This window comes from Peromyscus californicus, unplaced genomic scaffold (assembly GCF_007827085.1).
Source record: "Peromyscus californicus insignis strain IS unplaced genomic scaffold, ASM782708v3 Scaffold_12__1_contigs__length_115047231, whole genome shotgun sequence".
In the NCBI taxonomy this organism is placed as follows: Eukaryota; Metazoa; Chordata; class Mammalia; order Rodentia; family Cricetidae; genus Peromyscus; species Peromyscus californicus.
The window spans coordinates 100,679,473-100,823,651 of NW_026294413.1; the positions used below are offsets into that span (position 1 = coordinate 100,679,473).

Consider the following 144,179-nt stretch of genomic DNA (forward strand, 5'->3'; position numbering starts at 1 on the left):
TTACTTTTGTGCACACAGCCAGACTTCTGCCATTCCTGAAGGAAACTGAGTTCTGAATGGTGAAAGGTGAGCCTAGCTCCTTTCTGGCCCACACTCTGTTCCTAACCAGCAAAAGATGTAGGAGGTGGAGCCTTGAAACAGAAAGAGCCTAGGTCCTTGAGAGACAGTGGAACACAGCACTCACAAGCCTGCCCTCAAAGAGCCACTAGGACCTGTGAAAACAGCAGGAAATAAACAAACCATCTTCAAATTCATGCAAAATTTGGAGGTGTTTGTTTAGTGGTTAATCTTCTAATTCAAATCACCTATGACAGCTTCCAAACTTCTATTTCAGTCACCCGAGACCTGAGCTCCACCAGAGTATCTGACTCTGCAAACACGGTGGACACTGAATCTGTGTTTTTACAAGTTGTAGAGCGACATTGAAGCGACTGGTATGGGGACCACACTGTGAGAACCATTCTTAATTCCCAGTCTTAGAATTACAGTGCTTCCTCCCTCTTTACCAAGTACAAGGTACTCTCTGACCTTTATTTACTCTAGGCTCTGTCAACACCTCTCTCCAATCCCTGCTGATGGATGCCCTTTGATCATGGATTGTGCTGAGTCACTGAGTCAGTGTTCCTTGTAGAGGAAATCTTGGCTGTAAAGCCAGTTGTGACATTTCCCAGCTTCATGACATCCACAAATTCCATAATCTAAATCTGCTTCCTCTTACATAAAATGGAGAAAATCATGTCAGTGCCCTCTTCCACCTGCTCCCTCAAAACCCAAGAACAATCATGGAAGTGGGGCAGAAAGATTGTGAGAGCCAGAGGATAGGAAGGATCAGAGTGAGAAACAGTGTCTTATAAACAAGACTGGACCAGGAAGGATCAGAGTGAGAAACAGTGTCTTATGAACATGACTGGACCACTGTACTCATGAACTCATGGCAGCTGTGGTTGCCTGTGCAAGACCAACACAAAATCAAGCCAGTCCACACTCTAGCATGGTGGGAGGGATTCACAGCACCACCCCTCACTGAAGCACTATTGGCAGCTAATGGCGTCTTCCCTCCAGAGTCAGCTTTCTTTGAGGGTCTCAGCCTCTAGGTAGCCCCCAACTCATGAGAATATGAGCAGCACAAATTGACCTGGTGGGTTTAAAAGAAGTGGGGAGGAGATTTAGGAGGAATTAGGAGGAATGGGGATGGATATGCTCAAAACACATTGTATGAATTATCAAGGAATTAATAAAAGCATATTCAATATGTGTCTTTGTTGGTTTTATTAATTACGTTGGAGGGAAGGAAGAGGAGTCACCAGCCAGGGTCTGGGAACTCCCATATCCCAGATTGTTAGAACAGTCACCACAGGTTCTATTCTGTGCTACCCAAGTCCTCATGTGTCCACAGCTGCCAGGAATTTTTGTCATCTACAGAGAAAGGAGGTAAACACACCTCAAAATGCAGCTGTGTTCAAAAAGTGACTACAACATGGGAAGTGCAATGAATCCTGAAGAATCATCATCAGGAAGAGTGCAAAGGGCCAGGCGAAAGATGTTTGAGTGTCCTGATGGGCATCAGAGAGAAGCATTAGCATCTCTGGAGGTAACTTTCAGACCAGGTGGCTTGACGAGAACCACTTCTTTCTCCGAGTCAACATAACATAAACCTCACCCCTGGATTTGGCCACTTATGGATGGATGGGATGGGGACACATGTGAAGGTAGGGTTTGGTTGGGAGAGATGAGTTCAGTAGCTTGGGATGCAGCAGCTGAGGTGTCTGCAGACATCCAGGCACCAAGTGTCATTCATGGCCTGAGCTATCCACATACACAGAACCACTGGCACCTGAACACCTTGTATAATAATTAACCTTTACCTGGGATGCCTGGGGGACACTAATCATCAGGGTTCACTTTTACTAAGAATCAACAGCTCCTTTGGATAACCTGCCTGGTTCCTATTTAAAAGTGAGCTCTGCCAGATGGTTAGTTACAAAGACATTTGGAATAAGCAAAATATTCTGGCTGTCACCAATGAAAACCTATCATTAAGGACACACCCTAACAGCTCTTTGAGTCTCTAAACTTTAACTATCTTTGAAGTATTTTACAACTATGCTGTAGAGTTACTGCAGACTTATTCTTGTAGATAGATGTGCATATAATACATCCAAATGGGATTCAGTAGATTACTTTCCTACTGAAAATCCATTTTGGTATTGCTTTACTCCATAATGACTGATGCTTCATTGTTTCGCCTTTGAATTGGTTGTTAACCTTTCCACCTCTGTCCATGAATGAACTAAAATTAAAAAAAAAATCTTTACATGTGCTTATCTATATTTCTGAATCCTTAAAAAAAATACTGTCCTTAGCATGGGAAGGACCATTGCCTCTAAAAGACTCACCTCAGTCCATGAAATGTAAACCCACACCTGTCAATTCACATGGCCTTAGGCAGGTGTCCATGCCTCTTCATATCTTCAGGGTGCTCAGTCCCTCTAAGAGGCCATTCCAATGCTTTCCATAGGGCCCCCAGCTGTGCTGATTGTAACAAAATCAATCTAAATGGAGGTAACATTACAATGGTTCCTCTTGCTGAGAGGTGGTGACTGTTTAGGGCATATAGAAACATATAACCCAGGCTTCTTCACAAGAGCACAGGATAAAGTGGCTGGGCATGGAGGGTGAGGAGGAGGATGCAGGCCCAGCAACGAAGCTGAGGTGGAATGACACGTGAGAAGACTTCACATTCCTTCTAGAAAAGCCGAATCACAACTGGTACATATGACCTGACTTTTCCTGACTCTAAGTTTTCCCTTATACTTTCACCAGATTTTCTTGGCACCCAGGAAAGCACACAGCAACCCACTTCCTGGTTTCAGTGAGCCTGGTTATTCATGGAAGTTGGTAAGGACATGCTTTCCCACTGGAGGTGAGGAGCACATGGTCTTCTCCTTGGAACCCCAGCACTTCCCAGGGCCTGTCCTCCCTACCAGGAGGGGGATCAGATGGGGTCTCTCAACCACGCAAACATGATGACCCAGTGTTCAAAACACATCAGCTTGCACTAGGCTCCACACCAACATTCCAGCTCTTTCTTCTGCTCACTCTAAGTTCCTGTACAGTGGAAGTGCTGGGGTTCCCAAGAGGAGACCAGTGTTCCTCACCTCCAGTGGGAAAGCATGTCCTTACCACCTTCTTGTTCATCCTCAGCTCCAAAGCACCGCCGCTGGTAGGGTTCTGGGGATCCAGGAGCAACTCTTTTATTTGTGCAGCTTTCTGGCAGGATCCACACCCCTGTAAGAACCAGTGCCCCCCACACTATCCTTATAGCACAGACAGCAGACCTTGAGCTCCAAAGTCCCACTGAGGTTCCCAGAAAACCTCAAAGTCATTCCTAGGTGACAGAGATGTGACCTCTCCATTTCAGCTTACCTCAGAACTCAAGCTGTGTGACATTCATCATGGGCAGCTCAGCTGGTGGAAATGTAGCTTCAGATAAACATCACTATGTTAAATGTTAAACCCTCCACCCACCTCATCTCACTTAATCCTTGAAACACCACAACAGAAGGAACTACCATCCCCATTTTACAAAAAAAGGAATGTGGCAGCTGGAGGCATTCATGTACACACCAGCAATAAGGAGTGATCTGGCCTGGCACAGCCAGCCAATAGAACCCACTAACATGTGCACATCTTCCTGAAGAATTCCCTTAAAAATATTGTTTAATTCTATTAAGTTATTTGAATAACAAGTACCGCAGTTTTTTTCCCTTTGTGCATGATGTGTGAATATCTAGGTACAACGTGGACACATTCCTGTGTGTGACTGTGAATGTGGGTATGGCACATCACATATATGGAAGTCAGAGGACAACCCCTGGTGTTGGTCCTTGACTTCCTCTTGAGAGACAGGGGCACTCTGTTGTTCTTCTACTGAACAGGCCAGACTAGTTGGCTCACAAGCTTCCTGGGATTTTCCTGTCTATACCACACATGTCCAGTAGGGGCAGTGGGATTACAGACATTCATGCAAATGCAGGTCCTCAACACATACCAAAAAAGCCCCTCTACTCACAGAATCATCTCCCCAGCCATTCTGCAATTGTTTCTTTTAATATACACGTTTACTTCCTAACATGTGGTTGAATGAGCAGTCATGGGGAGAGGATGACCTTCCCTCCTTGACTTCACCACCACGGTGCCCCATCATGGAGGCTAGAGGCTGTCTCAAGTGGAGGGGTCCCTGCCTCAGGCTCCAACAATGGAGACACTGTGGCAGACAGAGAAAAGGAAACCAGATCCTGCTGACATCACTGAGACACTTGGATCACATCAACCCTGAAACTCACTCTACCTCTGGACTTTCCAGTTTCAGGAGCCAAAACCCTCCGCTCATTGTTCAGGTTGGTTGAATGGGGTTTTCTGTTACCTGGGACCGTAAATATAATATCCTAAGGAGCAACATCCACTCGTTTGTGGCATTTCATACAGTGGAGAGCTTGACCAAGTGAATGTATCACACATCAATACATTAAGTAAAAAGAACTACAGAAAGTTGAAAAAAAAAAAAAAGACCCTTGTTTGGATGAAGATCCAAAGACATTTTCTGGAAAGATCCTTAAGAGTGGCTGACTTTGAGCAACAGAAAACATACATTTCACTTTACACTCTATTTACACAGCTTTTACTTATACTTTAGAAAATGAAATTTAAAAGTTTGAGGTGACAAAAATGATGGTCTAAGGTGATAATTTAATTTGGTAGTTATTAAGCTATGTTTTTGAAGCCCCTGCTGGGATAGGAGGTACAAAATACAGAAAAAAGCCAAGTGAAGAAATATCTGTCTCTGAGCTTTGCAGGAGTACTTGTATCCTGTCACTCCAAATAAAGCATCCCTCAACACTGGTAAGGGTCCCAAAACCCCAGAACAACATCTGCTTAAGAGCATTCTTTAACTCTTTTTTCCACAGTTACGCCTTAGCCCCAGAGTTTTGTCTTATTTATATATTTATATATTTATATATTTATTTATTTATGTTATAGTATGTTTGTCTGCCTGTACGTATGTGTACCACATGTGTGCCTAGTGTCCTACCACATGGGTACTGGGAACCAAACCTGGGTCTTCTAGAAGAGCAACAAATGCTCTTAATTGTTAAGTCATCGTTCCTGCCCCTAGCCCCAGTTCTACAATGCTCACCTGACATTTTTCAGAGGATCATTGGAGACACCAAAAGCGACCAAAGGGACAGCCCTTTTATGTGTCGAGGATGAAGTACAGACACTATATAAGGTCACTTCAAAAGGCTGAACCGCATCCTTCTGGACATAATCAACGCAAGCATCTCAACTAAGATCATGATGGAAGGTAGGGTATTCCCACAGTTCAAGGCTGACAATGTGGTACCCATGGTCTTTAAGGACACATCCATGCTGGATGGAACAAGGGCCCACCCATGGGCATATACATTCTCTACCCCCTCACCTGTCAGAGTAGAGGGATTTCAACCAGTTCCTGCACCTCTGAAGTTATGGGCCAGGAAGCCATCAAGTGGCTCCCTCTGCTGAGGAGCCCTCCAAGGATAGCAGCCCACGTGCTGCCTCAGTAGCCTCCAAAGTGTCTCTCTCAGAGAAGGAAGTGTCTGACCCTGCACTTCCCAGCACAGAAAAACATCCACCAGCTCACGCAGCAGTGTCCTGTCTGGACCCATGGTCTCTGAGCACTCTGGCCTGAATGGGCATATTCCCAGAGCTGGATCGAGATAACTGAGAAGAGTGCTGCTTTGAGAACTTGGAAAGGAAGTTGTTCCAGTTCATGCTTCTATCTGAGGGTGGCAAAGCATGAGCCACCCAGTTTCAGCTGCAGGGTGCACATGAAGGATACCCGCAATCTGTCAGGATGTGCCTTAACCACTGGGTTCCTATATCACCCAGTCACACCTGATGCCTCGGGTCAGCTCAGTGGCTCAATTTATCACCAAAATGCTTAAAGAGGTTTTTGGTTTTTTTTTTTTTAAATCATGATTCCAAACAAAAAATGACCCAAACAACAGCATTAATATAAAGATATATTCCATAAAAGAGTTTGGCAGGTCAAAGTGAAGCATCACACTTCCTAAAAACACAAGCATTCTTCCTCTAGTCTATAGAGAATTATTTAGAAAACTATAACATCGTCATCATCATGAACACACACCCACCAGTATCACCAGTATACACCACACTAGAATGTACACCTCGGCAAGTCACTGAAGGTAGGCACTCAACCCCTGAACGGTGAGGACACATACAAGCTACAGAGAAGCATTAGAGGAGCCCAGGCCAAGGTGGACAGACACCAAGCATGCCTCAGGAGCATCCAGTACTTGAGACACACATCATTTTCAAGAGCAGCCCCAGACAGCACTGACAGTGGAGACAACAGCAGAAGAATGGCATCTGGGTGGAGGAGTCACCATGGATGTGAGAAGACGACGTTGTGCTGAGCTTCACACAGCACCTGGTGTCTGTGGCTCGCAAGGGCCTGGCTGCAGAGTGTTGCCCTCCAGGGACAGCACACTTTGGGCCACTAGCTGTATGTGGTCATGAGAGGAACCCAGTTTCCAGCTAGCAATCAGGAACTTGGGCTCCCTGGAGGGCAGTGGGGAGAAAGGGTCAATCAGGATTCAAGTTCTGGTGGCAGTTTCAGTAGCACCGAGACCAGAAGACAGTGAAGCCAAGCAGGGGTGCGTGGAGGGAATGTGGACTAGAGGGAGAGGCTGTCACAGCTAGTTCTCAGACATTCAGGGAACTGAAAAGGGCAGCTTGGTCCCAGACACTGGGTAAGGCTGCTGAGAAAAGACTGCTGGAGAGAAGAGGCAATGAAGCCATGGTGAAGAAACACTCTTACCCCTATAAATAAACTATTTACACGCTTTAAGAACAGGAGAGCGGGCTCTCAGCAGGGCTTAATGCTATGGAGACACAAGGCTGATCTACCCTGGGAGAGCAGTGTAGGCTTGGAAGGCAGTGGCAAGGTGCTTCCCTGGGACCGGTTATGGCTGGCTCAGGCTTACTTCATGTGGCCATGGCTGAGGACCCTGCAAACCCGTGGCATGTTGGCACCACCATGAACCCTGCTGGCACTCAGGAACCCACTGGAACACTTACTCCTCCCCCATGCTTCTTGATCCAATGGAGCCAGAAGTTGTCCTCAACCTGCTGGTCCAACACAAATGTTCCACCCACAGAAGATAACAGTTGAGCATGTATGTACCTAAGCCTTACTGAGTGGGTAGGGGCCTGCAGACGCTCTTGGGCTCCAAGAGGGCCATCAAGCCCTCCTTGCAGCCATGGGAGCCATCTGTCCTCAGAGTTACTACTCCACATGAAGACACATTCTCTGTCTCTGGGCAAACCCCTTCAAAGATGCCATGTCAAGTGTGGGCAGATGAGAAGGGGCCTTCGTCTTCAGCACCAGCAAGAAGAAACAGAGAGGTCACGTCACACTGATGCCGAAGACTGGGGTCTGGCTGTGGGTGGCTTCACTTCCATGTGTGGCTCAGCTCCACTTGCTGCCGCTGCTTCTCAGAAGTGATGACCTGCCTTCACTGCCTCGATGTCTGAGATCAGGGTCCTCGCCAGGAAGATGCCGAAGATCTGAAACCAAAACCAAAGATCAGCGGCCTAAAACAGGGGCAGGGAGCAGCGGAACTGGTGGAGACTGCCTGCACGGACTCAGTCCCTCACCTACCCTATCAGTCCCTCACCTACCCTATCAGTCCCTCACCTACCCTATCAGGTCAAGGGTGAGGTGAGAGCAGAGTGTGGGCAAGTTACAAAGCCTAACCTGCCCCATGGAAAATGAGCCCAGGGTAGGCTGCTGTATCTCTCAAGCATGGAAGAGGTCAGACCAGGAGCCACAGACCAGAACAGATGCTCAGCCTGCCTCCAGGGAGTGAACATGCCACACACCATAGACAGGACCCACATATCTGAGCTCTAGGTCAAACTGAAAAATAGCACCAACTGTTGAGAACCAGCCACCCCGTCACCCTGATTCCCAAGAGAATAATCTCACAGCCATGACCCTGATGTCTGCAGACACATCCTGATCTTAGCAGACAGGAATGTTGTGAAGGAAGGGTGAGGATTTTCTACCTAAACAGACAAACACACATTTGGAGATGTGCTCGATTTTTCCCCCTTTTAAGTTCTATGCTTCATAAGTGAAGTCAGTTTCTCTGAAGTTCTCTTTCTGCCCACTTCACAAACGTTTCTTTGCTTTTCCACAAGCTTCTCTCTAGTGGTCTTCTGCAGTCACTGGACATACACAGTGAAGAATAAAGAGATGTGGTGTGATTGCAGCCAGGTCCACCCCAGTCACCTCCTCAAGGCAGAGCCGCCTGACACGTGTTCCCCACGCCAACACAGCCTCCACTGTCCCACAAGCTGCTCAAAGGCTGCCAGTGCCTCTTACTCATGGGCACTACGAAAACTGACACCCCTAAAGAACTGGATTCTTGACTTTTTCTAGGTTTTCCTGTGGGCACCAGCCAACCCATTCACCCCTGGGCTACCAATGTCTGTTCACATGAGAAATTTAGTTCAAATGAATAGGCACAGCTTTAAGCTGCAAAAGGCAGTAAGCCACAGGGGCCTCTGTGGTGAGGGGAAGACTCCAGGAAACCCAGCCAGGGAACAGAGACAAGGAAGTTCTGAGATAATTGCCCCAGCTAATAGGAAGAGTCACCTCCCACACTAGAGCTCCTGACATCTCCTTAAATCCTGCTACCAGAAAGGAAAGATCCCAAAGAGGCGACAATTACTGGCCATGCACTGCAATTACCCTGACCACCACACAGGCAACACCATCCATATGAAGCCTACTGGGGCCTCCAGAAAGGGCCACAGCTGTCCCATCTGTGTGTCCTAAAGAAGGTCTCCCTTCAGGTAGCAGACTGTGGGGACAGAGGAGCCACAGCCCATCCTGGGTCTACCCTCCAATATATATGTACAGGTACCGCCATGCTATACATATACATGCACCTAGCCTTGGACACTATTTCCTAGGCCAGATTCCTTCACAGCAGACCATGTGTGAAGGGCCCGGTGCTTGAATTCTGGAGCATACCTGCAGCAGTGAGATGGCAATGAAGACACCAGCCACAATGTAGATGTTCCTGGGCAGCCAGCCTTCCAGAGCCTGGATGCACCCTTTCGTAAAGATGAACTCGTCCCACTTGCTCTTCAGCTGCAAAAAAACAGCACAGTGGCCTCAGCCTGAGCACTCACAATCCCTGCCCTGTCCCCAGAGAACCTGGTTCTGTATGGGGCAGGGCAAAGCACAGCATGTGGATGATGGTCTTGAGGGGCTGAATAAAGACCACAAGAGAAACCCTGCATGAGAAATACTCCAGATTCAGTCTAGGCCTCTCCCAGGGCAAGCTGCTATCCTATCATCTAGCTAACTAAATGAGTTAGTTCCTCTGAAAAGAGCCAAAGATGAACTTACTCTACATCTCCACACGTGGAGACATACAGGGGCACTACAGACCAAAGAGACGGGTCTGGGGTCAAGTCCTGGCTTAGCCTTGAATTCTGGCTATTATGTCCTTACATCTAGTTAGGACATACATGTCTTTCAAGGTACAGATGAGGAGAGGGGATTCCAAGCATTCTCAGTCAAAAAAGTTGGCAAAAAAAAGGACAGTGTCTCTTTAGGTTATCTCCCACTAGTAAGCTTGGCTCCAGGAGACAGAGTCAGCCAGCTCCCCTTCTACCAGTTCTCCTGGAAATCAGGTCCGGTGGGGACCCTGTAACAGCACACACCCCACTCTTACTACCTCATAAGTGGCAATCAGCCTGTTTCTTCCCCATCAACTCCCTCCATGTCAATACAGATTAAACATCAACTCATGTCAGGGGCATTATGGCCTTCATTGCTTTCCCCCAGGAAACCTCAGACTGTGACTGTATGTGAAGAGGGGAGATGGTGTACAGGCCCAGAAGACAAGCCTGGAACAGATCCTTCATTGCTCCCCCCAGGAAACCTTAGACTGTGACTGTATGTGAAGAGGGGAGATGGTGTACAGGCCCAGAAGACAAGCCTGGAACAGATCCTTCCCAAGCAGCCGCAGGAGTCAACTCAGCTGACAGCTTGATCTCAGACTTCTGAGCTCCAGATTCATGAGAAAATAAATGTCAGCATTTGAGCCTCCCTGTCTTTACATTTTGTTTTGATTGCCCCAAGTGGTGATGAGATTCTGGGGAAAGCTGGGTCCATAGATGCCCCTCTCTAGCTTTATCTGTCTGGGACACTAAAGAAAGCACCAAAGTGGCCTAAAGCGACAGTAACTCTTCGTCACCACTGTAGAGCCTTGAGATTCAGTGTCTGGTGCTGCTTTCTGCTTAAACAGTGTCTTCCCACTGAATTCTCACATGCTGGAAGAGATGAAAGGCTCTTTTTTAAAGATTTATCTGTTCATGTTTATTTTACTGTGTAAGTATTCTGGTTGCATTTACGTCTTCGCATCCTGTGTATACAGTGCCTGCAGAGGCCAGAAAACAGCATCTATCCTCTGGAACTGGAGTTACAGATGGTTGTGAGCACGATGTGTGTGCTAGGAACCAAGCCTGGGTCCTCTGAAAGAATAACAGTGTTCTTTATCTCTAAGCCATCTCTCCAGGCCAGACTAGGCATTTTAATAAAGTCAGTAATCTCAATCATGAGGCCTCTGCCTTCACTGGGGACTAGGTTTCAGCTTGTGAATTCTGGAGGGATAAAACAATCAGCCTGTTCCTGTGAAACTAAGGTCAATGGAAGATTCCCAAGATGCAGATCAACTGTCCTAGTGTCCATGGCTTAGAAGGGGGATTTCTACATTTCCAGACACCCCTCAGTTTCACAACAGCAGCCATCCACATCACCAAAACCTAGAAAACCGACTGCAGTGAGGGAGTGGTATGCCTTCTGGCTATCTTCTCACACCCAAGCCCTCACTCACTGTGGTCTGAAAGAAGCTCTGGATTCTGAGCTCCACCCTAGTCCAGGCATCTCCCTCTTGCAACTGCCTCCAGGTGGAAGCTGGAGCAAGTCACACACCCCGAAAGCTTTATCCTCAATTCCTGCACAACAGAAAATGGTTACACAGCCTCTGCTTCCAATTCACACTATTTCTAATGCAGTGATAGGTTTAGTGATAGAAGGGCTTTAGAGTCACGGGGCTTCAAATCTGTGTGTGTGTGTGTGTGTGTGTGTGTGTGTGTGTGTGTGTGTGTGTGTGTGTCTCGCGCGCGCGTTTGTGCACATGCATATGCAGACTCAGCTCACTTCAGGCTTAGCTGTGACCTTCTAAGTGAATCCTGCTGTTTCCCTACTCCAATCTGAACTTTTGCTAAAGCAGGAGGTTAGAGCACAAGGCTAAAACCTGAGAAAGAGTTCCCCAGAACCCGGCGAAGCTTTGTGTTGGTATTCTTACCTGAATCCTGACATCATAGCCACACTGTGTGTTCACAACTTTTTGCTGTAAGAAAAACAGAAAACTTAAGTTACTCTTGTCCTGTCAAAAACCCAGGTAGGAAACACTAGAAAAATCACAACCCAGCACCAGGAAACACCTGTGGAGATTGCATCACAGCTCACACCCTGCAGTCAACTGCCAGCTCCCCTTCCAGGCTAGCCCAGGGGTCAGTGAGCTGCTTCTGTGGTGATTCAGCAATAAATTTCGTAGACACAGGCTGCAAAAGCAGGACTCGCTCTGCCTCATCAGCAAGAGCACAGACCTGGACAGCACATAAACAGTCAAGCTTGGCTCTATTTTCAGGAAACCAAGGACATTGGGATCTGAATGTCATACAAATTCTTATACATCACAAAGTATTATACTTTTTTTTTCTTCAATCATGTTTGAAGTTAGATGCAGAATATCCTCCAAAGGCTTGGTCCCCAGGATGCTGCTATTGGAAGGTGGTAGAGACTTGAGGAGATGGAGCCTGGGGGGAAGCCCTTAGGTCTCCAGAAATGTGTCCTGGAAGGGCACAGTGGGGTTCTGCTTTGTTCTTTAGCTATGTAGACTCTTCTGCCATGGGCTCCTTGCCATCTCCACCAGGTACCACAGACCTGACAGCATCAAGACCGCTTCCAACACTGTGAACAAGCATAACTCTTTCTCCTTAAATCCAGGGATTAAATTTAGGGTCTCTTGCATAATAAGTATGCTCTCTACCACTGGGGCCCACAAACTTTTCCTCAGAGGGTTGGAAACAGTGATGGAAAACTGACTTCAACAACCACTGAAAAGTAAATAAACGCATCTTAGTGGGCTCACAGATCATACAAAGCAACCAGTCAAATTTCGGCCTTGGGCCACAGCTGGTCAGCCTTTGTGCCAGTAGGTACTATTAACACTCGCTACACTCACAGCACCAACACTTGCTACACTGGTGTATTTCCAACATCCCTGGACACCTCAGACGCCACTGTGCAACCTCAGCAAATAGGCCTCTCCCACACCAAGGATCCTGCCCAGGTAATAACAGAGTGAAGGCTTGCTTCTCAGAGGCTGTGGCTAGGCATCACAGGGCTGTGCAGAAGCTTGTGCAGGGCCGATCTCTACTCAAGCAAAACATAACAGTCTTTCTTCACAGGTTACCCAAAGTGCTCAATTTCCAGAACCCTGAGGACTTAGGCCTAATCTAAGAATAGAAGCAGGTGAAGAAGAGGCTAGAAAATAATTAACCATGGAGCTGCTGTCCTCCACATGAGATGTGTCATCTTACAATCACCGAGAGCTTCTGGGCACAAGAGGGGGCAGCCCAGACCACACCACCTTCACAGTACCACCAGGGGGCACCACTTGAGGAAGAATGAGCTTTGCTCCTTCTTTATCCAACACAGAGTCAAGGTGCACCACTGAGAATTTCCCAGAATGTGTGCCCAGGATTTCAGAGTTGCAAGGACTGGAGGCGGGGGTGGAGGGAGCCGGAGGGAACGCACCACACTCCATTAGTGTGTTGGAAAGCAGCAGCCTGGAAGGCTCTGGAAAAGGCAGGAGCTGCTGGGCTGCAGAAGGGACATACACTCACCGCAGGATCTGGCACACAGCAAGAAAAGGGTACTCCACATTTCTCTCGGCTGTAGCTGGCGCCACTACAGTTGAAGTAGACGTTGAGGTCCCAGTCTTCAGGGCCATAGGCCCCACAGCACTGATTCTGAAACCACAAAAGCCAAGAACCACATGAGGAGGGCCAGGGTCACTCACCCAACACAAGGTGTCTCTGGATGACAGAGATAAGCATGTTCCCATCTACCACACAGAGACACCACGGCCCGTGAAGATGCTGAATAACACCAACAAATGGTAACCCTTTAAGAAGGAAACAGCAGCCATGCCATCTCCTCTGTCTAGGTCACAGCATGCTAAGTTCCAGGCACTCCTTGACAGAGCTCAGCCAAGCTACATCCCCACCCCACCCCCTTTAAAGGCACTTTGATGTAGCCCTCTCCTAATCTAGTGAACAGGTCTTCCCCCCTGATAAATGGTCATGCTGGCCCTGGTTACCCTTTTTGACTTTCTGTGTAAAACGGATGCTGAATATCTATGACGGGGTGACTTACGACTAGGGTAAACAGCGTAAACAGCATCGGCAAAACTAGACTTCTGCCTTGACGGGGAGCCTCCGCCCTCGCCCTCCACTCCTCATTACATGGTGCAGCTGACAAAAAGCCCTCATCAGCCTACAAAGGTGCAGCCCCAGCACACTTAGGACATGCTGTGATGGGAGTGGCCCACCCACAGCAGGTCTCCTTCCTACACTTACCTTTGAGGCTGGCCTAGTAACAGCCGCCAAAACAAAGGCCAACAGGAATTTCTGCCTCCTTCACATCCTACTTTTCCAGTGAAAATCCCATCTTCCCCTCCACACCCCTCCACTATAAAAGACGACGCTTTAATGACTTAATGGCCATCTAAGGCTTCATCCAAGCCATAGAACTACTGGATCCCTCTTTATGTTTACAAGAAAAGGAGCTGGGCATGACAGAGCACAAACATTCCTCTAATTTCAATAATCAGGAGGTTGAGGCTTGTAAGCTTGAAGGTAGCTTGGGCTACACAAGATTCTGTCTCACCTGCCTCAACAGGGACAGAGACAGAGAAGCAGCAGGCAGACAACATCCCTCAGGAAAGAGCAGGGGAAAGTGATAGAAACCAGCAGACCACACCACATGAGTGAAAGGACCAAGCAGATGCCATAACAGGCTGCTCAGTCTTCTCTCAGAGATCAGGCCTCAATTTCAGTTTCCTGAGACTTGAGCAAGCAGTTTCTGGTAGGGCCATGAACAAAAGACTGCTCAAAGTTCAGCCAGATGTTTACTGTCTGGGGCCCCTCACCAACTTAGAGTTATGTGCAGTACGTGCTTGGCCAGCCAGCGCCCATGGTGGCTCAAGGACAAAGCCTGGGACTTGTGCTGGACTGCCCCCAAAGTAATAAATTGTAACCACCAACCAGTAAATTCAAAGGTTACATACCCTCACCCAATTAAAAGAGAACAGAGATAAAAATAAACCAATCCGAGTTGCACCCATGCAAAACTCCCCCAACCCCCCTGAAGGGCTTGTGGATTTTGCCTTTAAAAAACTAGCCACACAAAGAAAAAGCAAGTTCCTCCTGGCCTCACGACTACGAGTGAGTGCTTTGGATCGAGCTTCCCTGCCCGCGGCTTGTAAACAAACAGAAATAAACCATGCTATTGCATTCTGTACCTAAGGTCTCTGGTGGTTATCTTTGGGGTCACATCTGGGCATAACAATGAGCACTAAAGAAAGAAATGGAACAGAGAAAGGGCAGCATGGCCACCCACAGGAGGCTATACCACAGGATTCTCCCAAGTCAGTAACAAGGCACGGGAGCCTCTCTGGTCATGTAAATAGGTTTTGCTGGACTCCAGACTACATGCAACAGGGTAAACAAGTTTTGGTTAGTAACAATGGGTCAGTTATTTTTAGTGCTTTCTGGTTTCTCGTTGGAACCAAGTGTTTGATAGAAAAGACATTTTGGAAGCTGAGCTTCTGGAAGAGGAAGATCAAACAGGCCACTGTGGCAGGCAGTGAGTTCATCCCAGGGGCTGGAGCAGCCAGTGATCCATGCTTCCAGGTGTAGCTGCAGGCAAAGGGAAAGGGCAGGAAGGCTGAGGGACAGAGCCTGCTCATTCAACCCCCTGGGGAAAGCTTCTGAGAGGTCACATCCTTCCATCTGAGATGGCTTCCTCCAAGAAGGCAGTTTGCTCTTCTCAAACAGGAAGGAGGAAAGGTCCCAGAGAGGAAGGGGACAGGAATAGCTCTTGCTGTGAGTCACAAGCCTAGGGGAGGAGCTCTCTCCTCTATATCCCCTCTATATCCCCAGGGCCCAAGATCCTGGGGAAGACTGTGGCTGAGCTGACCAGAGGTAGAGGGAATGCTCCATACCTCCCCGCCATGCTGTGGTAGAGGAGCCACTCTCAGGAGGGAAGACCTCGCTCCAATCTCAGCTGCAGGGCACCCCAGAGTGACCAGAGGTGGGAAAGGGCATGATCTAGTAGGAGGCCTGTTGGGCAGAGCTTACGGCTTTCTGAAGGGAGTCAATGAGGTTCTGCAGGTCAATGTCGTCCCGATAGGATCTGATGTTGCTCTCGAAGAATTCCCGGAACCGGTCCCTCACCCAGTCCTGGAACAGAAAGGCCAGCACAGCCACAGCCAGTTCCAGGAAGAAGATGAGCACGATGGCCCCACAGAACTGCATGGGCACAAGAGAGGTGGAGTTAGCCATCACCAGCCTGGCTAACCCATGTACCCCACTAGACCCAGAACCACTCCCACTGCACAGCACTTCACCTCTATAAATGGGATTCACTACTACTCATGCCCCATACAACACAGCTGGTAACTGAGATGAGTGACAACCACCATTTTCCAGGAGGCAGCCCTGATTCCCCTCCCCCCACCTTAATGAAAAGAAGCCATGTCAGTTGCTTCCATATGGAGCCTGCACCTGGGCACTATTTGCTTCTACCCTGCACACAACCATCCTAGACACCCAATCCTTCACTCCCACTTTAGGGAAGAAAAAACTGAGATTCAGACACAGAGCTTCTCTGAGACAATGTAACTTATACAGGACATCTGAGTTCCCTGCGGGGTTCACTACCACTCTGGAGGTACCAGTGTTATCAGTACCCACTCTGCATGTGCACATGCACCTCTCTACAAACATGGCTGTGCAGCTACAGACAGTGGGGACATGCTATTGGGACCCATGCAGCCACTGGGACACAGATGAAGCTCTCTCTGCCTGCGGCCTGAAGGGTCTGTGTTCTTACAGCCATAAAGGGCAGTAGGAAACTTTGCCACATCTAGGAAATGTGAAGGAGCCTTTCCAAGAAATCCAGAGAAGAATCACAAGCATGCACAAACACGTGCACACAGCCTGCCCCCGAGGAGTGAGATGCAAAACACAGTATTTTGAAGGAGGAGGAGATCTAGGAAAATGTGTGCTTTGCTTTTCAAATGAAGAAAGCCTGACCTAATAAACTCAACAAATAATAAATTATGAAGAAAATAAAAGTGTTTTCCTCACCAGGTGCTATTTAATTTTAACTGAATACATTTAAAAATGAAGTCATATCTAAATATAAAACTAAACTCTTAGTAACTCATAATTCTGGCAGAAAATTAAAAACTCTACATTGTACATCCAACAGATTCATACTCAGGAGGAGGGAAATGATTTCTTAATGTTACTGGCAACATTGTTTGATCTTAGCCAGGAAGGGCAAAGGTGAACAGCAAAAGTCTCTAGAACTTCTAAGGGAGCTATAAAGCAAAGGAGGTGGGTAGAGCCCCTGCAATCAGTGGGCTCCTCTAGGAGGAGGGGGGTCCCACAAGAAACCCCACTTTCCTAGGGTGAGGAACATCATCTGGTTTTTTCTCCCTAAAATCATCCCTCCAGTGAGACAGAGGTTCAAAGGACTGCTCCCTGCTTCTACTGCCTGGGCCAGAAAACAAATATGAGCCTATACCCTTGCCCATCCCATCCATTATCTCCCACCCTCAACTCCAGGACCACTCACAAACTTGAGCAGGCAGATGTTCTCCCGTAGGGCACCCACACAGCCTGCAAAGCCCAGTGTGAACATCACCACGCCCACCATCAAGACCAGCACCACAGGGTCGATTCCATGCAACCGGGTCACCTTGGTGAGGTCGGACAGCACACCCTGGAAGAGGCGGAGAATAGAAGGTAACAGTGTCCTTAGAATGGAGTCAAGGCCCTGGGGCAAACTCTGTCAGCAGCTAAGGTGGGGGCCTGCTTCTTCAAGGCTTAGTCCTGTCATCAAGAGCCAGGCCAGAGTGTGTTCCTGCCCACTTTCCAGAGCCCCTGAGTCTAGGTGGCATCCTTGTCCACCTCAGCCCCCAGATACTTTTCATGAAAGTCCTGGTCCACACTGATGATGGAGTTTCTGTGAGCCCAGAGCCAGCTTCCTCCATGGCCTGGAGGGTACCTTGGCCAGGCTGCAGAGGAGTGGAGTCCTATGGCCTATGGTCAAACTGGCTAAAAGCAGCCTCAAAATGAACATTTTTGAGGAAACACACTTAGCAAACACACTCAGGGTAGATGAAGGACAGAGTGTTACCCACAGACCTGTCTATGATGGAGGCCTTCTATCAGCACTGTTCAAAGACAACCACTGGCTATACTTGCAATAAGCACATGGAAGGAGGCTAGAGACAAACAAGAACTGGTTTATCGTTTTTATTTCAGTACATGTAGTCACGGACTAGTGAGACGGCTCGACAGGTAAAGAAAAGCACTTGCTGCCTGGCCTGGCAGCCCGAGTGTGGCTCTAGGCCCACACAGCAGAAGGAGAGCAAAAAGCCTGGTCCTGCAGGTTGTTTTCTGACCTCTACTCGTGCATATACGTAACTATACACACCTAAAAGAAAGCAGGGAAATTTAAAAAGTGCTTATATTATTTATGTAATGTTTTAAAATTATTATAGGTGACTAGCGGCAACCACAATGGACAGACAGACTCTATGATATTCAAAGCGGGGAGGGGGCTGCCAGAACAGGCAGCTGTGTAGCCAGCGCCAGGATCAGGGCTCAACCAGGTCAAGCCTGCTGCAGTCCCAAATATAATCACATGGTGGCGCTGACAGGCATGGGTTGCTGCCTCCAGGTCACTGAGACAGGGACATTGTCCAGCACCTTCTGCCATCAGGGTTCACAGGCCTCCTTGAACTGTTCCTAGGTTCCCAGGCTGAGAGCAGACCTCATTCTGTTCCTAAAACCTTACATAAAAGCTCACAGACAAAGTGCTCTGCTTCCTTTTTCTGGAAGCAAGAGCAGGTTCCACCACAGGCACGGGGGTGCTTCAGCTTGGGGTCCTCCTTGTTCCTTCCAGTAAGAATTCCAGCTCTCGCACCTAAGCTACTAGCACTAACCTACCATAAAGTAATGTCAGCACCATGACTCCACCTTGTCCCTGGAGCTCTGAGCCCCTAGAGTGCCAAGTGCCCCCTTGTCTAGCTGCACAGCAAGAGCCTGGTTGCTCCTTTCTCACACACCAGCAAGCAGTACCTAGGTTCTTAAAGACACACCTCCTCCCCTACAAAGTCCAGGAGCACATAACCAGGCTCTACCTCCATTTTTCTGTGGGCCAGGACAAGCACCTGGGGAGTAAACATGACTCTGCTCAGGGACCTGCTCACTTGTTCACAGAAATAACAGAGAGGGTTGGGAGGCAGCCGCAGGCATGCTCTGGGCACAGCTGCCAAGCCCTGGGGGTTACACTTCCAGTTTTGGCCTAACTGTCCATGACCTTGGGAGCAGAGCCAACCTTGCGAGGCAAGTTCTTTCTGAGGGTTAAACTGCTACGAACCTTTCACTGAACAGGTAGTGCCTATTGAACAGGCTAGAGGAGGGAACAAGTCAAGTCCAGTGGCTCTGGGTCTGGCTGCCTAATAACTGGGGCCTGGGAAGAGGTTCCACCTACCTTTTCGCTCCATGCCCACAGCCCGACTCCAAGGAAGACAACTCCAGCCAACTGAGCAGGGGTAGAGGGAGGGAGAGAGGAGAAAACAGAGGTCAGAAACCAGCACTAGGAACAAAGTCTACATTCTAGTTGGATGCGTCTATCTCCTGTCCAGAGTGACACTTGAATCCTGTAGATGACAGGGGCTCTCTACACCATGAAAGAGACATGGAGACTGCAGATAACCAGCACCTACCTCCCCAGAATGGCTGGTGGCTGGTTTCTATCCCAGATGACTGCATGACCAGAAAGCCAAGGTAAAGATCCTGAGATCAGTCCTGGAGAGACTGCCTCATGCTGACAAGAGACTGTTTTCTTCCTTCTTATCCATCCCCACCCTCAACTCACTCAGCGAGTTGCTCTTCAGTGTGCAAGATACTGTACTCCTGACGACTGCCAGGGTTATTAGAGGACTCTGGTCCAGATGAGATCTATATGGATCAGGCCAGCTACAAGGCAAGGCTATAAGGGAAAAGTACAACCCAAGACCACCTGTTCTCCCATCTTAGTCCCACAGCCTAGGATTCAGACTCCAAACACAGACAAGCAGCAACTCAGGCCACTCACTGGCGAGGGCAGGACCTCCTCATCACAACTACACATAGCATGAGACATGTGTGCTCAGGAAATATTGGGGTCTTAGTTGATGAATTAAGGTAAGCCTCATTAAGCAGAAGAGAGGCACTGGAACCTCAACCTCCCTCCTACAGACACTCACTGACCCAAATGCACCACACAATCCTAAAGCAGAGCAGTTTTCTTCCCATATAAAACATTCCATGCTCTGCAAACGGAGCCACCTCTGTTTTGTCATTGGTTTTTCCCTATTCTCTGCTTTACAGCATGCTGGCATTTCAATGCCATTTACTGGCACCTCACAGTAAGTGACAGTGCTAGGTTTCTCTGACTCAACTTTGCAAATGGTATTCTCCAGCTGTAAGTGGTCTCTGCCTATTTTACTCAACACCAGACCCATGTGGCTGGAATGGGAAGGAAAGGCCCTGTGATGGAAACCCTGGGAGGTTTCAGTGCTCTCTGGATTACAGATCACTGTCACAAAATGCACACAGACCTAATATTTGGCTGTGGTTGTCCGAGGGCTCACAGCTTACCAAGGCTGCTGGTTCAGTTGGCATTCACAGATAAAGCCAGGCCAGGACCCCAACATCTCCATTTTACAAAGCATAACACTGGTACCCAGAGAAAGCTAAGACCAAAAGGCATGGCAGAGGGAAGGGCTCCTCCCAAGCCTTGATTCATCTGTTCACTGCTTCCTCTCAGAAGCAGATACTAGGTGAGCATCCGGAGCCGTCCCACACCACTGGTTTAGTAGAGAAGCCCTTTGTTCTCCTGGATGCTACTTCTCCCCTCTCCCATCAGTTTCACAGCAGCATGGGAAGCAAACCAACAGGCTACCCTACCACTCCTTAAGGTAACCAGTGACTTACTTCCCTTTCAGTAGAGTGGAGGCCTTTTTCTCGTCTGACCTCATCCGAAGTAAGGCCTCCTCCAATCAGGTTCAGAGACACCCAGCAAGCACAGCTTAGGGCTGTCTTCCTCCCTTGCCTGCTGCTTGTCCTCCCCTTACAGACCCCGCTAAATGATGGGAAACCTAATGGTTCAGTCAAAGACCCTTGGAACACTGCAGGGAGGGTGGAGATGACCCAGGATTCGCACAGCTTTAAATACTACCCACACCCTTGACCACCAGCCTCTTAGGAGGAAACCCACAGGAGGGAATGGGGCCTCACATTCAACACCTGGGACTCCCTGCTTGTTTGATCTTCAAAACTTAAGAGTGTCCGTGACCAGTTTTCTTCCTGATTCTCAGTTCCCCTCTGTCCATAATCCACCTCTTCCCAGGCCTCCAATAAACTGGAATCATCATTTAAAAATCCACTGTCACTTGGGATCTAATGGACTGGTCTTAACACCCCCAGTGCGTACCAAAGTTCTCAGATCCTCAAAGTCCCCTGAGTTATTACACATATCCTCCCTCAGGTCTGGACTACTTAGAACACCAAATGGCATGTAAACACTGTGCAAACAGCTGCTACAGTGCATTGTTCAGGGAATGATGAGAAAACAGTCTTCTGTTCAATACCAACAGCTCTAGACTGTCTTCTATCCTGGTGAACTCAGATGCAGAACTGCCGGTTGCTATGACCAGGTAACTCTGCTCCTCCAAACTCTCCAGTCACTTGCCCTCACACTTAGGGTAAAATTAAGATTCTACCACAGCCCACCATTGCCGGGCCTCAGTTCCTGCCCTCCTCCTTGACATCATCTAGATCTCCTCTTGAAATGACCATCTTTGCCATCCTATCTGAAGTTATTCCCTATTGGCTCAGTTCTCCGTGCATCTTGCAGCCCTGATCCTAACCCAAATAGACTGTGCCTACCTTTGAGCCACACTCTCTAAGGACAAAGCTATCTGTCTGCTAGGGGTTGTAACACATTCACGTAGAGAAGGATAGTGCAGAGTGGGCCCATGTGAGAACCCCATCAAGGCTTCAAGACCAGAAGGTCCCAAGCCTGGGGTTCTTCACACTCTCCTTCTGTGCATACTTGTGGGTTTACTTTGGGTCTCACGTACTTCTGAGGGCCACGAAAGCCTAGCTTGGCTTGCCAGGCTCATGACCAATCAAACCACACACACAGAATCGGTGCAGTAAGACTGGAAGGTATCTGCCGCTACTGCCAGCCAGTGTTCCCATTCAAAACCAGGCCTGCCTAATAAGCACTTTCAGCAGCCCACCCACCTTTGGTACCATGTGGACAGGTGAAAAAACGCTGTCTTGAAACATTCAATCAGTGGCCCTCAGAATGCCCCTTTCCTCCCCACAGTACCTCATTTACTTTTTCCCCACTTTAAATTAGCCTTAACTCCACATACACTTAGATGTTACAGAATCCATGCTGAGGTGTTTCATTGTTTAAGACATGGTCTCTCGATATAGTCCTGGTTACCCTAGAACTTGACATGTTGACAAGGCTAGCCTTGAAGTGATAGAGATCCTCTTGCCTCTGCCTCCAGAGTGCTAGGATTAAAAGTGTGCACCACCACATCCAGCCTTGAGGTGTTGTTTTAATTTTTCCTTGGAGTAAACAGACAGAAAGATGTTGGCTCTGCCAAAGCATGTATACAAAGTTGTGCATACTGTCGGCAGGATCCCATTCATGTCACGTGTGTGTACATACACACACACACACACACCCTCAAGACCTGTAGGAGAGTCCATGCTAGATCTGTTCCAGCCACACAACAACATTTTCTCTTACAATGACTAAGAAGGACTTCTTCTTCCCCTGTTGTCTTACAGGAAGAACTGAAGTTAACTCAGACCAGAAAGACAGGAACTTAACAGCCACATGTCAGATCATGGGTTTAGTGAATATTGCCTAAGGTAGGAACTTTGGAGACCAATTATGGTCAAGGAGTCTGTGAAAGGACCAGACAAGGGAAGTGACCTGCCTCCGAACACATAAAAGCTCCAGGAGTGAATGGCACACCTTTCATTTCCTCCCCAGAACCCCCACACAGATATAGGACAAATGTAGAACCATTTGTCCAAGGTCACACAGCTAGCTGGTGACAGACTTAAGAACCCCATGTGGGTATCTCTATCCCTGACAACATATTATCTCACTACCCACAGAGACAGTAGAGTGAGCAGCATTCTGAGTCATGTGCCCTGAAGAGTACCTACAGAGGACAGACCCAGTGATAAAGAGCTCCACATTGGAGTTCTTAGGCTGCACAACCCTCAAACAACATGACTTATACAGCCATGTGTTAAGAAGGTGCATTCTAGAGTCTATGTCCCAACCAGAGCAGAAAGATCTCTCTGAGAGTCTCTGTAAAATTCAGGAGCAATTACAGGGCTAAGAGGTCGCATTGCAACAATGGGTTAAAGCAGCTCACAGCACAATCCAAGGAATTCCAGGGCCTATGTTATTAAATGAAAATCTCTGAGCTACCTTCCCTAGGGTTGATTGATCAGAAAGGCCCCAGATACAGATACACACACACACACACACACACACACACACACACCAATAACACAACAACCCCTTCTACATTAGTCAGGGTTCTGTAGGGGAACAGAACTGATAGAATGAAAAAGTGGAGATATGTGTGTGTGTGTGTGTGTGTGTGTGTGTGTGTGTGTGTGTGTGTGTGTGTGTGTGTATATATATATATATATATATATATATATATATATATATGAAATTTATTAGAATGCCTTATAGGCTGTGGCCCAACTAGTCCAACAATGGCTATCTACCAACAGAAAGTCCAAGGCTGGATGTCTCAGCTGGTCTTCAGTATACACTGGAATCCCAAAGAAGTAGGCTCTAATGCCAATGAAGGAATGGACTTACCAGCGAGAGCAAGCAAAGAGAAAAAGTTTCCTTCTTCCATGTAATTTATATAGGCTGCCAGCACAAGGTATGGCCCAGATTAAAGGTAGATCTTCCCATCTCAAAAGATCTGGATTAAAAGTGTGTCTTCCCGCTTCAAATGATTTAATTAAGAAAAAAAAAATCCCTGACAAGTACACACAGATGCTTGGGTTTCAGTTTATTCCAGATGTCAAGTTGATACCAAGAACAGCCATCACACCCTCCACAAACAAGAACAAGATGCCCTATTGGAGCATCCTAAGCTGGCACAGGTTTCCCTTATTCTGGAAGCTGCAAGAATCCCCTCACCATAAGGGCAAGCCTGCTGCACTTTACCCAAGTAGGATTAAGTGGCAACAAAAGTGTGAACATCTAAACCCTGCTAGATGGGAGAAGGAGAAAATTCAAGCATGTCAAGAGCAGCCACCGAGGACGAAATGGCCTTGGCCCCTTGCACAATCACTCTAAGTACATGTGTAAGTGCTTAGGCAACTCTTGCAGGCTCCAGACATCTTGTCTTCCCATCAGTAGCAAGGCAACACTTTCAGGATCTGCTCTGCTGATCTCTGGTTCTTGGTCAATCTATTCACTAACTCAGGCTGATGCTCAGAACCAGTTCCCTGGGCCTCCTTATACATATCTCCGAGACAAGCAGAGGGACCCCACTGACACACCATGCAGTGCGGAAAGTACTGAATACACAGCAGCCCAGGGTCAGGGTTCATTCTGTGACATTCTAGCAAGTGCATCTCCTGCAAGTCTCAACAGAGATGACCCTTCTAACAGTTAGGTTGAAAGGACTCTAATGGAATTTGTTTACACCGAGGAGCCCTGCTCTCCTGGGTTCAGGCAGAGCCAAGGCCTCAAGGGTCACCAGGGGGACCCCTCATACACCTACACCTGCTGCACTGAAGACATTGTATGTCCCCAGTGATGGCTAATCTTAATCTCCAACCTGCATATTTAGAATTGACTAGAGGACATATCTCTGGGTGTTTCCAAAGAGGTTTAACTGAGGTGGTAAGACCACCATTCCACAGACTAGGGTCCTGGACTGAAAAGAGCAAACAATGAGGGAACACAAGCATTCATCTCTCTCTGCCTCCTGATTGTGAGCAGCCTTCCAACGTTCCCACTGCCACGGTGAACTGCACCCTCAAACGATGAGCCAAAACAAAGCCCCTTCCTCTTCAGTGGCTCTTGGCAGGTGTTCTGTCCAGAATGGAGGAAGTAGCTATTACAGTCTTACCCCTGGCAGCTCCCAACAGACTAGTGTCCTACGAAAAGGTCCCTTTTCCAGAGGCTCAGCTTCCATTTCTGAATAAAATAAGAAATGCAGAGTTCAGGAAAACAAGCCAGGAAGGATGCAGATAGAAAGCAGGGTGGAGAACAAGGGGCAGAAGAAGTTATACTACCAAGTTTGTTCTACATACATCCCATTTGACAATTAAGCACCTCTAATGGCTACATTTTGATACCTAAATCCTGCCAGGTAGGATGCAAAACTACAGTCTCAAGTATTCCAGAACAGAAAATCCCAAGGTGAGTTCACAGAATACTAGAGATACTTGCGACTCCTTCAAATGCCTATTGATTCAACTAAACCCAAGGTCAGATTGGCTTCCAGGAGGCACAGCCCCTAAAATAGTGGTTCTCAACCTTCCTAATGCTTTGACCCTTTATGACAGTTCCTCATGTTTGTGTTGACCCCCCAACCACAAAATTATTTTCATTGCTACATCATTAACTCTAATTTTGCTACTGTTATGAACTGTAATGTAAACAGCTGTGTTTTCAGATGGTCTTAGGTGACCTCTATGAGGTTGTTTGACCCTCAGGTTGAGAACTGCCGCCCTAAACCCAACCTGGCCTTGAAAGTCCACTGCTGAGCCCTAAGTCATAAGACATCCATTGGGGTTATGCAGCTGTGCCCACTAGGAATGGGACACTCGGAGCTCTAAACAGAGCAGGGGATCTCTTTCAACACAATCCCATATTAAAAGTCTTAGCTGAGGATTGGCCAAGCGGCTCAAAGGGTAAAAGCATGCAAACCTGATGACCTGACTGGATCCCCAGATCCCACAGTGGAAGTAAACAGACTCCCTAAAGGTGCCCTCTGATCTCCATATGCACACCATGGAAACACACAAACACACACACTCTCTACTAATAAATACAATAAAATAAACGTCCATTTTTAAAGTCTGAAAAGAACCACCTCTCAACGGAAGTTTGAAAGGTCGAAGAACCAGGGGGAGGCTGGGCCCGGCTTCCTCAGCTTCCTCATTATAGGGGAAATGGGCCCAAGGCAGGAGGCACCATGCCCGGAGTCACAAAGTTATCACACACCACCTCTTCCTCCCTCCGGATGGGTGGCTGCTGGGAACGAGAAGCAGATGTGCCCTCTGCAGCTCTGCAGGGGACCCGGCAAGGGGCCCAGAAGAGGGGCAAGGACTGCTGCTCCAGGGACAGCTTCCACTGTGACATTGATAACTCAAGCCCCATCAGGAATCTGAGGTCAAGGGAAGGCAATGGAAGAACAGTCATTCAAGGGAGGCTCTGGGCAGCAGCCCACCATGACAGCCTCTGCCATCACTGTCCCAGATTACATAGAGAGAAATCCAGGTTACTATACCAGGACCAAACAATAGACATCGTCAGTTCTGTGTTCCGTGAGCTCTCCTGTAACAGCTCCACTGGCTGTGAACACTGGGAGAAGCCAGAGATGGATGGATGTGGCTGCGTTCCAGTGAAAATTATGTGCAAAACAAGCAGAACCAGGTCTAACCTGCAGGTCACAGACGGCAAGCCCAACACTAAACTATCACACTAAAACCGTCTGGACTTACGGATGAAGACAGGATTTCCTTTAGTGCAGTCACATAAACTCTGCATAGCTCTAACTCTTGTATGTTTTTGTGTTATTTTAGCAGATTTTTAACAGCTTACAACTGTATATAACCCAACGACACATGCCTATAATAAAGTATTTTATAATACCATATTGTTATGGAAGAATATTCTCATGAAAAACTACCTGGCACCCAGGTAAAAATTTCTAAGAAAAAAAAAAAAGAGGACCTCTAACAAGGTGGCAGAAATAAAAAAATAAGGGACAAAGGAATAACAGCAAAGACAGACTTAGCAAAGACTTGAAGACAGATGCACACATGCTGAGGTAAACATATGTGATAATGGGGAAAGGACACATATAAAAAGACCGTTGTGGGTGGGGAATCGTGGTGCACGCATCTAATCCCAGAACTCAAGAGGCAGAGGCATGCAGATCTCCGGAGTCTGAGGCCAGCCTGGTCTACAGAGTTCCACGACAGCCATAGATACAATATAATGACACCCTGCATCTCATTCTGCATAAAATACAGTTCACACTGAGAAAAGGAAGCATGGAGTATACTTCGAAACACAGGTAAGGCAAGAATTTTCTGATAGAACTCTATTAGCACAAAAAACAGGCCCAAGAAATCACAGAGAGAGAGAAGAAGAAGAAGAAGAAGAAGAAGAAGAAGAAGAAGAAGAAGAAGAAGAAGAAGAAGAAGCAGCAGCAGCAGCAGCAGCAGCAGCAGCAGCAGCAGCAGCAGCAGCTTGAATAAACAGACAACCTACAAAACAGAAGAGAAATCTTTGCCAGATACCTTAGACTAAGGGGTTTGGGTTCATATATAGAGTTACAAAAAATTAAACAGTAAAAACCAAAATAAAACAAAAAACCAAAACAAGAAAAAGGAAAGTACTCAATGTGCCAAACAACCAATAGGACAATCAACCAATGAACTGAATGAACAGAACAGACTCACCATGCAGCTCTGGCTGGCCTAGAATTCACCATGGACATCATGCTGTCCTTAAACTCAAGATGCCTCTGGGTCCTTGGTGATGGGATTAAAAGCATGCACTAACACATCTGCCTTTTGTTTTCCCCAGTAAATATTTGTGGGTTTTTGTTTGTTTTGAATGCTCAACATCCCAAGACATCAGGGAAATACAAATTAAAACTACTTGGAGATTTCATGTCACCCTGGTTAGAACGGCTAGTATGAAGAAGGCAAGGCTGACTGACTGACAGGTGTATGGGGAAATAGGGGCCCTTACACAAAGTTGGTGGTGTATAAACTGCTCAGCCACTATGACAATCACTGTGGAGGCTTTACAAACAATCTCCCATGTGAACTGAGGTCAGGAACTAGAGAGGCCGATGAGACGGAATAAAAGGCTTCTGGGAAGGGGTGTGGGGTGACATCAGCACACATGACATGAACTGGAAGTGGGAATACTGGGAGGAGAAGGGTAAGGCCAGGGCAGGAAGGAAGGGAGGTGAGGGCAAGGGCTGAACCAACACTAAGATTGTAGGAAAATGCAGGAGGAGTACAGGACATGGAGGCCAGAAACTGTCATGGTTATCTTCTTCCTTCTCCGCCTTACTCACTGAGCCAGGGTCTCTTGCTTAACCCAGAGCTCACAGACTCAACTAGCATTGTCAGCCACCTTGACCCAGGAGTCTGCTTTCTGAGTGCCTGCTCAGTTTTATGTGGGTTCTGGGGATCTGAATTCCAGTTCTCACTTTGACAAAGAAGCAATTTATTCACTGAGCCTTCTCCCCGGCCACTCAACAGAAATTTTCAAATGAATTTCTGAAGAAAGAAAAGAAAAAGCAGTACAAACAAGATGGAACCGAGGCACTCCCACATAGTAGGCAGAACTCTGCAGTGACCTACAAGCACAAAGGAGATGTAAACAGACAGATACACACACACACACACACACACACACACACAACTTGCACTGGCTAGTACCCTGTGGATATGTAACAACCACATGCCAGACACTAGCCACCATGCACGAGAGATAGCCTTTCTCCATAACGTCCCTAGTGGTCTCAGCTTCACACATGACTGAGGCATGCAGAGGTGAATACTCCTAGCCACACCTTAGTTCGAGGGGAGTCCCTGACAGAGCAGTCCTTGCCCTCTGCCTTGGCAAGAATGAATCTGTGAACACACACATTCCTACTTATGCCAAGAGATAAGGAGACTCACTTCCTGTACATTGGGTCAGCCCTTCTGGAAAAGTGATTTTAACTGGGTAAGTGTGTCAGCCAGGTCAAATCAATGTACACACCTTCTGACCCACCTAATCTCACTCCTGGGAATCTATTCCAGCAATAACTTCCCTCCCTTTCCTACAGGGAAGAATCTGTACTACATAAATCTGTACTAGTCTCTATAACTTTATCTAGAATAGTTAAAGGCTGAAAGCAACCTAAATGTCTCACATGGGAGTTCCTACCAGAACCAGAAAGACTGTGTGGCAATCCAAATGTTCTACACCAGCTATACAGGTGTGATAATGTAGCTCTCCAGATTTTGAGGATACTGCCCATGAGAACAATAAACTACACACACCTACAGACAGGCGACTGCAGCATGGAAGAGGAATGCAAGTTATCCTGGGATGGCTTGTTCAGGAATTCGTGCAATTGTAAAGGTTCATTCAATAGTCCTTTTTTTAAAATTTATTTTTATTTTATGTGCATTGGTGATTTGCCTGTATATAAGTCTATGTGAGGATGTCAGATCCCCTGGAACTGGAGTTACAGGTAGGTGTGAGCTGCCATGTGGGTGCTGGGAACTGAACTTGGGCCCTCTGGAAGAGTAGCCAGTGCCCTTGACCACTGAGCTATCTTTCCAACCCCTCAATAATTATTGAAAGAAGAGGTACCATATCTTAGTAGTGAAAACAACACTACATTGTATCATTTTTAAAACAGTAGACTCTTCTCTTTCAACTGCATCATTTAAAAGATGGAAGCAAAGGAGCTGAGAATGCAGTTCAGTTGGTAGAATGCTTGTCTAGCATGCATGAAGGCCTGGGTTCAAACCCTAGCACTACACAAAACAGGCATGACAGTAGTCCATGCCAGGAGGACCATCAGAAATGCAAAGTCATCCACAGCTACATGAGACCTTATCTTAGTGGAGAGAAAAGGGTGTGGGGAGAGAGAGATAACACACATAACGGAAGCTGAGAAACAGGCTGCAATCGGGCCGGGGTCTCATACAACATGGCCAGAGCGCACTGGGAAAAGGCCAATTCTCCATGAATTGGGGGATGGGTTGGGGCTGCTCTGCCAGGCTTCCTGCTGTGTCTCTGGAGTAGAGCAGCCACTAGTCCTGGTGTGCCACAGTGGACTGGGGCTCCTTTAAACTATCAGTAAAACTATCAGTAACTCCCTCCCCCTTGTTGAGAATCCTGACTCAGATTATACATCATGCTCACCCTACACACAGGAGGCATCCGTTAATTGGAAGGAGAGGGCTTAGATGCTCACGGCTCCTGCCCCACTGTTGGACTCAGAAGCAAGGCTGCCCATCTATGACCAGATACCAACTCACAAAATTGACAAGCCAGAAAGCTATGGCTCAAACTTAAAGTCACTAGGGTTGTCAATGGCAGGGTGTTATTTTTTTCACGCTTTTTTTGAAACTAAAGACAGCAGAAGGTTCTCCTTGTGGTGTAACACAGGCCTGATGTCTGCATTTAGAAGGAATGGAGTCTTCATTTTTAATCTATCTCTGAAACAGATCCAGACAAGGGTTTATCTGAACTTGTGGAGATTACAGTCAATCTTATGGGGGAAAGCAATCCTGACATGCAGATAATAACCCTCGAGAGCATTCAGGAAGCAAATTCAGGACAGGGCACATTCTTTACAGAACTGGGCTGTGTGTGAACAAAGACAGGGCAGCCACAGCTCCTCCAGTCTTGCTTCTCCCAGCCTTTCTTCTTCTGCCTGCTAAAATGTTTTTTAATTGTTATGAAGCACACAGGACATAAAATTTAACTAATGTTCGAGTGTATAGCTCAGTGACCTTAAGTACATCACAACAGGGTCAGCCATTACCACCATCCATCCAGAGAACTCCTTTTATATTACAAAACGGAAACCGGGCACTTTAAACAGTTCCCTGCTATGGTTTGATTGTGTCCCCCAAGATCCATGTTCTCGAGACTTTGTCCCCACTGCAGCAGTGTTAAGAAGTGGGGCTGTTCAGAGGACAGTAGGTCGTGAGGATGAATGGATTAACTCATTACTGCTGGAGTGGGCTTGGTATAAAAATGGAGTTTGAAGGATGCAGACAAAGCACAGTAGCAAAGTGCTTACCCAGCATACACATGGCCCCATGGTCATCCCCAGCACTGCACACAGAAACAGACAGATAGACAGAGAGGAGAGAGAGAGAAAGAGACAGAATTTGGCCTCCCTTTGCACTCTTTCATCTATGTGGCACTTCCACCATGTTATGACTTCCCCAATATTGAACTTCTCAGTCTTGAGAACAGGGGTTCTCAATCCTCCTAATGCTGTGACCCTTTAGTATAATTCCTCATGTTGTGGTAATCTCCAACCATAAAATTATTTTTGTTGTTATTTGATAACTGTAATTTTGCTACTGTTATGAATCATAATGTAAACACTTCAATTTTCCAATGGTCTTAGGCAAACCCTGTAAAAGGGTTGTTTGAACCCCAAAGGGGTCATAACCCACAGGCTGAGAATTGCTGCTCTGGAACCATGCGCAAAATAAACTTCTACTGGTCACAAATGACCCACCTTGAGGTAATCGGTGATAGCAGCACAAATGGACTATGACCCTCCCATTGTCACCTGCTCATCACCTGGCAACCAAGTTCTACTTTCCAGGTCTGCTTGTTGACTACTCTGAATGGAGCCACACAGTATCTATCCTACAAATGAAATCAAATTGTTATTTTGTATCTGGCTTACTTTACTTAATACAATGTCCTAAAGGTTCATCCACACTGTAGCATGTGTCCTGGAGTGATTAAGGCTCTCTTGACATGCATACGCTACATTTCCTTATCTACTGATCATCAATGGCCACAGGTTGTTTCTACCTTTTGGCTATAGTGAATAAGGTTATGCATACTGGAGTACAAACATCTGACAGTCTGCTTTCAATTCTCCTGAGTATATATCCAAAAGTGGGGTTGCTGGAGAAGATGGTAATTTCATTGTTAACCTGAAGTAACATCAGTTTGCCATCATGGATCACCACTTGTTTCCATGACAACAATGTACAAGGTCACAGATTCCTTCACATCCACATAAACATTTATTTACTGCTTAAAAAAAAAAAAAAACACATCACACATTAGTGGGTGTGAGGCAGTATCATACTGTGGTTTTGATTCGCATTTCCTTGAGTTGAACTGAGACTCTGAACTAGAAACAGTACTAGCACAACCAAAAAATGATTGGGGGTGAGGGGGAAGGTAAAAAAGTGCTAGTGTACTCAAAGTGGTAGGCTGGCTAGAAGCTGTTTCTACATCATCCCAGTGTAAAGAACCTCATGAAGCCCAATCCTCCTCCGCCTCCAGACAGCAGCATCCACATCTTACCAAGTAGATGATGGTCTCTGGGAATCCCAGCCTCAAAGTCAGAAAAAAACTGACAAAAACTGTTGGAGTGCTACACGGATCTATCCAGTTTTTAAAAAAAAAAAAAAAAAATGACTGTGGAAACAACGCTAAACGGGGCAGGAGGCTCAGTTACAGCTAGTCTGTCCCCACACCTCAACCTGGTCACAGAAACATCAGGCGGCCGTTGCACACTCAGGCTGGCCTACCGAGCTGTCCTTCCCCACCAAAACACAAACACAAAGATCCAGGCTTTGATTCAAAGTAATCCAAGAGAGGGTGGGGATGAAAATGAAATAAAACCAGCTGTGAGCAGTTCATTTCTGAAGCCAGATGATGGAAACATGAGGCTTGTTACATTTTTCTATTTTCCCCCATCTGAAAAAAGAAAACTCAGAAGCCATATGGACTTAGCACGCCATTTCCTACTTTTTCTGAAACCTTGTAAGGGAGAAAACAGGCAGCTGAGATCAATGTTTCTCAAGGATAACACCAGGCTTTTCAAGGTCACTAGGTCAGGAGGCCAGGCTGTATCCAGGTGCCCAGCATAGGCTGGCTTACTCTCCTCACTGAACTGTGAGCTTCGCAGGTCCACTCCCACCTAGGAGGGCATTTTCTAACTGTCCCTGTTTGTTCCCTCCTGTTCTGCCCCAGTGCTCACTAACAAAAATGATTAACTCTCAACCACATACACTAACTGCCAAGTCTGCAAAAATCCTTAAAGTACTACTACATACTTCAATCCAGCAGGGTCGCCACAATTCTGGATTCTGTTTGAATTTGCTACTGCCAGTGTGTAAGCAAGTGAGTAGTGTTCCTTGAATCTGATATAAAGAGCCTCTGAAGGACAGAGGAGACCAGGGACTTGGCCATGACAATGAGGGTATAGTGTCACCTGCAGCAATTAGGATGAGTCAAAGGTCAAGTCAAAAGCCAAGCAGGCAAGGTCAGGACCCTTGCTTGGGAAAATACGGAGCACAGGCTCTCCATATAGAGAGTAAAATGCAGGTCTGAGAAGCCCTGAAATATATGGCAAGAATGGTGTACAGGTCTCTGACTAAGAACTATAGTTTACAGATCACTGACTGCATGCTTATGAAGGGGACTGTGAGGGTCTAGTCCACTCCTCACCTTTTTTGCTCCCTGGCCACGAGGAGAGCAATTTGATGCCACATACTCTACACCAGTGCCATCTGACACCCCCATCAGAGACTAAAATCAATAGTCCAGGTGATCGTGGACCCTCTTAAAATGTGTGCCAAAAATAAACCTCTCTTTTTATAAGTTAACCATCTCTAGTATTTTGTCATAGTGGTAGAAAGCAAACACACACACTGATGTCCAGCAATGCCCTATGTCAGGAACTAAGATGAGGATGTTGGTGAAAGACCATCTGAGCACAGGAAAGTCAAGAGGTAGAAGACCAGGCATTCCACCTTATTTCTCTAGGACAGCAAACTCTAAGTACACAGAGATAAATTGCCAGGACATGACGCCATAAAGCTGAAGTTGAAAAAGTAGGAACTGGAGGGTGGAGGGTTCAGTAGTAGAGCATGCATGGGCCCCAGTTTTCTATCCCCAGTACTAAGGCAAAGAAAGGGGAGCAGAAGGAGCAGAAAGGAGAGAGGAGAGGAGTGAGAGGGGAGGGATAGAGTCTTAATAAACTCGCCCACTTCTCCAGCTCACTGATAAACACCAAATCCACAACAGAAGCAAAAGAAATTACCACCTGCCCTGTCCCCATTCTCCCCTTGACCACAGTGACCAGTGTGCTTGCTGATATGAAGCTTCTACACATGAGCATGTCCCCTCAACTTCCCACACAGAGCCAGGGTCTGCTAGCCCAGTCCTGACGGCAAAACACGCACGATTTAACTCCCCAGATCCCTGCTCCAGCAACTGTCCTTGAAAGAACTGTCAGTCATCACTTCACTCCTTCACTGGCCACTGGTTCACTGGCCAGGCCCATCTCCTCCATCTCCAACCAGCCATGGTAACTCGGGCTGTCCTGCTGCAATACAGTTGACGGCTCTTTCCTACCAGAGAAGCCTACAAAACCTACAACCTCCTTTTTACCTCAGGCTTGTCCTTCACCTAGCCTCAGCATCTCAGGAAATACTCAAAACTCTCCTCAGCCAGTATGCACACTCATTTTGGTGCTCTCTCCCCACCCACATCTTCCTGAGATGCATCTCTAGGCTGTCACTGGCACTTTCATAAGGCCAGTCAAGGAAAAACCTCAAGCTTTCCACGCACAGCCACCAAAGTTCCATCTCAGAACATGGCTCAACCGGCCTTCTCCTTCACTCTGCAGTCGCTCTGCAGTCCGTTCACACCACCCAATACATACATAAACCCTCCCGAGAGTTACAGAAATAGAAAGCCAGGTATGGTAGTCTACGATCATAATCCTAGCTAATCAGAAGGCTGAGGCAAGGGGATCGTAAGTTCAAAGCCATCCTTAGTAACTGTCTTAATCAGCGTTTCTATTGCTGTGATAAAACACCATGACCAAAAGTAACTTGGGGAAGAAAAGATTTATTTTACCTTGAAGGTTACAGTCCATCACCGAGGGAAGTCAGGGCAGAAACTTAAGCATAGTAGGAGCCATAGAGGAGTGCTGCTTACTGGCTTACTTCTCATGGCTTGCCCAGCCTGCTTTCTTACAGCACCCAGGACTACCAGCAAAGGGTGGAACCATCCATAAAGGGCTGGGCCTTCCCACACCAAATCACTATAGATTGGCTGCCTATAGGCAAATCTTATGGAGTCATTTTTCTCAATTGAGAGTTGCTCTTCTCAAATGATTCTAGCTTGTGTCAAATATTAAACTATCCAGGGTAGCAATTAAAATGATCTGAAAATAAAAATTAGAGGGAGCTGGGGATGTAGCTTAAGTGATAGAGTGCTTCTCTAATACGCACAAGACCCTGGGCTCAAATCCTAGCACTGCAAAAGAAGAAAAGAGGTAAATAATAATTCAATACCGGTTGAGACCTGTACGACCCGGGCTTCTGAACACCTGTCCTCGCCTCTGTCACCTGTCACTCAGCTCCAGTCTCACGGTTACCAGTTGTCCTCTGCACAGGCTGAGCTCACTTCTGCCTCAGGACAGGCAGCCAGACAGCCTTTGCAACTACCATTCTGACTGGATCTTTCCTCTTCAAACCCCACTGGGCTGCTTCCTCATTAATACTCGGGTCTCAGGCCCCTAGCTCACTTTCTGCACCCTCGGTTCAGTACACTCTGCCAAACACACAACCCTACCCTGCCTCCCCTCCAGAGCTACCCTGCCTCCCCTCCAGAGCTACCCTGCCTCCCCTCCAGAGCTACCCTGCCTCCCCTCCAGAGCTACCCTGCCTCCCCTCCAGAGCTACCCTGCCTCCCCTTCAGAGTTACCCTGCCTACCCTCCAGAGCTACCCTGCCTACCCTCCAGAGCTACCCTGCCTACCCTCCAGAGCTACCCTGCCTACCCTCCAGTGCTACCCTGCCTATACCCTCCAGTGCTACCCTGACTACCCTCCAGAGCTCAGCAAGTTAATACCATTTTTAGTAAACCACTTTATGACCCTCATCAACTATCCCCTCCCAGGACATAGTAGAGAACCTGGCCCACAAAGTCCCTGTGTCTTGTCAAGGCATCGCCGGGATAGGAGGGCAGCACTCCGAGACTGTTTCCAAAGGCTCCCTGAATCCTCCAGACTGGGTTGGAGCCCTTAGTCTGGCTTTCAGTCACCTTGGTCCACTCATGACAATACTCCTGCCTAGTTCTATAAGGACAGGGACCATGGAACCTGCAAACCACCTCTTCCCAAGGCCTCATTCAAGCTGGTCATCAGGAATAAACAGAGAATCATGACTTGGTGATGAAGGTTCCAATCACACAAGGGACCATGACCACGCCCCTGGACTTACCCAAAAGACGATGTTGTAGCTGAAGAGCAGGTACTTGTACCAGCAGCTGACCTCGGCGTTCGAATATCTATAATAGTGCATCTTCTGAGAAGCAGGACCTGCAGGGACAGTGACTGATGAGGCACAGTCAGCTTCAAACCTGCTCCCCAAGTACAGACAGACCAAGGGCCCCATTCACCTTCCAAAAATCTCTACTGTCCCCTCATGTCCATTTGTTCATCCAAACACAAATGTACTAGCAGTGCCAACTAGAGACTAGACAACAATCGGCTGAAGTCAGCTTCCACAAGAGAGAGAAATTTGAAAAAAGGGAGGAGGACAATGTTTAAGTGTCTTCAGAGTATCAGAAATTCTGTTTAGAAGCATTTATCTCAACTTCTTCTCAGCTGTGTATTGATTATTCCACCCCATGCCAAGGACACTGGAGTTCAGAAAGGTCATGTGACTTTCCCAAAACAAGGAGGATAGACAGTGGTTTACACCTGTAACCCCAGCTTTTGGGAGACTGAGGTAGGAGGACTGCTGTGAGTTCCAGGCCAACTTAGGCTACACAGTGAGACCTTACCTCCAAAAACAAATCTATAAATAAGAGGGTAAGGACAGAGCCCAGAATCTGAACCACAGAGAGCAGATTCCACTATCCATATTCTTTTATCCACCATAGCCAACGAGGAAATGCAGACTTGATTATAGGAAGCCCCAGTGGGAAGAAAACTGAAAGATGGGCAGGCTTGTGCAGGATCCACACATGGGGTCAACACAGAAAGACGATTAAGGCTCCATGTTCATTTGCCTGTTTTTTGAGACAAGCTCCCAGACTCAGCGTGTAGAGAAGTGAGTAGGCCCCTGAGGCCCACAGCAGCAACCAGCATTCACCCTCACTCCATCCTGCTTTCTACCTGCTACCCCTATCTACCATGACCACAGCTTTGGCCTCTTGGCCAAATACAATAAATCTGGACTATACTGTCCCTGTGGGAACACTCGAGGCGCTGTGAACAGTCTAAGTTGTTTCTTATCTGTCTGTTCAAAATATTCAGAGGCAGGCCACCAGGGTTACTTTCATTTATCCATCACCCTCAGGAATAGAACACGGATGGGTCATGGGACAGGGTGGGGTCCTCAAGCTGAAAGAAGAGGGCAGGATCTGAGGCTCCAGGTAGTAAGGGGGTACTACCACCCCCTAAAACCACCACCCCACATGTACATGCAGACAAGCACACTTTCATGGGTAGAAGACACCAGATTTAGGACCAGGACCCAGGACAAGACCAAATAAGGCCACCCTGGCAGTGAGGAGACAACCCCTGTACCCAGACACCTGAAAAAACCAACTTCACAGCCTTCCTGAGAAAAGGTTATTTGCAAAATCAGTTCTAAAGAGGTAACCATCAGAGTGCAGCTGCTGGCTAGCAATCTTGAAAAAACTGCACAAAGAAAGGAGATGAATCCACATTCCTCTAGAAATGGGCCCTGTACCTACTCAGTCCCGCTCTAAAGTATGCAATCCACGTGTACTGTCTAGACCTCACCACTCACTGACTCATCCCACCTGCTCCAGCTCCCAGGAGAGATGTGCAAGGCAGCAGGAGGTCCCTCAGCCACCCAGTGCCTGACATCTGTCTCCTCATCACCCCACTACCAGAACACTTCCAGGACACTGCCCTCTAGGAATGAGAGGGAACACACTATCCCGGGTGATCAAGGGCTCTGGACATCAGGCACACAGCTACAAGCATGAGCACCACAGAACCACATCAGCAACAACAGGGAGAAATTCGAACTCTCTCAGGAAAGGCACAGGCACCATTCTTCACAGAATGGCCCCACCCAATCAAGTTCCTGCCCCACTGAGGCCTCAGGGTCCTCAGCTGAAACAGGCCATGTATGACTAGTCCCTGGTGCCACCATGAGGGCCTCACCTAACATCATCAGTCTGCCTCACATTCTACAGATCCCAGCCTCCCTACCATTCTGTGTAGATTTGGTTGGGCTTTGAATATGTGTCAACAAGTTCTTGGGTGACTAGCCCACAAGGCCAGATGCATGCCTGGTGCAGCAGCTATTATACACCAGAGGACTGTTGTCTCTGTGGGGACCCTAGGAAGACAGAAAAGCCCTGCTGTCTGGGTGTAGCACCTTGGCAGGCTATAATGGACCATGCAGATACCTAACCAGTGAGGATATTTCCCAGAGCACAAGGGTTGTCTGTTTCATTTGAGGATATTTGTGGGGAGGGAATGATAATTAGAAAGAACTGGACTGTCCTTTGTAGGAAAAAAAAAAATAAACCTAGAACCCATTAAAACCAATCCACTTAGCTATTGAAATGTGCTAGCAAAATGTCCCAAGTGCTAGGAACTCTGTCCCTCTTAGAGACAAGACCATCCTGTCCTCAGAGCACCAAATATACCCCTTCTTCCAGGGTTCATGGAGAAGCCAGGGGAAACAGGTCACACAAGCACCCAGATGTTCACAATTCCTATATGGACACAGTACTCCATGACCACCATTTAGCCCAGCAAGGATAAGAACTCTAAGCCTCCTCTTTCTTCTCACCAGCAAACACTGTCTGCTTTGCCTGGTGATGTTGATTCACACCCCATGCTCCACCTCCAGGCCCTCATGATTATCCTGTGGTGACCAAAGACCATCACATTACAAATCCCAGTCTCCTTCAGTTCTAGCCAGTTCAATATGGAGAACACAGACACACAACACAGGAGACCACCCCACAGGAAAAACAGCACTCTGGAGTGCTGTAGATTCTCCCTATTCAGGGTGCTGTCTTCTCTCCCCATCTGGTTCACCCCCTCCACCCCACAAGCCCCACAACCAAACAGGAAGCAACTCTGTCTGCACAAACCAGACACTGCGGTCCAAGCCCTCATCAAAGAACGGCAACAGCCAAGACCTAATTAAACCCCCCCCCCCCCCCACACACACACACACGTGTAGTGACTTCCCAACACTTGGCACCTCACTAGCATCAGGTCCACCCAGCAGTGGCCACACACTCCCTAACTGTCCAGGGCACAAGGTATCACATTCATACAGCATGTCCCACCTGCCACTTACAAACCAAGAACATGCATGAGCATCATGTCATTTCGAAGGAAATGACAACTCAGGCCCTGGGGTAGGAGTGTCCTCCTGATGGTATTTATTTCCACATCCCCAACTCCCAGGAAGGGAAACTGCTTCATGGGAAATAAAAATTCGGCCATTCTCCACCCTACTTCCCAGCCCTCTGCCATGAGTCTCAGGAAGGGGAAAATGGTGGTGGCCTTGGGATCTCCTTTAGGGGCCTTTTCTCTCCTGCTGGCCAGAAGCCTAAAGACACATTTTACAGCTTACACTGAAGAACAATAGGAATACTTTTTTTTCAGCCCAGCCTAAACCTGTCCTCTACAACAGGGCACGATGGTCTTTAGCAAAGCTAGGCCCCCAGCTCCTCAAAACTTCAGGGGCAGAAAAAGTACTGAGCACTCATGAGCCAGCTGCCCAGGCTCTCCCCACATTCCCAGCTGTGAGGACACTAGAAACTAGAGCTGACCCCAAATGACTCCAAAGTGTCCAGGGTCCCTGCCATCTCACCTCATGAGCAAAACACAAGAGTGAAGGCAGACCTTTGCCAAGTACCAACCCTGTTCAGATGACATCAGTACTCTTTACCTTAACACACACACACACACACACACACACACACACACACACACACACACACACACACAGAGACAGACAGACACTGACAGAGACTGACCAATCTTGGCTTCCTAAAAGTCAATAAACTATTCAGATACCAACAGACTTAGCAGAGAAGAATCTAAAACTACTTTACATGCATCAAAAACAATGATCAAGACCTCAACTCTGAACTCCCAGAACTTACAGATATAAAATAAAGCATTTCCATGGTAAACAGGAAAGGTAGAATTACTTTAAAGTGTTGAGCAAGCTGATTAACAGTTTGAGGGGGATTAAATAGGCAAAAATCAATCTAAATATTTAAAGGGCACACTACACATGCAAGTGCACACACATTCTGGAGAACGGGGTATTCAGATCCTTCTCCCCCTTAACCATCTTCTCTTTTGAGGCAATAGGAGGCGGGGTGTAAGAAAGTATAAGATTATGGCCAAATTTCCACAAGATTAAGTTACATTAAAATAATAAAAGAAATATAAATTATGAAAGCTTTCAGAAGGTAAATGTTTGTAACAATGACTCATACCCAACAAAACAAAAGACTAAAGCTTACAGTAAACAATGACTATGGACAGTATATAGAAACGGAAGGGCAGCATAACTTACAGATGCAAAACATTCTCTATCACTGAAAATAAAATCTACAGACTATCCAGGGGCACTAGTTCATACTTTCAAATTTAAGAGAATGTCACCACTACTAGTGCAAGCATATCTGCACATTGCAGGCAGCAGATGGATGTTACTACCCTCTGGAAAGCCAACAAACAGTTACAGAAATTAAATCTGGTCACATCCTTAATCCAATAAACTCAGGGCTAAGAATTGCCTCATGAAAATAAGTCAGCAGAAGAAAACCAATACGCATTAAGTATGAAACGTGAACATCATGGTTTGCTATTACGGAACAATCTGTAGGCATGTTATTAAAGGCCAAATGGAAAACCAGAGCAAGAAAGGGGTTGCATGGCGTGGTCCTGTAAGTGATTTTCCAAAAAGGTTTCCACCATCACACTCGCCGTTACCATCTTGGCATTATAAACACTGATGGAGGCCACTGTGGGGGAGTGGAGTGGTGAGCCACAGACATCAACAGGGCTCCCGATTTGACAGTCATAGTAAAGCTGCAGCAATCTTCCCCACTGACTTTCTTAATTAAAAAAATTAGCACCTGCTCAACTATAAAATATTTCCAATTCTGAAGAATGAAAGTGAACTGACAGCAAGACCAGTAGACCATGGCTTTTCAACTGGTATACTCGAGCCCGGACTGTCTCCTACAGGCTTATGGTTTGTATTTGTTTGTTTGTTTTGGGTTTTTTGAGGCAGGGTTTCTCTGTGTGGTTTTGGTACCTGTCCTGGATCTCACTCTGTAGACCAGGCTGGCCTCAAACTCACAGAGATCCACCTAGCTCTGCTTCCCAAGTGCTGGGATTAAAGGCCGCGCCACTGCCACCCAGCCAGGCTTGTTTTAAATACCTGTTCCCTGGAGAAGGCTGTGGGGCCTTTAGGAGGTGAGCCTGGCTGGTGAGAGTAGGTTGTTACGGACTGTTGTTTGTGGGTTTCAGTCCCACTTAGCTTCCTGGTCTGCACATGCTCCTACTGCCAAAAAGTTCCATCCTGCCTTCCTTTCTGTGATGAACTGGGCCTCTCCAAACTATGAGCCAAAACAAGCCCAGAAGGTTAATTAAGTTGCTTCTCTCAGGTATATTGGACACAGATAAGAGAACAAATACACCAATTATTTGACTATGGCCCACTGTGATGACATTTCAAGGACTAGAGACATAGTGGCAGCACTTGCCTAGCAGACATGAAGCCCTAGGCTCAATCTCCAGTACTGCTATGATGAATGATTAAAGGGAGGAAAAGAGGGAGGGAGAAAGGGATGCAGTGTGCACACTTGCATGAACACTTTCTTGAAACGCTGCTCCTTATCACATGCTATGCATTCCTTATACTCTACTGTTTGGAATGTTTAATATTACCTACATACAATGCAAGAATCAACTGTCACAAAACACAAAAATCAACAATCATGTTGAAAAAAAAATGGCAGACTCTAGCCTTACCCCTGGGTCCAGGTCTTTTCCACTTTAGGGTGCATTAACTTCTAGCTGACTATGCTGGCTAGTCTCATGTCAGCTTGACACATAAACTAGAGTTATCTGAAAGGAGAAAACCTTAATTGAGAAAATGCCTCAATAAGACCCGGCTGTAAGGCATTTCCCTAATTAGTTATTGATGGGGGAGAGTCAAGCCCATTGTGAGTGGTTTCATCCCTCTGCTGGTGGTCCTGGGTTCTATGAGAAAGCAGGCTGAGCAAGCCATGGAGGAGCAAGCCAGTAAGTAGCACCCCTCCATGGCCTCTAAATCAGCTCCTGCCTCCAGGTTTGTGTCCTGGTTTCCTTCACTGATGAACAGTGCCGTTGAAGTGTAAGCCAAATATACCCTTTCCTCCCCAACTTGCTTTTTGATCACAGTGTTTTGTCACAGCAATAGACACTGACTCTGACATCTGAGTACCTCTTGGAATAACTCTATATGTTTACATTACTATTACCTGGTTTTCATTTTAGAGCATTACCTGTCAGTTCCCACTCTGGAAGATGATGATTTAACTCTATTCCCTACCAACCCCATCTTTTCCTAAGCCACTTCCTCATGCTTGTCCTAGTCCATCTCTCCATTCTAATTATAGTGAAACTTAGCGCTGGCTGTGGTCATTTTCAGAGTTGACATTATGATGACCACGTGAGCTAGCAGAATGAGCTACACAAACCGTGACTGCTTTTCTATTCTGGTGATTTTTTTCCCCTCTAGAATAATTATTTTTGTTGATTTAGCATCTTATGAATTGATCAACAACCTCAAATTCAAATGAGTACTGTCAAAATTTGCTCTCAGTAAGTTCTTAAGCATCAGATGTTCTATTCCTAGCCTCAGAGCAGAGTTTTCCAAGGTACTAGACAGAGACACAGTTCTCTTTGGGTATTGCCCACAGAAGGTCGTGCCTATGCTTAGTGTTGCGAGAAATCCTGAGGTTTTTAGATAGGGTACAGAATTACCTATAAGTAGAAGTCTAGGCTGGGAGTTAATTTCATATAGAAGGTGAAGTCATCCCTTCTCCATCTTCTATATTCTGGAGAAGCCTAAATCTATTTGATTCCAAATCTTCGTATTTCAACCATTTCTCTCTGTAAACTTATGGGGTCATCTACATATATACTGAGACTTTGACACTGGTCTACCTTCATCCAGCTCGTTCCACAGGCAGAGGAGCTCCCAACATGAAGACTTCCTTTTCTAAGAAGTGTTTCCCTCCATGATGCTGCCACCCTCTGCAGCTCCTCTTAACGGATGTGGGAACCTGGGGAAAACTTCAGTCACCTTACCGTTTCTGCCCTATTGCCCACCACCTACCTCTGAGCTCTATCTCCCAGAAGACCATTTTAACTTTACCTCCTACTAGTTCTCAATAATTCTCTATTTTTGCTCAGCTCGTTTTTTAATTACTTTTTGCATTCTAAATGTGCCTTTAAAAATATGATCTTGTTCTTATCTCACACTACTGCATTTCTCTTAATCTAAACGAAATGTCTAAACAGTTTTTCTCAAAATAGTCTTATCTAAATAAGCTGTTTCTTTCAAGAGTTTTTTTATTGGTTTTGCTGTCACTCATGGACTTTCCATATGTCCAGTAATATTTAATTAAGAACAAATAAAATGTGTCCTTGAGCAGGAAGATTTCTATCCAGGATGATCTGGCTGAGCCATTTGCTAAATCCATGTTGCCAGTATTACTGGGTTTCTAAATGTTGGTCTGTTTGCATTTTGTTTTTATTTAGTTAGTTAGGTTTCCCCAACCAAGCTACCAGTGTTCTAGAAAAAAAACTGGGCTGGAAAATTGAACAGTGTGGTGGTCTCAACATTAACTCCCAAGAATACCTCAGTCTTTTAGGCTTGGGTCTTCCTACTGTATAATAATTTCCAGTGTTCTACTAATATGGGAGAGGGAACCGAGCAGTCCACGGAGGAAGGGAAGGAGTCTACGAAAAACCATCAACTGTGTTCATGTTTACCAACCTCATCCCACCCTCTTAAAAGTATTGACTGAGGAGTCCATAGAAGGGCCCTTCTCCTCTTCTTCCTCCCCAGAATAACCCAGTGCCATCAATTCTTACAAATGGATTACTCATCTACTTTTTCATAATTTACATTTTTTCCTCCTATTATCCACCCATTGGTGCCCAAGCTGGTGCACTGATTCCTTTTTTAAATCCCCCTTAACTTACAAGGTATTTTAAGAGAAAGTAAAGTTAGTCTGCTCAATTCACATGTTCACCCATTACACTGGAGGAAGTAGTTTTAGTTGCCATCTTTTATTTAGTGAGGTAAAAGCATCAGGAATCATAATCTATTACTACAGGAACATCAAAAGAAACTTTGTAACTAAGGCTACTAATCAACTGGTCTTAAAATGGGAAGACTGGGTGGGTACAACACACAGTTGTCTCTGGACATCTGTAGGGATGGCAAGGAAGCCAAAACCTAGGCAGGTCCCTTCAAAAGAGTGTAGAGCCAGCCAGATGGCTCAGTAGGTAAAGGCACCTGCCACCTAGCCTGATGACAGAGTTCTATCTCTGGAATCACCATAGTGGAAGGAGAGAATTGACTCAATCACCCACACAGACAGACAGATATAAATAGATATACATACATATACATGTACAAATGTACACAATAAATAAAATGTGGTTTTAAAGAGGTATTCATTACCATGTAAGCTTATGCACATCTCAAAATTTTAAATCATCTCCAGTCACTTACAATCCCTTATGTACTATAAATACTCTGTAAATTGTTGCTTGCTGTATTGTTTAAGGAATGATGTCAAGGAAAAATATGTGTGCAGACAGACACACCTTTTTTCCTTGAGTATTTTCTATCTGCAGTTGTTTGAATCCATAGATTCAGAACCTGTGGGTATTCAGGGCTGCCTGTAATTACATAAGCCCTTGAAAGAAAAGCTCTTTGCCAGCTGAAGGCAAAAGCAGAATGCAGAGGCACCAAGCAAAAGCAGCTGTTTTACTCTTGCTGGTTTGAGATGAGGGAGACACCTGTGACCAGAGACCATGGGAGTTTCGCCTGTGCACAACCCTAGCTGACAGTCAACAATGAGACAGGGAGCTAGCTCTGTTCCAACGCACCAAGAGGATTCTGCTACGGATCTTTAAAGCAAAACTTGGGGCAGAGAAAAGTTCAGTCTCCTCCACTCATTTCCAGATCTGCTGTCTGTTCTCAGCCTCTGGGACTCAGAGCTAGCCATCTAGAGCCTGTGGTTTGGTATTTGTGCCACACCCAAAGGAGTTAAGTCCTAACTCACCCAGCAAGGAGGCCAGCCTCCTTTATGCATTCCTAGGGCCTCCATTCCCAGCAGCTGTCAAGTATCTCCTCATTCTTACTTGCTATCTTCGGACACCAAGTACTGACACCATAGATCCGACAACAGCATCAGGAAGGGAGCCTGCTAGAAATGCAGATCTCAGTCCACCTCAATCTCATTCAGTATTTTAGTAAACTTAATGATGAGAGGCCGATAGAACCAGCTCTTTCTGATACAGATTACAAATCACAGCAGAAGAGAGCAAGAGACAGACTGGCAGGAAGACTGTGGCCAAGAGGAAAGGAAGCCAGAGGACAGTAAACAAAGGGGAACCAATGTTGGGAAGGCGTGGCTACAAGTGTTCTTGGCCTACCTCGCAGAACCTGACTAACCATACAGCACCAGCTGCCTTGTCAGCTTAGGGCAGGCTGTGCTCTGTGTGTTTACCACTCTCCTGTAGGTAGTTCCAAATCTCAGAGCCTCTCTCTACTCCTGTCCTGCCATTCAAGCCTGATCCCTAAGCCCCAGGCAAAAAAGTAGGCCATGATCCACCTCACTTAGTCCCTAAGGTATCTGAGTCAGTACACACCCAGGCTCTGAGACATCTGTTCATGAGCTGTTCTTGACTCCTCTCCCTTCCTCCAGGGGACTGCAGCTCAGATCTTCACCCCTCCCACTTAAGTACTGAAGGTCTCTTACAGCTATCTCCATCTACCTTCCCTCTCCCATTTACCCCTCTGTTTTTTCTGAACACCCAACTGACTTCAGTGACTTCACTACCACTCCCAAGCTTTAAGTGCCCACCCCCTTCACACACAGTTAATGATTCTTGACATCCCTCCTCCTTCTCATTCTCCAGAGCAGGCCATTAACCAAGAATCTACCTTTTCCCAAGGCTCCTAGCACTGATGCCAGACCCTTCCCAAATAAAGGCAGACCTATGTTATAATGCTAGGACCCCTCTGAGCCTCCAAGTAGCAGCACTCTTGGGCCCTGAATGCTCCCACTGAGAAGGCTTTCGTGCTTACAGCGTAGTAGGAACATTCATTTACAAGCTGAGGAACAGGTAAGCCCAGGAGATCAGGCTTGGAAAAGGTAAATGCAAGTGGGTACAGAAAGAGCAAGGGCTCTAGTAGAAGAGAAGCGTGTAACAGCATGCCAAAACAGCTGCCTCACTACCCACAGGAATCTCACAAAGCAACCATTTTATGCCTTAGCCCAAGGCACTGCCACCCAAAGAAGGGGGTTGGCTCTGACTCACACTCAGTCAGACTTGTCTATGGCCTCTGCTGACCCAGTCCCTAGCTACCTAAAACCCCAAGCCCGAGGCCTACCAGACATTTACTAGGATCAAAAAGTGGGACTCTATCCTGGGAAGACACCGTAAGGCTTTAGGGAAGCCTTTTCCTGTATTACAAGTACTACCCTAAAGGACAGCTCTGGCAGGAGGACAGGAAGGTCCCAAGTCTGTCGGGCCCTCAGAAACCATAGCCTGGGACTCTAGCCAGCCAGCTCTGAACCCCACCGGGCTTTCCAATGGGCCTGGTGTTCTATGTGGCTAGCTTCCTGTTAAAGCACTGAACATACTAAATTAAATACCGAGTTTCTACCAACAACAACCCACAACCCAAAACCTGTTGAGTGTCAGGAACATCAACTGGCCTCCTGGCCAATTTAGAAAGAGTCAGCTTTTGTCTGCTTTGGTGCTGGCTGCTGCTGCATAAGAAGAGGTGCTAAGCGAGGGTGGATATGGGTCAGGGGAGGGGCACCACTGGCATAAAATGGAGGTCACCTAATTGAGTGATTTTCAGATTTACTCTTTTTATGACTTTTTTTTTTTAAGCTACAGGAGCTTTTGTTCAAAAAAGCTCTGACCCAGAAACCCAGCATGGTGGCAAGCAGAACGGGTCACTTTTCTCTGTAGTTAGCTGGCTCCCTGGGGTGCCCACTGGAAAATGAGCTTGGTCCAGCTGAACCCAAACACAGACGTGCAGTTTAGTCCAGATGTTTCCAGAAGATCCCTTCAATAGGGACTAGGATAGACCTAGAAAGGCACTTACTTAAAAAAGAAAAAAAAAGGAAAAAAAAAGATAAACAAAGGTTAGAGAGAAAAAAGCTCCTTACAGAAAATGCCAAAGGAAAACTGGAGGGAACTGGGAAATTAGATTATCATCATTCAGTAACTGTGACTGGAATAACCCATTCTGTCACGATTCCTACATTTTCAAATGTAGGTCTCTCTCCAAGCACCTCCCCATGGGCACTGGCTAATTACATGGGGCAGCCCAGTAACTTAGCTGTGGAGAAACCAGGTGACAGCATACTGCTGCTCACATCACCAGCCATGAGTCAAACTGAGTCAAAAGCACCTCACACCACCTGTGGTTCCCGGCAGAGGCACCTGGGCCACACTGCTTCTGTAGGAAGTGTTCCTGAGGAAAGTGCATGGCCTAACCCTAACTGTACAGAGCATCAACCAAACACCAGTTACAGGGGTTCCAGGAAATAAGGGGCTTCAAGTCACAACAGTCTGTAGTCTTTTTCTCTTAAAAAAGGAGGAAGAGGGAGGGAGGGAGGGGGAGGGGAAGACCAGCAGCAGCAGCAGACAGAACATTAAGGCAACAAGACTGCAGGCCAAGCAGAGGTTTTCAGAATGAATCACCCCACAGCTTGTACAACTGTGCGCAAAGCTTTGAGCAGCATCTGCAGACCCCGGTGAGGCAAGGCCCAGGTACCCACAACTGCCATCACGAACCTCCCAGGGTTACAAGTTCATTTCCTACACCACTTTCCCTCTGCCATCAAAGGCAAAGCCACCCACACACAGGATGCAGGGCTGACACTGTATACCTGATAATCTTCTGAAAATGTTAAGTCCTGGCAAAATGTCTACACCATCCTCTGGCAAGAGCACTGGAGAATCTCGGTCAGTTGCACACAATGTAGAGAATCTGGGCCAGCTCACAGCACTTGTCGGGGGTGGGGGGGTGGGGGGTGTAAGAACTCAGAAGGCTAATGTGTTGTACCCCAGAACTAGGAGACACAGACCAGGCCCTGTGCCAATTCATAAATTCTCCAGTGGGAGCCATACAACCAAAGGTTCTCTGACCAGCAGGGCTGAGGACGGCCTGCTTTGCATCCCCTCACTGCACAGGCTAGCTCAGCAAGTGCCTCCTTTGTTATGGGAGAGGACACTTCATGACTTATTTCTGCCTCATCAGGGCACAGTGCAAGTAACTCCAACGCACAGCTGAGCCTGACTTGGGGACTCAGCCAGAATTTCAGCTCCTAAATACAGCAGGTGAGCACTGGGAGGCAGAAAGCAGACCAGAAAATGCTCTGGTGTCAGGCAGGTGAGGGCACCAGTTCTACAGGCACACAGGTTTGAGAGCAACAGTACTGCCTCCTCATACAGACATGGGCACATGCAGCAACCAAGGTAGTAGCAGACAACTCTCTCATCGAACCAGACTCACCCTCCAACACATTTTATCAGCAGAGACCTCTGTGTACCCCAGGTATTGTGGGCAGTACCAAGACAAAGCCATACGGTCACCTTTGAAAGACCAACACTAGGGTGAGAGCCACTCTTGAACTCTACAGTGATTCCCAATGAAGAAAGAGCCAACTGTGGAAAAGAAAACTTTGCTCCAATAACGAGTTCTCTGCTGGCCAGTAACGGAGCTCTGTAGAGCTGCAAGAAATGGACCTGCATGCCTAATGGGGATATGAAATGTTCTCTTTTGTGTGGACTGCTCCCACCCCCCACCCCCACTCGGCTTCTCTAACACAATGAAACTACATGAGAGAATTTTGAATCATGCATATTTACTCCTGGTCTCCATTTTCTTCCTGCCTCAAAGGAAAATGATTACAGTTCGAAGATGTTTAAGACTTGGTGCATCCTAAATTGCATTGTATGCTACAGTATACTATGTTGAGACATAACCCCCTATTCCCTCTCCAAGATGGTATTCAAGAGACCTCCTCCAACCTTCCCTGCCTTTTGAGTGAGTCACTTTCCAGCCCAGAGAAGAGCCTGAGTCTGGGCCTTCCTCAAGCAAAGCAAAGATACTTCGGGAAGCAAGTACTAAAACTTAAGGACAAAACAAGTAACAAAAGCCTTCCAGAAGAAGCTATGAAAAGTGGAGCATACTGGGGAAAACCAAATAAAGACAAGTACTCAAGACTATCCAATGAGAAAAGGACAAAGAGGAGCTCCTTAAAAAAACTAGGAATCAGTGGTGGGAAACTGAGGACGGGCTCAGCAGATCAGCTCCTAAAACCCAGCCCAGAAGTGGTGGGAGGTGGCAGGTGTGGGGCAGGTGGGACAGGTATGAAGTCTTCCCCCATAGCTCAAGACCAGAATGCAGAGGCTGGGAAGTGGTACAGAGCCACCTCAAACATTTTCTTCAAAACATAGAGACTCCAGCCAGGGAAGCAGACCAGTGCCTTGCTCAGCCATCCTGTAGCACATGGGAACAAAGAGAGACCACAGGACACATTTATGCAGAGAGTAAAGGGACCTTGAACACTCAGCCCTAAACAGGATGTCTCCATCAAATCCCTCCCCTCAGGGCTCAGGAAAGCCCAAAGAGAAGACAGAAAGAGTGTTAGAGCTAGAGGAGATGGAGGACACCAAGGGAAGAACACCCTCTAAATCACATGACTGGCCCACAGGTGAACTCACAGAGACTGAGGCAGTATGCACAGGGCCTGCACAGGTTTGCACCAATGGGGTCCCTAGAGCGGAAAGAAGTGGACATGTGCCTCCATCCCTAACCCAGAAGCTATGCCCAATGTCTAACCACTTGCAAATGAAAATGTATTTCTTTCAAGGGAGTTTCACTGGGGAAACAAACTACTCTTAAGGTAGGCTGCATGGCCAGATGGCCAACAGAAAACAAACACAACGGCATCTCTGGAGGTTCCTTGTCTCACAATGTCATGTCAGGGCTTTTTTTTTTTTTTTTTTTTTAATTTACTTTTTTAAATTATCCTTTTGTCTTTTTACCCTACAGGTCCTTTGCATATATTTTATGGCTTCCAGTTTAGTGTTTCTATGGGATTCCTGAGTGTGCACGTGAATGGGTCGCTGTTTCGTGTGTCTTCTCTTGAACTCTTTTCTGTTTGTTTTGTCCAATTCTGATGTACTAGTTTTTGTTTTATTATATTTTATTACTATCTTTTTAAAAATAAACAGAAAATAACAATTTGTAGTCTCTCTTCTGAGCTATTTATTTGAACACCAATATATACCAAAGCATCTTTGTTTAGAATGTTTTGAGTTTCCTCCAAAATGCACACCACACCTACAGCCTGATTCTGACTCTGTCCTCCAGCTGGTAAAAACTGAAGAAGACAGATGGGGTGGGGTAAGTGGTACCAGATGGCCCAGGGAGGCTCCAATTACCCATTCAGCTCCCTGCCCCAAAGATGACCTCACCAGCAGACCTAAGGGGGCTCAGTGGGTCTCAGCTCCACCCCCAGACACCCAGGACACCTGAGACACACTGCACACCTGAGGAAAGGGGACACAAAGCAGGTCTACTAAAAGTACACGACTTCACAGAAGGCCAAAGGGTAGACAGCAAAACCACAAAACACTGGCAAGGTGTGAAAATAACAGGGCAGGCCTCGGGGTCAGTGCCTCTCAGACTTGAAAGTGCACATAAGTGCCTGGGAATCTCTGTAAAGACAGGCTCTGATTAGCTGATCCGAGGTTAACCTTCTCCCACAAGGTTCTGCAGTGCCAAGGTTCCCAGGTGATGCTGATGCTGCTAAGAGTGAATCTGAGCAGCCTGAGCTGGCAGGCCAAACACAGGTGCTTGGAGGGCAACTCACCATTAGGGGGTCACATGTCCTCAGTGCGTGAACTTGCAGGGATCCGATCTGCTTTCCTGGAGGAATGCTTCCTTGTGGAATTAATTGGAATTTTAGTGTAGCCCACTAACTCATGGGATTTTTCTTTATTTTTGTGGAGTTAGAGAAGCTAGAGGGACTCCTCAACAGTGGGTGAGCCCTATTCCACTGAACCACACCCCCAGCCCTCTTGGGTTATTTTTATTCCCATTTCACAGCTGTGAAAGCTACTCTAAGCAAATGAGGGGAGCCTGCCTCCTCTGAGGCCTTTGGACTTCTTCCAGGGTGGACGAGCCGTTACTTGGGGTAGATACACAACAAGGTGTGGTGACAAAGTCTATACCTGCCCTGCCCTCAAGGAAGGAGACAGAAGGACAGCAGACGGGACAGGGAGCAGGCGGGGCTGATTAGGACCAAGGGGTGAGGCTGGGTGGTCAAAAGCAGATAAAGGGCCTGAATCCCATCCTGAAAAGAGGCCAAGGAAAGAATATTTTGCCTCTTAATAAAATACACAAAATTTAAACACACACACACAGAGTAAGAAACTAAGAAGTGTAGGGGATGATATATTAGGTATATCTCTACACTTTGGTATTTAACTTTACTGGTATGACCTCACTTTGGGGAGAAGTAAAACAAAAAAAGCTTTATTTTCTTCTCGCCGGATCCAACTTCATAAGAGAAGGACTACACCAGTAAAGAGGAGTAATGTGGCATGACCAAGAAAAATCATATCGATGTCCACCCAAGACTTCACTAGGAAGCCACTGGCCCCTGTGCTCTGAAGAACACCTATGACCAGGCAGAGTGGCAGTGTGCACTGGGGCTCACTCAGGGCAGTGCAGCTCCAACTGGGAGCCACAGACACTCATCAGGGCCATCAGCCTAGAACAGTAGGGAAGGAATGCCTGGGAGAGGAAAACCCTTTGTTCGACTTACCTATCTGAAGGTATTTTCTTCTACAAGATCCTAATAGGACATTCAAGACAGTGACCCATCCTTTGGAAGTTAAGACTCACAAAACTAAAAAGATCACAGCTAGAACCTTACCCAGGTTTGTCTGAGCAACTGCCTCCCCCATCCCCTGCCCCCATTATCCAGTCAAAGGCCTACATCCAAGGAAGTGAAAGGTCAGTGGCCAGCAACTGCACCTCCAGGACTCAAGCCCCAGCTTCTAATCCCTGTGTGCTTGTCCTAGGCACCAGCATCATAGTTTGGTTTCTACTGTTGTGATAAAACACCATGACAAAAGCAACTTGGGGAGAAAGGGTTTATTTCGTCTTACACTTCCATGACATTGTCCACCATAGAGAGAAGTTGGGGTGGGAACTGAAGCAGAGGCTTACTCTTTCTTAGAGGCATACCTTCATGGTTTGCTTAGGTTGCTTTCTTATACAACCTAGGCCCATTAGTCCAGGGACAGTACCACCCACAGGGGGGCTGGGCCCTTCCATGTCAATCACTAGTCAATAAAATGCCCCACAGACTTGCCTGTAGTCCAACTTGATGGAGGCATTTTTCTCAACGATGGTTCCCTCTTCCCAGATGTCCCTGACTTGTGTTAAGTCAACAAAACCCTAGCCAGCACAACCGAGCAGCCTGCGACCCTTCCTTCCGGAATTCATTTGGATGCGTCTACCCCCAAAATGGGATTCATATTTCACATGTGTAACAATGAACTCCAGCTCTTTCTGATCTGAGTATCGTGGATGCTACATTTGCTGACATGAAGACAGTCTAACATGCAAGCTTCTGTGGGAGAGATTGGCCCCCTAATTTGAATGACAGCTGACAATAGTCAAGTCAGACAGCCAATCAGGCTATATCTGAAGATAGTGACTTCTAAAAGAGTCAAAGAAAATGTTCTGGACAAAAAACAACTCTCTATTTCAAAAGGTAATGGCTCTGACAGATCCTGGTGTGGTTTAGACAGGAGACAGAAATGGCTGGTGCAGATACACCCCCAGGGAGAAATGCCTGACCCTGCCGTGAGAACAGTCCTCCAAAAAGAATGCTCCTTTTGACCACCAAAAGGGGTTAAAAGAGAGACACTGAGCCGGGCGGTGGTGGCGCATGCCTTTAATCCCAGCACTCGGGAGGCAGAGCCAGGCGGATCTCTGTGAGTTCGAGGCCAGCCTGGGCTACCAAGTGAGTTCCAGGAAAGGCGCAAAGCTACACAGAGAAACCCTGTCTCGAAAAACCAAAAAAAAAAAAAAAAAAAAAAAGAGAGAGACACTGAGAGGTGCGGGCAGGGACTGCTTCCCCTCAGTTGGAGAAAAATCATCACAACAATAAAACCAAAATAAACTATTCCTCCATTTCTCCAGCACCCAGTCACTGATGGCTAAGAGCTGTTCTGACAGGACTTCAAAAGAAATCTTACTATACTGTCAGGAGGTGCTTTTTCTTAGGACCAGGTGACCAGTTCCCACCCTCTCTCATGAGCGCGCGCGCGCGCACACACACACACACAGAGCAATGGCTGAAACCTAATGAGCACTCTTGTCTTCACTCAAGAATCACTATATGATCTGGTAGGAGGGACGACAGAACAAAGGGAGTGCTTGGCTTCGCTGGGAGATGGAGGTACATCTAGAGGGCTGCCAAGCCTTTGGCCCAGTAGGTGGACTTGCACCATGAAGGCTTCTGCCGGTTCTGTGCGGCCTTCAAGAGCTCAGAGATGGCTGAACAAAGGAAAAAACTGTGGCTCAGCAGCGGGGTGGCTGCTGGCTGGGCTGCCGGGAAGCAGGCTTTTCTGCAGCTGAGAGCTCAAGGAGGGATGAGGGACATGAAACAGAGTGAGCACAAAGGAAGACGGGGTGCCTACCAGACTGACAGCAGCTGAGGCACGTGCCTGGCCCCCACCCAAGGGTGCAGCTGGGCATCAAGAGCTCTGTGGACATGTTTCCCAAGGTGGTGGGCAGGCAGCTGACAAGCCAGCCTGGGCATCCTGCTCCTTCCCAGCTGTTTTGATGACAACCAAGGAGCTCCAAGCAGATCACATGACATGAAAGCAGAAAGGGATCTTAACCCAGGTGCCCACAAAAGGCACAGGGAGAAAGAAGGCAGGGCTGGAATCTGAGAACTGTAGGCCCAGTGACTCAGGGCTGACAGCAAAAGACCTCCACTAAGCACAATGGGCTCCAGCAGCCATTAACAATAACCCTGGCCCTCCCTCTCCACCGCCTCCCATCTCGCCCTCCCCCCAAATCTATGAGGAGAGGCACCAGGAAACCAGGGCAGAGACCATGAATAGGGCCACTGTCGTCCCCAGGCCCCGCCTCCTCAGCCTCACAGGTCAGGCCTAGCTGTCACCAGGCCACAATAGAAACCTCTGTGCTACAGAGGGCCAAGGCTCCCAACAACAGAGCCTCCAGCACTGATAGCTCTGGGCTACTCATGGGGACTGCATGTGACTATAGTGGTTAGGAGTCCTCTGTACGGGAGGTTGGTAGGGCCAGGGCAGGGGCACAGGCCACAAAACCACCAGGCCGGGGCATAGAAAGGAGTCCCCCTAAAATCTCCCTGCTTGTCTTGTACTGACCTTGTATGGGGCGGCTACAGCCACACAGGGGACGGCTATGGCTGGCTATTTCAGAGGGACACAGTCACTACAGTGACAAGGGAATTGTCAGAAAACTCTAGACAGCATGTGCCCTCTCCCTCAGCCCCTCCTGTCTACTCAGGCCTGATCAAAACAGAAAAACCATCTCCCACTTCCCTGGGGGTCTTTTATACAGGTTTACAACAATCACAGCTTGCCAGGCAGGATACCAGGGCTCCCACAGCAGCAGAGGGAGGCCTGATCCTTGTATCAGCCCCTGGACCTTGTCTAAGACAGACCAGTTCCAGCTTGTTTTCACACTACCCAGAACCTCCAGCTCAAACCAAACCCACACTGTGAGAAGCGACCTCTCTGCACACCTCACCTCACCCAGCCTCCTCCTCAGACTCCAAGGCACACTTGTGGGTGGGTGCACAGGCCTCGTGGTCACAACACAGGCAAGAGCTCTAAACGTACTCATGGAAAGAGCACGGTCTGAGCTGAGCCACAAGGAAGGAAGGAAAGCAGCACACAGCCTCCTGCCAATTCAGCCCCCGGCTGCAAAAATAGAAGACTCCCCCCAGCATCAAGCCTCAGAAACTTCTCTTCCTCTTGGAATCAAAGCACATGTTTCTTTCCTGATGATCCCCTCAATGCTTCAACTCCACACCAGGTACCTCAGACCCACCGGTGTGTTCAAGGCACCAGGCAACCGGGCTTGTGAAAGCACACACTGAAAGCAACCTCAATGTCCATCAAGAGGGGGCTGCAAGAGTTAGTCAAGGTTCACTCTGCAGCAAGATGACCTGCTGTTGTTAAAGAGAATGGACCAAAGTATGTGTGCTAAAATGGGACAATCCCAGGATAAATCTTAGCGAGCGTCAGTAAGTACAGAGCAATGGAAATTGCATGCAACTGTGGGAATAAGCAAGAGAGAAAGGAAGAGGTGTGCATGGGGGTTCTGCCACACTTGACTAGGCTCCAAATATTTAATTGGTATAGGCTCTGGGCTTTGGAGGAGTTCAGCTGAGGAAGTCAGAAGTATGAATTTCTTTTATTCTGTGTGTTTTTTATGATAAAAAAGTTAAACTTAATTCAATATATTTGCCTAAGGTTTGTGGCTAGAGGTACCAAAAATATGTTACCATAGCCAGGTGTAGTTACATATACCTATAATCCCAATACTCAGAAGACTAAGGCAGGCAAACAAATTCAGAGTCAGCCCAGGCTAAGTAGGAAGATCTTGTCTAAGAAACAAAGAAAGAGGGGAGCGAGGGAGGGGAAAATATTTCATGAATAGCTCTCTCTAGGCAGCATCTGGCATCTCCCTAGGACAAGATGCTGTGGGGGAGGGGAGGAGGAAGACACTGAGGCGATCAAGGGAAGGGAGTACAGGCCTCTGAGCCCAATCCATTCCCTGTTTACTTCACCCTAAGCCCCCAAATACAAAGTTTTCCTATCAAAGAAAAGCAAACAGATTTTGACAGTGACAGAAAGGAAACAAAGCTATTCCATACCAAGGGCCACCTGTAGGACTCCAAGGTCCAAGGTCTGCTGTGCAAGTGTTTGTCTGTCTGTCCCGGGGAGGCTGAAAACCAGGAATCCAGCAGACACTTCTCCCGAGGCCTCCCCAGCCACCAGCAAGGCTCCAAGTCTTAGCGTTATGAGCCCACCCCCATTTTAGCAGCTAAAGAAAGCTATTTCAACAGATTTCTAGGCCTGGCCCCACTCCAAGGACAAGCTAAAAACAGTTTCTCCAAAATCTCAGCTTAAAATCCCAACCTCTTAGCCACTAAACTGCATGTACCTTTCAAGAAACGGAAGCTGTAGCACAGGGCTGAGAGATGCATTCCTCTGTCTATTCTTACTAACGGGTTACATATATTGTCTAAAAGCCCCCCTTTAATGGGTGTGTCAATAAATACTCTGCACTCAAAAGCACTGATGTATTTCCTTCACGTGATTTTGCCCCCAAGGAATAATACAAAAACCATCCCAGTCTCTCTTGCTGCCGAAGGGATGACACAATGGCCATTAGGGCAAGTGGGGGCCAAGGTATAGGGGAGAGAGATCTGAACAACAGGGAGTGGTCCATGAGCACAACCCTTCCTGCAGACAACTTCAACCCCAGGGACAATACAGCTGGCAGTTTCGTAATGGCCACAAGCTCACAAATGCCCAGGGCTCTGAGAATGGAGGCCAGGGAGGGTCGAGTATGCTTGGTTCCCCTTTCTCTAAGATACTCTCCTGACTGTGAAGTGTTCTCAAATGACTCCCAAGAAAACAAGCACAAATGGGATCTCAAAGCTACTAGGACCACACTAGCAACATACCGAAGAACTACAAACAGCCCCTGCTCTCTTGACAGGGCCCAGGTAAGGTTAAGGTAGGTCCTACCAGGAACCCCACAACCTTTATTACATGTAGACCAGCACTTCTCCAAGGTCCTCCACCCCAGGGAGGCTCTGAGTCTCTAGGGCATATCCAGTTTCACCATACTGGTCTTCTCAGGGGAAAACTTCAGAACCCAGAGGGAGTTCTGTGTAGAACCTGCCATCACCACAGTACATAAGCCAATTCCTTTCCTATTCTTGTGTCCTTCGAGAGCCCTGGGGCATGAACACCCTCCACTACCACAGACTCTTTTCTTGGCAACAACCCCCCTCCCCGCCCCAACTTATCCTGTTTATACCATTGTTTGTATTTCACAGGAAACAACTAGGACAGCAAGAGACAATGACTGTGGGAAGGCAGGATGGCTGCAAAGAACAGACATGATCTCTACTCTTCCTCTGCAAGGACAGCTACGGGCTACCAGGCCTTCCCTTTGCGGAAGTGAGTAAGCCCCTACCTGTAGCCAACAGGTTTTCCTTACAGCAGAAGGGAGCCTTGCTCCTATAAAGCTGAGACAGCTGCAGGCAGAGACAGGGCAGTAGGTCACCTGCACCAGGGACAGGGGGATGACCAATGAAAATATGAGAAGACAGACAGAAAACCAGAGAAGCCTCTCTCTTGGAGAAGGAAAGAACATGAAGATCAGGAAAAAAACTGTTCAGACTGAGGGAACAGAAGGGACCACCTATGGCCCTTCCCAGGGACCCAGAGTAGAGGAAAGAAGAAAGTCCTAGGCTGGTAGGGGCTGCAGAGTTGTCACACGGGTTTGTGTGGGACTGGGAAAGCACAAGACAGGAGGTCTGCTGCAGCTTTAGAGGATTTCAGAAAAGAGAATGGTTGTGGTCTGAGAGCCAATAGACCCAGTAGCCCAAAGTTTAGAGATGGGGGCTGCAAGACACAGGTCCTATGTGCAGAGGGCAAGGAGATTTTTTTCTTTCTTTTTTTTATTAAGAATTTTTTTTCATTCATTTTACACACCAATCAAAGATCCCCCTCTTCCCTCCTCCTGCCTCCCCCAGCCTCCCCCTCCCAACCCACTCCCCACTCCTACCCACAAGTAGGCAAGGCCTCCCATGGGGAGGCACATTCAGTAGAGGCAAGTCCAAGCCCTTCCACCTGCCTCAAAAGGGCAAGGAGATTAAGACACCAGGAACCACCAGTCCACTCTGAAACAAAAAGACCAAGGTTTCTTGAAATAGTAGCCACCTTTAGTTCTGAAGCCTTGCTGACACTGTCAAAGAGAAAGGTACTGGTCAGGAGGAACACCCACAGGAGAAAATGCCCCTCCTGAGAAACAAATGTGGGTGGCCATGAGCCTGGGTCAGTTGAAAAGCTCACAAAAACTAAGCACAGGGTACTGAAAGGATTCAGTCCTTCACCAAACGTTAGCCAAGTCGTCCGAGCCTTCTTTCTGTTCAACTAGCTCTATCCGACCTTGGATTTGGAGAGGCCCATTCAAGAATCTGCTAAGAATTCTGCTAAGTCAATTTACCTCCAATTTATTATCAAATTCCTCATCCTTCTTTATCCCTCACATAGTATCTGTCCACTTAGCTTGCCTTCAGAAAGAATCCTGTCAGGTCCATTCAGCTAAAAATGTCTCCTAGCCTCAAAAATTCTCTAGGATCCTGGCACAGTGCTCCCTGGCTGTTAAGTTCCCACTTTCCTAGGGTTTTGGAATTGAGCCCAGTCTCTCTCCCCTACTTAAAAACCCTGTTGCAGCAGTCTCGAATAGTTCACCTTAACACTTCAACAGGTGCCAGAATAATTTTCTTCTTTAAGCACAGAATTCCCCTTTCTTCCAAGACTCATGGCTCCTTACCCTCACCCAGAGTATCACCCACACTTTGGTCTAGAGTTGTCACCTCCTGCAAGCCTCAGAAGACTGGGTCCACGTGGCCCAGGAGTACAGGCTGGTCCAGAAATAGAGAAGCCAGCGAGAGAGGCAGGGGCATTTACCGCCAGTCTGAGAAGCAAAGAAGCAGCCTGGAGCACAGCTGGACATCCCCCACATCGGGACTGTACGGTTCTGATGCTGAGAGTCCCACCACAGCCTGAACAGTACAGCAGGTTTGGGGTGTGAAAGCTGAGGGAGCTGTTTTCCTTATCCTCTGATACTTTAAAAGAGACCCTGCTGGGGACCCCTCCCACACCAACCTCAGAAACAGACAAAAGAGGTTTATTTCAAGGGACACTCATTCCCTTCCAGGTGCTATGAGGACCCTGTCTTGGATGTCAAAGCTATGACATCCTCAAAGCCCCTGTTTCTGAATGCTTTTTGGGCTCTGTAGCATACAAGATCACAGACCCAATAACAGGGGCACACAGTCAGAGAAAACCGAGAGAAGGTTTACCAGCCTGTGACCAGACTGCCCCAAATCTTCCCCACCACTTCAGCTCTGCAAGATGACTGAGGACTCAAGAGTGTTGAGGACACCATGAGTTTACCTCCTACCAGGATGCCAGCAGCCACTTCAGACATCTGTTCCGGTGCTTAGCCACATAGTATACAGACCAGAGAGCCTAAGGAGGGGCAGCTATCTACCTGATAGATGTGCGCTCTGGCTGCTTATAAAGGCAGAATAGATCCTAAGAGGTGGGGATGCCAACTCCAGCCTGTCCAAGCCCACTTACACTGTGATTACCATGCCTACTACTTCCAAAGAGAAAACCCACAGCCATGCCCAGCCCCGCCCAACCCCCAAGGGTGGAGGAAGCAGAGTTCCCAGAATCAGCTGTTGGTAAGCACTTGCTGGGAACTGCTAGAAAGATAGTAGCTGTCCCTAAACAGTGTCAGGCCCAACCCAGGAGCTTGAGACCATGTTCCTCAAACCTGAGGTGTGTACTGGATTCTCAGCAACCAAGACAGACAGGGCAGACCTGATTCTGCTCCCTTCGCGGATGAGAAAATACCCAACTTCAGTCTAGGTTCCACAGCTAGCAATTAGACATCAGTCAAAAGCTGGCCTCCTTACTGCTCATCTGCACGCTGGACTGTGCTAGGCATCTTCATGCTGAGTGGGCAGATGCATCAACAGTTGCCCACAGGCCAGGTCCAGTTCTGAACCCAATGCAAGTACTTGCTCTGTATGAGTCAAAACACACAAGGATGGAAGAAAGCGGCCAGGAGACCATGAAACCCAAGGTGGCTCACAGTCAGAGGCAGCCCTGCTACACTGTAGGAGAAGGCACATCAGAGTACTGCCCACTCAACAGGCCGAAGACTGAAAACAACCACGCACGGCCTATCCTGGGTACTGGTGACCAGCCAAAAAGAAGAGCTGCCACAGGCCTTTAGGCCTCCTGCCACTCCAAGGTGGGAAAACAGAGGCCCTGAAAAAGCAGTGCCAGTGCCTAAGAATGAACGGTGAACTAACCTCCACAAAGAATACCTAAGGTCTCCTCATGTCCACCGGCAGGATGTGCAGACAGGTGACAGAACACAAAGGGAAAACTCAGTGTGGCTGGAGAAGTGCATGTAACAGGTTTCTACCCTGTTCTTCTGTCGACGTTTCCCCCCAGTCACCCCACCAAACTGCTGCTCTGTTCCACACTCACTGTCCTGAAAGCCTGGCCTCAGTCACACATAGCAACTAAGGGCACCTCTGCCTGCTCTGCTTCTAGGAAAAGTTACTTCACATCCGGGCAAGGATGGGGAGTACAACACCCAGCTGCCCACTGGCTACAAGAGAAGGGCGGCCAGGCCTGCTTCCCTGCCCACAGGCAGGGTTCTCTCTCTAAAGGCACTAACACCCAGCAGCAGGAAACAGGGATTGCCACCTCCATTCAGTCTCTAGTCTGGGACTTCCTGCTTTTGAATAAATGAATTAGCCAATAAGCAAAAGGACTCAGGAGGAGTTCAAGTAACTTGCCCAAGTTAATGACAGGAGTGCTCTGTCATTAAAGACCACCCCTCCACCCCTCCACCCCTCCACCCCTAAGGGTCATTCGTGTTTATCTAGCTTCTACCTTTCACTTGGGGCAACTCCATCTTTAAAAAGCACTTCTTTGACTAATTCACAACAGTGTTCTTGGTGGCATAGAGACAAAGAATGAAACCAGGACCCAGAGCTAGAGAAGAAACAAGTGACAGGCAAGTGATAGGCTTCATGCTATTCATTAAATGTTTCTGATTCCCATCCCCACCCTCACCCTGAGGGTGACTCTGGTCATGTTACTTGGTGCAGCCAATGAAATGCCACTTCATTATGCCACATCTGCCAGAAATGGGCAGAAGCTATAAGAGCCAAGACTCATCAGGCTATGTCTAAGTGGCTAGGGACATGAATTGGTCTACAATAACGGCAACGTAAAGCAGATATGTGATATAAATGTGGAGTAAAAAAAAAAAAAAAAAGGCCTGTTGCTTTAAGCCACTGAAGTTTGAAGTTTGGCATTAACCACATCAAACCCTGATCTCTACAGAAGGCACTGACTCTCCAGCCACGCTTGCAATCCTCCGGCCTCATAGGGCGGAGACCGCAGTCAAGCCAGCAGGGATTCAGGGGTGGCATGCGCTGAGGTCATGGTAGATAGGTGAGCTACTTGGAAGCTGGGCCTGGAGGGAGCCTGTACTGCAGGACTCAGTAGTTCTGCCTTGGGCCAGGCTTTCTCACTATGTTTAAGCACCTCCAGGAGGAAGGCATCATCTAAATGAGAGGCTCCAACTCTCAGACAGAGAGAGACCTCAAGGAAATCACTCCGACCTTTCTGGGCCATAGTTTTCTCATTTGTAAAATCCGGTAGTTAATGTCTACCACATTGGGTTGTTTCAGGGATTAAACAATTAAAGTAAAGCTGGGATCATGGCCTGATAGAAGTCTCCATAAATACTAAGCCTTAACAAACTCTCCACTATGCCATGTAATAGCTGTATGCTTGATCAAAGTTCACTAGGTTTTAAACAAGCAAGGGGCTCTCAAGACTGGCATACTGGCAGTTTTAGGTGTTGTTAAAAATTATTTCTGTTTAACTTCTCTGATAAAGTTAAACAAGGTCAAATCCCTAGGCACATGGTGGCCCAGGGTAAGGTCCCGGAAGTGGTAAAAGAACCCAGGGCTTCCCTGTACCCTGGCCTCTTTGTAATTTCGCCTCATTTCTATAACCTGCAGGGCAGGCTCCTCCACCCACACAAAGCATGAGTCTCATCCTCCATCACAAACATGGCAAGGGAGAAGCCCTCACCTATCCTCAGAAACCAGCAAGCACAGCTGCCCTAATAAGAAGAGGGGCGAGGGGGAGGGTCTTCCCAGGGCAGCCAACCCTTCCCCTCCATGCCATTTCTTCTTGAAACAGCCACAAACCTTTGGAGGATCAGTGGCTCAGACTGTTTGAAAGAGCAACTAAGCCTAGATCAAGCTCATGCCAATCAACACCATTGAGCACCTACTGCAGGCCCACCACTAAAGGCTTACAGCTGGTCAGGAGGCGTGAGCCCCGAGTGTCCGCTATAGCACAGAGCACTTCAGTCTCTGAAACACATTAGGTGGACCAGAGAGAGTCCACAAATGTAGAAAGGAGGCAGAATATAGAAAGGTAGAAAACGGGTCAGAAGGATCATGAATTTAAGGCAACCCTGGGTTACACAAAACCCTTAGTCCAAAAAGAAAAACAAAATCTCAAAATAGGACACAAGGCTTGGGGACAGCTGAGGGAGGGGCCGGAGAGCAGAAGTCTGGGCTTCATTCTAAGGGTTCCAGGGCCCAGGAGTTTTGAAAGGGAGGGTGTCTCCGGCAACCTCTGAGCTGTTAGAATGTGGGGCCCCAGATTTCCTTTCATGAATAAGGAAGCACTCAACAGGCACCAACTTCTACTCAGAAGTCAAGGGGCTGTGTGTGTGGAAACTGCCCAGTATTTGGCAGAAAACTGACCCACAACCACCAGTCCTGCGGGTAACCTCCTAGCGAGCAGGGAACACACCTGCTACAGGCCCCAAGCCAGCGTCCTGTACACGCTGCCCAACACATCTCCATGTCCCCAAACATCAGCGTCCTGATACAGCCAATAAGTGTTCACCACGGCTCTGCAACCAGCTCCAGGCAAGCACTGGTTGAAGACACTGAGTTTTGAGACTACTGACCGCCTCTCACCGGCGAACGAGTTTCAGTCCTCCAGACAGCAGTTTCTGTGGTTCAGGGGCCGGAGTCCCCATTCGCACACTCTCCCCACCCTCTGCACTGCACGCCTAACAGGGAAGGGAATGGGGGCTGCAACCTGGGCCGAGCCAAGGTACAGCCAGAACCAAAACTTGGCCAAAGCTCGGGCTAGGTCAGGGGTCGGGCTCTGCTTCCAAACACAGCCCCTAGCGACCAGCACCGAGACGCCGGGGTGGCCACCTCCTCAAACTCCGGCAGGACAGCACGGGACCCGGCGGCTGGGAGCACACTCAGGCTGGGTGGGGGCTGGGCGACCGTCCCCTCACCGGGGACCGGAGCTGAAGAAGGCGCCCTCCACTGGGCTCGCAGGTGAGGACCCGCAGAGCCCAGGCGGCAGCAGGGTGCAGCCACACCTTCCGGGGCGCCCGCCCGTGCCTCCCACTCCACGCAGCGCCCGAGTTCGGCTCAGCGGGGTCCCGGCCCGCGGCCTCCGGAGCTCGCGGGCGGTCTCAGCAAGACAAAGCCCGCGCCGCCCGCGGGGCCGCCCCCCGCCGGGCAAGGGAGTCCCGGGGCCGAGCGGGAACGCGGGGAGCAGCCGCCGTCCCGAGAGGACGCTCACGAGGGCCGGCCCGAGACAATGAGGACAGGCCCGACGCTGCAGCGGGGCCGCGCGTCCTACTTACCCGGGCGCGGCGGCAGCGGCGGCGGCGGCGGCAGCGGCGGCACGGCCCGGTCGGCCGAGGAAGTTAGACCAAGTTCGGCAGCGCAGAGCGGGAGGGCGCGACTCGGGCCGTCCGAGCGGCGGGGGCGGGGCGCGGAGGGGCGGGGCCGCGGCGGAGAAAGAGGCGCAGCTTCCCCGCGCCGCTCTGCCGCCCCGCGCGTCGGGCCCACCCAGGCCCCGCCCCCGGCGCTGGCTCCTCCCCCACGCAGGCACCGCCCCATCACTCGCTCCTCCCCCCGCCCAGGCCTGGCTCCCGCCGCTCGCCCCGCCCCCTCTGCCATCAATCCACACCCCACCGCCCGCTACCCCTCCCACATTGGTCTCCTCGCCCCCTCTACGCCCCGCCTGTGCCCCGCCCCGCGGGTCGTCGAGCCCCGCCCCCACGGCTCACCCCGCCCCCACGGCTCACCCCGCCCTGAAAGCTGCCTGCCTTGGGTAGTGAAGCGGCTCGCTGGCCCGCCCCTTTGTCCGGCTCTGGGCGGTGCCCCAAGCGGGATTTACCGGGGTCCGCCTCCTCTGTGGCTCCGCGATGCTGGTGGAGCCTGGACTTCGGCCAGTCACTTGTGGCGGCCAGTCGAGATCTTGGCTGAGTTACCCTGTGCAAATGCCCCTCCGGCCTTAGCATCTGACCGGGCGGGAGCTGAGCCGGGGAGAAATTCGAGTTGCAAGATGCCTTGTCTTAAGAAATGCCCGGGGTGACTGGGAGGTAGAAGAAGATTGGGAAAATGGCTGGTTTTAAGATGGAAGGCGTTCCTGCCCAGCCTTGGTGGGGTAGTCCTCTAGAAAGAGGTGGAAGAGATTTCTTTACAGCCGAGCCCTAAACACTCTCCCCTTCCAGTCTCGATGCTAAAAATACCAAGCTTCTTTTGGATAGCCTGCTGTGATTTGTTCATCTCCTTTATGCTGAGGAGATGACTGGGCTAATTCTTGGAAGTGGAAGGCCACAAAAGGACAGGCAGGTAGATATATAATGGTATCCACACCGCTGAGATGAAAAGGGCGACCTCGTCCCAGCCTCTGCCTGCTTGTCTATAGAGCAAAGCACAGCCTTGTTCCTTCTTAGTAAACTCAAGTGGGTTTGGGAGAGCTGAGGGACACGTCTGCTCCTCCTGGGCAACACGAAAGTGGCATGAGACTGGAACCATGTTTTTATACATGCAGCCAACAGGTTAAGTTCATTATAAAGAGAAAACTCTAGAAACGGAGAGTGTTCCTCCCCACTGCTTGTTGTAGTTGTTAGCAAGGTGGATTTAGCCTGTCTCTAAAATACCCTAGACAACTCAAGGACCTCCCTGGCAAGGAAACTTGTCCACACTGTCAACTCTAGCTGACCAAAATGTGTGACTGGGGTGTCTGATGTGTGAGCACCAGGCCTTGTGTTTAGGCTGGGGTGCTGCAGCTGAAACCACTCCCTCCATACAGTTACTTTTAGATAAGACAAGTCTTTTGAAGTTGAAATCAATGCTGAGACAAAGACAAGGGCCTGGGATAGAGAATGAGGGAATGGACAGGGAAAGGTGAGAAGGTGATGTTGAAATTGAAAGCAAAAGAATGAAGTTAGCCTTGGGGAAAGTGGCAGGTAGCCCAGAAAGTACAAGTTGAGAGCAGTGGGTGCCGAGGCCTTGAAAAGGGCACACTCTGGAGGTGTCAAGGAGCTGAAAGAAAATTGGATAGCTATCATTTGAAGCCTGGGTATAAAGTCTGAGGATGAAATGGAGACCAGGACAAAAAGGGCCTATGGACTGTGTCAAAGGATGGAGCCTTTTTGAGAAGCCCATTGAAGGGTTTATGGAAGAGACTGACAGTCTGGTTTGCTGCTTTGCGAAGAGTAAATGTAGTAGTTACCAGGCAAAAATTAAAAGCAGGGACCCAATTAAACTTTTGTCCTAATCTGAGCCAAGTGTGAAGACAGTTTGAACTAAAGTGGTGGGTGTGTTAAGATGAATAGTTGAGAGATTTACTGTTTGGGATTTAACCAATACGATGGATGCAGGAAGACATGTAGAAACGAAAGGGGTAGTTTTCAAGTTTCTCCCAGTGAGTGAGAAACAGTGCCTCATTTATTGGGTGGGGTGGCCTGGAGGAAAGCGACCGCTCTCAGGAAGACCATCAACAATCTTGTTTTAGCCATACTGACTTGAAGATGCCTGTTAGACTCAGGGTCGCTGTCTAGTCACTATGAGCACAGAAGGGTCTGTGGTGAAGATGCATTTTGGGGAATCATCAGGTGGTAAAAACCATAGGAGCTGAGAAGAACATCTAAAGGGAGGGAAGGCAGACACAGAAGATAATGGGAACCCAGAGAGTGAGAGGGGATACAAGAACAAAAAGAACATTGAAAGACAGACTGGGAGGCCAGGGGAGAACCAATGGGCTATAGGCCTACGCCCAAGACTGAGAAACTTGTTTCCAGAAAGGAGTTAGCTGTGTTAGATGCTGCTTCAGGCTCAGGCAAGGTAAGGTCAGAGAAGTGTCCATTGCATTTAGCAGCATGACGCCATTGATAAACATGCTAAGGGCAATGTTCCTGGTATAGTGGAATGGCAACCAGATGGTCATAGACCTATTGCACAAAAATGACCCAATAGGGAACAGAGAACCATGAGTGATCTAACTCAGGATGTGACACACCGGAGACTTTGGTGGAGATGGCTAGGCATCTCTCCCTTTGCCTTCCATTGCATAATTTCTGATTCTATCTGGCCATCGACGTGGCTTCTCAGAATAATGGCAAATGTTTCTACTATATATGATCATGTGACTCAGTTCCAGCCAATAAGAAGTGAAAGGATTCTTGCGCAAATTCTAAACGGCTTTAAAGGGAAGGGATGTGCTTTCCTCGGCCAGCATTCTTTCCAGGAATGTGCTGATGAAATCCTTGGCTCCAGTAGCCATGTGTGTCTGTAGTGGAAGTCATGTATTGAGAATGTTAATGAAACAAATTAGAATAAATGAATTCCCAAAGTCTATGGAGTCACCTATTCTGAACTATCTACCCATTTACTATGTAGATGAAAGGAAGAAAATTATATTGTTCACATTTACTTACTACTTTCTACTGCTTGTAACTATATCCATTTATATTTATTTATTTATCTGTTTTGAGAAAAGGTCTCTGTAGCCCAGGCTGGCCTCAAACTTGATATGTAGATCAGCAGGCCTCACACTCAACAGAGATCTTCCTGTCTCTGCCCTCCTAGTGCTAGGGCTAAAGATACATGCAGCCTACTATTTCTAACTTTAATTTGTGTTAGCCTATTGGGGTGGTGGATTTAGACTATGGGGAAAACTACAGGTTTGTACAGTCATGAGAATGATCTGGAGGAGGAGGGAGGAGTAATGGTCCTGACTAGCAGATGAACAGAGGTGGGATATAGGCACCTCTGTTATAAGTATGAAGTTATCTCCACCACTGTGAAGGAGGGCAGAAGCAACGAAGATATTTCCAGCGAGGGGAGATGCTTATTCTCACCCAATGATTTCCTAGTTGGGAAGAAGGTTGTGAATGTAAGACAAGCTAGGAAGAAAGTAAAACCAACACTGTGAACCATAGACTGGGTAATGTTAGGTCCTGCAGACTGAGCAGCCTCTAGAGAAATCTCTCTCTGGGCCAGTTGGCCACAGTGCTGCAAGATGTAAAGAGGGTGGGATGTCCACAAAGTCAGCATGACACACCCCACCCTCAGTAGGCCTCAATGAACAGCTAGACCTAACAATTACCTGCTAACCTCAGGTACCTTATGAGATTCTTACAGCAAGATGGCATAACTTTCTCAGAACACTGGAGTATTTATCTATTTTGTTTTTAACTTATTAAAAAATAAAAGGAATTAGAATGAAGGCAGCCCTGTGTGATAACAGGGTTGTATAGTAATCAGTGATTGACTTTGCATCTGGTAAAAGAGTTATATAGTAATTTACTTTGCAAGCTAGCCCTTCAATCTATAATTGCCTAGAATATGGCTGAATTATAGTGTAGACTACAAGCTTGACATGGATTACAGGAACAAGAAACAGGATTGGAAAGAAGAAAGCAAAGAAGCTGGGAGTTTTCTCCTCTTGTTCTTGCTATAAATAAAACGTTGGGTAGAACTCACCCTTTGTTTTCCTCTGTCTTCCATCTTTCCCTGTCCTGAGGCTGCTGTGGCCATCCCTACTTTACGGAACCTGTGTGTGCACAAACAGGGATGGGCTTGGTGGTGCCTCAGATCGAAGAGGCATTTGGTGACTAGCTCTCCTAATTCATAACTTCTTCACCTTAAGCAAACTGTGTCAAATCTCTGATCCAGAGTGTTCTTCCCCACAAAGTCAAGACCATAGAAATGTCTACCTTATCACCTCATAATACAAAGTGAGCACGGCTGAAGATATGGTTCAATGGTAGAATACTTGCCTACCATACATGAAAGCCTGAGTTCAATCCCAAGCATGACCACACAGTTAAGGCTTTGAAAAACGTTGGGAATGCTATAAAGAAATCCTTTGCCTATAAATGATGTCTTGTTAAGACTAAACTCCCAGCTCTCCTTACAATGGTGGCAAACACGGGGACCTACTTAAACTACTTTAGACAAATACAGATGGAAGACGTTACATTCAGATTACTGACAGCATTGAAAGAGCTTGAAACCAGAATTACTTTGGAAATTCAAGGCAAATGATCTGGGGGAGTTGGGATGAGTAAGTCCAAGAGAGGATTATAGCTCTGGTCCCATGCCCACTCTTGAACCAATCACTGTGAAGGAGATAGGATATCATATTTGAATAAGGCCTTGTCCTGTGCCCAAGCCAGTAGTCCTTGGCAGAGGGGCAATGCCATGAAAAGGAGTAGTATATACAGGACTCATACCATAAATCCTGGTAGAGTCTTGTCTACTAGATTTCCTGCGGTCCTGGGCACTGGCTGAAAAGTTTTGGACAGTACAGTGACATTGTCACACTTGTGCTTTCAGAAGCTCTCTACGGCTGACGCAGGAAGAGTGGCTCAGGAAGAAGCAAAACTACATACAGATGGTTCTGAAGGAAACTACTGCAGTGGTTTAGGAGGAAGATGAAGAGGAAGTAGAAAGAAGTGGGCAGATTCAGAATACATTTAGGGGACAGAACTGATAGAGACCATTTGGATAGGAAAGTGAGGAATAAGATGTCATATTCTACTCATGGACAGTGGCATTAGTTACTAGGTGACTGTTTATGTCTGACCTCTCTCTCTCCTCTCTCTCTCTCTCTCTCTCTCTCTCTCTCTCTCTCTCTCTCTCTCTCTCTCTCTCTCTGTGTGTGTGTGTGTGTGTGTGTGTGTGTGTGTGTGTGTGTGTGTGGTAAGAAGTGGTGGCTTAGACCTTCTCCATTTGAAGTGCTCCTGGAACAGAGGAGAGCAGTCCATTGCTCTATAGAGTTTAGAAGAGATACCTCAGCAGAACCTATAGATTTGGGAGTTTTGCATTCATTGGGGAATTAGCTGACTTCTTTCCATGTACATGTATATTAAGATTCTCATTGCTGTGGAGAGACATCATGACCACAGCAATTCTTATAAAGAAGACATTTAATTGCATAGCTCGCTTATAGTTTCAGAGGTTCAGTCTATTATCATCATGGCAGGGAGCATGGTAGCCTGCAGGTAGATGTGATACTAGAGGTGACAGTCCTTACATCTTGACTCAGAGGCAATAGGAAGTCGACTGACCATCACACTGAGGGAAGCTTGAGCAAAAGAGACCTCAAAGCCTGCCCCTACAGTGACTCACATCCTTTAACAAGGCCGTACCTCCTAATAGTGCTGCTCCCGTTGGGGGCCATTTTCTTTCAAATCACCACAGCATGTATGTATATATCTGTATATATTCAGGTACATGCATGTATGTACATGTGTTACGTTGATGCCAGAGGACAACCCTGTGTATTGTTTTTATTCAGATGCCATCCACCTTGTTTTTGATATGGGGTTTTTCATTGACTTTTGGCTCTCTGATTAGGCAAGCCCCATATATTAACTTGTCTCTGCCTCCCTAGCACTGGGATTATAAGCCCATGCCACCATGTCTAGTTTTTTTTTTTTTTTCTTTTTTCCTAATCATGCATTCTGGGGGATAAAACTCAGACTTACAGACTGAACCATCTCCCCAGCCCCAGAATTGTGCTTCCTTCTTGTAACAGTGACTCAGCAACTAACTAAATTGCTTTTGTTGCTGGTGGTCACTGCAGTTGTTAAAAACAACTCTTTCATGACTCAGTGAGACATCTAAAGGTAAATGGAACCGACCTCCTTGATGTCTCTGCAATGTCACTCTGGTTACAGATCAACTGGGCTGGTTTGTTCTGGCCCTGGACAGTAGGCAGACTTAATCCCTGGAATCAGCTTGCGGCCAGAAACTGGCTACTCCAGCTCCAGTTTCTCAACTAAAAGGAGAAAGAGAAAAGACAGGGCTGCTCCTGTCCATCTCAGGAAAGCAGTACTTCCCACAGAAAGCCCCACAGACTGTCACTTGTGTGTCATTGACCAAGACTGGTTATGTGGCAAGACCCTGTCTCAAAACATAATAGATGATCACGAAAAAGGAAGAAAGATCAATGACAAAATCTAGACTACACAGAGAAATAAGAGAGGCCCAAAGATAGAGGGAAAGTGGCTATTAAGGTAGGAAGGGGGCCAGGAAGATGATCTGTATGAAGGGCAAGAGGAAATGAGGTTTTGGGGAAGGTGAGATTGACTCTAGAAAAGCCAGTGAGACAGGCTGAAAAGGGCATGGTGGCTGGGATGGGTGGGAGAGCTATTTCAATGGAGTCGGTGACAATACAAGAGACATTAGCTGGGAAATGGTGAAGGGAAAATATGAAGGGACACTAGCCCACTTGAGCATGTGGCTCTGGCAGGCCTTGCCCTTCTCTCCATTCCCTCTGCCTCACTAAAAACCATTAGATGACATTCCTAACGCTAGCCACCAAGGTCTTGAGCCGGCTGGTGGTGTGCTGTCTTCACCTCGTTCCCTACGTTCTGGGGCCTGAGCCGGAAAGTAAAGACCCTCTTGCCCAGTCCCATCAAGTCCAAAGTGACCAAAGAGCTGCTGGAAATAGTGTGGGGCACCAAGAGCAGTCCCACACTGTTGGACACCATCTTCTGCCACTGGACGCAAGGTACCAGGACAGGGCTCACTGTTTCAGCCACTCTGCCAGGGCTCTGGGAGTGGGGATGGGATGCCCTGCTCGATTCCAGTACCAGCCTTCCACTACCTCCCTCCCACCGTATCACCTCGGGTACCTGGTGAAAGGAAAGGTGGGAAGGGGTAGGTTTTTGAATAAGAGGAAGACAGCTGGGTTTTCATGAAGCCTGGAAGAAGGGACAGGGGTGAGGATGTCGATGTCAGTGGTCAGGTTACTGGAAGGCATATCAGAGAAACTGAGGCAAGAGAGAGATACATGTGAGAATAGGCAAGCAAAAAGGTTTAGGGAAGGATTGTGAGCTTGACTGAGATTGATACTTGAACCCAGAGTTGTAGCTGGAGTTTTCCTGCCTGGCCCACAGTCAGGATAAATCTCTCTCACCTGCCAGTCCCACAGCCACTCAGACCCAACCAAGCAAACACAGAGACTTATACTGGTTACAAACTGTATGGCCGTGGCAGGCTTCTTGCTACCTGTCCTTACAGCTTAAATTAATCCATTTCCATTAATCTATACCTTGCCACGTAGCTCGAGGCTTACCCATCTTCACATGCTGTTTGTCATCGTGGCGGCTGGCAGTGTCTCTCTGACTCAGCCTTCCACTTCCCAGCTTTATTCTCCTCCTTGTCCTGCCTACACTTCCTGCCTAGCCAATGGCCAATCAGTGTTTTATTTATTGACTAATTAGCAACAACACATTTGACATACAGACCATCCCACAGCACAGAGTGGCATCCATCCCAGAACATGTGGCCTGCTTCACCAGTCCTCAGCAACTGGTGTCAGCACAACTGTGGAGAGCATGAGCAGTAGGGACTAACCAAGGTTTGGGTCTGGCCAAAAGGGCACGATAGAAAAACAAAAGCCCAGGGCTGGCAACATCCCAGTGTGGTTCTTGGGATTAAACTCGGGTCCTCCTACTTACATGGCAAGCGCTTTACCAACTTGGCTCTCCTCAGACTACCCAGCCCACAGCACGGGTATTGACTAGTGGGAAGAAGGATTAGCAGTAGGGGCTGGTAGATTGGGAGAACGGAAGTGGGGTGGGGCTGGAGGATACTCAGGTGTGGTGGCATGAGGCCGTGGTCAGGCAGAGGTTTGTATCCACGGGAGTGGATGACCAAGAAGAGCGAAAGGAGGAGGACGGTGGTCCGAGGACGAGGAGATTAAGACCAAGAGGCCAGTTTGAGGATGAGTGAGAGTCACCTCACCAATGTATGCCAACGACAGTTGCCAAGGCTCAGCAGTTTTGATAGACCTTTCACTCCAAGATCAGTTTTGAATTGGTGTTGCCTTTCTTAAAATAAGAGTCCCTGAAGAAAATGATAAAAAAAAAGAGAAATTTATTTCTTAACCCATCATCCTGTCATACAGTGCCTACCGTATTTATTCCAAAATGATCTAAAACAAAACAAAAAACCTCCAAACATCTAAGAACTTTTGTTTGTTTGTTTGTTTTCGGTTTTTGGAGACAGGGTTTCTGTGTAACAGTCTGGCTGTCCTGGAACTTGCTTTGTAAATCAGGTTGGTCTTGAACTCCACCTGCCTCTGCCTCCTGAGTGCTGGAATTAAAGGTATATGCCACCACCCAGCTAATCCAAGCACTTCTTACTCTGAGTGATAACTTCAGCCTTAGTCATGGGACTTCTGCCCTCTAATGGTACTCCCTACAAGACAGAAATGGTGTTTGTGATAGGAGACCATGTGTGAGCATAGGTCGCAGAGGAACGTGCTGTAACGGTAGAGGCGGGAAGGGAGCTAGCAGGTGGTGGTGACAAGTAGTCCCATCGCCTCTCATCCCATCTACAAACTATGGCCAGGGGAAAGAAGAAGCTTGCTTATTAGGTGGTCTCTCAGTATACTTCCAGCCCAATCTTTGACTCAACCATAGTTTACTCCAAATGGGAGAATACGGTTTAAACAAACAAACAAACAAAAATGACTGATGAGATCATATAAAACACCATAGGGAGATAGGTCATAAAAGTTCAAAGAAAGGGCCCAGGAGTCAGACTTCCTGGCTAAGTCCCAGGTGTAATCCTAAGAGGCTGTACTCATTCAAGGCTGAGTCATTTGTGTCCACTCACGGAACTAGGGGATATGCTCAGATGTGAAAGTCCCTGGACAGTGTAAAGCATGTTACACTTAGAATAGTCTCATGTGTTATGACTTTCCAAAGCTCATCAGTAGGCTGAAAGTGGAAAGGAGACTCTGAGGAGTCACCCAGCCCACAAGTGGTAGAACCAGAACTGCCAACTTTATGTCTGGAATGGAGTTCCCTCAACCTCATACTCAGGGATTTGAAGATCTCCATGTTCACACCCAGCCAGAAGAAGAGGACCATAAGCACCCCTGCTCCCACCCTGGAGGCAGAGGAGGCTCACCCTGAATCACTCAAAGCAAAGAAGGACACAGACAGACAAACGGATGTTCCAAGCGTCACAGGTGTCCTTCTCTGACCCTCTCACAGATTAGTGGGTGGGGCATAGCCGGTTTCTCAGGACAATCCCTCAGGGAGTAAAGGATGGTAGGAGCAGATTTCTCGTGTGCACACTGCCACCTAGGGGCCATTGTCCAAATCTCTGAATTTATCTGTGTGTGTGTGTGTGTGTGTGTGTGTGTGTGTGTGTGTGTGTGTGTGTACTTTCAAAGGGGAGAAAGGTCTTCACAGTGGATTTTTTTTTCTTTCTGACACTACTGAGTCTTCTTCTCCCAAGAGCACTCATTTCCTGGCTTTCTGTTCTGCTTATCCACGCAGGACTCCCCCCTCCCGGGACATGCTGGTCTTCCCAGATGCAGCGCCAAGCTCCACACCCCATCTTCACCTGTGCTCTCAGGTTCATGTATCTTTAGATAACTTCTATGAACCTGACCAGGCCGTGTCTTTTATTGGAAGACTTGATCTCTTTCCCACCATCTATTATCCCCCTCCTCCATCTTTAGAACGAAACCTAATCATCAGTCTCTCTCTCTTACTGAATACAAACATCTTCCTGTGTTCTACAAAGGCTGACCAGGCCTGGCCTCATAATGGCTTGCAGCAACCACATTCTAACCGCAATTCCATGACCCAGGGCCAGCACCTCCCAGATAGTGGCTGCATAGAGAAGACCTAACGTCTGAATTTGATCACTCATTGGAATTGTGGTGGAAGAAGGAGGCACTCCACTCAAGGCTCTGCTCCAATCACCACTGCCACCCAGCTACATCCACTCACTGGCTGCTGGGATGACGTTACAAAGCCTTGTCGGCACATTTCCCAGCAGCTAATGGGGTCAGTGAGGCCTCATGGTTCCATCCTTTCTCTACCTGGTCCCACCTCTCTTCCTTCCTACACACACACACACACACACACACACACACACACACACACACACCTCTGAAGCAACCTGTTTCCTGTGTGTTTGGTCTTTGCACCTGCTGTAACCTTTCCCACTTCCCTCTGCCTGGATGCTGAGGAGGTAGGAAGACTTCTGGAACAACCCCACAGCAAGGCCCTTGATGAGAAAGCTTGGAAGGGTCAGGTCTAATGCTGCCCCATGTCGTCCACTCCCTACTACTGCTCTGACATTGTTAGTCTCTATTTTCACTACTCCACAGCTTCTGGCCACATTCCCCCTTGAGATCACGCCGGACTTGGCCACCCACTTCCTCGGCGGATCTTTGCTCTTGGCTCACTGCTCTTGGGCATCTTCAAAGAAGAGATGGCTTACTTGGTCAGCCAGAGCACTTGTGTTCTTTCTCAAACAAACTGTTCTTTGTTGGGGGTGAGGGTCAAATTATAGCCCAGGCTATCCTCAAACTTGCAGCAATCTGTTGCCTCAGAGACCCAAGTGCTATGGTTAGATTACAGGCAGGAGCCACTGCTCCCATTATTGGGTGGGCCTTTTGTGTGGGTCTTGAAGGCCACTGGCTACCCTGTGAGCACCTGATATGAGGTCCAAGGTTCACCACAATGCCAGTCTATGTATATAACCTGAGTGGAGAACATGTAACTTAGGACATGTGGGGTGTGTGTGTGTGTGTGTGTGTGTGTGTGTGTGTGTGTGTGTGTGTAGGCTAGAGACTAACGTTCAGTGTCTTCTTCAATTGCTGTCAACTTTTTTTGAGGGGGAGGGGGCAAGGTCTCTGGTGGTTTAAATGAGATGCACCCCATTGTCTCCAGTGTTTGAACCTTGTTCCTCAGTTGGTCCTGCTGTTTAGGTAGGTGTAAGAGGTGCAGCCTTGCAGGAGGAAGTATGTCATAGTAGATTATCCCCTAGGGCCTATAACCTATCTAACCACAGGCTCTTGGCCCTGATACCAGTGTCAAATACAGGATTCTATATTGTAGATTGGGCCTTAAAGCCAATCAGAAAAGTATTTGATTTCTCCCCAAATACCTGTGCTACCATTGCACCAGTGGGCATTATCCGGCATTATTACTGTGGCTCACAGGGTCCACTGCTAGGTAAGACTGATGATTACTTTCCTCCTCTGGTAATGTGCATTGTACCTTCTAGCACTATAAAGCTAAGCAGTAGGGATGAAGCGATCAGGTCATACCAGCTTGATTTCTCTATGTTCTATGACTCAAGTATGTGTGGTCTTCAGCAATGGGGTCTTACTGTCAAGTTCTGGAGGGTAACCAAGAACAATGGCAATAGTCTATAATGTCTGGGGGGTGCCTTTGGGTCCCCACTGCCCAATGACTTCAAAGGAAGTAACCCATTCATGGCAATGGACTTTTTATTTGCTAGCCTATAGTATATAGTACAGGAATAGTTTATTAACTTTATAAAAAGAGGATACAAAACTGAGGGAATAGGGAAACAGGGTGGGATTAATGGGAGAAGTTGGGAATGAATATGATCAAAATACATTGCATGAAATTCTCAAATAATTAAAACGTTATAAAAAGAAACAAGGAAAATTAAATTATGAAGTTTGCAGTTAAATGGATAGAACTAGAAAGAATCATCCTGAGTGAGGTAAGTCAGACACAGACATACAAATATTGCATGTTTTTTTATCATATGTGAATGCTGATTTGAATTTTTAGATATGCATGTTTCATTTGGAATACATAGAGATCAGGAAGCTAGTAAGGGGCCATGAGGATATCTTTTAGGGGACATGAGACAACATGCAGTGATATAATGAGCAAAATGAGAACAATGGAATAGGAAGGGTTAAATGGAGTCAGTGTAGAAGGGCAGAGGAGGGTACACAGAGAAGGCTAATTAACGGTAAAGACCTTTCAATATGGAAGCCTACTGCAGCTGGAGACTTTTCTGTCCCACATGGTCCCACAGCTGCTCAGTTCCAAATAAACATGAAGAATCTTAATATTAATTGCAAACTGTTTGGCCTATTACTTAGGCTTATTATTAACTAGCTCTTACAACTTAAATCAACCCATTTCTATTAATCTGTGTTCTGCCATGTGGCTTTGTGGTATTACCTGTGTTCCATTATATCTTGCACATCCGATGGCTGGATGGCGTCTCTCAGACTCTGCCTTTCTTCTCCTGTATCTCTGCTTGGATTTCCTGCCTGGCTCTATTCTGTCTTGCCATAGGTCAAAGCAGTTTTATTTATCAACCAATGAGAGAAACACATATTCACAGCATACAGAAAGACATCCCACAGCATTTTACAACAATTTGTAATTAATATAAGCCTTTGTGTGTATATTTGGGACTGAATGGCTGTGGGACCAGGTGGTACAGAAACTTCCATCTACAACTGGTGCCCAAATGTGGTGGCAAGAATTTCTACCTAAAACCTAAAAGAGATTTTAAAAAGATTCTAAAATGGAGCTAAGAGCAGCTTCCTATTTCATGTCTCTCATGTGGGCCACAGTACAGGGATGCCACGGGTCAGAAATGTTGCAGCATTAGAGCTTGAGCACAGCCTGGCAGATTCTCGCCATTGTACACAGAGCCTCTCCAAGCTGTGCATGTGCTGCATGGGAGATTTAGCTTTTGCTATAAGGTTTCTGGGCTGCATGCTGCTTAGTGGAGGCATAGACCCACTGCTTCCCAGAATTGGTGGTGAGCATAGCTCCCAGAGCTGGTAGTAAACATACATCTGCCACGTTGAAAAACCAAGTGAGGAGGCGCCATTAGCCAAAGGCAAATCTTTGGTCCTAGCCATGCAGCTTAACAATTTTAAAACTCTCCTGGTCAGAAAAGGATTACAGATATACGATAGGAAAGATTCAGATAGAAAAAAACCTCTAAGTAGTTTACAGTGTGTATAAAAATGTAACTAGGCTTGGAAGAGAGAGGAAAGGGAGTATAGGCAGTTATATTAAAAAAAAAGAATAATTTTAAAAGATAAAGTCTTTAAAGAGACAGTAAAAGTAGTATAAAAGTAAGTCACATAAAGATGGAAAATACACAAAGAGTCTGGATTGTGTATATTATTGTGTGTTCTTTGAATTTTTGACTGCTAATGAGCTAACTGCAGAAAGACATTTGATTGTAAAGGCTGATAAGTTAAACCAACACTTTTTTTTTTTTTTTTTGGTTTTTTGAGACAGGGTTTCTCCATGTAGTTTTGGTGCCTGTCCTAGAACTCACTCTGTAGACCAGGCTGGCCTCGAACTCACAGAGATCCTCCTGGCTCTGCCTCCCGAGTGCTGGGATTAAAGGTGTGCGCCACCACCACCCAGCCGGCAACACATATTTTAAAGGTATTTTGACTTCAAAACTTGGGTCTAAGGATATATATATTGCTTTGGAAAAGAGGTTCTGCTTTTATTTTCACAAAAGATGAGAACCTGAGGATTGCTTCCAGGTTAATATGGTTTTATTGAGCAAGACCTCCAGAAAAATCTCCGATGGGAACAGATGGCCCAGATGATCCAATGTTTCAGAACACCTCTGCTGCAGTTTCCTTTAAGTTCTGCATCCAGAAAGGCTCCAAGGCTACTGGCTGATATGATCCAGCTTCACAGACTACTTCAGTCAGGACTTGACCATAATTCTAAATTTTCTCAGGGTCCCCCAAAGATTACAAACATTACCAAACAGCAGAAAATAGCCTAGAAAACTGTGCCCACATTCCAAAAAAAAATGGACTACGGATGTTTGTCTTTGTTTATGGGGGTTGGTTACACGTTGTTATGGATAATGGTCAGAAAAAAGAAGCTGAACAAGAAGATTAGATTCAGGGGATCTCATTCTAAAAAGAAAAGGAAATATAGAAATGATAGGATAAGCTGGGCAGCAGTAGTGCACACCTTTAATCCCAGCACTCAGGAGGCAGAGCCAGGCCAGCCTGGTCTACAGAGTGAGATCCAGGACGAGCACCAAAACTACACAAAGAAACCCTGTCTCAAAAACAAACAAACAAACAAACAAAAAGAAATGATAGGATAAACGTGTAGATTATTGAATCTACTTTAATCCAAGACAAAACTATTAATCTTACCTATTTTACATTAGTTTGGATTTTGGTTTATTGATACAAAGTTAGTCAGTTTTGTTATAATATATATATTTCTATTCTTGTTTAAGGTATTATGTTTATGCAACTCATTTAAAATTGTAGTGTATAATTAAGAAATACAAATTAATAGTCATCTATAATAGTCAAACTTACAGTCATGTTAATTAGGTTTTATAGATATGCAGAGATATATTTCAGATAGATAGGTAATCTTCAAACACTTCAAAGACCTACAGAATATAGCATTTAAAATGTTTTAAAAACTTAGACTTTTCTGGACAATGACACATGTCTGTTCCTGGCAGCACCAATTTACTTAAAAAAAGGAAGATGGGCATCAAAGATACTCCATAAACAGGAGTTTATCTTCTTCTTGTCAAAACTGGCCATTTGGGCAAGAAACTACTCTTGGCTGGACTGCTTGCTGGTGTATTGTATAAACTGGACATGCAGGACCCATAGGAAAGTGACCACTGAACTTCGCCAAATCAAGGTGAGATGATCCTTCAGGTTCCTGCTTCATAGAAGAAACTGCTAGACATTCTGCAGGACACAGAGAAAGTGACTGATAAATTTTGCCATTAGGCAGAACAGTACTACAAATTTCCTGCTTCACTGGAAAGTATGCCAGAGACTCTAGGCCTGTAGGCTGGAGATAAATGCCCCAATGTTACAGAAGATCTTTGGATGACTGTCTAGGCAGCCAGATGTCCCTTTCATTTCTAGAATTTTGGAAGTTGCTTGCAATGCACTTCCTATTTATGCAGGTAATATTATACCCTTCTGAGGTCTTTAATGGAGTTGAAGATTAGATAATTATAATTATAGTTTTCCTTAATTATGATAAAAATAAATTAGATATGAAACTTTAGACTTACAAATATAGAATAGATGATAGAATATTTTCTTTAATTTTGCCAAATCCAAATAGACTAGATATTAAAACTGTAATTCTTGCTTGATAACTGTTTTGTTATGTGCAATTTTACTATATTCAAATGAAAACCTTCTTTTTTGACTAGACAGAAAAGGGGAAGTGCTGTGAAATGGTCTTTCTGTATACTGTGAATATGTGTAGCTACCATTGGTTAATAAAGAAGCTGCTATGGCATATGGCAAGGTAGAATACAGCCAGGCTGGGAATCCAAGCAGAGAGACAAGAAGAAGAAGGTAGAGTCAGAGGAGACACTGAGTGCTGCTGGGGGAGCAAGATGTAATGGAACACAGGTAATACCATGAAGCCACATGACAAAACATAGATTAGTAGAAGTGGGTTAATTTTAGATGAAAGAACTAGCTAGCAAGAAGTCTGAACCATAGACCAAACACTTATATTAGCCTCTGAGTAATTAATTATAAGCGGCTGTATGACTACAGGTGGGAAAGATTCGTCCAGACCTTGGGGCCGAGTGGGACTGAGAAACTTCTGTCCACAACCTACCACTGTAGAAGCATCCTAAAATATAAACTTGTACATAAAAAAAAGAGTTTAGAGTTACCCTGTGACTGGGGGGCATTCAGTGTTTGATTTTAAGAGTTGTTGCTTGAGTTTAGTGACTTGAATTTCATAAAAAAAGTAATTAGATGAATTTTGCCTTGTGATTAGGACAGAATTTCCAACAACCTCTGAAATGGCCTTAACTGTGTTGAATTGTCCTCAGCATTGATGACTATTAAACCACAACATGGGTCAGCTTTGAAAAGCATCAATGATGCTCTATATCCTGCAGCCAAGATTTAGTTCTTTACATAAAAACAAACAAGCACACCATCTTACCAGTATCAACTTGCTTTTTAAAATGTAGTATTACTGTGTACATGCACACTTGGATGCATGTGTGGTGGTTAGAGGACAACTTTGGGGCAGGGTCTTTCTTGTTTTTACCATGCTGCATACTCTAGGCTAGCTGACCCATGAGCTCTGGGAGGTTCTCCTGACTCCATCTCCCATCTTCCTATACGAGTGCTGGGTTAAGATGTGCATTATTGTATCTGGCTTTTATGTGGGTTCTGGGTTATGTGTTTTCCTTTATAAGAGTTGTCATGGTCATGGTGTCTCTTCACAGCAATAGAAACCCTAAGACATATGGAAAACACATTTACTTGTTAAACCATCTAGTCAGCTGCCAATTTGATTTTTTATGTAACAATTTACCTGGAGTCTTATAAAATACTTTCAGGTAAAAGAGACTGCAAGTATAAAGAAGAAGCCCTGACATAGAAGAACATGGACGGTCTATATGGGTGTGGCATAGCTGTGTTCCCAGGAGAGGGCAGTGATTAGCAACATGTGAGCATATACAGTCTGTCCCTCCTGCTCCTAAAACTGCTAATGAGAAAACATAACAAAGCCAGCATATATGTGCATACTAGCACTTGTAAGCATATTTAGTGTGTGCACTGATGCAGTCTTGCAATGATTATGCTGTTATTTTCGATATTTAAAGGTGCTTAGAACATTTATGAGACTCTTAAGTTGTTCGAATCTGGAAGACGATCACATTTAATGTTTAAGTGTTTGGGGAAATCCATTGAGTTAAAATTATAAAACCCCGAATTATTAGCTGTAGAAGTAGTCTGTGGATATTGGAGGGCTCTGAACGGTTTCTGATTTCTTTCATTGGAGGTCAGGCAAAATGTGGAGGTAGCTATGTCACGCAATGTGCACAGAACCCCCACAGGCATCCTCAGAGGGTGCTAGGAACCAGGCCAGCAAGCAGGCCTGAGCATTCTGCCTGGGAAGAGGGGAGCTAGTCCTGTGATCTCTCCACAGCCCAGTGGGACAAGGCAAGGAATGTCCTCTTGCACTAGGCCTCTTGGGCCCCACCCTATGCAGCGCCTTAGTTTGCCTCAAGGTTCTCATGAGCCACAAAAGCTGGAAAGGAAGCAAGAGTCAGATTAGGGGAGTCTGGCCTCTGCCTGGCAGAGACTTCAAAGGCTCTCAGCTCAAAAGTCAAGTGGCACCCTCTGCCTTAGGAGCTGGCCGTGCCTCAGTTTCCAGACCCCTCCTTCTAGGTATGCCTTGGTTTCCTGGTCCCTCTTTCCATGCCCCCTACTGTGCCTGAAGCTCTCCAGTGCCTCCCACCTCTGTTCTGTTTGAGCTGCACTGGAGGCAGGCTCCGAGCTGCAGAAGAGCCTCCGGGCTCTCTAACAAGCTAAAGCTAAGCATGGTCTGGAAGAACGGTCAGGGCCACCTGGGTCTGCTGGCTCAGGAAGCCTGGCTCTCCCAGTCCCTTATCTGGATTTGCGTTTTTTCCAGGTCCCTGCTCACGCTGCCCTCAGGGTTTTTCAGGCTCCTCAAACCATATGGATTTTCTGCAGTCCATGTGGCCTGTGTTTCACACCACATCTATCTATAGCCCTCTCTGAGGAGACTGAAGGAAAACAAGCAAACTCCTTGTCAGTGACCCAGGCAGAAGGTTTACTGAGCACATAATTTGCTAGTATTTGCTCGAGTTTTGTTCAAAATGTGTGGCTAGTTAATACATGCATATGGAACAAGTTATAAACGTACAAAAGAATATTAAATGGAACATTCTCCTCCCACCCATGTCCCCAACTACTAGCACCTTGTCCTAGAGACAAATGCTATTACCAGGTTTTCATGCTGTTGTTTTTTTTTTTTTTTTTTTTTTTTTTTTGTCTGTACATATATCAGGGCATACACAGTTGGTTTCACTTGAAATTCATTCTTTCCGGGAGGAAGGAGGGGAGAGAAGGGATAAGCTATAACCACTGAAGTTCACAAGGCCAAAGCCAATTATGAGAAATACATTTCTGGGGTTGGGGTGAAGCTTAGAGACCCTGGCTCCCAAGAGATTTACAGGGATAGGGCAAAGGAAGGAAAGAGGGAAGGAGGGAGGAAGGGAAGGAAGAAGGAAAGATGGATTTTCTTATTTTTATTTTTATTTATTATTATTATTATTATTATTATTATTATTATTATTATTATTATTCTGATTTTTCGAGACAGGGTTTCTCTGTGTAGCTTTGTGCCTTTCCTGGATCTCACTCTGTAGACCAGGCTGGGCTCGAACTCAAAGATCCACCTGCCTCTGCCTCCCGAGTGCTGGGATTAAAGGCGTGCGCCACCACCGCCCAGCGGATTTTCTTGCTATTCTTGCAGTTGACTACATCCCTGAGTCTTGGCCAGTAGCCTGTGAGCAAAAGTGAGGTGAGCAATTTCTAAGTTGGACCTTAAGGGGGAAAGATACCACCTCTATACCACCTCTGGTGAACTATGGGGATCTTTCAGACCAAAGACATAAACTTAGGATGCTGTAGTAACAGTACAGAAAAAAACTGGCTCCTGACCTTCTCGTCCTGGGTTGCTTACATACAGATTATTACATATAAGAGAAATAAATGCCCACCTGGTGGTTTAACCCTAGCTAACAATATATAGGTAGATGTTGACAATTTACATGGAATTCTGTACACTTCAGTTTTTAATATACCAATTTGACTTGACAACATAGTTAGTATTGCAAATACCTTATAGGCCAGATATGCTGGTATATGCCTATAGTCCTAGCTGTTTAGGAAACTGATGCAGGAGGATTATCTGTGCCCAGGAATTCATGGCCAATGTGAGCAACTTAGTAAGATCCTGTCTCAAAAACATACCCCAAATATATTGATATATAATATATGATATACTTACCAAACACACCAAACATTCTTTCTTTGCTTTTACTGAGCATGCTGGTGTGTGCCTTTAACCTCAGTACTTGGAAAGCAAAGGTAGGCAGATATCTGTGAGTTTGAGAAAAGCCTAGTTTACATAGTGAGTTCCAGGACACCCAGAGTTATGTGGAGAGACCCTCTCCCAAAACAAAACAAACAAAAACCTTCACTTTTAATGATTACTATATGTTATTTGGCATCAGTGGATATGTGTGCTAATACACACACACACACACACACACACACACACATAATGACTAATTTATTATCATGTAATAATTATGAATGAAATTAGGTAGTTTTATATACTTAAGATCCAATTTTATTTCCCGTTCTCTTAAGTTCTGTTCATATCTCTGCTCAATTGATTTCAGTTGCTAGCTAAAACCAAACCAAAACAAACAACAACAAAACAAAACCCCAAACTTTTGTGTTTTAAAGCAGTTTTAGGTTCACAATAAAACTGAGTGGAAGGAACAGATTTCTCTATGTATCCCCAACCTCATACCTACACAACTTCCTCCTGTTACTGATATCTTGTGCCTAGGTTTGTTACAATTGATGGCCCTCTAATGACAGATAAAAACCACCAATATAGTGAGCTCCAAGCCAATAAGAGACCCTGCCTCAAAGGAGGTAAATGGTGTTCCTGAGGATGATGCCCTCAGTTGTCCTTTGGCGACCACACACACACACACACACACACACACACACACACACACACACACTTGCATGCACATACCCACCCAAAATATTTTAAAATACATGCATATATAAATACATGAACTATTTGTGTATTTCAGAGAGAAATTCTTTTTAAAACATTTTTAAATTGATGACCATGTATATTAACAGGATGTATGTAACGTTTGAGCTATTTCCTTCTTGTAAAAATAATCAACCTAATTAACTTATCTATCACATTATAGGAAGTTAGAATTTTGCTTTGCTGTGCTGTTGCTATTTTGAAGCATATCTATGAAGCCCTTGCTGGCCTGGAACTTCCTGTACAAACCAGCCTTGCCTCTAAATTGTGGCCATATTCCTGCCTTTGCTGAATAGGTATGAACCATATCCAACAGAAGCCATGGTTTTTAAAGTACAATTTTATTTTGATAAAAATCAACTTCACAAACAACTTCTACTGTTTTGACCTTTAAAACTGTTACTAAAAAAGTGAAAGACAAGGCAGTCTATAACACATATAGCCTATAACAGCCTATAACACACCAACTATTACCAAATTAGCTGCATTTTTAACATACAGTAAAAGTACAGTGCAATAAATATTCACTTACTAGTAGGAACTAGTGTAACTATAAAAGACACATTTTTGGACTATACAGTCCAAAATGAACACATTTTTAAACTATACAGTCTCATGTTAATATATACTTAAATACATATATGACATATATATTCCCATTAATGTTAGACACGACTTTGTAAATATTAAATTACACAAATCATTAGTTTTTTTAAAAATTGTATTTTATTTTACAATACAATTCGGTTCTACCTATCAGCCACGGATTCCCTTGTTTTCCCCCCTCCCGCCCCTTTCCTCTTCCCCCCAGCCCACCCCCCATTCCCACCTCCTCCAGGGCAAAGCCTCCCCCCGAGGACTGAGATCAACCTGGTAGACTCAGTCTAGGCAGGTCCAGTCCCCTCCTCCCAGGCCCAGCCAAGTGACCCTGCATAAGCCCCAGGTTTCAAACAGCCAACTCATGCAATGAGCTCAGGACCCGGTCCCACTGCCTGGGTGCCTCCCAAACAGATCAAGCCAATCAACTGTCTCACCCATTCAGAGGGCCTGATCCAGAGATGGCTCAGCCGTTAAAGGCTAGGCTCACAACCAAAAATCATTAGTTTTTTATAACCTCAATTTGGAAGTTGAAAAACAAGGTGAATGTAGTATTAGGAAGTCCCAAATGCTACAGTTTGTAACCATGAGCATGTTACAAAAAGGGATGCTAGAAAGAGTTCCTTTCAGAGATGACTTCTGAAATTTCAAATATTATCCTATCTGAAAAGTTAGGGCTTTTTGTGAGAAAAGCAAGCTAAATGATGTATTTACTCAATCTCTAATGATCTAAAAACATCATAGATTTTGTGTAATTAGTTGCTAACAGTTGTGAAGAAGTTAATACCAACAGTTCAACGAAAACTGCCTGGTTCTGAAGTACCTACTAGAGTTTCCTTAGAGTCTCAGAAACTATAAGTTAAAAAAAATTGTATTTAGTATTTTATTATTGTTATTAGTGTGTGTGTGTGTGTGTGTGTGTGTGTGTGTGTGTGTGTGTGTGTGTATGTGTATGCTGTGCACACATATAGGTAACTGTGTGGAATTGGTTCTCTCCTTCTACGTTTATATGGATTCTGGGAATTGAACTCAGATCGCCATGCTTGTGTGGCAAGTGTTTTTAGACTCTGAACCATTTCACTAGCCCTTGTTTTGTGTTTTTGAGACAGCATCTCACTATGTAGTCTGTTTGGACTTGAACTCAAAACCTTAACACCCCAGCCTCCCTAATGCTAAGATTACAGGCATGTGCCAACAACCTGCACTGCTTTTTTTGTTCTTCCTTTCATGCTTTCTGAGGAAAAATTGCATGCAGTTCTTTGCTCTGTTATAAGTGGTTTTTTCCCCTCTGTGATTTCTTTCAAGATTCTTTTCGGTTTGGATATGATGTACTGTTAAGGTATGAATTTGAAATGGGCCCCCACAGACTCATGTGGGATCCTAGGAAGTTGGGCCTGGCTGTTGGGAGTAGTGCAAGCCTTTGAAGAGTGTTTCCTGGTTCTAGCCATTCTCTACTGTCTGGTCAATTAGCATTTGAGGAATCCCTGCCACATGCTTCCACCTCAATGGCTAGAACTGTCCCCATCACAGCTTTCCCACAATGAGTCCAAATCCCTCTGAAATCAGAGCCCAGATAACCTTCCCTCCCATAGTCATTTCCGTCAGGTATCTTGATCACAGTAACACAAAAAAGTAATTATGATAATATGCCTGGGTGCATATGATATTATGCACGCATCTGTGCATGCGCATGTGTGTGTGTGTGTGTGTGTGTGTGTGTGTGTGTGTGTGTGTGTGTGTGAACATCTGTCCTGTTTGGCATTCTCCGAGCTCAGATCTACAGTTTATCATCTTTATTAATTAAGTTAAATTCCCACTTGTTGTGACTTCGAGTATTTCTTCTGTTGCTATCCATTCTTCTCATTCCGTGCTTGTTATCCTTGGTAGCCATCTCACAGTTTTTATATACTCTTGTCTTTTAGCACTCCTTCCTCTCAGTTTCTTCACTTTTCTAAAGTTTTCCATCATTAGCATGTCTTTCCTTCTCTCTTAGAATTTCCATCTGTTTACCTTTCCCACATATCCTCATATGTTGTCTACTTTAGTCATTGAACTTTAGCATATTAATGATTTTCTTTTTATTTTATTTACTGTATTATCTGTCTATTATAATCTATCTACCTATCTATATCTACCTACATATCTACCTATCTACCTACCTATCTATCTATCTGTCTGTCTGTCTGTCTCTTTCCATCTAAGTATCTACCTATCTACACACCTACCTCCTACCTACCTATATCTGCCTGTCTGTCTAGGCCTGTGTGTATCTATCATGCACTCTCAGCTGACCTTAAACCTTGCCTATTCAAGGATGATTTTGCACATTTGATCCTCCTGCCTCTACCTCCTGAGTTCTGGGATTTCAGACATATCTGGTTTGCAAGGTGCTGGGGATCAAACCCAGGGCTTCATGCATGATAGTCAAGTGCTCTATCAAGTGAGTCACATCCCAGCCCCAGGGGTGTCCAGTGTATCAGTCAGACCGTGTTAGCACCCCTCCATGTCTGAATCTGGTGGTAATCTTGCTTTGTGTGTTCAAGCTGTACTTTTGGACCTTTTCTAGGCCTTGTATTTTTTTTCTTGATAGTTGGGCATAATGAACCAGATAAAAAGGGCTACTATAAATCACTATTTTGTGATATTGTGATAAAATTTAGTAATAGGAGGAAGAGAAGGCATTCTTAATCCTATGACTAATCCTTAATATTTCAGGAAGCTTGTACTTCTGGAATGTGACCTTCGCAAGAGTTTTTCTGTTTTCCTTTCCCCTCCTCCTTTGGTGGAACAAAATTGTTAAAATGGGATGGCTATGGGCATTTCACTCCCTACTTTGTCGGGTAGTTTAAATGCTTTCTTCCTTCTGTGGAAAGCAGGATCGTTGTGACCTGCTCACTAACTTGCCGGACACAAAATACACAAAACAAAGTGCATGAATCAGGTTCATTATTTACAGATAAGTAGCAAGAAACAATAGAAGCCTAGATTCGTTATGAGCAGGTCCCACAAGGCTTGGCAAGGATAAAGCTGGGGAGTGTCTTGTCTCTTTGTACCCCACTTGCACTGTAGCCAACAGACCCCAGAAATTAGTCAACCCTGGGTGTTATGCCTCGAAGCAAGATTGCTGACTAATTGGGCTGAAGCATTAATATCCCTTTTTGTAGGTGTGGTAGAGAAAGAGCCCCCATCTGTTCTCCCCAGTTCCTCCTTATTTTGAGATCTCAAGATGCTCAACAGGACCAAATAAACGAAGAGTAGAGAGCTAGCTGAGTGTTCAGAGTTACATGGAGAACTGTCCTGTAGCCTCTTTCCTTGACCTGAGTAACTCCCCTTAGAAAAGCTAGCCTTTTCAAAATCTTTCGAAATCACGTGTGTGCATACACACGCAGGCATGTGCTGCATAAGTGCAGCCACGGTGTGTGGAGGTCAGAGCACATCTCCACTGTCAGCCTGGCCCTCCCTATTGCTTTTTGTTGTTGGCTGCTGCATGTAAGCCAGGCTAGCTGGCCCATGTGCTCCCAAGAGTTATATTTCTGCCTCCTCTTTTGCTACGGGAGAACTGGAATTGCAGGCGTGTGCTGCCACTCTCGGTGTTAGATGGGTTCTGGTAAGTCAAACTCATGTCCTCACGCTTGTGCAGCAGGTTGTTTTCTTACCGAGCCATCTCCCTAGCCCACTAGCCTGTTTCATATGCACACCACCCTCTCAGGATGTGGAGGCAGAAATTTGTGTCACTCAATTTGTCGCATCTTGATATGATCTCAACAGAAGACATGAAAGCATAACTAGAATCCATCTCACTAAGCCAGGAAGATCACAATCGTAGAATGTCCTGTTCACATGGCCCCATTCCAGCTCCCTGGACTCAGTAATTCAGAGAACTCACTGCCCAAGAAAGCAAAGAATGCTGCAGGGGTTTCCACTGTGGTAGACCTGCCTCTGTGTCTCCTCCATTTCTACCTCTGTTGTACCCAGGGTGTTTATGCAGTTGCTATACAGAGGTTAGCAACATCACACATGCCTCCCACCTGCTCTAAGGTAAAGCCTAGCAGATGTGTTTGATCTGTGGCTCATTAGTCCTCATTCAGTTGCATTTGTTCTGCTCATACTCCTGGGTGTGGGACACCAACTGGAGCATGGTGGATCTACCAGGAGATACACCCCTAAATAAAATGGGTGGCCCCCAGAAGCCATCAACTGTTTATGGCAGTTTGGTTAGGGATGGAACCTCCATGCTAGACTGTTAACTGGCTTGAGCTTATATGGGTAACCATAGCTGCTGGCCGTTCATGAGTGCAGCAGTTCTGGCTTGTCCTGCAGCCCGTTTTGCTTTGGTCCTCCCCAGCCTCTGGCTCTTGCAATCTTTTTAACCCCCTCTTCCATGATGGTCCCTGAACCTTGAGGGGAGGGGTAATGTGTGTGATATGGATGAAGTTCACTAACACTGGTTGACTAATCATTGTTAAGAGCCTTGCTCCAAATGAGTCCGATGACCTGGAATGGATATATGAAGTCAGCATAATGAAGAGACTATGACCATTTGTTTCAAACAAGTGGCTCCAGATAGACTGAGCTGTTTTTATTTATACAGTTCCAGGAGTTTGCATGAACAGTTTTACAATCAGATTTGTTTCCTTAAGTTTCTAATAATGGTTACAGTAACTGCCAGTTTGTTCCTTTACCTCATTCCCCTTCCACCCCCAACTTTCCCACCTGTAATCATCACCCACTTGATTTCTAGCTTTAATGTCAGGAGCATATGCAGTGTTGCAAGCAACAAAGGACGTTTTCTAACTAGGCACACCTACAGGTAGAACAGTGTGCTCACTTGGTAGCATTTGCAGTTACAGCATCATGCAAAGTGAAAGAGAGTTTTGCCTCTAGTAGTTAAATGTTTGTCTCTAGTCAAATCTAAGTTCTCACAATTAACTCATCAGCCTAGGCTGAATCAATGCATTCTTCATTCTGTACTATTCTATCTCCTATAGGGGATAAACCATGTTTTCTCCTATCATCCTGTAAACTACATAACTTAAAAGCTTACTCTTAACAGCTGGCACTGCTTATTTCTTGTTCTCACATTTCTTTCCTCTCAACTTCCTACAGTATTGGCACAGCTATTAGAAAGGAGGTCACTGTGAATTTCTAGAATTCTGTTTCATTCCCTGTTCCTATATTGTTCCCATTAACTCTTGATATCATCTATTTATTTGTATTTCTCCTAGACTCTTGTGGTTAGAATCATTCTCTCCAGAACAGTTATGTAAATTTGTAATGTCATGAACTACTGTGACTCTTTCAGACTAGTCATAAGGTGCGTTGGAAAGGCAACATTGTTCTTAAGAATCCTGAAATCGTGGTCACACTTGAAACTTCAAAAGCTTTAGAAGCTGAATCAGATCCACTGTGTATTTTTAACAACATCTCCTCTGGCTCACCCAGAGGAGGGTCATCAGGGGGAAATTTTCCTAATGCAATAGCCATTCCATCTATAGTTCTAAGAAAGTGAAACTAGAGGTAGCCAAAAATATGATTTGTGTAAGGAAAGCAAGGAGAGCAGGTAGCATATATGCTCCTGGGGTCATAACCAGAACTATCTATCAGTCTTGCCAAAAATGGGTTAAATTCTCCTGGGCCTTGCCTCCAGGAGAACCTGTTGGTGCTATTCTCAGGCCTGGTTCCCCAAAGAAGTCACATGGCTCCCAGCAAGTCATGAGCTTCTGCGTTAAGCACCATCCAAGTCACAGGTATTCTTACTGATGCTCAAATCATCCAGTCTTGGACACATGAGAGCCTCTGGAATCTGTCCCTTCCACAGCCCTCAGGGTCTTTGAGTGCCTGTTTGACATCTGATAAGACAAGCTTCTCTGGTCATCAGCCATCAGCCACCTCCTCAAGGAGTTCCTTTTTTGTGGAGAATGATATTGCAAAGCCACAGTCTTGGCTCAGCTGCCTCCAGCAAAGTTTACCCAGATTTCCTGGATGAACATCATGGAATTTAGGACATGGGCATGGATTGCCTAAATCCAAAACAGACACTGACAAAGGCTTTGCTACAAAGGGGAAAATTCCTTTGCTTGTCAAAGATTTCACAATTGTTTCTCAATTTAGAGCAGTGGTTTTCCACCTTGCCTACATTCTAGACTCCCCTAGAGGAGATTTTATAAATACAAATGCCCAGATCTATTCCAACTAATTTATTTAACTGGACTGGGGTCTTGCCTGAGCAACAGGGTGTGTGTTTGTATGCGTGTGCGTGTGCGTGTGCGTGTGCGTGTGCGTGTGCGTGTGCGTGTGTGTGTGTGTGTGTGTGTGTGTGTGTGTGTGTGTGTTGTATGTATATTCAGAAGCTAGAGCAGGGCATTAGGATTTCCTGCTCTACCAATCTCTGTCTTATCTGCTTGCAATGATCTCTCGGTGAACTTAGCATTTGCCATTTCTTTGACTAGGCTGACTGGCTGGCCAGGAAACCCCAATGATCCCGTCTCCCTCATCCTCACCCTCTAGTGCTAAGTGCTAAGTTTATAAGTGTACACAACTATGCCTGGCTTTTATGTGGGACTAGAGATCTGAACTGAAGTCCTCGTTTTTGCACAGCAAGCATCTTTACCCATGAGCCATCTCTCCAGCCCCCAGAAATGGGATTTTAAAGTACTGGGCTCCTGGATGGGACTCAACCTTGAGTACAGTGGTTGTCATGCTATGCTTGTCGGCACTTTACCATGGATCCCTGAAACATACTGTTGGCATGTCTTAAGTATGTGTGTGAGTGAAATCCTATTAGCTGTGATTCTTCTAAGCATCACTAGCATTGTTACAATGTGAACAAGTTGATACTTACTCCTCTAACTCATTTCTTGTCACTGTGGCAGCAAATCAAAAATTTCCACTACCCTATCATCTTCTGCTCTTCCTTATTGAAAATCATACAAGTAGCTGTTGAGGAAAAACTGTGGGGTCATCCTTGATTCCTCGATCTCACATCCTGCATCTAGGATCCTCTTGGTTGTGCTGTCAACCCACTCAGCTTCTGACAGTTCTCAGTGCCAGCCTGTCTGTGTGTTATTCCTGCCACCATTATCTGTCTCCTGGATCTCAACCCCCATTTGCCACTGATCTCTCTGCTTTCCAGCTTCTATGGCCTGTTCTCTCCAAGCAGCCAGAATACTGGACACTGGATTCTGTCTCTCCTCTTCTTGGAACTCTCCCGTGGACTGCCATCTTGGTCACAAAAACTCAGAAGTTGGAAGCCAACAAGATGGTTCAAAGGAAAAAAGTACTTCTCACCCAAGCACGATGACCTAAATTTTGATCTGATCTTCAGAGTCCATGGTGGAAGGAGAAAACCCACTCCCAAAGCTTGTCTTCTCACTTCCATAGCTTCCACATGCTTGCCATGGCATGCCTGTGCCTGTGCTTACACACACACACACACACACACACACACACACACACACACACACACACGTAGATCCAAAAGGTTTTTTTTACAATAGCCTGCCAGGGCCAGATGACTGGAATTCTGCCTGTAGTCTCACAGGCTGCCAACTGTGCCCATGTTGATTTTTTTTTTCATTTTTCTTGCTTTCTTAGTCGTTCCTTGAACATAGAATCCCATCTACCTCTTGGCCTTCTCACTTGCCATGTCCTCTGCCTAGAATGTTCCTGATTCCAATATCAGTTAGACCTGCTTCCTTCAGGTATCTGAGATATGTCATCTTGTGAGAGACACCACCAGCTCTGCCCAACTTCTCTCAAGCCCCCTCCATCCCTCCGTGTGCTTACTTACCTAGGGAAGGAACTGATTCTTACTCCTAACTGGTGTGGAGTTGGCCATGAGCCCTACTGTAAGTCACAGAAGGGAACCAACTATGCCTGGGCAAGAAAACGTTCCCCAAAGAATTTTGACCCTGCCATTGTCCTCTATGGAAATACTTTTAAAAACAACCCCTATCCTTTACACCTGTGAGGGATTTGAGGGGTTAAACCAAAAAAAAAAAAAAGTCAGCTTTTCCTTTCTCTTCCCTCTCAAATATATTCACAGATGCTCACCTGCATGCTTGCCTCATGGAACATTAGCAATTAAAGTAGACTATAGGGGGGATGCAGTTAGGGAGGCATTCAGTCTGGGCTCTCTTATTTCATCCACAATCTGTACTCCAAACTCCTGGAACTTCCTCCCCGACTGCTCATCTTTCCTACTTCCACAGGCCTCATAGCCTTCGCACTATAATGGAGTGCCTTTCTTTGGGGAGAGACAGAGGATAAAGACCAGGCATGCTTTTGAGACGTCAGGACATTGGGAAAAGGATACAGGATTAGGTAAAGCCCTGATGAAGGTCCTTCCCACCCTCCATTACCTACTGTTTGCTATCAAACTCTTCCCACTGTGAAGCTTTGGTGACAGATGAGGTCCCAGCACCCACAGACATGTCCACATCATTTCTGCCACCTAGACTTCTCCACAGTCACCAAACAGGATTGGGGGAAGCCTGGCTTTAGAAAGGTCTTTAAAATATGACTGTTGTTCTTCTACCTTGACACTTTGTTTTTAGAGTGGTCCTCAACCTTGCTGTATATTGGTATCAGCCAAAAACCTAAATTCTGTTACCAGGTCAGCTAGGTCTAAATAACAAGATCCTGTGTCATTAAATATATATTGTACCAGTAATGGGTTGGCTACTCCCACATTGCCCAGAACATCTTGAAGGCAGGATGGATTGTAGGTTGAAGGTTTGTGACTGGGTTGATATCCCAGTCCCACTGCTAGTAGACTTGCCTGGTTATAGAAGATGGCCAGTTTGGGCTCTGTGTCCCCCATTACTAGGAGACTTCACTAGGGTAACTGTCATAGATTCCAGGGAGTTTCCACTGCCCTAGATTTCTACATTGCTCTCCAAATGCCCCTCTAATTCAAGTCTTCTCTCCCAGTACTCTTCCCTTCTGCCCCTCCCACCTCTGCCTGATCCCTCCTGTTTCCATCCCCATCCACTACCAGTTCACTCAAAAAAATCTATTCTATTTCCCCTTCCCAGGGAGATCCACACATCATCCCTTGGACCCCTCTTGTTACTTAACCTCTCTGGGTCTGTGGATTGCAGCATGATTATCCTTTACTTAACAGCTAATATCCACCTATAAGTGAGTACGTACCTTGTTTGTCTTTCTGGATCTGGATTACCTCACTCAGGATGATCTTTTCCAATTCCATCCATTTGTCTGCAAATTTTGTGATGTCATTGTTTTAAACAGCTGAATAATACTCCATTGAGTTAATGTACCACATTTTCTTTATCCCTTCTTCAGTTGAGGGCCATCTAGGCTGTTTCCAGTTTTTTACTATTATGAATAGAGATTCAATGAATATGGTTGAGCAAGTGTCCTTGTTGTAGGATGGAGCATTTTTTGGGTATATGCCCAAGAGTAGTACAGCTGAGTCTTGAGAAAGATCAACTCCCTATTTTCCAAGAAGCTGCCATATTGATTTCTTATACTAGCTTGCACTCCCACCAGCAATGGAGGAGTGTTCCTCTTGTGCCACATCCTCATCAGCATGACTTATCACTTGTATTATTGATCTCCTTAAACATTCAAAACTGCCTGCCCTACCTTGCTATACAGAAATCTTAACAGTGTCAAACCTTAGCAACTCAAATGGTTATGCCACCTTCTGCCCAACAAGAGAATTAAACAGAGCTGGGCCGTGGTGGTACAAACCGTTAATTCCAGCACTTGGGAGGCAGAACTGGGCGGATCTCTGTGAGTTTGAGGCCAGCCTAGTCTACAGAGGGAGATCCAGGACAGGTACCAAAACAACACAGAGAAACCCTGTCTTGAAATAAGAGAGAGATGAGAGAGAGAGAGAGAGAGAGAGAGAGAGAGAGAGAGAGAGAGAGAGAGAGAATTAAACAAACACTACACCGTCACCTGCAGCTCAAGGCTGGATCTCCCCTCGACTTGGGAGAGATCAAGTCTGCCAAGAGAATTTAGCATTTGTCCCAGCCAACACATTGACTATAGGCAGCTAACCTCCCTTTCCTTAGGAGGACATTTATTTTAGGCAAGGACTTTAGTACTGACCAGCTAGAACACCTTTTTTTTTTTTTTTTAAAAATAAGGTTTACAATTGTCAGGGCAGAATGATAGAACTCAGCGGATGGCATGCTTGCTTAGCATACGTGAAACACTGGGTTCCATCTCCAGTACCACATAAACCAGGTATGTGGAGGCAGGAGGATAGCAGGAGTTTAAGGCCATCTTCAGCAACGTAGCTTTTAGGTCTCAAAGAATCCTGGGACAAATCTCATTCAGTGTCTCTGGCTCCTCACAGCACTTCTCTCCCCTCCCCCCTCCCCTCTCCCTAAACCTCTCCCTCCCAGGGGCTGGACTTCACTTCCCTTCCCCTAGTCTGATCTCCAGATAACCCAGCCATGTTGGGCACAGGGTGTCTTGGTCCCCTGCCTCACTCTTGGCTTCTTGGCCCGCCGTTCCTCTTTTGCCCTCTCTTCCCCACTCTTTCCTGTCTTCCTCTCATGCTCTCCCCCACCACTCTCTCCTCTCATAGCCTGGTTCAGTCTGCCGGTCATGTTCAGTCTGGACCCTTCCAGATGCCTGGCTGTGCTCTCCCTCACATCACAATAAACCCTCTCCTCCATCATACCTGGAAGCGGTCATTTCCTCATTCATCATTCCATAGTGAGTTTGAGGTTAGCCTAGGATACATGAGACCCTGTCTCAAAAACAAAAATCACTTAAAGTCTGCAGCTGTCAGTCCTTTCTCTGCCCCTTGAGATATATATGTATTTCTTACAAGACAGGGTGTCTGTAAGGACCTGAGAGCCACACAATCAAAATACAGTTATCAAGAAAGGTATGCTAATTCGTAGACCCATGAGAGGCTAGAAGTCTAACTTCAAACACTTGCAAGTCACCAGAGACAGCTGATCACATTAACCTGGACTAGTTTTTGCAATTTTTCATTTCTCTGACCCTACTTCAGCCCACCACTCCTCTCTTTACTCCCTTATTCATTCATTCATTCATTCATTCATTCATTTATTCATTCATTCATTCATTCATTCATTCTTTATCTCTTTCCTTCCTTCCTTCCTTCCTTTGGTTTTTCAAGACAGGGTTTCTTTGTATAACAGCTCTGGCTGTCCTGAAACTTGCTTTGTAAACCAGGCTGGTCTCGAACTCACAGAGATCTGCCTGTCTCTGCCTCCAGAGTGCTGGGATTAAAGGCGTGCACCACCACCGCCCAGCCCTTATATGTCCTTTAAAGAGTCACAGGGCTGGAGTGGTTAAGGGCACAGGCTGATCTTCTAAAGGACCAGGGTTCCATTTCCAGCACTTACACAGCAGCTGACAACTGTCTGTAACTCCAATCACAGGGGATCTGATGCCATCTCCTGGCCTCCTCAGGCAGTGTACACACATGGTGCACAGACATACATGAAGGAAAAGCATTTATACACGTAAAATAATAATTAAAAAAAATAAAACAAGGGGCTAGAAAGATGGCTGGTTGTTTAAGAGCACTTGCTGTTCTTCCAGAGGACTCAAATTTGGTTCCCAGCATCCACATGGCAGCTCATAACCACCTGTAACTCCAGTTCCAAGGGATTCAACACTTTCTTCTGGCCTCTTTATGCATCAGACACCACATCACCATACATGCAGGCACTCACATATATACATAAAGTAAATCTTTAAAACAAATAAATAAATTGCCAGTCACATCTATAAAGATCAGTGTTGACCTTAGGTCTGTACTAATGATTATGTTCATTGTCTGAAAGGAGAAGGAAGTCTACCTGTACTGAGTCTCTCCTTAATGAGATGTTCCAGTTAAAGGGCTGGTATCCTACTTGCCAATCCCTCAGGGATTCTTCATAAATAGTTCTGAATGGCAAGTGCAATTTTCACACCCTCTTTAGCAGTGTGGAGGATTGGAGCGTTACTTAAAGTCACAGACAAGGACTAGTGCTCCCTCCACCCATCATAGTGCTCCCTCCACCCATCATAGTGCTCCCTCCTCCCATCATAGTGCTCCCTCCACTCATTCTAGTGCTCCCTCCACTCATTCTAGTGCTCCCTCCACTCATTGCAGTGTTCCCTCACCTGGCATAGTGCTGTTTCCACAGGGCCACACTAACTGGAGAGAGGATTGTGTGGAATTTGAAGACTCCAAGAGCAACCAGCTGGTGAAGGAGATCCCTGTAAGATGTGTGCATTCTTCCATCAAGTGTGCTTTTCTAAATGTGTGAGCACGTCCATGTACTTATGTGTGTGCGTGTAGAGGTGTAGAGGCTAAAGGTTGAAGTTGGGTGTCTTCCTCTACCACTCTCCACCTTACTTTTCAAATAGGTCGCTCACTGAACACAGAGCTCACCTCTTGGCTAGACTGGCTGGCCAACAGCCTCATCCTCCCTGCCCCAGACCTCCAGGTTCCACCTTTCACTGGTTTATAGACACTCCCTGCCACACCCCGTGTTTTACTGAGTGCTGGGAATCCAGATCCTTAGGCAAGCATAGCAAGCATTTTGCCCATGAGCCATCTCCCTTTTGCTTTTTGGTGCAAGAGAGAGTTGTTGCAGAGCCCTCCTGGGTCTTTGGGGGCGCCAAAGAACTTAGTTACTTATCTTATCAACAACTAGAGGCCCAGGGAGTACAGCTTTCTTTCTGGGAAAGAAGTCATATCAACCCCATGCAAGTCCCGGAAGAATGTTGCCTCAAAGACAACAGACTCCTGCACAGCAGGGGCTGTACATAGTCCACATAACCAGCCCCATCCAGAGTCAGACCCATGTTTGATCTTGGTCCTAAGCTACCCTCTTCTGTTCACTCTGCATACTCAGTCCCTATCTTGCCTCCTTTCCTGGCTTGACTGCCAGCCTGTCCATTCCCCGATTTTTCTAGAGGGCAGATTCTAGCCTGGTCCACTTCTAATTCCCACACCCACCTTTCTACCACTGAACCATTTGGTATCTTAGTGGAGGAAGGTAGGAAGGCTCTCCTTGGGGCTCCTCCTCCTCCTTTTTTTAAGACAGGGTTTTTCTATGCAGCCCTGGTTGTCCTGGAACTCACTCTATAGGCTAGGCTGGCCTTGAAATCAGAGATCTACCTGTCACTGCCTCTGAGTGCTGAGATTAAAGGTATGTGAAACCACTGCCGGGCTCTGAACTTATACTTCTAAGACAAAATTCAAACACAACAAAATGATGGAGTCGTACTTCATCTTCAGGGTGTCCTTCTTTTTCTGACTTACTAGATTAGGCCATAAGACCAACAGGAAAGCAGTTGCCAAATTTAAATGCTGAGATCATTCCTCCAGAGAAGATAGTAAAACTACTAACAAGCACTACAGAATGCATCTTTTGGGGAATTTTCACCCCTTAGATCACAGTCACTAGAGCTGCCCCTCCTTACTTCCTCCCAGGAGAATATACAGTTTCCACTTTTAGCCAACAATATGGCAACTCTTTTTTTGTTACTCATCAACAGAAAACCCTGTGTCTTGCTAGGTGTGGTGGCTCATGCCTATTAGACCTGAACTTAGGAAGCTGAAGTAAGAGGACCAAGGAGAAGAAAAACTTGTGTACAGAGGTGATTTCGGATGCATACTTTTATTAGAGCTAGAAGTGAGAGTTTTCCAGTGAAACAAATCTCTGAGTTCAGAATGGAAGACCACAAGAAGCTTCACGTTGTAATTTACCTTTATCAAACTATCCCAGAACACAGCAAGTGCTGTAAGTGGTCCTTTGACATTACATAACAAGTTGTTAACAGAAAACACACCAAACAGAAGCCTTATATTCTCTAATGGTCAAGTCAATCATCAACTTTTCTTAGAAGCGTGTGTGTGTGTGTGTGTGTGTGTGTGTGTGTGTGTGTGTGTGTGTGTGTGTCTGTGCACAACCTAGGGCCTTGTGCATGTGAGGTAAATGTTCTACCACTGAGCTGTTTCTTAGCCCCATTTTTCTTAGATTTTTGGATTTAAAGATTCACTTCAAATACCAGCAATCAGGCTATATACATTTGAAAGGAGGTGTAGCAGTCAACTTTAAGCCTTGGATTTTCTAGATCTCTCTTCAAATAATTCTCACTGATTTGCTAATTTTAATCAGTTTTGTCTGGGACCTATTTGCCCTACTGGGCCTACACAGAAGACAATATTAATATATCATCAATCCCTAGTGACTATGGTCCAACGGCTCCTAGCTCTTGGGGCCACGGTGGAAGCATCGTTCATCCAGTGAACACACGTGCAGGCCCCGTTCTCCCCGAGCCAGCTGCTGTACATGATCAGCTTTTCCCTGAGGCTGGAGTCTGTGGCTTGATCTTCTTTACAGCTTCCAGAACAGAGAGTGGGTTCACTTTGTCTCCAAATTCTTTTTCTCGGTGCTCAAGAAGAATGCCCTAAAGCAGAAACAGGAAGGGATGTCAGTTTTCACTCGTGAAAGACTCTGAGCACCAGCTGTCCATCAAGCTCTGTGCTTGGGCAGCCAGGAACCCAGATCTGAATCAAACCCAGCACCTGCCCTTGAGGAATCCAGTCTTCTGAGGAAGGGGACTGAGGAAGCCATGTACCAGTACTGGGGACACATAAAGCCAGGCATGGTTAACTACAACAAGGGTGGGTGGAAGGGTTCCTGGATGACAGGCAGATAAAAGTAGATTCCATCTGGAGAGAAGAGAATAAAAACAGAAAAAACCTATGAAGTGGAGCTCAGAGGCCACTCTGATGGGTGCTAAATGACCACTTGAGAAGGCAGATCCACTCTTTCCTTTAGTCTTCTTAAGAAACTGGGGTCACACTTCCAATACTGTGAAGAAAATGCACTAAGACATAGGACATCCCAGTTACTCTGAAGTAGTGAAATGATATCATCAGGAACCATCAAATTTCTTTAACTCACTGTATCTGGACACTAGCCTTAAGTTTTAAATGATCTGTAATTTGTTCTATCATTATAAAGACAAAAAAAAAGAAAGAAAAGGAAAGAAAAAAGAAAAAAGGAAAAGAACAGTCAGGTCGGCAAGATGGCTTGTACAGTAAATGCACTTGCAATACACAGGGATACCGACCTGAGTTCAAGCCCTGGATCTTGCATAGGAGGGTGAGAACCAACTCCTGAGAGTTGTCCTTTGACCTCCACACACATTGTGTATGTACATTCCTGCGCGCACACACATAAATAAATAAGCAAATAAATAAATAATAAAAATCCCACCATGCTGTGCTGACTATTGGGAAGTGAATGAGGAAACTGCAATTACTTGCTCAATAAGCCAAATGCAGGCAGTGAAAATTCGGGGAGGAATGGATAATGGCATGGGAAATGGTTCCCATCACTCTGAGAGAGAAAGCAAGCCAGCTGCCCTCAGTTCTGTCCCAGTGGGTTGTCTTCAGTAACTTGACAGGAAGGCTCCACCCACCTTCCACTATTTTGCTCTTTTTAGAATCTCCATGTGGCATATGCATTTCTTTAAAGTAACTAGGCTTCACAAATCATTATTTTTTAAAAAATCCATATGTAGAGGCACTTGACATAACAGGGCTGGAGGAACTACCTCCCCGAGGAACTAGGTGAGTCCTGATGCCTAGTCATCCCAGTTCACCCTCCACCTTTCCAGAAACTCCACGAAGAACCAACAAGCACCACACCTAACAACACCGGGAATGTGCTAGCCCAGCCATGCGTACCAAGTGAGTCATCACCAGGCAAGAAAAGGCTAGCAGTGTGCCAAACCCTGCCCGAGAGGACCCCACAGGGGGCAGAAGTAAGACAATGACACCCCACAGGGCCAGAGTGGGAGGGAAAGAGCCACTTTGCGGGGTCATCTGGACCAGGTCACTGAGAACCACTTCTGAGGACAATCTGTAGATGCAGTGAGGCGGAATCCTTCTGAGTTCCTGAGTTTAATTTTTCCTGTGCTGCTTACCAGCCGTGTGTCTGGCTGACTCGCTTCCTATCCCGAGGCCCACTTCCTTACATGGAGATGGGAATGAGAAAATCTACCATCCCAGACTGCTCATATGGAAGACATGAAACCATATATATGGGCACCTGAGACAACAAGGCAGGTGCTTAGCAGCCATTACCATTAAGACATTTTGATATATTTACTAGAAATGAACAAACAGAACAATGTCAAATTAGACACCATTTATTGCTAAATTTTAATACAAATAAGTAAGAACAAATACCAATGGTGTTTTTAAAAGATTAGAAGCAAAGATTAACACTCAAAGATTTCTATTCTTATTCTTATTTCTCTTATGTTGTGAGGTCCAACAATGCAGACTTAGGCCACTTTCCTACAGAAACAAAACAACAAAAATCCAACCACTCCCTACATATATGCATGGCATACCAAGGCTTCCAGTCAGGCTTGTCTCTAGGTTCTTCTTCTGTGAGCCATGCCTGCTCCATGTCCACTGGAAGACCCAAGGCCTAATGTGGAGTGTCCAGCTGCCTCCCAGGCCTACAGGGACCTCAACTCTCTTTTCCATACTCTTCCTCACGATCCCCACATTGATTCTGGGTCCTCACTACCAGGATTCCTAACACCCTGTCCACAGAGGAATAGGTTCTTTCTCCAGGCACAGCCCTGACACCAAGATCTCCATAGGAAAAGCACGGTCTTTCTCATACCTCCTTGCCAACCTCCCTCATCAGGCTGTTTTTCTCTGTTTCCATCCTTGGTGGTTTGAGAACATGCCAATTGAGTATATTCACAAATAGAATGAAAGTGAGAGATCTGGTTGAATACAGAAACAACTTGAAATGAGAACACCTGGGCTCAGGTCCCTGCGGTGACACCCTGGACCAAGTTCGTTGGTATAGCTGCTTACCTCCTCTCAGTCTCAAGTTCACCATCTGGTATGACTATAAAGTGTGTGTGTAAGATGCAAGCATACAGTGACAACTGCTGGGAGGAAGGATGGGCCACTCTAAACATGGAGATCCCTGCCCCCAGTGTCAGCCCCTGTCTGGGGCCCCAATTCCAGAAACCCACAGGTCTGTAGTAAACACAGATCTTACCTGTTTTCCTGGTCCCATCACAAAAACCCCTCCGAGGATGAAGCCTTCACCTTCCAGGTTTCCAGAGAAGCCTCCATTCCAGGCCCGGAAGGAGTTGTACCACACACCCAAACGGATGAGGCCCATGAACATCATCTTCCTCCTCTCAGGACCATAGAATTTTTTCTATGGAGCAAGGAAGATCTTGTGTGAGTAGTCTTCATGTCTTTCATCCCCAGGAAGGATGCCAAGTGCTAAAAGCCCCAGAGCCTGCTACTTCATGTTCTTTTTCCAGCCTAACACATCACTCCACTCAGGGTCACACTCAAATGCCTAGGGAAATAAAAATCTGCCAGCTCTGACATCTAAAAGAAAGAAAGAAGGAAAGAAAAAGAGAGAGAGAGAGAGAGAGAGAGAGAGGAAGGGAGGGAAGGAAGGAAGGAGGAAGGAAGGAAGGAAGGAAGGGAGAAAGGAAGAGAGAAAGAAAGAAGAAAGAAAAAGCCTTTTTATTTTATTGTATTATTTTATGTTATTTTTGTGATGCAGGGATTGAACCCAGGGCCTTGCACATGATAGGCAAGCAGTCTACCACTGAGATCAACTTCAGGTCTGAAGGTAGTTCCAATCTGCCTCCACTTACAACATTGGGCAGGGGTAGAGAAGGGAGACACAGCTGCATAAATTAAGGGGCAAAGGTTTGTGCAAAGGAGCAGGGGTTTTATGCTACTTCCTACCCTCCTGGGCCAATCAACAAGAAAGGCTTTAGTAATAATGGCAAACAACTTTCCAGAGTCTGCCTGTGCTGTGCTGGAGCCTCGGTCAGTGACCTCTCCCAGCTAAGTACCATACCTACAAGCCTAGGGCCCACAAGTCTACAATACACTCTTTCCTTCTGTATTTTATCTTTAATTATATGTATTTGAGCATTTGTGTGTGAGTCTGTGCATGTGAGAGAAGTGTTCACAGAGGCCAGAAGAGGGCACTGGATCCCTTGGAGCCTGTGCTGCAGGCTGTGGTCAGCTACTCAACATGGCTACTTGAAACTAAATGAGTGGCCTCGGGAAGAATAGGAAGGACTCTTAAGCACTGAGGCATCTCTCCAGCCACAACACACTCACCTTTTCATCCAGGAAGATTTCCCCTTTGAAGTAAGGCTGGAAGTCCTTCACTTCTGACCCAACCTGCTCCTTCACCACAGCATAGAGAGGGACACCTAATTCATCCAACTTGGGCTTCAGGGAGGACAAGTCTGCTGCCTCCTGTAGAAGACAGGAAGGTTCAGGCACATGAGCACTTGAAGCTGTGCTGTTAAAAAACAAACAAACCATGGCCCAGGGCATGGCTGACACTGAGCAGGGGAAAAAAGGTGACAAAATCCCAGAGACAAGTCAGGCCTTGTAGCCCAGCCATGTGTCTGTCCTAGTTAGACACTAGACCTCAGGACAGGGTTTCAGGTGGATTCCCAGCCCAGGCTTCTCATCTTCTCAAAGAGGGAAAGAGAAATATGCCCAGGGAGCCTCTATAACAGTGGCTGCTCCCAAACACGCTCAGCCAGGACAGATTTTCCTACTTCATCTTCCAGCCTATTCCTGCACTAGATCATACCAGCCCCAGGGTCCATCAGACACATGCATGTAGGCCATGTGACTGTGGCCTCCAGGCTTCCGTGCAAGCCCCACCCCATCCCTGCTAGAAACCTCCTTCTCTTTCCAGCTCTAATCTAACATACTGGAAAGGTATCCTTGTTCTAGAAAGAGCTCCTGGACCTGTCCTACTTCTCAAGCATGGTCTCTGCCTTCTGCTTGTGGCTTTTTATGCTAAGCCTTCAAGTCATCATCGAGCACTGTCACTTAGATTCCCAAGTATGTCTCACTGTTAGACATTCTGTCTTTTGTTTCATAGACACCTCAGTGTCTAGACCACAGCTGGAGTTTCGAAGGTACTGAATACTTGGCAGAAAGAGCTGAAGATGGACAAGAGGAGGATGTGGCAGAGCTGAGCTGGTATAGACATCTTTGACCCTTGTGAACCGTGTGCTGGAAGAATAAACAATACTGCATAAATCATGGAAAAGCTCCAACCTAAAGAACCACTTCCTTTTTCACATTAGATGCTGGAATTAAAAAATCACCAGGAAGTTCTTTTAAACATAGTCTGCCCACTTCTGATACAAATACAGTGTGATAGATGATAGCAACTTTATTTTCCATAACAACAAAAAAGAAAGAAAGAAAAGCACAACTAGGCAAAACAGGATTGATTACAACATATTTATCAAGAACTCTACTGAGTAGCACATTTTGACTGGAGGGGAAGGAAGGGGCTATCATGTCTGTTGGAAATGCAGTTCACTGCTTTCTTGGGCTCTTTCCTTTGGGAATGTCACCATATAAAGCCATCAAGAGGAAACAGAGTCATATAACTCCTGCCCATGCATCTGTTGAGTCACTCAGTTCTATCCCCCCACCTTTCTGGACACTGTAAGTTTCCACAAAATGCTGTTGCAGGGTACAGAACAGAACCCAGAAAAAAGGGCTGTAAATTACCAAGAGCTGCTGCTCCTGGAACCCCCTCTGTGTTACTGGCTTCAACAAATCATGTCAGAACAGCTTTGCTGCTTGTATCTGGGGGCATGTCAGATTTGGAGTGAAAAGCCCTGAGTTTACACTCCACCTCTAAGATGAAAGAAAATAACAACCCCCTAAAGATGACCAACTCCGAATGCCTGTTACATGACAGGGAAGGGAGGGGAGGACCGAGACTGACAGGAAACTTAGCTTGCCAATCACCTGACCTTAAAGTAGGAAGGTCCTATGTTAACTGGATGGGTCCAACGTCATCACTGGGGTCTTAAATGCAGGAGAGGAAGAAAGTCAGTGTTGTAGGGATGTGAGGGGACAATGACTTGAACATCTATTGCTGACTTTAGAAACAGAGGGAGAAATCATACGCAAAGAAAATTGGTGAGCTCTGGAAGGGTAGAAAAGGCAAAGAAATGGACTTCCCACTGCAGCTTCCAGGGGAATGCAACCAGACTCCATCTGGGAATTCTGACCTCCAGCCTGTAAGATAACTGCTGTTGAAGCCACCAAATGTGTGGCATTTTGCTACAGCAGCAATAGGTGAACGCACAATAAGCAGGTAGCTTGGCTTTGTGGCAACCTCAGCACCACTGTCTCCTCTGTGAAATGAGAATGGTGACAACAGGTTGTGTTTCTAAGGTAACCTTGAGAAGCCCTGCATAGGCCGGGGATGTGGCTCAGTTGGTAGAGTGCTTGTCTAACACACACAAAGCCCTGGGTTCAGTCCCCAACATCACAGAAAACTGGACGTGGTGCTGCGTGTCTGCAATCCTGGCACTCAGGAGGTAGAGATGGGAAGACCAGAAACTCAAGGGCTACATGAGAAAGTTGGAAAAAAGAAGTACCTTATAGGTAAGGTGTTGCAAAGTGTATGTACTCAGGAATATCAGTGGATTCTTCATCACATGTATAAGCAGGAAAAAACCTCTTAGTATTGGGCCAGGCTTCCAGAAAAGAGAGAGATGATCCTGACAGGGCCAAGGGGACTACCTGAGGAGCGAAGCCGTTTCGAGGGCAGGAGAACCCTAGTCCATTTTCTCCTAGTCAAAGCAGTTATCTCAGAACTTGGGGCGTGTGATACTACCTGGGCAGGCCACCCAAACTACCCTGGCTCTCTTTTTACTTATTTATAGAGTGACAAGGCCAGGCTCAGACCACTGCAAAATTTCTTGTCACACTAGCATTTTGTGTCTCCATTATCACAGCTCCTGTCCTGATAGGTGTTCTCCGTTACTGGGATGGCTTCCATTTGAGTGGCCAACCTGGAACCACCCTGTAAGTGAGCCTCAGCTTCACTCAAGGGCACAGGCCAAGTGGTATGACTTAGTGGTCTGACTTAGTGGTATGACTCGAACCCTGCTCAGCTCCTCACTCTGTGGAAATGGACTTCAGTGGGTCCTGAGGAGAGGCACACACACAGGAATGCTCTAAAGTGCCTCCTTGAGGAGGTCCCTACACACTGCAGCTTCATCACATAGCAGCTGATGGCTGACAGCGAGGTTTCCTCAGCTCTCCAGATCATTAATTCAACAAGTGTGCATCTACGATGACCAACAGGAACTCAGAATTTGCTCCTGTTGCTGTCCTGGATTAAATGAAAAGACAATTCAGGACATGGCTGCTACCATACTGGGCAAAAGGTGTAAAGGACAGAGAAAGCAGATTTGTTACTAACCCCACCAGGATATACGGAGTTGTTAAAACCAGGATTAGAGCCAATGTCAAAACAAATGCACAGAGCAAATAACAGAAGTGCCCAGAGTCGACAGAAGGCTCAAGAGCACACATAAGCCCTTGGTCCTGGCTGCAAAGACTCCAGACCCCACTCTCAGAATGCTTTCCTTCCAACAGATCCTCAAAGGCACTCACCGCTCGACAGAGGAAACAGCCTGGCCTTCGCACAGCCATGATCACAGCCCCATTCCTCTCCCACAGCTCCTTTGCTTTGAATGTCCTTGGTTCTGAAAGAGAAGAAATAGAGAGTCCCTGTCTCCTTCTAGGCCTGCCCAATCCTTCACCAATCACTGGGATGCTGCTGAACTACACTGAGCCAAGCTCGGGCCAGAACCCAGCGTAGGAGGGGACCAGCTGAGTACTCCCCACCTGGGAGAGGAAGGCAAGCTCAGTCAGGGAAGACTCATCTTCCCCAGGAGCACTACTAAGGCTGAAGGACCACACTGCACACTCCAAAGGTCCCTCGCCCACAAAAATCGACTTTCAACTACAACATCCAAGTTGCAATAATTTCTAGCAAAATGGCAATTCCACTTAAGCTAGCAGCAATGGACACTGTAATAATAATTTGGAGCCCAAACTAAGTTTTATATTTTGATGCCCCTCCCAAAAGTACCCTTAAAAGCGTATTCAAAGAAATGAACAATTAAAAAAAAATTTTTTTTCAAGACAGGGTTTCTCTGCATCGACCCAGCTGTCCTGGAACTCACTCTGTAGATCAGGCTGGCCTCAAACTTAAGAGATCAGCCTGCCTCTGCCTCCTGAGTGCTGGGATTAAAAGTGTGAGCCATGACCACCCAGTGAAACCAACAATTTTTTTTTTTAATTAGCCTAAACATGTTAACTGCAATGCTTGGGAGAGTTAGTGAGGACTGATTATGGATGAACCTTAATCATTTTAGTATTCTCCAGAGCTATCCAAGTACCTGTGGGATGCAGTGTGAACAGAAACAGGGAAGAGGGGAGGCTGTCTTATTAGTCACATGAGGTTTTTAAGGTTGAACAAAGCAGAATGAAGACTGGCAGGTCTCTCTCTGCACTTTCCTAAGGTTACCTGCCATGAGTCAGAGCCACTGCACTCCCTCACCTACTGAGATATAGTGATGGCTTCTCTCCGAGGGTACTAGCCAGAGGACCACCCAATCTGTGAGCCTTAATGTTTACCAAGAAAATCCTGCCACAACTGAACATGACTGAACCCTACTGAGCCCCATCTCTGTGTGGAATGCACCTGGCAGAGGTAGAGCCAGTGTGACTGAGTGAGGCTCACAGCTCTGGCCATGGATTCCAGGTGGGCTCCTGAGGACAGGTACATAGGCTCCTGCCTACAGCTTTATCACAGGCAGGATAAGCACGAAGTTCAGCAGTTCCTCAGATCTCCCATTTACAATGTGCAAATCTTTCCTGTGCACCAGGCCCCCGTACCAAGCATCAGGATCACAGCATTGGAGAAGTAGTGTTCCTTGAGCTTATTCAATTGAGACAATTCTATTTATTCTATTTTATTCTTTATGACATTATCAAAAGACTTGGAATTCTTCAGAATACTCTCTGGAATAGCTGGCTTATTAAGTGATGGTAAAATATTACTAAATATTATGGAGCAATTTATCACTGCAGTTAAGGCAACAGTAATAGAGAGTGAAAAATGACTTTGAGAAGAAAAAGATAAATTAGACAATAATACCAAGATTACATTTATGTGACTATATGTAAGCATGGAAAGGAATACAGCAAAGTAAAAGTGATTGTGTTAGGGAGGTACTACTACTGGTAATTTAAAAACTGTTATTAGATTTCCCCCTAATATTGCTTCAAGAAAAAGGAACGATTTTAGGAAGAAAACTAAAGAAGTTAAACATTCATCCTAACAGCCTGGAAAAATACTGAGGCTGGCAGTCACTCCTTACCTTTCTCCAGTGTTTTCAGGTCTATGTCTTCCAAATATTCCAGCTCTGCTTTCCGGGGCTTGGACAGGAATACATCCGTGTTGGCCAGGAGAAGTGACAGAGCAGCAGCCCCCAGGGCCCCTGCACCAATGGACCACATACCCATGGTGAAGAAACTTGGGTCCTGGAGGAAAGACATGTCTGGAGATTGAGAAGAAGGAAGATGTTACTGTTCCCACAGGACAGCTGCAATCTGACCTCCTGCCCAAGGCTCCAGTGGGCAACTGGCCAACTGGCCAGCAGGCCAGCGGAGGAGGGCCTGAAGCAGAGAGACAGGACTGGTCACAACTGCTCAGCTGCTTGTCTGAGCTCCATTGTTAGAGCGTGGGAAAAGCACAGACACATGCAGGTTTGTGTCCCAAGAAGCTCACTAGGGCATCAGGAGTAATTAGACAAATGACAGCCTTCCAGGGGCTTCTATTGTACCTCTGCCTCACTGTGACTTGCTGCTGAGCCTGTCCCACATCCCTCTCCTCACCAAGCCTCATTCTCTTTCACAGCATGGGTGGCAAGTGGCTCAGCTATCACCTCCCTGGGTAGGGACAGCTTTCTTATTTGCCATCAGAGGATACTGGTTTTGTTACCCTGTCTTCCTCTTGAGTTTAAGAATTTCCCAGAAACAAGGGTGGAATTCTATTCATCAAAGCCCCAGATACTGCCCAGCAGGGCCTCACTCAGGGTGGACAGATAATCTCAGTCAATTTCTCCCAACTGAGAACAGCTTTCTTACTCATTATAGAATTGAAATAGGCTTCCATTACAAACAAAACAAAAAACAGTTTCAACTGTGCCAATGCATAAAACCACAGCTGACAAGAAAGCTGATAGTCTCCGAAGCCTACCACCTAGAGAGGGCCACTGTTAAAAACCCCCGATATCTAAGAGGACATCCTTCCCACAGCCCCGCCCCCACCTGAGAACATAACTGCACTGATATTTGCTAAATGAATGGGAGGGCAGGGAGTAGGGTCTGTGTCACGTCAGAAGGAGCAAAATTCTTTAGAGGGGGCTGAGCCGAAGCTGTCTGCATAGGGAAGGGGACCCTATGGAATCTAGTCTTATGGAATCTAGCCTTGTTCCCAGCTGGGGCCTGGTCGCCTCACTAGGAAGCCTCCCTGCAACTGGGTAGCCTTGTGTCTCTGGGTGGCAAATCCAGACTCATCTCTGTTGTGGGATATTTGTACACTGTGTAAAGATACGCTGGCTTAATAAAGAGCTGAATGGTCAATAGTTGGGCAGGAGGTATTGGAGAGACTTCTGGGCAGCAAGAGAGGAAGCAGGAGATAATCAAGGCACAGAGGAGATGCCAACGAGACATGGAGGGAGTTAGATATACAGAATGGAAAAAAGGTAAAAAGCACAGAGGAGATGCCAACGAGACATTGAGGGAGTTGGACATACAGAATGAAAGAAGGTAAAACGCCATATGGCAAAATGTAGATGAATAAAAGCAGGTTAATTTAAGTTAGGAGAGCTAGTGGGACAAACATAAGCTAAGGCTAAGATTTTATAATTAGTAAGTCTCCATGTTGTTATTTGTGAGCTGGCAGTCCAAAGAAAAACCCGACTACACATCCCACCCCAAAACAGCAGTACTCCATCCAGCCCACCTTCTCCTGACAACTACCCCAAACCCCAGTGCTCCTGCCGGCTCTCACAACACCCTAAGATCTTACTCATCCCGGTACTTCCCCAAGTATTTCTCCCAGCTTGACTCTGTGTGCTTGGATGACTGGGGACAAGACAGGGACAGTACTAAATCACCCAACACACTTAATTCTACCCTGCAGGATTTGACCTGGAAATTTCTCCCAAGACCAAGTGAAGGTTGGGAAATGTACATCTCTGCAATGAGAGGGGGCTTTAAGGAGAGAGGAAGTGAGCCACAGTGATGACTTTGGGAAGGAAAGGGTAGACCAGACCAGTATTGAAGCCATCCTCTGAAGTTCAAATTTGAGTTATGAAATAAAAGAGAGGCCAGGACTAGTGGCACAGGCCTATATCTCAGCTATTCAGCAGGATGAGACAGGAGGATCCTATCAAGGTCAAGGTCATTCTGGGAAATAATTATTGAGTCATTGTCTCAAAGCAAAAAGAGGATGGGACTAGCTCTTGGTAGAAAACTTACCTAGCATGAACAAGGTCCTAGATTTAATCCTTAGTATCATTAAAATTAAATTAATCAGTTAATTAATTAAAAGAGAACTCCAGGCAAGGGATGGCCAAATAAATATGACATTAAAAAAAAAAAAGAGGAATCTGGTACTGATACACTTGGAAAAAGGAAAAGAAGAGGCGGCGGCAGTGTGGGTGTTTGAAGGAGTGGTGGCTGCCACTGTATCGCTGATGTAAAGGATTTCAGCTGGGAGGGAAGGCTTCCTTAGAACCACACAAAGTGTGGTCTATGGTCAGTGGCTCACCACAAACAAGTCCTGAAGTGGATTCAATACAGTTGAGTGATGAACATGACTTACATCCAATCAAGTTCTTGGGCGAAGCAGGAAAGAATGTTCCACAAGCCTGCTTCCAATTTTTCTTTGGCAAAGTTACACATTACTGGATTATAGTTCACAGAACAATTAGGAGGGAAATCGCTGCTCCCAGACACCTGCTGTAAACAGGAGAGTCCACACAGCCTGGAAAAAATGTTAGGACCTTTGTGCCTTTTACAACAGTTTTGGATTGCAAGCAGGTGTACATAATTCAGGAGCATATGAGTGCTGCCATCTGGTCATAGATATGTAAGCATCTCTGTAAGAGGCGGCACAGGCCAGCTTACATCTACCCTACAAATGGACTCCTAGAACCCAGCAGTACATTCAGGGAGTCCAAGGACCTCCTATCCTACCAACACAACCCTACTGAACTCTTAGAGGCCACCAGGCTCCACTTCCCCATCACCCCACGACAAGCATTTGGCCTGTTTGCTCAGTGATCACATCAAGGGAATTCAACTCAACTAGACTGAACATTTATTTTCATGATTTATTTAGTATTGACCTGTTAACTAAATGGCAATTTGGGAGAACTTAGGATGACCCACAATCCTTAAGGAGATATAGGCTCAGTTCACAGAGTAACGGAAAAAAATCAGTAGGAAGGTTAGGCAGCTTGGCAGAGTAAGAACACTTGAGTTGTGGTGCCACAAGGAAGAGAGTCAGTCTGGGCAGCCACAGAAATAGAGGTAGTGGCTTTGGAATTGGTGTGGAACACAGTTCACAAAGTGAAAGCTTGGATTGTGCAAGGAATGATTGAGCCTAGCATGGAAGACTGACTGGGAGCTTCTGGGAGAGGAAATCCAGAAGTGGCCCACCCCTATAAGGGCAATAGGGGCTCCATCCAGCCCACCTTCTGAAAGTCATCTGACTGTACCCGTGTTTCCATGTGGCTCTCATGGCATCCTAGGATCTCATTTATTCTCAGGCCTCCCTAAGACCCCACTTCATTCTGTGTGCTTAGGTTACTAGGTATCGGTCTACGGTAGGAATGAACCACCCAACAGACTCAACTGTCCTCTGCAGGATTTGACTGTGTGCTGAAAGTACCCTAAGGACTCAAACTCACATGTCCCAGAGACTACCCTACCCTACCATGGCTCCACTCCCTCCATACCTTAACTTGGATTCAAGATGTGGGTGTCAACGCCACCCCAGGCATGTTTTTTACCCTTAGCCCCACCCCTACTGTGATGCACTCCTCTGGGGGAGAGCACCCCATCCAGGCTCTGTATCACAGGCTTTATCAGCAGTACCCATGAGAGGCAGACTTCTCTGTGAACAGGCTCAAGCTGCTCCCACCCTAGCAGGTGGCTCTTCTGCTAGTGATAAGCAGTGGAAACTCTGATCCCCAGAAGTAGCTAGCTTCCAGAGCTCAAAGCAACCTCTCTCCTGGCAAGTCTTGGAACAGATACCATGACAACTTGCACAGACTTAGGAGACCCTGAATCGGTTACTCCCACAGGGAGGACAGGGAGAGAGGTTTTAATATCTGGATGGAACGGTCAATGCTTTTCCACATGTGCCTCCAAGACCACTGAGCAGAGAAGCAGGGAGGCCAGTAACCTTGGATTTTCTGTCTTGTGAAGCCTCTTTGCAGGGGGCAACACTAAGGTTCTGAGTTCAGTAATTCCCCTACAGCCACAGGACCAGCAGGTAGCAATACTGCCATCTGTAGTAAACAGGAGCAGCACTCCAAAGCTTATGGTTTTCCTGCTGTCACACCTGGACTCTCCACACATTCAGAAGTAGGTCTGTGGGGGTCAAGGACATGAACCTCCATCTTCAGGAAAATTTCAAACAGGCAGTTCATTGTTTTCAGCCATCAAACACAATTCTGCTATGTCTGGGCTAAAGGAAATTTACCATACACCAGCTGTCCCTTCTCTTTTTTCCCCTCTGTCCCCTTCCTTAAGGAAAGAGCCAGTCTCTCTAAATGAGAACTGCAAGGTTGTTTACAGAAGAGCCAGCCCCACCTGACAGCTATACTACTCATCTCCCCCAGGGAGGGTGGGGTGGGGGTTATCTGATCCCCTTGTCTCCCAGAAGGTGACGCTGGATAAGACTGCAAATAAACAGCAGCTGTAAGAGCTCAGAGTGGCAGTTCGGGTCTCCGGAGACTCGAAGGTAGGTAAAGGAAACCCAGCTGGATCCCCTAAGCCAAACTGCTGCCACCTTCCCCAGGCCCAGCTTCTCAACGCCAAAATGAAGGAGTGCCACCGCTCCTTAGACCACAGGGACATCCTCTGATATCAACACAAACAGTGCACTTTGGAGCCCCAACATTCTTGTTCTTCATTAACCCCACCATGGCTCCCCTGCTCATTCATGCTTCATCCAGCTTGGTGCCCCCTCCCCTAAATCCATCGCTCAACAGGCCAAACCTGAGAACTGCACTTACCATCGGCGTGCGTCCACACCTCTGCTTCTGCTGACAAGAGATTCTGGCCCACAGGGTGTGCAGGCAGGGTGTGCAGGCACAGGGAGGGCTGGAGGTGGGGCTTTGGAGTCTTGCCTAAGCCCCTAAGCTTAGCCACTCCACAGGCAGGATTGGGCCACACAGAAACCCTGGGGCTCCTTCAGCTGCCAATGGTTAATCTCCAGAAAACATCAAAGTGGCCAGCTGCCAAGGCCCCCTAGCCCTTCAGACAATTTAGCAAAGACTTGAGTCATTTGCAGTCATGCAGACTGTAACATTTCTTAAGTGTCAGCAGACGCCCCTCTGCTATGGGTGCACACTAAGCCAGGCTCTTAACACAGTCCACATGTCACACTCACAGCATCAAAGGGACAGGACCTTTTGTCCGTGGCTCTTCATGCGGCCTTTATCTGTACCCACTTCTTAGTCTACATCCAGGAAGTCAACTGGACTAAGGATCCTTACTTGGTATCTGTTTATCAACTCTCTTGTTCCCTCTTTCTCTGCCAATTAAGTGGCTTCTCCGAACCCTTACACTCTTCCTGGGTGACCTCACCTAAGTCCAGCATCTCACCCACTAGCTCGGCAAGGCCTCCAACTCCCCATTCCTGTTACTGACTCAAAGTTTCCAGGTCAGGGGTTTTATATGGATCGTAGATCCAAAACTGACCTCCATCCCTACTCAGTGAATGATACAAGTATCCAGCCAGCTGTTTAAGCCAGAAACCTAGAGTCAGTTTTCCTTTCTCTGGCTCTCATTGCCTACATTTTATCAGTCAGAGTTCTATTCATCTCTTATGTGTCCATTAGCCTCTTCTCAGCTCACTGCTAGAGTCTACGCTCAAACCCCCATTATTCTGAACTTCCCAGAACCGAATGAACTTGGCTCTACTTTGGTTCTTTACACTTCACTCTCCATGCTGTAGCCGGAGTTGTTGGAAAACAGCGCACAAGAGGCCTTGGCGAGTTTGAGCCATGGTGCCGTGCAGATGCGGCAGGTGGCGGCATGGTGTGGTGGAAAGTTGCTCACAACATGCAGACACGGCATCCACATGGAAAGTTTTATTAAAAGGGGAGGGAAGAGGAAAGAGAGAGAAAGAGGGAGGGAGAGAAAAAGAGAGGGAAAGAGAGAAAGAGAAAAGGAAAGCGGAGGTGTCCCAAGCCAGAGTGATCCGATCACTCCTTACCTTCCACTTCACCTTCTCTTACAATGAACTCTGCTCACCAGCGCTGACAGGACCTACCTTCAGTTCACCATTCTGGTCTCACTCCTGGCCACCACAGCACCCTCACCAGACTACTCTCGTTGCAAGACCATACTATTTACTACTCATGCTGTTCCTTTACTGAGAATTCCCTCACCCTGCAGACCAACAAGATGAATGCCTACCTGTTAGTAGAATCCAGCATAAATAATACTTTGCTAAAACCCTTTCCTGAAAGCATTGCCAAATGAATGCTTTATCTGATTACAGGGCCCACACATGTGTTAACATATGCACACCTCTTCACACTGTGAAAAACGGGCTTCATGTGTTGTGTTTTGGTTATCTGTCTGACTTCAAAGTACACAGACAACAAGGGAAATTCACTACCTTATCACAGCACTTACCAAGGATCTGCTACCTATATATAGGTACTATAATGTACATGTAATGCATCAAACCCCTAAAGGGATTTAAATTTTACCCTTGAAGTTTCACAGTGGAGCAAAGTTGGGACTATCCTGTTGCTGCCCAATTTCACCTCTGTGTGGAAGGTAATTCTGGACATGGCTAGCCTGGCACTAGAGAAAACACTCAAGCTTGGGACTTAAGTGACCTTGCATCGAGTCCCAGCTCTGCTGCTCACTGGCAAGGGGAGCTGACACAGCTGAGTCCGGAGTGTAGTCACTAAATAGACAGAAGGAACTGGGAATCCTCTCTTTCCACTCTCACATCCAGACTCTGCAGCACCCAAGGAATACTTACTTCTACAGGGAGAGCCTTGAGGGCACCCAGCACTACTGAGCGCCCACTGTATGAACACATTCTCACTTTCTCCTGCCTGTTCAAAGTGCTGCCTCTGGGCAGGAACCGATAAAGTCTTAACAAATACAGAGCATCAGCACGGGGTGGGTTAACTCATGTCTCAAACATGTAGGGACAGCAAGAAATTCTAAACATCAAGAGAACACCTGCCCTGCCCAGCCTCACCCAGGGACTCTTCCCACCTCAGAAAAAGCTGGCCTGGGGCAGCCCCAGGGGAAGGAAAAAAGGAAAGTGAGAGAAAACAAGGGGAAGGAAGAGGCTCGTGGCTTCCCTGCCTCGGGCCTTCAGTGAACAGACTGGAAAGATGTTTCCCAGCTCTCCTCTCCTCTACTGTCCTCTGCTCTTCAGGCTCTACTTCAGCAATTCCTTTATTGAGTAAATGAGGAGCTGGCTAACCCAAAGTCACATGGGTAAGAAGAGCATCAGTGCCAATGTTGGGACTCAGGTCTGTGTCTCTCAACTCCCAATCCGTGCCAGCTTACCCTGCTTTGGATTCCCAAGGTTCCACACAGCCAGCCATGAATCAGGCCCCTAAAGCTAGAATAGCATGCACGCACATACATTGGAGTCAAGTGCAGCCAGTGCTGAAACTGGATCATTGGCCTTAAGCAAGCTGAGAGCAAGACTCCTCCTGGATGGGGCCTGGCGTCTGGAGAGAACCCCAGTCTCTCCCAAGCCCAATCCTTGGCAAGAAGCTTACAAACCAATGCCAAATGTTTTCTTAAGGCTCACACTGCCCATTCTCTACTGAGAAGCTGGTCTGCATTTTTTTCCTATACACAGTAACAAGGCCATGCTATTTCTAGATGCTATCATAAATACCAGCTTAGCAGTGGTAAATACTTGCTTAAAAGCACAGTGAGCAACAGAAGAGCCCTCAGACCACCTGTGGAATTGGCCACCTGCAGCTGCAGTGAGCTGTCACTCATTTGCCAAAATCTTCAACTTTCTGCTCTTTTCACGGGGGAGGGGTGAAGGGGAGGGGGCGGGGGAATACCCAGCCCTCCACTGAGACACTAGAGTCAGAATTTTGAACAGGTGCTAGGAGAACAAGATAACGCAATCAGCAACTGGGACACCGAGGCACAACGAAAAGTAAGGGATATAGCTGACTGGGAAGGTCCTTTCCTCTGAGAAGTGATTCCCCCCAAAGGTCTGGCCATTCAGCCGGCTTTTCAGTTTCCTGCCAAGGCCTAGAAGACCCGCTCTCTCAAGTTGCATGAATGTGGACAGGAAGAGGAAGACAAACCTCCAAAATACACTGGGTTCCAGCAAACAAATCCTAACTCTCATTTCGTCCCAAGAGGCCATGTTATCCCTCATCACCTTAGGGTCTTCTGGGAAACAAACCGAGTGCAATATTGGCACACGTCTGTAATCCCAGCACTGAGGAGGCTGAGGCAGGACGATGACTGTTGAGTTCAGAAAAGGTGAGGGAGGTCCTTCATAAGGAACGTTCAAGAAGAACAACATGAAACCCAGCAGCACGGCACTCCAGAAAACTGAAAAGGCTTTGTTAGCTTTTTGGTTTTTTTCATTTTTTAAAAGACAAGGTCATGATATGTAGCCCAGGATGGCCTAGAACTTGCCACCCTCCTACTTCAGCCTCCTCGGTGCTGGGATTTTAGGCATGCATCACCCCACTGGGTTTAGCATTGTCTTATTGTCATCTTTTGCAGGGCTCGGATGCACTCACTGTTCCTAGGAGGGCAACACAGATACCAAACACTGAACAACTCCCCCAGCTATGTCCTGAAAGTCTGCTTCCTAGGTGGAAGTTCTAGGCCTGGAGGAGTCCTGCCTTGCGTCTACATTCTCCAAAGCACATGTTTGAGTTAACTCTGGCTCCCCAACACTGTCTTTTGCACTAGCCGTGCCAAAGGCAAAGGGCAATGCTCAGCTGCCATCTCCCTTGGCAGAGGGCACTGAGCTCAAAGGTGAGGACAGCTCCTTCTATGGCACCTCTGTACAGTTCCTGCCACACAAGCCTCCGTCCAAATAGACTCGGGGCTTACCATTTCACAGAGGCAGACAGCCAACTAGCAAGAGAGTTGCCTTTAACCCAAGATACTAACAAAGCCTGGGCATGAGCCTTAGAATTCCAGACCTAACCAAGCCTTCTGGTGCTACACAAGTTTGAGATGATCATTAGAAACCAAGGCTGCAATTCCAGCCCTCAGGAGGCTGGGACAGGAGGACTACAAATTCAAAGAGGCTTTGGGAAAATCCAAAACCACCCTGAACTACGTAACAAGACCCTGCCTGGAAGAAGAAAAGGGAAGAGAGGGAAGAACGGACACCTGGGTCCAATTCCTACAAGCTGTATGAACCTGCACCAGGCACTGTTTTGCACCAGTAAAATGGGAACAATTCCTGAATCACCTTCTACAGAGATGAGTCAGTATTAAAGACATGGAAGATGCTATAAGCTCTTTACAAAGACAGCCCGAAGATGTTTAATTCTTACTCATTTCTGGATTAGTCAATGATTACCCCAAATATATGAAACAGAGTATTTTCTGATGAGTATCTTCTGAGGAATCAGAGTGTGCTGTGTGAACCCCAGTTTTGTCTCCAGGGCTGGGCCAAAGCAGGAGCATATAAGACTCTATAAGCAGGCTCTATGACAATGCTTTTCAAAATAAAACAACCTAAGTGATTGTTTGCTTTTCAAATAAATCATCGACTAGGCTCCCAAAAAAAGTTGAAATAAAAATAAACCCCCAAATTAAGCTGATTTCCAGGTAACAGGGCTATGAAAACAGGAGGCACAGGGTTGTCAGCTGGACTCTGGGTAGGTTCCCTTCCCACACATACCTGCCAGGGTGCATCCTAACTTTCTTTGCTCTCCCTTCAACCATTTCCACCAACTCCTTCAGCGCCTAACAACGGAGGATGGACTGCCACGGTACCTTGCTCATCTTTACCACACCTCAGCAGTGCTTTGAAAATTTACAACTGGGCTTTCTAAGTTAGAGGTCTGAAACCTTTGGAAGACATGGGGAACAGGTGCCTCTGAAACTTCCTCAGAGGACACCCAAGCACAGAGACAGGACAGCTACTGCCATCCCCGGGCAGCCTCCAACCCACGTGGAGCAGACCCCTCTTCCCCACGGGACTGGACAAGGGTTTTCTCAGTCCTCTATCCCAACAATTCAGACAGTTGGGTGCCACTACGCTGGTCCCGGACAGGGTCTCTGGACCCCAAGCGTGGAGTTTTTGTCTAGATCGCTGGGGTGGGAGGAGGGCACACCGGAGAGCGGTCCCAGGGGAGGTTGGAGCCGCATCCTCCATCGTCATCCACTCTCCGCGGCTCCAGGCCTGCCTGGATCCTCACCTGAGCCCCGAGGACCCCGCCTCCGTGGACGTCACGGGCCTCGTTGAGCCGCTCCAGCGGACGCAGGTGCCTCCTGCCAGCCTTCTCCGTGGGAGCTCAGTGGAGGGCCCTGGGACCCGGCGCGCCTGCGCAGCTCAGCGCCTACGCCACCGCGCCACTTCCACGTGACAGACACGCCCCTGCCCCGCCTCTCGGGACCAGGGATTCAGTAGAACTGGGGTCGTATCAGGGCGGCTCCTTTCCCATGGCGCTAGTTTGGTTTGCTCCTGCCCAGTCGTCAAAAGAGACTTCTGATGTGCTCTGTGGAGGCGCTGCGCTGTCCGTATCCAGAAGCACCTGTGTGTGTGTGTGTGTGTGTGTGTGTGTGTGTGTGTGTGTGTGTGTGTGTGGTGTGTAGTACCCCCCCCCAAAAAAAAAAGCTTAGAATTACCAGCGTGCATCCTCACCCCATATTCCTCTTCACTCCCAAATGCTGGTTATTAGAGTGAAGAAAAGCAGCTGAGAACTGGCTCTAAGGATAATGCCAGCTCCTCTCAGCTTCTGAGCAACCCTAGGGCAGGCTTGTCTTTCACTTATTCGTGTTTATTGAATGTGGCTCAGACTGGTAGAGAATTGTTGGTCCTCCTGCCATAGTCTTCCAGGTGCTGGGATCACAGTCGTGCACTGCCATGCCCGACTTTATCATCCATTTTTTTCACTCCTGTAGTAAGTGTTCATACAGTTTCAGAGAGAGGATTAACTGACTCACACAGAAGAGGTAAATACAGGGGTGGGGGAGACAGAGGCAGAGAGATGTCACAGCAGTTTTCAAAGAAGTGTTGAAGCAGCTGGACAGGCACACTGGTCAGAAATGGTCACTTGTTCCATGTGTGTTGGCGTGTGTCCACGTGTGTGTGCAGCTCTGAGCATCTGGCCAGAAGACTAGGCTGTCCTGGTCTATCACTGTCTCTCACTGTGAGAAACAAGACCCTTGCTATGTAATAACAAATTCAAGAGACTAGGGAAAGTAAGACAGTTTTTATTTTATCTTGTAAAATTGGGTGTTACCCTAGACAAAAGGTAAAAATGGCTTGCCTGCCAATTTGGTGTCAAGCAGTGGTTTTTACTGTCCTGATGGTGAATATTCTTGCCCTGTCTTCCCCGTGAGCTGGGTACTTTGGAGAGTTGCAATCTTTCCCACTTATCCAGCATATCCCCCACCCCAAACGCCCTATCCCCCTAGAGCTGGAGACCCTGCCCTGCTTTCATGTCATGTAGCTCAGTCAGTACCCATCCAAGTTAGGATTACTGTTGCTATGATGAAACACCATGACCAAAAGCAAGTTGGGAAGGAAAGGGTTTATTTGATTAACCATTCCACATCATAGTCCATCACTGAAGGAAGTCAGGGCAAGAACTCAAACAGGGCAGGAACCTGGAGAAAGGAGCTGATGCAGAGACCAAGGAGGGGTGCTGTTTTGTGGCTTGTCTACAGCCTGATCTGATGGAGGCATTTTGTCAATTGAGGCTCCCCACCCCTCAGCGACTCTAGCTTGCACCAAATTGAATAAAAACCAGTCAGCACAACTGACCCCTTGTCAACTTGACAAACACATCACTATTAAGCCACAACCTTTCCTTTCCCAAGATCACACATTACATAAGATATTTTACAAACTTAAAAATTGCCACAATCTTACATATTCAAATGTTTAAAAGATCAGTCTCTTAAAAAAATCCAAAGTCTCTCAACTGTGGGCTCTATAAAACAAGTTAAATGCTTATCTACTTACTTCAAGAGGGAAGAACTAGATCCCAGTCAAAATTTGAACAAAACAACAAAGCAAAACCAAACTCTGTGTAAATAACTCAGCGTCCAAGGTTTCAGGTTTACTCATGATCTTCTGGGCTCCTCCAAAGGCCTTGGGTAATTTCTAAGGCTCCACCCTCTACAGCCCACACAGATTCTCTCCCAAGCTTAGGCCAGCTCCAGTCCACACCTGCTGCTGTTGTTGGCAATTGCCCTATGGTACTGACATCTTCAAAATGCCTGCTGCACCTGGGCTGCACTTTCATCAATAGCCTCTTCTGGGCTTTCTTCATTGTGCCAAGCCTCAACTTCTTTGCATGATGCCTTTAGTCCTGGTGCTTCCACTGCTACTGAGGCTGCACCTTCACCAATGGCCTCTCCTGTCCTCTCACAGTGCCAAGCCTCAGCTGCTCTCCACGACCCCTTCATAACTTGAAAACTGGTACCATCTGGGTGACAAGTTCAGCTGCCAGTGTGAGGTACAACCTTGGCTGTATCTGGAACATAGCTTCTGTGTGCTGATCCACCTCAATGATGCTACTCTCTTCTTCTCATCCTGCTAATTTCTCAACTGCAGGTAACCATCATCAGTTGTCCCATTTTTCCTTCATTGATGCTGGTCTCTCATTAATCACAGCTGATTCTTTAGTCCCCGCTGACCAGGACCACAGATTCTTAATACAAAATATGCAACATCCCCAATAGACTCCTTAAGTGACTCAAATTTCCTTCTGCATTTCTCTCAACATTCTCTTCTTCCAAACCCCCATGGAACAGCTCACCAGTCTTTGAACACTCAATGGCTTTTCGAGCCCAAAGTTCCAAAGTCCTTCCATAATCCTTCCAAAAACATGGTCAAGTCTGCCACAACAATAATCCACTATCCTGATATCAATTTCTGTCCTAGTTAGGATTACTATTGCTATGATTAAATACCATGAGTCAAGCAAGTTTGGAGAAAGGGTTTATTTGTCTTACACTTCCACATTGTAGTCCACCAGTAGAGGAAGTCAGGCCAAGAACTCAAAAGGGCAGGAACCTGGAGGCCGAAGCTGATGCAGAGACCATAGTAAGGTGCTGTTTAGTGGCTTATCTACAGCCTGATTTTATGGTGGCTATGGTGATTTGAAAGAAAATGTCCCCTAAAGGGAGTGACACTATTAGGAGGTATGGCCTTGTTAAAGGAGTGTATCACTGTGGGTGCAGGCTTTGAGGTTTCTTTTTCTCAAGCTTCCCTCAGTGTGACAGTCAGTTGACTTCCTGTTGCCTGCAAGATGTAACACTCTCAGCTCCAGCACCACACCTGCCCACATGCTGCCACATTCCCCATCAGAGTGACCATGGATTGAACCTCTAAAACTGTAAGTGAGCCACCCCAATGAAATGTTTTCTTTGTAAGAGTTGCCATGGTCACAGTGTCTCTTCATGGCAATGAAAACCCTAAGAGATATTTTCTCAATTGAGACTTCCTCCTCTCCAATGACTCTAATTTTTGTCTGGTTGACATAACACTCGTCAGTATGTAGTAAGCTAACTTTTCAACCCTAAGATAAACAGAGCATTTAGACAAATAGGTGCTATCTGACAGCTAGGGAAGAACAGAATGGGTCCTCGTGTCTCCTGGTGGATCATAATGATGTATTTCTTACACTCATGGGGCCTGGAGCTTGGAAGGTGGCCAGCAAGCCCCAGTGAGCCTCTGTCTCTATCCACCACAGCACTAGGGCTCCAAGTCTCCACCTTTGCAACCACCTCTGGCTTTTTACTGATAATAAGGGTTTGAAATCAGGTCCGCATGTAGATGAGTTACTAAACGGTCTTATTAAATAAAAAACACAGAGCCACATATAGGGGTGAAAACCTGAGAGATCAGGAAAATAGGAAAAGCCACAAGCTAACCTCACCTCACTGACACCTCAGTATCCAAAAAGAGAGCTACTTCCTGTATACCCACATCTATATGCCTTTTTTGTTCTGTTCTCCCATTGGCTCTCTCAGCCCAGCTACATCACTTCCTGTCTGTCTGTACAGACCTCCGGACCTTTATGGTTAGTGCTGGGATTAAAGGCATGTTATCACCATGCCTGGCTCTGTTCCCAGTGTGGCCTTGAACTCACAGAGATCCAGACAGATCCCTGCCTCCCAAGTGATAGGATTAAAGGCATGTGCTACCATTGCTGACTTCTGCATTTACTATAGTGGTTGGCTTTTCCCTCTGATCCTCAGATAAAATTTATTGGGGGACACAGCACATTGGGGGACACAATACATCACCACATCCTCATGCTTGAGCAGCTGTTACCTGCTGAGTCATATCCTGAACCCAAGAGATGATTATCTGTCTGCAGTGTCCCTGCTACCCTGTTCACTTGGGGAACACCTAATGGTGTACAGTGTCCAAAGGCTTTCCAGATTTGCATCCCTAACTTCATAGTCAGTCTCACATTCCATTTATTTACAGCAACGTTCAGCCCAGAGAGTCTGTTCAAGGGTCTCTCCTGAGCCATATTATGAATATCTTTGTTTCACTGCTCAGACCCCAGAGTCTGGCCCTGGAACAGCATCCAGATGTACATGGGAAGGTTTGTGAAAGAAAAGAAGGTCTAAACTGAGAAGGATCATTAGCCAGACAGACCTGATCTTCTTGCACAGAAAAGATTTAGTATAATTTGGTCCGGTGTGATTGTACTTGTAAAACAATTCACCACCCTCGCCAGAAGACTTGGCTTACATGTACCTCATTTCTCACTATTTATCTGTCCTGAAATAGGAACTTTGGGTAAAGTTCCCAGAGGAAGATTCCCAGAGGAAGCTACTATGAATAAAACAGAAAGTTGTTTCCTTGAGACATGGGACATTCAGAACTTGGTGGTTAATGATAGTGCCATTCTGGTTAGGAGCAGTAGGATTCTAGGGTGGGGGATACTAAGAGTCTGTTGTGACACACACACTACTCAAATGTAAAATGCTGTGATTATGACTTTTTTAAGGTCCCAAATCTCTGGACCTCAAAAAAGAAGACTAGATCTGAGAACTAATTAACATGCACCCACTATGCCTGGCTCTTTTTGTTCAAGAAGTCACAGGCTGAACTCATTAAACTGCCAGCAGACCAGAAAAATAAGTTATGTGAAAGCCAACACAGAAAAGCTGATTTGTAAAACTCAGCAATTTTTAAAAGATCAAAACAAAATCCTTGAATAATAGGCTGGGCATGTAGCTCAGTTGGTAGAGTGATTGCATTAAGTCCTGGGTTTAGGTTCAATTCCCAGTACTGGGTCAACTTTGTAAGTAGTACAAGCCTGTAATTCCAGAAATTGGAACTTGGAAGGTAGAAGCAGATGGATCAAGAGTTCAAGCTAATCTGTGGTGGTTCAAAACCAACCCTGGATACATTGAGATTCTGTCTCAAAACAAACCAAACAAACAAACAAACCCTAAACCAGAAGCAATCTCTCCAAACTCCAAATAACCCGAAAGATTTAAAGAAAAATGTAATTCTAGACGTGTAAAGATCACAAGATAGATTTGTTTGTTTTGGAGCAGGGTGTTGCTGTGTTGCCCACGCTGCCTCAAACTTATAATCCTCCTGTCTCAGTTTCCTGAGTGCTGGAATTACACCATGCCTGGCTAGCCTTAGGATTTGAACCCAAGGCGGTGAATGTTAAAGCTGACTAGAAGCCTTGTGACAGCTTAGATAACATATCTGCTTCCATCTTGATGGACTGGCTCACATTTTTTACACCACCAGTGGCATTAGAGCAGATAGCAAACACTAAGAACAGGAGTCACTGAGTTGTCACTCAGTGTCCAGCATCTTTAGACTCAGCTGGCTTCATCTGCTTGCCCAACAGTGACCCAAGCAGGCATCACGACAAACTTCTCTAAGGTGATGGCCCTGTAGCATTTGGGCTCAAGGGGGAATTTAAGAAGCTGCTAACACTGATTGCAAAAAAGGAGGAAACTGGTGCCGGACATTATTGCTACATGTCCATATTCCCATCTTGCTCACAAATTAAAAAGTCAAATTAAGACCAAGAATTTCCTATAAACCACAAAAATAAGTGAATACTGATCAGCTACACACATTTTCCTGCCTTGTCAATATTCTTAATTCAGCTCTTATGTTTTCACATTCTGTTCCTGTCTATACCCACTGAGAGCTGGGATGGCCAGTACACCATCATATCTGTTCCTGCCTGTACCTATTGAGTGCTGGCATGACCAGTGCAGCATCATACCTATTCCTGCCTGCACCCACTGAGAGCTGGGATGGCCAGTGCACCCTCATACCTATTCCTGCCTGCACCCACTGAGTGCTGGGATGGCCAGTGCACCATCATACCTGTTCCTGCCTGCACTTACTGAATGCTGGGATGGCCAGTGCACCATCATACCTGTTCCTGCCTGTACTTACTGAATGCTGGGATGGCCAGTGCACCATCATACCTGTTTTTTCTTACTTTTTTGAAGCATGAGGATGCCATACTTTCATGGTGTGCCTCACAGCAAAGTCAGTAGAGCCCTCTTTCTAGAGCCTTTCCAGTGGATTATCAGATCAATCAATGACTGGTTGGAGGCTGGGTGTTGGGAACATTCTCCCCAGATTAAAGAAAGAAAGCTGGAAAGGTTACTTTCTATTATCCTAACTATTAACTAAGCCCGTGTTCAGCTAGGATTTGTTTATTAAAGGTTTTATTATTTAGTTATTTGTTTAAGGTTTTATTTACAAGTAATAGAAAAACACACCTCAAACTGTATGGGAATAACCCACGTTTGTTTCCCTGCTCTGTTAGTCACATGTTGACTTCCTGCTAAGGCTGAATCCTCTGTGGTCATTCTGGAATGGCTCCTAGGACCCAGCATAGGGAAGAGGGGCAACCACACACTAAGAAATGAATGAACCAGAGCTTTTCTATGATGTACAGTCCTGTGGCCTGAGTGAAGCTGTAATCTATTTGTCTCAGCCAGTATCGCTGTGGATCTAGAAGAAAAACAGAAATGAAACAAACATGTGAAGGAATTCCTTACATTTCTTTGCAACCAAAGTTAACCCTACTTTGCTATTTTTAGACTCAGTCACTGATGCCTGGATTTGTAGACAATATTATCAGTTGACCATCAGGAGATTAGTTACCCAGCATATTCTTTCTTTCTTTCCTTCCTTCCTTCCTTCCTTCCTTCCTTCCTTCCTTCCTTCCTTCCTTCCTTCCTTCCTTCCTTCCCTTTCTCTCTCTCTTTCTCTCTCTCTCTCTCTCTCTCTCTCTCTGTGTATTTTGCTTGTTTGAGTTTTTGTTTCGTGACACACAGTCATGCTATATAGCACAGGCTGGCCTGAAACTTGTGGTCCTTCTGCCTTTGCTTCCTGAGTGCTGTAGTTACAAACAGCCAGTACCAGCCCAGTTGACACAGTGTCTCTTAAAAGATGCACTCACTGTGGACAGCACTCTCTTCAGCATTATCTATCATGGAAGTGTTAGATGAGATAAAGACAAGTGTCACATCTTTGTTTTTGTTTTCTTTGAGACACAGTTTCTCTGTGTAACAGCCCTGGCTATCCTGGAACTCCCTTCAAGTGTCACCTCTTAATGATAGTCTTTCAGAACATGTGAGGTAATTGAGTGTAGTGGTGCATGTTGGGAACCCTAGCACTTTATTTGGGAGGAAAGGGTGGCAAAACCAGGAGTTCAAGGTCAGTGTGGGCTTATTGAGACTATCTCAAAATAACAACAAAACTAACAAAAATATGAAAAGCAAAATGCATACATGTTAATTGTAACCTCTCATTCTTTGGAATTATGTATACATTTTAAGAGATTCAGCAACTTTGACAGAATGCTACAGTTCTTTGTTATGTGTCTCAATGCCCAAACACAATGAACATAAAAGATTCCTTTTATGTGTGCTGTGTTCCTTTCTCCCCTAATACTTTTTCAGGTGTTTTACAAGAAAAATATGGAAGTTAAATCAGCTTTGATGATAAAATTTATTTTATTATCATCAAATTTATGTTTCACTGCTTAGATTCCATGCATATGGAAAGACCCTTTCAGAACAGTGACAAATCATAGTGTAATGCTTTAGGATTTACAAAGTAATGAAATGTAATTCATACAGTATGAGTAATATAAATAGGGGTGGGAGAAAGGACTGTGTGGTTAAGAGTGTGTCGTGCTCTTGCAGAGGGCCTGGATTCAGTTCCTAGTACCTACATTGGACTGCTCATAACTACCTGCAACTATAGCTCCTTGGGATCTGAAATCCTCTTCTGAACTTTGTAAGCACATGTACTAACACATGTACATTCTCTACCCACCTCCCCTCCTGCCACCCATAGACATATAATTTAAAAAAAAAAACCACAATGTGTATAATTCAGATAAGGGGTCCATGATCTGAACAGTTGTGACCACATTGACAGGCGATGAAAACAAGGCCACATCTGTTGTTCAGCCAATAGTAATTATAGGATAGTATTGGTTGAAATATATGACACAGTTTCAGAGGTGTGAAAATTAGAAATGGAAAGCTTTGCCATTCTGTTACAATGGTAGTTATTTATTTTTTTAATGTGTCCATCCCTGCATTCCCAGATCATGAGGTGCTTCAACAACATAACTTAGGGTCCCATGACAGTTGGTTTTAACTGTCGACTTGACATAATCTAGAATCACCTGGGAAAGGAGTCTGCATTTTTCTGTTTTTTTAATTTAAAATTTTAATACAATATATTTTGATCATGTTTCCCCTTATCCAACTTTTCCCAGATCTCCCCTCCCTCCTTCCCGCCCAAATTAATGTTCTCTCTCTTTCTTTCCCTTTATCCCTCTCTACTTCCTTTCCTCTCTTTCTAAAAAAAAAATCCCTACAAAACAAAAATCAAACAAAAATATTCATAAGACAAAAAAAAAAAAATGCCAAAACAAAATGTCTACCAAAACAACAAAAACATGGAGTTCATTTTGTGCTGGCAAATACTCCTGGGCAGTGAGCCTGCCCTGGAGTATGTTTGTCATCCCACTGGAGAAAACTGATTTCCCTTTGCCACCAGGTGTCAATGGCTAATAGCTTCACTCTTAGTGCTGGGACGACAGGTCCACTTCCCCCTCTCCCTGCTGGGATCTGGTGTGGTTTGGACCTGTGTAGGTCTTGTGCATGCTGCCTCCATCTCTGAGTTCATATGAGCATCAGTCGTGTTGCATCTGGAGGACACTGTTTCCTTGGAGTCATCCATCCATTACCTTTGGCTCTTACCATCTTCCCACATCTTCTTGGGAAGGAAGTCTTAATAAAGAGCTGCCTGTGGGGATTATCCTGAGTTTAAGCACTGAACTGTATAACAGAGGAAAAGGTGAGCTAAGACTAAGCATGTGTCCAGTTCCTCTTTCTCTGCTCTTGACTGTAGATATGACTAGCTGTTTCCAGTTCCTGCCACCTTCACTGCCCTGAGGATGAACTGTGTGTCACCTAGAACTGTGAGCCAGGTGAGGAGCCCTTCCTCCCTGAAGTTGCTTTTGTCAGGGTATTTTATCATGGCAGCAGGAAACAAAACTAGGGCAACAACTGAACAGAGTGGAGCCTAAGAATGCGAACCGTGTCAATATCAGTAGCTCTGTCAGGCTATCCGGACCCCTTAAATGCAACAAAACTGCTTCTCATGTAACTAGATGCCAGAAGGGATTTAGAAAAAAAAATATTTTCCCAATAACATCCCTAAATGAAGCAAGAAAAAAAAAAGCAATTCAATTAAATAAAGACTTGTTTTTGAGAAAGGATCTCATATCCTAGAATGGCCTCATACTCATTGAATAGCCAAGGATGACCTTGAACCTCTGATCCTCTTGCCTCTATCTTCTGAGTGTTGTGATTACAGGCATGTATCACCACACCAGGTTTGCATTGTAGCTGGGGCTCAAACCAAAGGCTTTATGCAATTGAATTATATACCCAGGACCGAAAAGCAAATATCATAAACAGAATGATGCTAGTTTTAATTAAATAAAGAGCTAGTACTGTGCATCCATAATAGTGAAGGATAAACAAATTTAATAAAAGCAAATAATCAGTGTACACTTTGGGCAAGAAGACTACCTATTTTTCTAATGGCATGACTGTATCCCTGATAACTAAGTCTTGGCATACCCACAACTCCTAAAGCTGTACTAACAAAAGCAGATAGAGTTGATCCTTACAAAGGCAGCCCTGGCTTTATGTGACATGTTTAGAGCTTTGGTTACAATGACCAAACAGAAATCCTTTTATGATGATAATGGCTATCTATCTGTGGTAGTTTAAAAGAAAATGACCCTGAAAGGGAGTGGCACTATTAGGAGGTATGGCCTTGTTGGAGGAAATGTTTCACTGTGGGGGTGGGCTTTGAGTTCTTTTTCTCAAGCTTTACTCAGTCAACTTTCTGTTGCCTCTGAGTCAAGATGTAAGGACTGTCAGTTCCAGCACCATATCTGCCTGCAGGCTACCATGCTCCCTGCCATGATGATAATGGACTGAACTTCTGAAACTGTAAGTGAGGCACCCCAATTAAATGTTTCCTTAGTAAGAGTTGCTATGATCATGGTGTCTTTTCACAGCAATGAAAACCCTACCTAAGACACTACCAATATAAATCACTTGCTGAATAAACAAATAAAATAATTGACTTGACGGAAATATTGGAGATGATTTTCCAGGTGTGTGGAAAAGTATCCTCCAAATACATCCATGCATGTGGCCCTCTAGGGGAAAACAAAAAGATTTAGAATCTGTATATTCTTCAGAGAAAGAAAGAGTTTTCCTATATCCTAGAATGGTCTCACTCATTGAGTAGTCAAGGATGACCTTGAAGTTCTGATCCTTTTGCCTCTACCTTCTGAGTGTTGTGATTACAGGCACGTACCACCACAACAGGTTTGTATGTTGCTGGGGCTCAAACCGAGGGCTTTATGCAATTGAGTTTTCTTTTCTGGGTAGCTTGATTGTAAGATCTGTCCCAAGATCAGGCTTGAAAGCATGTTCATAAATACTGGAATCGGCCCCTCCAGCGTGGTGACTCAGTGGGGCGGTAGGGACTATTAGATGATTAAGATGATTGATATTTGAGTGTAGGTGTGCCTGCTGATTGAAGTACAGAAGGAACTAATCACTAACCACAGAATCTTCATTAGAGGGAACTATAGAGAAGCTTGAGTGGATCCACAGACACTTTCTAGATTAATGCCCATAATCTAAATGCCCACTGCATTTGGATGGCATTGTAACTAGAATAGCAGAGTTTGTGGTGCCTGTCATGACAAACATCAATGTGTAGTGTCAAGATTTGAATCTTTAAATGATGCTTCAGTGAGTCAGCACTCTGAGAAGGCCGTAAATGAGTTCTCTATAATAAAACTGTCTTACATCTCATCTCCAGCCAGCAGATTATACAGGGATGGGGAAATGAAAGCAGTTATTCCATAGTTTAATCTTGTCTTTCTGGTCATGTGATCAGCCACATATCTGAGACATGAGACATCTATGTCTCCCTAGTTATAACCCTCCCACCACATTTTATGGGTACTTCTTCTCTAGGGCCATCTAAGGTATACAGTGCTAATTCAAAACATACTACTACTAATTGTATGTTAGGCTATTGATGCATGTACAAAGTCCTTCTTACAACACAAAGTAAATATTGCCCTTACAATACAGAATATAAAAAATGTCCTTAAGCAAATTCCTTCTGTTCCTTGTATTTTCCACTGTCAGTAGTAACTAATACCTATAAAATCTGTTTTATATGGAAGATTTCATCCTATTCTTACGCCTTTAGTAGATTTTATGTGTTGTATGCATTCAGTGCAGCTTCTTATTTGTAGGGGATTCTTGGGTATATGGTTGTGTACATTGGTTTATACCAAATACAACAACAAACAGTTATTTTTTTTTTTTTTTTGGTTTTTCAAGACAGGGTTTCTCTGTGTAGTTTTGCGCCTTTCCTGGAACTTACTTTGTAGACCAGGCTGACCTCGAACTCACAGAGATCCGCCTGCCTCTGCCACCCGAGTGCTGGGATTAAAGGCGTGCACCACCACCGCCCAGCAAACAGTTATTTTTAAAGGAGCATGAAAACCAAGGCCAACAAGAAGACTCAGCAGGTACAGGTCCTTGTCATACAAGCCGGATGACCTGAGTTCAACCTTTGGAAGCCACAATGGAAGGAGAGAACTGATTCACCAAAATTGTCCTTGAATCTCCACATGTGCATGCAGTGACAAGCATGTATCTGTGTTCACACATGCATCAATACAACAAATAGTTTTTATAATTAAAAAATATAAAAACTAAGAAGGCTTCCCTTGCTAGTGGGGTGCAGGAGCCAGGAGAGGAGAAAATAGAAATCATCAAAACTGAAGAAATTGTCCCTTTTTCACATCAGAGACATTTTTTATGAGATATCTTAACCTTCTGTTAGATTTAAACATTTTTAGTACATCTTGGGAAGAACAACACTCTCTCTCTCTCTCTCTCTCTCTCTCTCTCTCTCTCTCTCTCTCTTCCTTTTTTTTATTTCTTTGTCAGATGAAATATTTGTAGAGTCTCCTCTCTTGCAAGGGAAGTTACACTATGAGAAGAACCAGTCATTCTTCCTAAGAGTCACCATTTCCCTGCCTGGGATGTTGACAGTAAAGAATTAATAACCTAAAAGCCTTAAGCGGTCTCAGAAACTCCCCACAGGAAGAGTGGTCCAGCTGTTTAGAGCTGGGAGCCTCCTGGCAAGGGGTCAAAATGTCAGGAAAACTGCTGGTACTGATGCCAACATGATACGAATCTTCACCAAAAATCAGTCTGAGAACAAAATTTTCCAACCCAAAGGTTCTCTTTTTGCCGTATTAGACCCCTAGCTCATGTGGCAAGACTTCCACTGTTCTGATTAAAGGAGAATTCTGCTTCTGAGGAGGTTGACAACTTTCTTTTATCTTCATGTCACCACAATCAATCCTGATCTAACAGATAGGATGTGTGAAGTCTCTGCCTTTACAGAGATTCAAGTAGAGAGGGTGGCAGAAGGTAGGGAAGGCAGTACTAATATCAAGAACATACTCTAGGAGCCTCAGAGAAAGGAACTAACCCAAGAAGAGTGTAAGGGGGAAATACCGCTGGTGTTTAACCTAGGCGTTGAAGTATGAGGATGTTCATAGACAAATAAACATGAGGAAGGGCAATCCAGACTAAGAGGGGTAGTGTGTGTGCAAAGACACCTGGGAGTCTGAAGGCAGGGCAGAACAACAGTGTGCCTAATAGAAGCAGGCTTGTGTGCTGAGACTCCTGAGGGTCTCTTCGTGAGGTGTGAGTGCTTCTGAGCAGAGCCCTGGCTACATCCATTCCCTTGGCTAGCGCCGTTTGTGCCCAGAGTATATGGCCAGCGAGAAGTCACAACTATTACTTTGGGCTCCAGAGGAAAGAAAACTTGCTTGCAGGCTACACAGTGATCACTTTTGCGGCAACTGACAGGGTGATAGGAATTCCAAATCACCAAAGAGAAGACCTGGTAGGCAAAAGCTTTGGGCTGATGTCTTGTGAGAGGAGGTTGGAATGAGCACAAAAATGGCTGCTGCTAGCCTCTCCCTGAAGTAGCCATAGTCACACCACCCCAACTAGAAGGTCAGTAGCATCTCTTAAAAGCAGAAACAGCATCTACTGCTTCCACATTAGTTCCTGAGGTATCTGTCCCTGTGCCAATGAGATATCATGAAGAGAGTGTCCAGCAAGGGGCCCAAGGGGCCCGGAGGCTGGTAGTAGCTGGTGGCAGTCTGCTACTGTTCAAAGCAGCCCATGGCCTGAGAGACAGGGCTTTTCCTCATCCCAACTAAGACTCTTCTGTCTAGGACACATGTCGCACTGAACAGGATGTAGGAAAAGGACTACACATGCAGACTCTTTCTCCGAGGCTCTTTCTTTTAAGCATTTCTAGAGTAAAACTGAGAGTGACCTGTAGTGGGTAGCTGTTTGAGCCATGCCCTGAAGCACTGCCCCTAGTCTGTTACATCTGCCTATGACCTTGAGGTAGCTGCCCCTGGGGCTGTGGCTACTGGGGTCCATTTTTTTAAATTTTTTTTTGGTTATTTTTTAGACTTTTTTAATTTTTTTTTTATGATCAAAGGAATTTATTTGGGGGTAAACTCACAACCACAGGAGATTTATCATAGGGTCCAGGAAAGCTGAGCTATGTCCCATGTTGAAACGCTTAGTCCAAGATCTGAGCGTCCAAAACCACGAGGTAGCCAAGAAAGGGGGCCTACACACATGCGTGCCATCTCACATCTTAAGGGTCCCTGGTAGCCACGCCCCAGGGGCAAGTACCTCGAGGTCATAGGCAGATGTAACAGCTACAGCTGCCTCACTAGGGGTGGTGATTTAGGGCATGGCTCAAACAGCACCCACTACAGTGACCAGTGAGTTCATCTCATGAATGGAATTGCTGGTCTTTTTAGACAAGGCTTCTCTTCATCTCAGAACACCCAGCTTTTCCAGTCTCAATGACAGTATAGATAATTTTTATATAACAACCTATGATTAAATGAGAGATGGAGAGAGCCATCTTCCAGAGCCCAGGTACCCAGGATGTGGAGTATAAGGAACATATAGTTTTTACTGTTGTCATTTTGTTATTTTGAATTACTTATTGGAATTGAATTAAAAATTCCAGCAAACACCCATGTCTATAAGTTTTAAAGGGAAACTCTCACCTGTCTTTTACCCCTGCAATGCCCTTTCCCCAAAACTATTGTTATCATATGTAATGTTTCCTTCTGGGTCTTCTATGTATATACAACCTTGGCATGCATAGAGAGGACAGATGCACACTTTCTGTCAGCAGAGGCAGGGAGCCACAGCCCAACACTGCCACTGGTAGCTGTAGGAGTTCCTTTCCCTTTTTGGGACCTCAACTCAGGTAAAGATGGATTCTTCTTGACTATGCCACAGAAAAGGATTTCAGGTCAAGTCAGAGTGAAGCAAAGTTATTAAGTTTATTAATTATGATAGGGAATGGGAGCTACAAATAAGTGCACATTTCTATTCCATTGGAGAAAGGAATTTGTACATCAGCATTATTACTAGCTGAGTTCATATTCATTGTTAGTGGCCTGCTTGTTGTGAGTTAAATCTCCAGTCCAGGTAGTACCTGGAGGAGTGCAGGAATGATACCAGCAGATGTTAACCAGATTCAACATCACTGGAAGTGCCAGAACCCAACTCTTTAGAGAGACAATAATAGAGAAGTCCAGGAATGATAAGGCAAGAGACTGTACTAAAAATACTAGGGCCAGAAGCAACTTAAGGAAGAAAGTCCATTTAAGCAATAGTTCCAGAGCATCAGCGTCCATGTGGCAGGGCAGACACGGCAGCAGGTGGCAGGAAGTAAGTTGATCACTTCTTTTATCTACAACAGTGAGACAGAGAAAGCAAGAACTTTGGAATTGGGGTGTGTCTTAATTAGGGTTTCTATTGCTGTGAAGAGACAGCATGAAATGGCAACTCTTATGAAGCTTATGAAGGAGTTACATTTAATTGGGGTGGCTTATATTTTTAGAGGTTTAGTCTATTATCATGATGGTGGGACATGACAGCATTCAGGCACACATTGTGCTGGCTACATCTTGATCTGAAGGCAACAGGAAGTGTACTGTCTTATCACAGGTCTTGACGTAATACAGCAGATGGCAATTTATATTCAGATGTCAACCCTCCAGATGAACAATTCTCTGATGGAGGAACTTCGTTTCAAGCAAGGCTTAGAGAGGCCACAGACTCTAAATACTGTTTGTTTCTGTCTGTAATTTTCTCATGTGATAACACAATTTAGTTTGGATTGGTAGTGTGTTTTCTCCATGAATATACTGGGTACGTTTATCTGTGGATTGTCAGTAAGATGATTTCTCCTTAACATAGGACTGGTAACATAGGACTTAACTCCCTGCACATATTCCTCAACAGTTAACTCTCTGTACAAACTTTTAACCTAGGTTTTGATACAAGACTCAAAGTTCAGCCAACTTATTCTTTATTGTTTAGGTCTTGAAATTTTTGTGGATGACAGAATAGCAACTAACCAAAGTCCAGAGAGAAACAGCTTTACACCTCAGGAAAAATTTTCCCAACTAGTCAAGGATACAGAAGATAATCTAACTTCACAGCCCTGAAATAAGAGTTGTGAGTTTCCTTCCTTGTGATCTGGGGTTGCATACAGGATAAGAGTATACATCTTAAGTGTATATATATATATATATATATTTGGTTTTTCAAGACAGGGTTTCTCTGTGTAGCTTTGGAGCCTGTCCTGGAACTCACTCTGTAGCCCAGGCTGGCCTTGAACTCACAGAGATCTGCCTGCCTATGCCTCCCGAGTGCTGGGATTAAAGGTGCGTGCCACGACTGCCCGGCAATATCTTATGCTTTTAATGTCACTGTCCCACAGGGAAGTGCTGAACACTTGGCACACCCCACCACCTTACAGTCTGCATACCAGGGTGCCTGACTGACAGCTGAGTGTTGCCATGGTTACTCACTCCCAGCCCACCACTGGATGCACTCCCTTAGTCAGTGCTACAATACATGCCCAAGAGAAACTGACACTTTTACATGTTAGTTTAGAATGTTTATCACACTTAGAAAGATAGACTACAATGTACAATTTCTCTATTTTCTAGGCTCCCCAATAGTTTAACTTTATAACTTCCCTTTATAGGCTATCTCCTTAGTAGATAACAAAGCAGCTGGACATTCCTTCACAGCTGAAGAAGCTACTCCACTAATTAGGGAGCTGACAGATTTATTCATGTATGCCATCAAAATGGCTCTGCTTCTTATCGTTTACTCAAGAAATGTAATGTGACCCTCAAATGTAACCTCTTTTCATTGCCTAAAGCTTTCCATTGGATATATAAATTTGTAGAACAAAGACATGGATGGACTTCAAGAGAAATAAAGATAATGACCATCAGTACACATGTGAGTTTATTCTGTTTCTAGAAATACCCCTCAGATAAAAAAAGTCATAAGTTTGGCTATGCTACAGCTTTTTCTTTGAGCCCTATCCTGCAGCCCTTGGAGCTGGTCTCTAAGGACTATAATACTGTCTCACGGGATGTGGTTTGAGCATATATGAGACCTCAGAGCCCTCCTCCACAGTGATGCACTTCCTTCAACCCAACCACACCTTCTCCAACAAGGCCACACCTCCTAATAGTGCCACTCCCTTTGGGGGTCATTTTCTTTTAAGCCACCATAGGGTGAGCCTATAAACCATCAAACTCACCCCTAATGATATACTTCCTCCAGCAAGCCTCCATGTTCTAAAAGCTCTGTAACGTTCCCAAATAGTGCTACCAACTGGTGACCAAGTGTTCAAATATATGAGCCCATGGGGGACATTTCTCATTCAATCCACTATAGGTCAAGTACAGTAAACCATTAAGTGGCTTTGAAGGTCCAGTAGCTGTGATATTTTCAGTGGGGAATACATGCAGGAACGTTGATGTATTGAGTGTTAGCAAGAATGCCAACTGGAAATCTCAAGCATTGCTATTGAGAATGGTGATGATACTCCTCAGCATTCATGTTTCTTTTATAAAATTTTAATGTTCTATTAGTTATATCACATTTACACACAAGTAACAGAAAGTTGCCTAATGCTGGTTTAAGCAATACAAATTTTTACTATGCATATGATGCTTAAAAGTGGACTGTCCGAGGTTAGACTAAAAATAAAGACTCCTTCTGCCTCAGCTTCTTGATAACACTGCTACTTGTTGCCCCGTTGTCATTACATGGCTGTGTAGATCTGAACACAGCAGGGATATCCAAAGGCAGGGTTCTTCCTGTTCCCTTGTAAATCTTTCTTTCTTTTTTTTTTTAAAATATTTTTATGTGTATGAGTTGCCTATGTGTATGTATGTACACTGTGTGCATGCAGTACCAATGGAGGCCATTAGAGGATCTCCTGGAACTAGAATTACAGAGAGTTGTGAGCTGCCATGTGGTGCTGGGAACTGAATCCTGGGTCCTCTGCAATAGCAGCAAGTGCTCTTCCCACTGATCCATCCATCTCTCCAGCCACCCATATCTCTTTTTAAATGGTGTATTTTATTTTAAATTACACGTATGTGTCTTTGTATGGGTATGTGCATGTGAATGCAGATGCCCTTAGAGGCATTGGATCCTGTGGGTCTGTAGTTACAGGCAATTGTGAGCCACCCCATATGAACACTGAGAACCAAACTTGGATTTTCTGTACAAACAGTACAAGTTCTTAACCACTGAACCATCTCTCCAGCCCAGTGTGACACACTCATTCTTGAACAAATCACCAGCAAAGAAGAGGGAGTGTATGGTTGGTGTAGCACATAGTCATAATTCACTGGGATGAGGTAGGAACCAACCTTCCCTGTAAACAAGTCCTGTCTACACTGCTGAGCCCTACATTGGTTCTGTTTGAAAGAAACTATGGGAACAATAGCCAAGTGGAGAACAGTGTCTGCCATTTCTTTACATTGAAGAATATTCCATTCTTTAAAAATACTTTAAGGCTTTTATCTTAAAATATATTAGATAAATTCATTTAAAAGACTTAATAGTTTCATAATGCTGAAGTTTTTCATCGAGGACTGATATGCATCCCTGTCTGTTTTCATCCTGTTTTAAGAACATTTGAGTTTCCTTAATATAATTCTTTTTTTTTTTTTTTTTTTTTTTTTTTTTGGTTTTTCGAGACAGGGTTTCTCTGTGTAGCTTTGCGCCTTTCCTGGTATTCGCTTTGGAGACCAGGCTGGCCTCGAACTCACAGAGATCCACCTGGCTCTGCCTCCCGAGTGCTGGGATTAAAGGCGTGCGCCACCACCGCCCGGCCCTTAATATAATTCTTACATCTCTCTGGTTCAACATAAACCCACACAAATATTCTGGAGCATTTGTGCAAATGGTGAATGAAATCTTTTCCCAGTATTTACAGACACTTGTAGGCACAAATCCCTTTTGCTCTGCCACCTTTCTGTAGTATTCCATGATGAGAGGTACTTCACAACACCGACTATCATGAAATCTAACCACAAGTGAGTTGCTCTTGGCCCAATTTCTGTGAGACTATCTTTATTTGGGCTTTCCATTGCTGTGATAAAGCACTATGACCAGGGCCTGGAGAGATGGCTCAGCAGTTAAGAGCACTGACTGCTCTTCCAGAGGGCACAGGTTCAGTTCCCAGCACCCACATGGCAGCTAACAACTGTCAGTAACTCCAAGATCTGACACTTTCACATAGACACACATGCAGGCAAAAGCACCAATGCAAATAAAAACAAAGCAAAAAAACCCACTATGACCAGCTGGGTGGCAGTGGCACATGCCTTTAATCCCAGCACTCGGGAGGCAGAGCCAGGTGGATCTCTGTGAGTTTGAGGCCAGCCTGGTCTACAGAGCAAGATTCAGGACAGGCACCAAAACTACATAGAGAAACCCTATCTGTAAACACCAAAAAAACAAACCACCCCCCCCCCAAAAAAAAAAAACCAAAAAAAAAAAAAAACTATGACAAAAACAAATTGGGGAATAAAGTGTTGTTTATTTCATCTTACAGTTTACAATTCACCATCAAGGGAAGTCAAGACAGAAACTCAAGGCAGGAACCTGGGATATAACAACAGAAGCAAAGAGCATGGAGGAATGTTGCTTACTGGATTGCTTCCCATGGCTTGCTCAGCCTGCTTTGTTATCCACCACAGGACCCCTTGCCCAGTGGTAGCACTGCCCCCAATGAGTGGGAACCCTACCCCATCAATCATTAATCAAGAAAATGTCCCACAGATTTGCCTACAGACAATCTGATGGAGGCATTTTCTTAGTTAAGGTTCCTCTTCCCAGATAACTCCAGCTTATGTTGACAAAAAACTAATCAGGATGGTGACTCAGGCAAATTATTATACCTGAACAATTTCCCTGTCTGTGGAATAAGTAATGATGCTTGTAGAGGCCCTTACAAAGATTTAATTGAATATCACATAAAAAGACTTAGAACAGTCCTTGATACATACTAGATTATATATTAATATTTCCTATAATTATAAAATAATGCCTTGTTTTCATGGTGCTGGAAATTGAAGTCAGGGTCTTGTTCACACAGGGCAACTTTTCTCTCACTAAGCACAATTCTAAGCCAGTTAATAATTCCCAACATTTTAAAAATAGACTAGCTTGAGTTATCTAGGATAACTACAACTACGAGATTCTGCTTTTAGGAAGTACGTGTTATATCAGGTCAGATTCACAGACAAAAAACAGCATGGTGGTTGCAGTTAGGAAAAAACAGGGAGTTATTTAGTGAGGACTGAGTTTCAATTCTATAAGACAAACTCCTTCCGGAAGTCTTACTAACCAATGTGAACATACTTATGCTACTGTGTAAGTATGGTTAAAATGGCAAATTTGATGGTCTGGTTTCTACAAATCACAATAAAAAATTTAAGTAAACAAAACTCAGACTGGAGAAGTGGCTCAGAGTTTAATCCTAGCACTTGGAAGGCAGAGGCAGGAGGATCTCTGAGTTTGAGGCCAGCCTGGTCTACAGAGCAGGTTCCAGGACAGCCAAGACTACACAGAGAAACCCAGTCAGAACGAAAAAAAAAAAAAAAGAGCACTTTGTTGGGATTCTGCTGCCGCTCCAGTTGCGTGACCACACATGTGCAGTTCAGGAGCTGAGCAAGGGGCCTTGCGTCTTACATCATCAGTGTGAGCTGGTAATTACATGTACACAGCATGGTCACACAATCAGCGCATGTGTGGTGTAGCTCTGTAAGCCTGCCTGCGCATGTGTGAGGTAATCCTTTAAAGAGCTGGACACAGACTGCCCCTCCTCCCTTCTCTGAACATGCTCCTTTCCCAGGCCTGGTTCTTTTGTCCCCCCCCCCCACACACACACACCTTCCTCCTAATAAAGCTCTGATACTGGGTTTTGTTGTGGCTCGTGCCTCATGACCTTTCCACATGGTAACCAGCTCTGCTTATCATTTTTAAAACCAACACTTACTGCTCTGTCAGAGAGCCAGAGTCCAGATCCTAGCACCCACATCAAGTGGCTCACAAGTGTTTGTAGTTTGTAACTCTAGGCTTCCTTCTGATCTCTGTGGGCACCCCATCTTCCCCCTGACACACACACAAGTAGATAAACACAGACCTGTAGATACCCACCCCATACATGAACCTGTGAACCTCTACATGCTCATTACTCTTGTTGTTTTCTTTTCTTTACTATGATGTTGAGTTTCTTATTTTACTGGAACACACACACACACACACACACACACACACACACACACACACACATACATATGGAATAAGTCCAGCAGTGCCTTGGGTTCTGAAGATGGCAGAAGCCCAGAGTATTACCAAAGAATGTCAGAATGAGAACACATAGTCCCTGGGGAATTTCCTGAGCCTGGCATAAGGAGTCTCATTCCCAGCAGACACCACCCTACCTCAGAGCAGTTTTCTAGGCCTCCTAGTTGGCCTGGGTGAAGCTTTAAGTACCTGCTTTTAGAGCCTCTGTTATCTCAGAGTTCCTGAAATTGTTCTGCAGAGTGGGTGGTGTAACTGAATACCAAACTCCTGGAGGGATGGATGGCCTCCCCTGCCTCAATCCTAATTTCCATTTTCAGTCCTATCTCATAGAAATCAACATTACATAGCTATTAAATTTCAGTCATGAGGTCAGAGTTGAACTCTGTACATACTAGGTTTTTATCTTTGTAAGCACAGATAGTCATTTATCTCACTAAGCCTGTGCTTTCTCAGAGGAAAACATGATAACAGTATCTAATCGAGGAGGGGGCTGATGAAACATTGCATTCCAGGCCTTAGCCCTAGAACCCTGTACTATGAGCTCTCCTTACAGCTCCCGAAAACCAAAGCCAATGTCACTGACTGAGGGAGGAATGGGCTTATTTCCTTAGTCCCATGGTCTTAGTCCCAACCTCTGCCTCTTTCCACCAAGGCCCAGATCAATACCACTTTCTTCCTGAAGGCTTTAACCCACCCCCTACAGGAAGCACCTGGGCTGATTTATAGTCTCTAGGAAATGATCATATCTCTGGACTGTAACGTAGCTGTAAGGAAATTGCTACGGATGAGTAGGTCTTGCTAAGTGCCTTTTAGGGGTGCTTGTGCAATATAGGAGGCACCAAGTAGGCTCCTTCTGAATGTGTTGTGATATTCTCTGTGTAGACATCACAGCCCCTGTCTTCAAACTAATTCTATGAAACCCCAGGGTATTACCATTATGACCCAGGAGTCTTCCCCCCCCCCCCCAGGCAGGGTTTCTCTGTGTAACAATTCTAGCTGTCCTGGAAGTCACTTTGTAGACCAGGCTGGCCTTGAACTCACAGAGATCCACCTGTCCCTGCTTCCCAAGAGCTGGGATTAAAGGTGGGCGTCACCACTGCCCAGTGATCAAGGTGTTTTGCTGGCCAGTGCAAGCCTCTTTGGCAAAGAGCACATGACTTCCAAAGGCTCTCTGAAGAATATCACCTGGATCCTTCTGATGGGCTGTAGGCTGTTTTTCAATTCACAGTAAATGAAACTCCGGCAGTGTAGCTGATTTCCCTCTTGAGTCCATGGATCTGACCTCTGTCACGACACTTCCTGCCTGTGTTATATCTCAAAGTCCAGGACAATTCTCTTTTCCCATTGAAAGGTTTACAACATGCCCCACGGTCGGGCGTGTTCGCATATGCCCAACAGACACTTCCACCTAGCCAGTTCCAGGTCAGGATAGCCATTTCCGGGTCAGGACATCTCGCGTGACCAAGATCCGTGACGTTCCATTGGCTACGTAGGCGCGCAACGTGGCCATGTGATCTACGCGCTTGCGTGTAGTAGTGACGCTGATCTGTCCACGCCCAGCCTTTAAAATCCGGCGCCATGTTCCCGGTTCCTTCTTCTTCTTCTTCCTCCTTCTTCTCCACACACGTGTTTTCCGCAGGCCTGTTCACTCTCTGTCCCTTTACCTTTAATAAAACTCTTGTTAGCGGATTCTGTCGTGTTTCGTGGCATTTCCTTGCAGGGTAAGAACACAACGCAGCCGAAAAACTAACATTTTGGTGCCGAAACCGAGCGGGCGCTTCCGGGCGCCTGGCGCCTGGAAACCCGTAAGCCGGGGACTACAACACTCTGCTCCGTACGCGACAGACCGCTCTCCATTTCGCCTGACCGCAAAAATTCCATGCAACACCGCTTTCTCCGATTGGTGAGTCCCCCCATTTTTCGGCCAGTGTAAACGGTTTCCTGAATCTGTGAGAACAACCGGTACCTCACCAGTATTCTTGAGACCGGGGAACCCCCGACCACGGTCTTCATTGGCTACGGTCGGCCCCTATCGCAGGCCTCAGATTTCTAGCCCTCTCCCATGTCTGCAGCCTGAGATATTTCTCGCGTTGGGACCACCGCCGTTGGGTGCGTCCTGGGGCCATGTGGGGCCGACGCGTTCATCCGACTTGACGAAGTGGCAGACGCTGTCTGGATTCCCGGGGAATCCTTTCCTCACGTGGCAGGGGCCCCCGCTTCTGTGGCTGACGAGCCAAGGAGCGGCTTGTGCCCGGGATCCGTCCTTGGCCTTGGGGACGCCTGGGGCCTTGGCTCCGGATCACGTTTGTTTTTTTTTCTTTTTTATTTTTCTGCCTCTCTGCTGCAGACATGGGAAACAAGGCTTCCAACCCTGTTAGTCCTTCCTCTTCGTTAGGCTGTCTTGTTGAAGCTTTAAATTTCTCAGTTTAATGCCTTACATAAAGATTCCTAAGTTAACTCGTCTATGTTCTAAAAAATGGCCAAAGTATTCTTTAGAAAACAACAAAAAATGGCCGCCGAGCGGCTCCTTAGATCCCGATATTTTACGGGAGTTATCTAATTACTGTCAGCGCTCAGGCAGATGGAAAGAGTTGCCCTACATTATAGCATTTTTCTTTCTCAGTGCTAAACCGTCTCTTCTGGATTCCTTCTCTCCTGCTCATATGCTCCTGGCTATGCCTGAACCGGAGGATTCTCTGACTCCAGAATCTCTGACTCTAGATCCTGCTAACGAACCTCCACCTATTCGACCTCCAGCTCCAACTCCTAGAAAACCGTTCCTTCTGCTCCCCTCCCGGATTCTTCTTCTAAAGCTGCTCCTTCCTCGGCAGCGGCCGGTTCCAAAGGCCCTGCCCTAGCTCCAAACTTCACTCCTCCTACCACCCACTCTCGGGCTGCTAAATTGCCGGATACCAGCCATCCAAAACCTTCCACTGTTCTCCCTTTGCGAGAGGTGGCTGGTGTGGATGGACTGATTAAAGTTCATGTTCCATTCTCTCTAGCAGAACTCTCTCAGATAGAAAGTAAGCTGGGTTCTTATACTTCTAATTCTGCTGCCTTTATTAAACAGTTTCAATATATAACTCAATCTTATAGTCTCATCTTTCATGATATATTCATGATACTTTCTAATAACTTACTTCCTGAGGAGCGCAGGCGGGTTTGGGAGCAGGCTAGGATTCATGCAGACGAAATTCATCAAACTAACCTCTCACACCCACCAGGAGCTGAGGCGGTTCCTGACCGAGAGCCACACTGGGATTATAACACCCAGGGTGGCTGTCTAGCCAGAGATAGGTTTATTACCTGTCTCCTGACAGGTCTCCATAAGGCTGCCCTAAAACCAGTAAACTATGAGAAACTAAAAATGGTTATTCAAGATAAAGACGAAAATCCGTCTCATTTTCTAGAGCGGCTCACCAAGGCTCTACTTCAGTTCACTAGCTTAGATCCAGAGAGCCCTGAGGGCAGGCAGCTGCTAATAACCCAGTTTGTCTCACAGAGCTTCCCTAACATTAGGGATAAACTTAAACGTTTGGAGAACGGCCCTCTAACTCCACAGGCAGATGTGCTGGTGATAGCGTTTAAGGTGTTCCATGGTAGAGATGAAAAAGCCCATAAAAGGAGCTGCCAGATGCTGGCAAGCACTGCCCAACCGGCTCCCCGAAAGCCATCTGGTCCCTGCTTCAAGTGTGGGAGAGAAGGCCATTGGGCCCAGGCTTGCACCACCGGCCCATGAAGGGCACCAACAAAGCCTTGTCCAAAGTGTTGCCAAAAGGGTCACTGGTCAGCTGACTGTCCTAATGTCCCAAGCGACATAGGAACGCCAGATGAAGACCACCCTCCAGCTGACTTTGTAGGCTTGGCTTACAGCGAGGACTGCTGCTGCCTGGTTTCTGCCCCGGCCACTCCCATCTCACACAGGGAACCTAGGGTAATTATAAAGGTCAATGGGCGGCCCCATCTCGTTCCTTTTGGACACCGGAGCTACCTACTCTGTCCTGAGAGAGTTTTGGAGGCCCACCTCTCCTGCTCGTCTCCCTATTGTCGGGGTTGGGGACAGCCTTATCTACCTCATCAGACACCACCACTCAATTGCATTTTCAGAGGCATCCCTCTCACACACACATTCTTAGTGGTGCCAAGCTGCCCTGTACCTTTAATGGGGAGGGATCTTCTAGCTAAGGTAGGAGCGTCCATTTCTTTCGCTCCACACATTCGCCTCATCCCAGACGCGCCAGCGGCTCCTTTACTTCTCCTCCTAGCCACTCACTCTTCTGACTCTAACAATTCCTTTCCCCTACCAGTCTCTCAGGTAGACACAGTCTCTCAGGTAGACACACAGAGCCGGAGGCAAAAAGGACCATCAAAAATATCCAGGCGGTAAGGAATAATGTAATACAATAATCTATCATTGTTCGATACTCAGCAACTGATCACCTGCGTTTCCTAAATGCTAACCTAATAAGGGAAATCGGTGCCTTAAATAAACTACCTCTAATAAGGCTTGTCTCAGATAGAAATTAAGCAGAGTACTAAGTCCAGATCTACCTCAGGTAAATACCACATGTCTCTATCTGGACAGGCCAGATCTACCTCAGACAAATGCCAACTCCAAAATAAAATAATAATGATTCTTTCTCTCTAAGCTTTTTCTATGTCAACAGTGTCTTGTCAAACACAAGGTTCCCAGCCACAGCACGGATGGACAGCCGCAGAACGAGGGGACGGCAGAACTTCATTCCAGGACCTGCCCAGCAACATCCCAGGACTTCACAAGATACCCTCTCATCCCCCTGCCCCCCAAGAGTCAACCAACGCCCACTATTCAGCTGGAAGCAGTCTTTGAGAGAAACATCGCCCCCATACCCAGACAACCACAATTTTTTTCTTTTTTAAAAAAGGAAGAGTCAGGGATGAAAGGTTTACAACATGCCCCCACGGTCGGGCGTGTTCGCATATGCCCAACAGACACTTCCACCTAGCCAGTTCCAGGTCAGGATAGCCATTTCCGGGTCAGGACATCTCGCGTGACCAAGATCCGTGACGTTCCATTGGCTACGTAGGCGCGCAACGTGGCCATGTGATCTACGCACTTGCGTGTAGTAGTGACGCTGATCTGTCCACGCCCAGCCTTTAAAATCCGGCGCCATGTTCCCGGTTCCTTCTTCTTCTTCCTCCTTCTTCTCCACACACGTGTTTTCCGCAGGCCTGTTCACTCTCTGTCCCTTTACCTTTAATAAAACTCTTGTTAGCGGATTCTGTCG

The 144,179-nt window shown here is 46.1% G+C and overlaps 2 protein-coding genes across 4 annotated transcripts; both read right to left on the reverse strand.

The window, feature by feature from the left end:
• Window positions 1–6,052: 6,052 nt before the first annotated feature.
• Tspan14 (tetraspanin 14) lies at window positions 6,053–63,631 on the reverse strand. Of its 2 annotated transcripts, none has more exons than XM_052734011.1 (9): window positions 63,501–63,631; window positions 35,829–35,926; window positions 19,010–19,060; window positions 17,084–17,230; window positions 15,580–15,750; window positions 13,063–13,188; window positions 11,457–11,501; window positions 9,110–9,229; window positions 6,053–7,635 (listed from the first exon to the last, which is right to left on the reverse strand). In XM_052734011.1, exons 2-9 carry the CDS (start codon window positions 35,907–35,909, stop codon window positions 7,564–7,566), a joined length of 813 nt encoding a protein of 270 aa, XP_052589971.1. In that variant the 5' UTR covers window positions 35,910–35,926; window positions 63,501–63,631; the 3' UTR covers window positions 6,053–7,563. The 2 variants fall into 2 exon arrangements, with proteins under 2 accessions (XP_052589971.1, XP_052589972.1); XM_052734012.1 differs by lacking the exon at window positions 63,501–63,631 and adding an exon at window positions 55,846–55,937.
• A 34,163-nt stretch (window positions 63,632–97,794) lies between these two features.
• Prxl2a (peroxiredoxin like 2A) lies at window positions 97,795–117,893 on the reverse strand. Of its 2 annotated transcripts, none has more exons than XM_052734014.1 (6): window positions 117,762–117,893; window positions 107,442–107,604; window positions 105,667–105,758; window positions 102,334–102,474; window positions 101,237–101,401; window positions 97,795–98,606 (listed from the first exon to the last, which is right to left on the reverse strand). In XM_052734014.1, exons 2-6 carry the CDS (start codon window positions 107,584–107,586, stop codon window positions 98,493–98,495), a joined length of 657 nt encoding a protein of 218 aa, XP_052589974.1. In that variant the 5' UTR covers window positions 107,587–107,604; window positions 117,762–117,893; the 3' UTR covers window positions 97,795–98,492. The 2 variants fall into 2 exon arrangements, with proteins under 2 accessions (XP_052589974.1, XP_052589973.1); XM_052734013.1 differs by having other exon boundaries at window positions 107,442–107,621.
• Window positions 117,894–144,179: the final 26,286 nt, after the last annotated feature.

Bases quoted from the DNA above. Each gene is read 5' to 3' on its own strand.
- Tspan14 (XM_052734011.1), bottom strand. From the start codon at position 35,909: ATGCACTATTATAGATATTCGAACGCCGAGGTCAGCTGCTGGTACAAG. The intron at 15,751-17,083 runs GTGAGTGGTCCT...GTGCCCATGCAG, and splicing joins ACATCTGCCTGCTCAAGTTT to TTCTGTGGGGCCATCGTGCT. The intron at 9,230-11,456 runs GTAAGAATACCA...GTTTTTTTGCAG, and splicing joins GCTATGATGTCAGGATTCAG to CTGAAGAGCAAGTGGGACGA.
- Prxl2a (XM_052734013.1), bottom strand. From the start codon at position 107,619: ATGTCTTTCCTCCAGGACCCAAGTTTCTTCACCATGGGTATGTGGTCC. The intron at 102,475-105,666 runs GTGAGTGCCTTT...TGTCTTCTACAG, and splicing joins GCTGTTTCCTCTGTCGAGCG to GAGGCAGCAGACTTGTCCTC. The intron at 98,607-101,236 runs GTAAGATCTGTG...TTTCTGCTTTAG, and splicing joins TGATGGGACCAGGAAAACAG to GGCATTCTTCTTGAGCACCG.